This window comes from Diadema setosum, chromosome 15 (genome assembly GCF_964275005.1).
Source record: "Diadema setosum chromosome 15, eeDiaSeto1, whole genome shotgun sequence".
In the NCBI taxonomy this organism is placed as follows: domain Eukaryota; kingdom Metazoa; phylum Echinodermata; class Echinoidea; order Diadematoida; family Diadematidae; genus Diadema; species Diadema setosum.
The window spans coordinates 24,000,673-24,144,851 of record NC_092699.1 but is presented as its reverse complement, the minus strand read 5'-3'; the positions used below and the strand labels follow the sequence as shown (position 1 = coordinate 24,144,851).

Genomic DNA, 144,179 nt, shown 5'->3' with positions numbered 1-144,179 from the left:
GTTTATTTTTTTTTTTCATTGCTTAAGTTCATGGCCAAAGCCATATGACGACCCCCTACTAAAGGGAACTAAATAAAGTATCATTGTCATGTGAACGTAGAAATGTGCATATGCCTGCCAGAAATACCACGATGTCCCACAACAGGGGCGGATCCAGGAATTCCGTAAAGGGGAGGCGCCTTTACAAAATTAACTCTATAACATATGCAATGGCGGAAACCTCCTATGTGCCACATTATTCCGAAAAGCCAATGTAGTCATGCTTTCAAAAAAAAAAATGACCAGTAGCTACATTACCGAAACGGCATGACTTTTGCACACAAAACAGTGACAAAAACTTTAGAATTTTCACGCATATCAAGTAGGGAACACCGCTTGATAGTCAATCACCACACAAAATGTAAGCTATATGTAAGAGGAACTTAAGGACCGTTTTTATTGTACTGTGGTATTTGGCGATTTATCGATCGGTTTGGGCGGGGTTTGTGCGTTTGAGCAGAATATGCGAAGTTGGCACGCCATCGACTGATTTTTGCGAACGTGTCATATAAAGAGTTAAAAGGGGGCGTCAAGGCCCCCCCCCCCCCATTTTCTTCTTTTTATCTCTTGTGTTTTAACAAAAATGAAATAAAGAGGGGGCGTGCGCCCGGTGCGCCCGCCTCTGGATCCGCCACTGCACAATGTGTCATACAGGGTGTTTGCGATGTGTTCATAACAGTCGACTCTGTGAGCACACTATGTCCAGCCCAAGACCTTATGTTTAGATATTCATTTATGTGAACACGTTCATTATGAGCACCCTCGTGGAAATAAATATCTAATTATAATATTTGATTTGTTTAAAGGACAAGTTCAACTTCATAAACATAAGGATTGAGAGAATGTAGCAATCAGAACGCATCATTGAAAGTTTGAGGAAAATCGGACAATCTGTTCAAAAGTTATGAATTTTTGAAGTTTTTGTGCAGTAACCGCTGGATGAGAAGACTACTGCAGTGTATGAATAACTTTGATGTCACATGCGTACAATAATATAAGGAAAATATAAAGAGAATTTCACAAAATTTAATCTTTTGAAAAAAGTACACATTCCCCTGACTCGTTACTGACATATGTTATTGGTAATATTATTCCCCCTGCCTTTAGAAAGAGGCAAGTCAAGTGCTCTTTTATTATGCGGAAAAAGTGAAATATGTTGAATTTTCTTTACATTTTCTTTATACTGTTGTACGCATATGACTCACAAGTTGTAATAGTCTCCTGATCCAGCGGTTCCAACACAAAAATTTAAAAATTTCATAACTTTTGCATCGATTGTCCAATTTTCCTCGAACTTTCACTGATGTGTTCTACTGATATTGCTGCATTCTCTCAATCCTTATGTTTATGAAGGTGAACTTGTCCTTTAAGATCTATTAGTGGAAAAGTGAGCAAAGAAAATGGGTTTCCATCGCGATTCGAACCCGAGACCTCCGGATTGCTAGCCCGGTGCTCTACCGACTGAGCTATAGAAAGCCCTAGTTCAGTCTTCGTCCCAGAAACCCTAAATTCTCAATGCTCGGATGGTCAGAAGCTATAGCAGTGTGTTTGTGTGTGGCACACACGCACACACTTGAACCTGGCATAAACCCGAAGGATAATTCAACATGGAGATAAATGCGAGGGATCACCGAAGTGATGCAGCTTTTTGAGTATGTAACAAATGAAGACAGAATAAACTGACCAGAAAGAATATAATTTATTAGTGGAAAAGTGAGCAAAGAAAATGGGATTCCATCGGGATTCGAACCCGAGACCTCCGGATTGCTAGCCCGGGCTTAATAATGTCCCAATTTGATCTCTTTTAGTGTTCAGAGTCGATTACGGGAACAAAAATGGCATGCGGAAGGTTCAATAATAGGGTCAGCATAGCATAGGGTCTAACGGTATTGAGCTTTCATTCCTGTTTACAGAACTTCACCGGTAACACGGACAGGACCACACCGGTGAAAAATGACCTACCCATAGCTGTAATCGCCCGCTACGTTCGGATACTGCCAATCACTTGGAACAACGAAGTCAGCATGCGATTCGAGCTGTTGGGATACAGTATGTCATTAATGTGTTTGAATATGTGAAAAGTGTATTTGTAACGAGATTAGTGGTCAAATTGATATCACGTGACTTCCAATAATTTTATAACATTTCACGATAGTGAATAATAATAGGCCTACATTTTGAACTTTGCACGGGGAGTACCGTGTTGATACACTTCTTACAACTACAAATTCTACTTGCTCTTCAATGCACATTAATCAATATACCTGCCGAGAACACACTATGTTCAGCCCTCGTGTAGTTAGATTATACATTGTATATACAAACGCATAATATATTATGTACAAAGGTGATGCAAATCACGATATTTATCTTTTGTTGAAAAGTCAAAAGCTTCATTTTTGTATATTTCCCTTCTTTCCTCTGCATCTTATACAGATCATTGTGTTTCTCTGTTGGCTGGCTTTCTCAGTTTTTTTTTTTTTTTTTATAGTTTCAGTTTACAAGAGAAGATAAGACCCCCTTACTGACGAATTGGAACCAGACAACTGTTTTAGTTAAAAAAAAAAAAAAAATTGTCTATAGAGAATTATGAATAACTTAAAAAGTATTCTATGCAGTCCCTGACGTGAACACTCCTGTTCGAGTAATCAAAGCATTTTACTTCATCTTTTTTTTTTTCATATCGTGTCTTCTTCCCCAGACAATTCGTCCTTTTTGGAATCAAACGCGACGATACCATGTAACCTGACTGGCATGGCCATACCCTGTGACGAGGGAAATGGCGGCTGCATCTTCGCAGAGGGCGCTATTAAATGCGAATGTATAGCCGACGGCTATCACCTCGCTGCAGATAATGTGACGTGTGAAGGTAAACCGTATGACAGTGAAACCATGCCTTTCGTGCCGAAAGCGAATATATCTTATTTTGTATTTTCAGGGATGGGAAATATATAGGATAGAAGAAAATGTCTGAAAGGAGGAAAAGAGAGGTTTGCCAAGATAATAACAATGACTGTCTTCAGCTGAAAGAAAATCTGTTTGGGTCCCTTTTCAGTTGCTTTTATTATTTACAATCATGTATGCCTCTTTTGATTACCCTTTCAAGATAAATCATTGTTACTGTACATTAAGCGGAAATCAAATTACAATTTCTTTGTTTCTTTATTTGTTCTAGTGAACGGTGTAAGCGGAAACATAGTGGAAACGCGCAGGGCAAACATGTGCGCTATAATGCTTTATATTACTTTTAAATTTTGCTCTCTCTCTCTCATGTTTATGCGTAGCATTATAAAAGGCTGACAGAAACGATATGCTCTGCATTTTTGACCGTAGAACATCTTTATTTAATTCTACGCTGTATAGGGCCTATGTCATCTACAGATTCATTTAATCCTAATAACATGTTGCTGACTATCGAGCCAGCTAATCCATGTGATGTAAACGGGGCAATCTACCCATGTGACCGAGTAAATGGGGAATGCCACTTTCAAAAGCAGTCTTTCACATGTCTCTGTAAAGAAGGGTTCCAGTTCGGACCGGACGGGGTGATTTGTGAAAGTACAAAATCCATTTTGTGTGCATGAAATGTCAGTACTCATACTACTGATGCATGAAATTGTTAAATTGTAACAGTAATGTGTTCGTTTTGTTTAAATTCTACTTTTTAGTAGGACCTGCTATGATCAGAAGATCAGACTATTTCGAGGCTTCAAAGTAATAAAATACAAGAATCACACTCTCGCTGAAATGATAGTAAAATTTGACATCGTAACAAAAACGTGGCGAACAAGGACCTATGAAAGAAAGGTTTAACGCTCCCTGTTGGAAAGAACAAAGTGTCCTACAGTCTGTTCACAGTGTGTCCACATAGTCGACTATGTGAAAACGCTCGAATTTCACAGTATAAGGATGATTTCACACTGTGGCGTGGTTTTTAAAGAGTGTTCCCATAGTAATGTTCTGTTTCACACTGTGAATTAATGACTCACAATGTGTTCGCGATGTTAAAACGCTCAAATATAACAACGTGAAGACATTTCACATTATGTTCCTAATGTGTTCACACTGTGTTTTATACACTGTGTTTCACACTGTTCTTTTCAGCATGGCTGGTACGACATACTTCTCCCTTGGGGCCGTGGAGGCCTCTTTTCTTTCGTGGAGTAATAATCACCATTATTTTTTTCATTTTGTCCCTGTTATTTTTTTTTCTCAATAACCAGTGACTGGAAACAACCCATGTCTTCTCAGTGGGGAGGCGTATCCTTGTGACGTCAAGAGAGGAGGATGTGTCTTCGACGAAGAGTCCGGCCACCGCTGCACGTGTCAAGATGGGTTCGAACTCGACGAAGATGGCGCCTCTTGCAATGGTACTTTATTTCCTCTATCATTTAACACAATGAATAAAATGAAATAGCTAACTAACCAATCAATATGCTTGTATTTCCCCATTTATTATCTTCATTCATTATACTTATAATTCACTTACTATACTGTAGTTATACTGTACTCTATTAATATTACATCATCTCAAACATTGCATATAATGTATAGGTCCTACATCTATCATCGCTGTCGTTACATATTCAACGTAAGAATTTGGTGGTAGCAAAGCAAAAATAAAATCTTACTTTAAAATATGGGATGCCAAGCCGAAGTGTTAGAAGAAATGTGATAACTTTTTCTGTGGTGTTATCAAAACTAAAGCAATACAAACGCAGTCATTTGTAATGCTCATACTCATACTACTGATACATGGAATTGTTAAATTGTAACAGTAATGTGTTCGTTTTGTTTAAATTCTACTTTTTAGTAGGACCTGCTATGATCAGAAGATCAGACTATTTCGAGGCTTCAAAGTAATAAAATACAAGAATCACACTCTCGCTGAAATGATAGAAAAAATTGACATCGTAACAAAAACGTGGCGAACAAGGACCTATGAAAGAAAGGTTTAACGCTCCCTGTTGGAAAGAACACAGTGTCCTACAGTCTGTTCACAGTGTGTCCACATAGTCGACTATGTGAAAACGCTCAAATTTCACAGTATAAGGATGATTTCACACTGTGGCGTGGTTTTCACAGAGTGTTCCCATAGTAATGTTCTGTTTCACGCTGTGAATTAATGACTCACAATGTGTTCGCGGTGTTAAAACGCTCGAATATAACAACGTGAAGACATTTCACATTATGTTCCTAATGTGTTCACACTGTGTTTTATACACTGTGTTTCACACTGTTCTTTTCAGCATGGCTGGTACGACATACTTCTCCCTTGGGGCCGTGGAGGCCTCTTTTCTTTCGTGTAGTAATAATCACCATTATTTTCTTCATTTTGTCCCTGTTATTTTTTTTTCTCAATAACCAGTGACTGGAAACAACCCATGTCTTCTCAGTGGGGAGGCGTATCCTTGTGACGTCAAGAGAGGAGGATGTGTCTTCGACGAAGAGTCCGGCCACCGCTGCACGTGTCAAGATGGGTTCGAACTCGACGAAGATGGCGCCTCTTGCTATGGTACTTTATTTCCTCTATCATTTAACACAATGAATAAAATGAAATAGCTAACTAACCAATCAATATGCTTGTATTTCCCCATTTATTATCTTCATTCCTTATACTTATAATTCACTTACTATACTGTAGTTATACTGTACTCTATTAATATTACATCATCTCAAACGTTGCATATAATGTATAGGTCCTATATCTATCATCGCTGTCGTTACATATTCAACGTAAGAATTTGGTGGTAGCAAAGCAAAAATAAAATCTTACTTTAAAACATGGGATGCCAAGCCGAAGTGTTAGAAGAAATGTGATAACTTTTTCTGTGGTGTTATCAAAACTAAAGCAATACAAACGCAGTCATTTGTAATGCCTTTGTGTTTGTGACAACATGAAATTGCAGGTAAGGCCCTTTTTGTCTCATGACTGACATTGGTCTGTTATTCATGCCGATTAACATACAGTGTACATGATAAATGCCAAGTTGTTATTTCAAGTTGGAGTCAGAATTAATGAACTGCATCTCCCTTAATCAAATACCACAACCTCGGCTTTTTTTTTTTTATGCTGAAAAAGAACAAAAATTTGCCTTGTCTTATTTCATATAATGTTTAATATAATCATTTATTCCTTATGTGAGTGTGAACATGTCAGTAATCATGCTATATTTCACATCTACTCTAGCTCCCTCTACGGCGGCCGAATATTGCAACGGCCGTCTTGTCCGTCAGAGATACGTCGGTGCCGTGATTTTTCTCTGTCTCGTCAGCATCATCCTTTTCATCGTCCTGATCATCGTCCTTTGCAGAAAATGGGACGGCGACAAGAAATCTTCGGCGTAAACTAATGTTTGACATATTTTTATGCTTGTGCCCAGGAAAACGGTTTTTGATGAGATTTTGGCTCGAGGTCTATAAGATCTGGTGAAGGAAAACAGTTAGTTCGATCAAAGAGATGGTGGAATTCTTATTCATACTCCAGAATTGCTTCCGATGAGGGGACAATTAGAATACCTGTCCTGTAGTGTCATTTGGAATTTTCCAAGTAGTGAGTAGCTATTGTGCATTGTATTAGTGTTACTGAAACGGCAAAACAGGTATTTCATTAAGGCATTATTTACCATTTGCAGATGAAACAAAAACCCAGATTCAGAGTCAGAGCTTTGAAATAGTTCTAAAATGTGAGTTAGCGACAGAAACAACCAATGTAAAAATTGTAATGATTTATAATCTGCGTTAAGTATTGTTAAATATACAAAATGTGAACAATAGTAATAATAAAATTATTTCTAGACTAAACCGTCTACAGTTATGGTTTAGTAAGAAAAATAGTGATATCTCCTTGTATTTTAGTCTTTTGGCGATTTTTTTTTTATATGGTAGGATATTTTTTGATACAAGTGGCCTACACATTATTCAGCAAATGTGATAACTCGAACATTTTTTTAATCACTGCCCCAATGATAAACAATACCTTTATGCGTAATTTCTTGAAAAAGGTTGTAGGAATTTGTCGACGTAGAATGCCTATATTAACTACCTATCAAGAAAGAAATTGTTATCTTCAGGAAAGGAATAAAGAGAAAATGCAAAGAGTCATCCTTCGCTCTAAGCATACCCATTATTATAGGGCTAATTGGAAGCAGTTGCGGTTGTCGAGATGACATGACGACCCAGGAGCTGAGTTTAAGGATATTACTGTCTCTGACATTAAATCACGGCATGACTATTGTTACTGATACTTTAGTTTTCGTACTATTTAAGTAATGTTGACAATAATGCTTTTGTCATAAGAGTTAATGCTTTTATTCAACGTAGATACATTCTTTCTTTTTATAGATATGTTATATGCATATCTTTCTTTTTTAATGAGGGATCCACGTCTACAAGCTATACTTTTTAATCGATCACTGTTTTTCATCACTTTATTTACATCTTAATGCCATTATACAAAGTATGCATTGTTTTTTATACTCTTATACATTTTTCGCACATAAATTTAGTACTATTCTTTATAGTGTATATTTATCATACTTCTTTTCTTATTGCTTGCATACATTTTATTATGTATCGCCTTTTGTTTAATGTATAGGGAAAATGAACTGATACTGAAATAAGGACCTATTACAGTAAAAAATTGGTGCTTAAAAGTCAAGGCAATGTGCATGTTGAGGGATTACGGGTGGTTTTAGGAGGGTAGAGGAAATCATAGATGTACATACGTGGACCGGGACGAGTATCGGCTCGTTTTGTTTGGACCAAAAAGGGATGGTATCGGTTCGTTGTGTAAGATGCTACGATAATTATGTCTGAGGACATTAGTTCTCCATCGCATCTGCTGTTAGAAGCTAAAGTAGCTATATTTTCAATTAATACTACTTCAGATTTTTTTCAATTTCATAATATTTCTGCAAATTTTTTTCTTTAACGGTACACTACACCATGTTCAAACAAAAATTCATCAATCTCATGAACATTTTCAGCAAATCAGAATTAGTAAAAAAAAAAAAAAAAGAGTCAAGTTTTAATAAGCAAATTGGAAGTAAATCATTGAGATACACAATGCAGGAGATTGTTGCATTTTCGACATGTTGCGACATGTTCCATGTAGGAGCTTATAATGATGCTTGGCTTTTCCTCGTGATGTTTATGGGGAGTATATTCCACACAGTGTCATCAGGTCTATAGTGTTGTAAGGATCCGCGAGCTAACAGAATATTGGGTTATTCAAATAAATGTTATTGTGGGTAGCACGTGTTGGGTATGAAAGGTTTTTTTTTTTTTTGATATGAATAATAATCGGTAAAAGCTTGAGCATGTTAAGATGTAGCAAGTTTTTCGTGCAATCAAACATATACAGATGTGTCTGTTACAAAAAGCACTGACATCATCTAATATGAGAACTTTTAATTGGTGAATTAAAGGATCAATATGTGTTAGAATGCGAGAATTTTGTACAGCCTTCTTCCCATTAACATGAGACTATCTGAGCATGGGTGTGTGTAATATACCGCCCCTCTAGTAAGAGGCAAACACTCAACTCACTCAAGTAAACCTGGTAAAAGATCCCGCTTTAATCATTCATCGAAAAGAGCAGGGTGCGTAACCCGGTGAAGTGGTCTCGTCTCACATCAGACTGGACCCAAAGGAAAAGCAGCTAGTGCAGCTGAATATGAGCTATCCAGTCATCTTGTCAGATGGAAAAAATGAAACAAACAAACAAACAAACAAACAAACGAAATGCTATTCTATTCAACATGGACTTACACAAATTCCCCATCAATGAGACTGCAGTGTATGCTAAGTAAAGGGTTATTAGAGTAAAAGGGATTAAAAGCAATTAAAAACAAAACAAAAAACAACAGCAAAAACAAAATGTATTATGAGGGGTCGAAAATGGGTCGGATAATCTATAGACCTAACGCTGCTTAGTCAGGTGGCAAACTCGGCAAACTTTATGGTTCAAATTAATTAAAGGGATGGTATAGCATTCGTGGAGATGAGGATTTGGCTTTTAACTTTCTGCGAGATAGCAAGAAACCACTTCTGAAATAATACAGAGCATAAATACTGTTCTATAAGAGAAATTCAAAATTCATCAGATGAAAATCGGTCTTGGAATGACTGAGACATCTAAAAACAAGGTAAAATTAAAGGTGCGTCTCACCGTTTATTAGGATTGCTCTGTTTTGGATATCTCGGCCATTTCAAAACCAAGTTTCATCAAATAAACGTTGAATCCCTCTTGGAATAAGCCAGTTCGGGGTTAGCTCATGGGCACATCGGTACAAATGACCTTTCTTCTTTCTCGGTTGATTAGGCACTCTACGAGTTTTCAAGCGATAGAAGGTATTTCAGCTTACCCGACGTAACAATTTATGGAATTCATCAGTCATGTTCAAACAAAGAATGAACTTGCGTAGACCAGGTGACCAGAATGATCCACAATTAGCACTTTGGAAAGCATCCATTTCATTATTTCGCATTGAATGTATTAACAATCTTTTTCTATTGATACTGTCAAATACCGTTTTTGCTGTCAGGTGGATGTGCTGGCAAGCACCACTCATAATGATCACTTGAATAATTATTACATCACAGACATGACAGATGCTTATCTCAGTGAATAAAAAGGCAACATGGTCTGCTGGTACTGATGACCTTTTTCTGCTCATGCTCAAAGTGGAACCCCGAACTGGCTTATTAAATGCTCTTTCATAATTATTTCATAAGAGGTTACTCATTATCCCACCAAAAAATCTTAGAAACCTGAAGTTAGGTCTGAACCAAAACTATACGACCAAGGTAAACCGTTTTAAATTCTTGCGTAGAGATGGTTTTATTGCAACTGACATGACTGATTGACAAAATTGTCCTTCATCATCTCGACATACAATTCATTAATTTGAATGAATACGCAGTGTCCTCCGGGATTACAGCCGCACTGTTAATAGCTGTCGGGCGAAAGCTCTGTAGTCGTGGTAATTTGGAGAATGTTGGTTCAAGCCCATCCCGAAAATGTATATCCTCATGCATGGCATTTTTTTAATCACGGCTACAACCAGAAATCACTCAATAATCGATGCTTATTAACGCCGATAAAGGGCAATAAATTTGATAATCAGTTGCAATACTTATGGTCGTCTATGCAAGCGAGCATAAATCAAACTTGTTTTAAAGTTTTAGTAAAAAAAAAAAAAATAAAATGTGTCCAGGCAGGTAATTATTGCTACACATCTTTGAGGGGTTTTGAGTATATCTATGCAATTTCCCGAAGAGATAATTTTTTAGTATGCAGTTTCTCGAAGAGAGAGCGCCAGGGTCTACCAGGAGCCGGGTAACGTTTTATTTCATTCTATTTGGTTTTCATTTGTGTGTGTGTGTTTTTTTTTTTAAGGGGGGGGGGGGTGCTGCGCGTAATTGGTACCGCTACCCCCCCAAAAAAAAATATATATATATGTGTATATATATTATACATAATTATATATATAAATGTATATATATATATATATATATATATATATATATATATATATATATATACATATATATATTATATATTATATTTATATTTATATTGTGACGAACTCGCCTTCGTGTCGTGATTGTGGGAGTATTTGACTGTCTGTACAAATGCCGTGTCAGGATGGCCGAGTAGGCGGGGTTCGTTTTGTTGCAGTTTGCAACGATCCCTTTATATTATCAAAACTACTAATCTGTGTCTACCATGTAATATGTTGTGTCGAAGCAGCTCACCAACACAAGCGGAACACATACCAAGTTCAGCATCACTGAAATTAATGTCACTCCAAAGCGTCACTTGTAGATGGTGTTAAATTGGTACACCTGATTTTGTTACCAACTTTTGTTACCAACTTTTGCTATACCAACTCAGTCACGCTAACGTGGTACACCTTTCTCAACCATGTGGTGGCACAAATGTCGTTGGTGGGCACGGGGTGTAAGTGCTAAATCGCACCGTTACCAACTTCTCCCACTTCATCTGGCGACTACTGGAACTTGGATTGGGCACGGGGCATATGCGACCAGCCACATTACCACTTCTCCCGAAATCCAACGGCGACGACTGGAACTTGGATTGGGCACGGGGCATATGCGACAAGTCACATTACCACTTCCCCCGAAATCCAATGACTTGCTAGTTGTCGCCTCAGGAACGGTCCTCCAGCTCGGGATTATGTTCTACCACTCTGCAAACCGTTGAATACAGCAGCATTTACAAGAAGACACAGTCAACAATTGAGGAATGCATGTACAGTTCTTTAGGCATCAATAACAGAAACTTCAACAAGGTATATGTTTGACGTGACCGAGCTATTAGCCTTAGACTAAGTCATGAGGCGGCCAGTTTAATGCTACCTCCCCGCATGGCAGCGTGCAATGCTGTGGGGAACAGGATGAGGAGCAAGGGTACAATTAAAGACCAAAAGTAAGGATAAACAAAAGAGAATGACTATTATATACTCGGGGGTACAGAAGATTCTTTTCACATATATTTATGTGTGTGATAAAATGAGAACAAGTAACCACATGCTGCACACTATAGTAGTTGCTCTAATTGACATGGTAGTGATAATGGGAATACGACATAATTTTAGGTCTAAAACATTCCGGTTTCCATAGACACGGGGAAAGATTTGAAAAATGGAAAACATGAATCAATTGCAATTCCTATGTGATATACCAGCCAGCTGCAACGCCGCATGAAAAAAAAAAAAAAGAAAGAAAGAAGGGGAAACTATGGCACTATAGGCGTTTTCACATCAGCCCGATAAAAATCCAAGCTCGAGATATCTTTTAATGTCCCAAGTCAGAAAAATAGCGCGCTATTTCGAAACATCGGGCTGATGTGAAAACGCCAATGTGACACGACCGAAGGTCTTACTAGAAGTGGAAGGAAAAACACGATGGGCAGGAATGTGAGAGAGCATGCAACTACATGTATATGCATAAGTCTGTTCACATGGCAACAACCGAGTAGTATAACAGAACAGCCATGAGCATAATAAAAAGGAATGTTAGTGCACTTGTGTATTGTAGCTATTCAATACATGCTGTCTGAGTTTACGCTTAAAGGATGATAATGAAAAACAGCTTTTAACTTCTGGTGGGAGATCATTCCAATATTTTGGACCTGCAAACATAATTGTGTTTTTAGCGAAAATTGTTCGAGTGCGTGGAAGGTGATAAGCGTCACTCTGGCGAGTTGGATAGTGGTGGACAGAATTGTTTCTTATGAACATTAATGTAAAAAACATCTGGAAGATCTTTTGAGGAAAATTTATACATAAAAATGCCTAAGTTATAACCAAACAAATCTATCAATTTTAAAATTTTATTTTTCTGAAATCAGTCGTTTGAGATAAATACCCAGCATGGTTAATAGTTCTGATCGCTCGCTTTTGAAGAAGAAAAAGCGAATCCAGTAAGTATTTGGATGCGTTACCCCCACGCAAGAATTCCGTAGTTAAGATATGGGGAAATCATGGTTGAATATACAATCTGCAAAATATGGTTGGGCAAAAAATGTTTCAGTTTGTTTAGGAATCCTGTGTTTCGTGACAAAATTTTGCTTAAAAAAATTGAAGTGAGTTTTCCAGGAGAGGTCGCTATCGATATAAAGTCCTAAAACTTGGTACTCTCTACTCGGTTTAGATTAATATCATTAATCTTAACATCATCAGGAATAACTTGCAGGGAATTACTAAATAACATATAATGTGTTTTATCAACATTTAATGATAACTTGATAGCGTAAATCCAGGACTGAATAGATTTCAATTCATTATTCATTATACTTACAAGGGTATTGGGATTGCGGTGAGACAGAAATAAATTTGTATCATCAGCGAAGAAGCAAATAAAAGAAAGAATCTGTGACGAATTTTGGAGATCGTTGATGTACAGGACGAATAAAAGTGGGCCAAGAAGAGAACCCTGGGGGACCCCGCAAGAAGTTGACATCATACTTGACTCATAACCATTTATGTAAACAAATTGTTTTCTGTTTGTGAGATAATCTTTAAACCACTCTAAAGCCCTCCCACGGATACCGTAATGGCTTAACTTATAAAGCAAAATATAATGGTCAATGGTATCAAAAGCCTTCGAAAAATCGAGAAAAACACCGATGGTGTGGGAAGCATCATTTGAAGCATGATCTACTTTATCAATGAAGGCTAATAATGCGTGAGTTGTGCTATGCTGTTTTCTGAATCCAAATTGGAAATTGGAGAGAATATTGCAATTAATAAGAAATCTAAGAGTTCGTTTATAAACAAGCCTTTCCAGGATTTTCGAAACTGAAGTTAAAAGAGATATCGGGCGGTAATTATTCGCAAATTCTTTTGGACCCTTTTTGTACATGTGAACAACTCGAGCGATTTTCATTTTATCTGGGATTTTGCCACTAGATAAAGATTGACTGAAAATATAAGTGATCGGAGAAATTATTTCATTTATTATGTTCTTCAAAAGAAAAGCTGAAATACCATCATTACCTATACTTTTCTTAGTATTTAGGTTATCAAGAATTTCTTTGATTTCGTCTTCAACAATAGGAATGAAAAACATGGTTTGTGCATTCCTGTCTTTTAAAAAAGAATGAAAAGTTGTCTGGGTATTTGGTATTTTGCTGGCAAGGTCAGGTCCTAAGTTAACAAAGTAATCATTAAATACATGTAATTTTTGGCCATTTCCTGTGGATCATCAACTTGATGACCGTCATTCAAAATATGAGTAGGGGAATTTGTAACAGCGCTGGATTTCAAAGCTGTGTTTATCACCCTCCACGTAATCTTAGGCCCGAATTCACGAAGGTGGTACAAATGAAACCATGGTTTAAACCTTGGACAAAAACCATGGAGCGCCAAGTGTCGCACGGAATATTTCGTTATGAAATTGGTCATTTCGTCACGAAATTGGTCATTTCGTCGACAAAATGACCGTTTCGTTAACGAAATTATCATTTCGTGGACGAAATGTTCATTTAGTTACAAAATGTTGTCATTTCGTTATAAAATCATCATTTCATGGACGAAATGACTGATTTCGTAACGAAATATTCCATGCGACACTTGGTTTTTGTCCACGGTTTAAACCATGGTTTCATTTGTACCACCTTCGTGAATTCGGGCCTTAAAGGTAGGGGATACCTTTTACAGACCTCCCAAAATGCAGCGAAACATTAAATATGAACCTCAGGGGACTTGTTTAGGCCACTGCTGAGAAATTTGGAAGTCAACAGTTATCTGCAATTTGAATAATGCACAAAACTCAACTACTCAGTAGTTCTGTGTGTCAGCCACACTTAAGCCTTTTTGTTGCAGTCTTCTGTATTTTTTTAACTATAGACACAAATCTAAAAGTATAAGAGCTGATGTAATAACATATAGAGTGTGTGGCAAGAATGCATATACAAATGTTTGTAAGTTTTGATGAACTTTCTTCACAAAATATACATGATGGACACACATGCAGTGCGTGGGTCTGCAAAGGTAGCCTAGTAATGTACTGGAATTTACGGTGAGCCCCGAAAAAAATTCAATTCAAAATCTAACGGTCAATAAAAATGTACTAAATGTTACCTTCCACTTTCAATACTTTATGGGAGTTTCTAAAATAATACTCTCTTCAACATACCACTGTATTTATACAACTCTTCATTTAAGGCATGCAAATGGGATTCCCTACCTTTAATGTCTATATGATGTTTTAGTGACAAGTTTTCTGTGACTTTGTATAGTACATGGAAACTTATAAAACTAGCATTCATGGAAGAAGAAGGCGGGCATATTCTAATACCAGAGGTGTTGGAGGAGGTATGTGGTTGTGTTCCTTAATCATTCATGGACTCCGGTTATAACGAAGTCCCCGGGGCCGGCAGTTTTCTTTCGTTATATCGAAATTTCGTTATAAGCCGAACAAATAAACAATAAAAGACATATAGCGTATAATGTTCCGGCCTGAATTTTTTTATACTTCGTTGTAACCGGAATTTTCTTATAACCGTGTTCTTTATAACGGGAGTGCACTGTATAGGTACTGATGTTTAAAAGAATTAAATAATGTTCAATGAAAACAAATTAAATATAGAGACAAAAACTAAAAACTCTTGTTGTAGCCATGGGTATAGTTAAACAAAGTGATGTGATAGAAAGTAATTGGCAACCCCCACTCCCCCACACACACACCCGAGGAGCGTGTGATAGAAAGAGAATGTCTTTGTGTCCACACGGACCGCCCCGGAATTGAGTCTGCCAACACGGCAATCCCCGGATGACGCCGGATGTTTTTTGACCTCCAAAAGTTGCTGTGTTGGCCTCCCGGATGTCCCCGGAACTACGCGGACATACACGGATGTCCAAGGATGTCCATGGCGTGAACACGGATCTCTCCATGGATCACTCCGGATCAGATCCAGGGTGGTCCGGGGTGATCCGGGATGTCTATGTGACTGCAGGCATTAGCACTGCTCGTGGGTGTGTGTTTGAAGTTGTGTTGTACCCCCTATATCTCACAGTCTGAGGACATGAAAGGCATTAATAGAACAGCTAGTGCCAAACAGTTGTGCAGTCCCATATAGTAACCCTCATAATGTGGAACACTCAGTAGGACTATATATGTGACTTAACTTGTGATTTGACCATTTTACGTGTTGACGTCATGACATGTCATACTTTATTTGAGCGTATAAAATTTAATTTCTTGTCTACCCAGATTCCAGTATGTTCTGGCTTATGACCAAGCAGTGCAAGAAGGAGGGACCAAGGGGAACACCTTTCATTGATGTACAGCTATTACTTCGTTGTGTCTATGTGTGTGTGTGTGTGTGTGTGTGTGTGACTGTGTGTGTATATTTGTGAGTGTCCTGTTTGGTTTTAATGCATCCAGTCGCTTCTTATTAAGAAATTTATGTTGAATTTACCAATATAGGGCCCCAATGTTAGTACTTACAAAAAGTTTGGACTTTTCATACAAAATATTTGACTTTTCATACCAGTTCAACATTGAATTCGATTTCACTCATGTTACAAATTTGCGATATCAATTTTGAACTAAGAGTAATGCAAACAAACAGGGATATTTACAAGTCTATAGATAGGCCTATACACTGATTCCTGTTAATGTATTACAATAAACAGAACCTCGCTAGGTGGGACAACACAAAAGACCTAGGCTCTTTCAAACTTTCTCGGCTGATTCTGCTTTGGCTCTTTTTTGATATTGTTTTCTCATTTGGGCTCTATTTTCGTCTATTTACAAATTTTCATCCTGTTTTCTCAATCTTTCCAAGAATTTACATCCATAGACATTACACATTTCACAGGAAATATCAATCATCTTTGTCTACATAAAAGGACATTTTTTAAAGGTCCTGTTTACCTTTGGGAGCAGACGTGATTAAAAACACAAATCAAGATAGATATGTTTAATTACAAAACATCCTACCATAATTTTTTTTTTTTGCAATAAAGCCTAAAATATATGGAGATATCAGCATTTTTCTCAATAAACCATAACTGTAGACGGTTTAATCTGGAAACATTTTTATTATAACTATTGTTCACATTTTGTGTTTTTAACTGTTTCAATTTTTACTGTGGTTGTTTCTATGCTTAACTCACATTTTAGTACTATTCAAAAAGCACTAATGCTGGGTTTTTGGTTTTATCTGCAAATGGTAAATTATGCCTTCAATGAAATATTTGAAAAATTTTCAATCAAAAAAGGAAGCAGATGGTTGGTTGGTTACACATTTAAGTTGCAAAAAAAAAAAAAAAAAAAGAGCGCCAAACCAACGTGAATGCTGTAATTATTGTTTCATGATTTTCTCATTTTTCTCCGATCAAAGGGCCATACCCCTCCCACATTAAGGAGTTTGGGATTTTTAAAATTGAAATTCCGTGATCTGGAGGACACTTTTGTATTGGGTTTTTTTTTTTTTTGAAACTGTCATTCAAAAAAGTGAGAAAAATTAACATTCAAGAAAAATGTCAGTGAATGTGAAAGAGTAAATCCTTGTAAATCTTCTACCTCTTGTTCTGCGTGTGCGTCTTCACTATGTATACAAGTCTGTGGGAGGTGGATAGCACTCACCGGCAATGACAAAGTAAACGGCAGTGAATGGAGTGATGACGGGTATCATGATAATGCCATGTGTATTCTCACAATAGGATATCGAAAAGGTTTAATAAAAAAGAGAAAAAATAAACTAAATTCTGCGATTGTTACCTCATTCTCTTACATACTGATTGAACAATTTGAAAGTGTAACATCTGAATCAGCAAAAGGGAGTTATTGAAAACCCTTACTCCCAGCTGCGCACGGCCGTGATCGAGTTGGGTTCATACTCGCTCTCAAGCTATCTCGTTCTGCCATTCACTCGGAGTCAAGACTCTAAACCATAAACGCCGACGACGTGGGAGTGTGGGGGTTGGGGTTCAACCTATCAAGATCATTTATATAATTTATATGGATTTGGATTTTGTAAAAGTTTAAATTGTGAAAAAATACATAAAAACAAAAACAAAGCAAAACACTGCTTTGTTGCAATTGGAGATTAGGGAAGAAGTTTTCACCTTCATTAATTTTCCTTTTGTTGTTCTTGCTTAAGCGGACCTTGCTATCAAGCGGAGATGTGTGTGTGTGTGTGTGTGTGTGTGTGTGTTTGTGTGTGTGTTCCAGTTACGGACCTGGGTGTCTTTTATAGCTATATTTAACCCATTAGCAACTGAAGATTCCTTACATAATGACCTATGTTTCCCTAGAAGGTAAAGCAATATTACTCTCAGTTTGACAACTTTCTAAATTATGTAAAATAGCTCACTGCATGTTTATTTTTGTCTATTATAGGTTATGCTTATTTGAAAGCCTATCAAGACTTTACCAAGAGAATGCTGTGTCACAGAAGTAATTTTGACATACTTTTGTTGACCTTTGACCTCTTTCAAATTATATATTCTATATGAAAACAATACAAGTGGTAAAGCGTAAAACTATTTTAAGAAAAGCAGACGGGTGGTTTTGGAAGTGAGTAATACCTGTCAATTTACAGAGACTAAACAACAACAACAATCGGGGGGGGGGGTGGGGAGGGTCCTACCCCTTTTGACACCCTCTCGTCAGACACTCTATATCATACAAAATTGTACATGTTTTGCTGTATACCATCAACATAAATAAGGTTCTAGTGAGCCAAGCCACAATTATTCAACAAAACAAAAAAGGTAGTGACATTATCCTATGACAGAAAAAGTGGTAGGTTGCTATAAATGTCTGCCGTCTTGAAATTTGATGTTATTAATTTTGTGTTTTTCTTACAAAACATGGGGGGGGGAGGGCTCCGACTCTAACATTATTTGATAGTCCCCCCCCCCCCCCCAAGGACGTCACGTGCCAAATTCGATGCTTTATTCATCCGCTGTGTAGCGATTATTTCACTAAGCCATCTGACTGTTACTCGTTACTCGTAACTAACATTCTCATTGTGATGATACGACAGTCGGCGCGGGGTCGTGCTAAATTGCTCATGTTATTATATCCAGGAATATTTCTGCTGTAAACAGTTATTAAACAAAAAACCGAAAAAGGGCAATTTATTGACTCTTTTATCTAAAATATTCTGTCACTTGCATAACCACTTTGACGGGAACCTGCTCGAAACACTGCCAGGAATCATCACTATCGTGTTCCAGAAAAAAGGGCAAGTTGATCGACTATGCTCGTATGAAGGAATCACGATCATGTAACATAAGTAGAGGTTTCTTAACAAAATTCTCAAAACTACAAAGTTGTAGAAATCATCAACCTTGTTTCCATCAGAGTGGTGTTCGTTATTTGTCAGCGGGCGTTAATTTTACGGACAATTTTCCAAATCACTGCTTGTAAACGTGAAGATTATACATAAAGTAACATCTCGCTAGCAAGTCAGAGCTCAGTTTCAATTCTTTCTGCTTATGTCATCAACACCACAGTGCCTAGAAATTAGGGGTCATCCCAAGAGAGTGACGAGACCGACACCCACGAGTCATACAGCCCACGAGTTCGACATTGGAAAAAAACAAACAACGTCCATGAGTTACGCAGCCCATGAGTTCGTCACTCATAGGTATATGCACCCAACGAGAGTTCGACGGTTGCAACACGGCTCTCAACGTGTCGGTCCTGTGGACCTTGTCTGCTCAGTGTCGAACTCTTGGGCTACATGACTCGTGGGCTGTTTAACTCGTGGGCTATATGACTCATTAGTTGCATGACTGATCGTGGGCTGTGTGATTCACGAGTGTTGAATTCGTGACGTATATACATGTCTAGAACGCACATTGGATGACTCAGAATGCATCTTCTGTTGTTGTTGTTTTTTCTTTCCTGATTAACGTTGTTTGCTCGGATTGTACACCGATGATGATATCATTAGATACTATTAATTTTCATCTTATACTTTGAAACGATAACAGATGCTTAACGCGAAAAAGAGGGAGTGAAAAAATAAGCACTTAACCAGCTCACAGCGGGGGATCTTGGGTGTTTTTTGAGGGGAAAAAATCTGTTATGTTTTACTATTACAGAACTATGTTCTGCAATTGTTACGTGATTTTCTAACATAATAATTGAATCATTTGAAAGTGAAACGTCTGAATCAACAAAAGGGAGTTATAGATAACCCTTCCTCCCTGCTGCGTACGGCCAAGGTCGAGTTTGGTTCATATTCGCTCTCAAGATACCTCGCTCTGGCATTCACTCGGAATCAAGACTCTTAAACCATAATAAAACGCCGACGACGTGGGAGGTGTAGGGATCGGGGTTCCACCTATCAAGATTATTTGCTGTAGTATATGATTTACATGGATTTGGATTTTGTAACAATTTGAAATTAAAAAAAATAGGCCTACATAAGAACAAAAACAAAAAAATAAAACACTGCTTTAGTGCAATCGGAGATTTGAAGAAGTTTTCACCTCCATTAATTTTCCTTTGATTGTTGTTGTTGCTTAAGCGGACCCTGCTATCAAGCGGGGATGTGTGTGTGTGTGTGTGTGTGTGTGTGCGTGTGTGTGTGTGTGTGTTCCACTTACGGGGCTGGATGTTTTTTATAGTTACGTTTAACCATTTAGCAACTGAAGATTCTTTACATAATGACCGATGTTTCCATGGAAGGTACAGCAATATTACTCTCATTTTTTACAATTTTCTAAATTATGTAAAATAGCTCACTGCATGTTTATTTTTGTCTATCATAGGTTATGTTTATTTGGAAGCCCATTAAGACTTTACCAAGAGAATGGTGTGTCAAAGACGTAATTCTGACATACTTTTGATGGCCTTTGACCTCTTTCAAATTATATATGCTATATGAAAACAATAAAAGTGGTAAACCATAAAACTATTTTTAAAAAAGCAGACGGGTGGTTTCGGGTGGTTCAGTTAGTAATTTGGAAGTGAGTACTATATACCTTTCAATTTACAGAGACTAAAAACAACAACAACAACAACAACAACAACAACAACAACAACAACAACAACAACAACAACTTAAATCCTGGGGGGGGGGGGGGAAGGGTCCTGCCCCTTTTGACACCCTCTCGTCAGACACTCTACATCTTGCAAAATTTTATGCTTTTTGCTGCATACCATCAAAATAATTAAGGTTCTAATGAGCCAAATCACATGTGCATTTAACAAAAAATAAATAAATGTCGTTGCATTATCCATGTGACATTGAATGTGATGGGAGGTTACGATAAATGTCTGTCATCTTGAAATTTGATCTTATTTGTGTTTTTCTTACAAGACATAATGGGGGAGGGGCTCCAACTCTAATGATGAATTTTAATAGTCTCCCAAGGACGTCGCGTGCCAAATTCGATGATTTATTCATCCGCTGTGTAGCGATTATTTCACTATTTAAAGCCATCTGACTGTTACTCGTAACTAACATTCTCATTGTGATGATACGACAGTCGGCGCGGGGTCGTGCTAAATTGCCCATGTTATTCTATCCAGGAATATTTCTGCTGTAAACAGTTATTAAACAAAAAACCGAAAAAGGGCAATTTATTGACTCTTTTATCTAAAATATTCTGTCACTTGCATAACCACTTTGACGGGAACCTGCTCGAAACACTGCCAGGAATCATCACTATCGTGTTCCAGAAAAAAGGGTAAGTTGATCAACTATGCTCGTATGAAGGAATCAGGATCATATAACATAAGTAGAGGTTTCTTAACAAGATTCTCAACTACAAAGTTGTAGAAATCATCAACCTTGTTTCCATCAGAGTGGTGTTCGTTATTTGTCAGCGGGCGTTAATTTTACGGACAATTTTCCAAATCACTGCTTGTAAACGTGAAGATTATACATAAAGTAACATCTCGCTAGCAAGTCAGAGCTCAGTTTCAATTCTTTCTGCTTATGTCATCAACACCACAGTGCCTAGAAATTAGGGGTCATCCCAAGAGAGTGACGAGACCGACACCCACGAGTCATACAGCCCACGAGTTCGACATTGGAAAAAAACAAACAACGTCCATGAGTTACGCAGCCCATGAGTTCGACACTCATAGGTATATGCACCCAACGAGAGTTCGACGGTTGCAACACGGCTCTCAACGTGTCGGTCCTGTGGACCTTGTCTGCTCAGTGTCGAACTCTTGGGCTACATGACTCGTGGGCTGTTTAACTCGTGGGCTATATGACTCATTAGTTGCATGACTGATCGTGGGCTGTGTGATTCACGAGTGTTGAATTCGTGACGTATATACATGTCTAGAACGCACATTGGATGACTCAGAATGCATCTTCTGTTGTTGTTGTTTTTTTTTTCCTGATTAACGTTGTTTGCTCGGATTGTACACCGATGATGATATCATCAGATACTATTATTTTTCATCTTATACTTTGAAACGATAATAGATGCTTAACGCGAAAAAGAGGGAGTGAAAAATAAGCACTTAACCAGCTCACAGCGGAGAATCTTGGTGTTTTTTGAGGGGAAAAAAATCTATTATGTTTTACTCATGAGTCAAATCTAATTAACCAAAAATGATCAACAAGAATTAAAGACTGTGTCATCATACTGGCATTCACAGGTCTCCCCCGATTTTTAATGTCAAAGTAAGTCTTATAAGGTATACCTATGTGGAAATTTTAACTTCAGAGTTTGACATGACAAATGTTGTATTTTCATTTCCTTTACCTTCCTTCTTATTTCTTAAATCGATATTTTAGAGTATATACAGAACAAATTTCCATGATTTCAAAATTTCAGGCAGGCATACTTTGTTCCAGAAGAGTTTTTCCTCGTAGGCCTATATGAACTTATATCGTAGGTTGCACCTATAAGTATAATGTATCATTATCTTGTTTTATTGAATTAACGTCGTTCTAGCTTCTTAAGCACTAGAGAATGTCTTCTTTTTTGTTTGTGCATTTCTATTAGAACAATGACGTTATTCGTGTTAGTGCTGTGCATCGGATGTACGATGGTTCCTGCGTGGTGTGGTAAGGATAAGATTGATTTCATCTGTATCCAAGATCATCCGCCATTTACTCCCAAATGTCTTATATGGATTAACGAATTAACTGTCAATAAAGGTCAATGAGCTTACAATGTACCTTCTAAAATGCCTTTGTTCTCATGATAATACCACAATTATCCTGCAAGTTACCATGTTGGCGACCGATTTAGTTTCTTGGTCAAGTTGGTGTCGTACTATATATTGTGCCATAAAGGCCATTATCGCAGAAAATTGGCGACCATGAATGCCTTGACACCAGGGCATAACACAAGTAATCTTACGACGCGTCGAATTTGGGAATTTCATAATACTATTTTTTTAATGCAGGACTTGTGCAGAATATGTATGAGTGTGTATGTGTGTGTGTGTGTGTGTGTGTGTGTGTGTGTGTGTGTGTGTGTGTGTTTCTTTTTGTAAATCGGTGTTTGTGTATAATCCTGCCTCCTGTTTATCTTTAGCCCTTTGATTTTTATCTAGTTTATTTTCTAGCTTGTCTTCATTGTCCCGCCGAAACAGAAACAATATCGCAACAAACAACACTTAAATGATTATATTTATATATTCCCGTCCACATCTTTGTCTGGTGTCTGGGTGCATCAAATACCATTGCTATTACTTTCTTGACTTGTTTCATTTTATTCGATCTTGTTTTTATTCTCTCTTTCTTTTTGTCTTTTCATCACAGCATCAATGGATCACATCTCTCCGATGCCGCTCGGTATGGAGGACGAAACAATCTCAGATTCTCAGCTTTCAGCCAGCTCCTGCTATCGGTATTCGCTCTGTGCGACACTGAGTAGACTCAACCACTATGCAAGTGAGTCCTTCCTATAATACCCTAACTGTGCTTTGCTCGCCCAAAGAGTGTTCTATGTGATAATTGTCAGTGTGTACATCCTATTGGAGAGAGAGAGAAAGATCATTGGGGCGAAGATTTGGGTCAGTCGGTATAAAGCTCGTCTGCCTCCAGATCCAGAGGACCCGGATTCGATTCCCAAGTCTAACCATGCACTGCTCGTGGACTGAGCAATGTTGAAGTTTGGGTACCAAATCCAGATTTTGCGGTCGACCTTGCTTACCGTCTGTCCAAATGGATTTTTTTTTTCATGATTTTACCCTATTTCGGGGATGTTGAATCCGAATCTGGACTCTTGTATCTTTGAGGGTTTTGAGATATTCAATATGGGCGCCATAATGGCTGCCAGAAACAGAAATTCCCGAGTATTTTCTTCAAATGGTTAAAAATTTAAAACCATTGATGGTTCTTTTATCCGTGAGGCCATTTCAAATACTCAAGCTAAGGGGAGTGAGTTTTCTAACGTTGCAACCAGGTCAACTATGTGTGGATTATTAAGCGCTGATAAAAATGCTTGGAGACTTAACATCAAAGCCAAGTGCCGGCGCTGATTATTGGGCATGGTCGTCATTGAAGAAGAATTATTAGAAGGAAAAGACGAAGAAGAAAACAACTAGTATTTTTTGAACTTTTCAACCTAGACAGATTTGTTACTAATTTTATGCATTATTATGTCATGAGAAACAACGCGACATTCATTTAGTATGTCCAGGGCATTATGACTATAAATGTTTACGAAGCTTAAGTGAAACGAGCTAAGCCATCATGAAATATGATATCAGTAAATATAGTCAACTTCATGGACTCACTTGTGTTTTTTTGAGTAGCGACTATTCACGTCCTCTCCGGGACGCTTCATCAGGCCGACTAATCTTTGGCGGCTATTATTGGTTGTTGACTCGTGACAGGGTGGGGGAATTTCGGAAAGCGCCGAGAAATCTTCCTAACTGCCGAATTGCAGGCTCCGGCTAAACTTGTGTCTCTGCAAGCCCCCTCCTCGGTTTAGGGATGGTTCCTTTCTTTTTATGCCTCCGCCACGAAGTGGTGCCGGAGGCATTATGTTTTCGGGTTGTCCGTCCGTCCGTCCTTCCGTCCGTCCGTCCGTCCGTCCGTCCGTCCGTCCTTCCGTCCGTCCGTCCGTCCGTCCGTCCTTCCGTCCGTCCGTAATGAATTTTGTGGACAAGGTAACTATCAAAACCTGTTGAGGTATCCTAATGAAACTTGGCATGTATGTGTATTAGGGGGTGAAGTTGTGCCTATCAACTTTTGGGTGCACATGCTCAAGGTCAAAGGTCAAAAGGTCAAGGTCAAATACATAAAATTTCACTATTTCCACCATATCTATTGAATGCCTGAAGATATTTTCTTGAAACTTAGTGTATACATGTATTACCCAATTAAGACTCTCTGGTGAAAGTTTGGGTCATGAGGTCAAAGGTCAAAAGGTCAGGGTCAAATACATAAAATTTCACTATTTCCACCATATCTACATGTATTGAATGCCTGAAGATATTTTCTTGAAACTTAGTGTATACATGTATTACCCAATTAAGATTCTCTGGTGAAAGTTTGGGTCATGAGGTCAAAGGTCAAAAGGTCAAGTAAAAATATTCAAACTTCTTTTTTTTCTCCATACCTTGGAAAATTGTTCAAGGTATCTTCATGGAACATAGTATATACATATACTGACTGGAAGTGATTATCTAGAGAATGTAGGGTTCATGGGGTCAAAGGTCAGGGGTCAAAGGTCAAGTGCAACACTTCACATTTTTACTTTTTCCCTCCTATCATGCAATGCCAGCAGGGTTATTTTTTTTACACTTGGTGTATGCATACATGTGTAACCTAATAGAAATTCTCTGGAAAGTTTTTTTTTTCTTCTTTTTTTGCCTCAAAGGTCAAAAGGTCAAAGATCAAGTGAAAGTGCTGAACTAACTTTTCCTCCATATCTCGGAAGTGGCTCAAGTTATCTTGAAACTTAGTACATATTATGCATGTTCTACCTGAAAGTGATTATCTTATGAATTTTAGGGTCAAGGGCCAGATGAAAATGTTAACAATTTACTATTCAATTCAGAAATTGCACTTTTTCTCCACACCTGTACCTTGAAAATTACTCAATGCCTAAATGTATGAATGGGTCAAAGTCGAGTTAAAGTCCTTAAATCCCTAGATACATGCTCTCCTATTCATCCAATTAAACCTAGGTCAAGGAAGGTGAACATTCAACACATTTGTGACAAACTTGTCATTTCAATATTTTGCCAATTTTGTGAAAATGTAATCACACATTGTCCACATGTACTATCTAGACCTATTGGGAAAATCATGCATTATGGCGGAGGCATACCAGTCGCCAAAGCGACATTTCTAGTTACGTATATAGCCTCTTTGACTCCTCTCTACACTGTCTAATTTACCTAGATGACTGAGAACATTCACAGACATAACCTAAGCTCTCTTTCTCTATCTTCGAAAATGTACTTGACGTTATTATGTAATTCTTTTCCATGATTGCGATCACTAGTCTTCTGCAGCCGACGGTCACGGAGGGGCGTGGACTCCGGCAGAAGATGACCTGTCGCCATGGATACAGGCCGACCTATTGAAGAACTTCCTGATCACCGGGGTCATCACTCAAGGTCGTTTTCCGGACCGTTCCCAGTGGGTGACGAGTTACCAGGTGCAATACAGACCAGACGGGGAGTCCCAATTCTTGGATGTTTCCGCTGACGGAACGAAACCGTTTGTGAGTCTAACGAAGTCACATAATGAATGAGTAAATGAATGATTGAATAAATGAATGAATAAATAAATGAATAGATAGATAGATAGATAGATAGATAGATAGATAGATAGATAGATAGATAAATGAATAAATAAAATAGATAAATATAAACAGAAAAATATAGATATAGATGTGGATGTACATATATATATAGATATAGATACAACATGTTGAGAATTCACGTATTGGCTCTACGAAGAAATGAAGAAATAAACTCGTAATGCATTTTTTTTTTTTTTGTGGCCAGAAAAGAATGAGCTTATTCGACTCGAATTTTCAGCGGCCTCCGCCTTCTTCAGGAGTCTTGACAAAAAATGCATTACGAGATATATATATATATATATATATATATATATAGACATAGACATAGACATAGACATAGAGATAGATATAGATATAGATATTGATATAGAAATAGAAATAGATATAGATACAGATATAGACATATACATAGATAAAGATGTAGATATAGATATAGTATACAAATAATGAATGTTTATGAGTGCAATGGACAGAATATTTCATGAGGTGAAAGATGAAATGATCCATTCAACTCGGCTGCGCCTCGTTGAATGAATCAAACATTTCATCTTTCACCGAATGAAATATTCTGTCCATTGCACGAATGAAAAACATTTATTATTTGTTTTATATAACGCCTGAAAGAGATCCTTGTCCTTTCATGTTTTATTTATTTACAACAATAGAGAATCTGAGATAGCGAGAGTGCTCACTTAGCGCCTTACGCTAGGTAGCGCGCTGTCGCATACATACACTGCAAAACACAAGCGTATACGCGTAGTATGCCGGGCTCTCAGTGAGCGTGCAATGGAGCAAATCGTATGGATCCAAAATTGCACGGATGATGACGTCATAGTGAAATGGGCCGAATAATCAATGTCAAACAACCAATCAAGCTACAGTTGTACAAGGATCTCTTCAGGCGTTATATATATATATGTAATATACATATAATGAATGTTTATGAGTGCAATGGACATTTTTCATGAGGTGAAAGATGAAATGATCCATTCAACGAGGCGCAGCCGAGTTGAATGGATCAAACATTTCATCTTTCACCGAATGAAATTTCTGTCCATCGCAGGAATGAAAAACATTTATTATTTGTTTAATATAACGCCTAAAATAGATCCTTGTCATTTGATGTTTTATCAATTTAGAAACAAAGAGAGAATCTAAGATCGCGAGAGTGCTCGCTGAGCGCTTTACGCTAGCGCGCTGTCGCATACACACACTGCAAAAGCAAGCTTCCAGCGCGCTGTAGCATACTATACACACTGCAAACGCAAGCATTTTACACGCGTGTGTGCCGGGCTCTCAGCGAGCGTGCAATGGACCAAATCGTATGGATCCAAAATTGCACGGTAAATGGAGCCACACTCATGATCGCACGGATGATGATGTCATAGTGAAATGGGCCGAATGATCAAACCAATCAAATGACAAGGATCTCTCCAGGCGTTATATAAATATTATTATTATTATTATCATTATTACTATTAGTATTATTATATAGATATAGATATTATCGTCGTATATTAGATGATTAGATAATCAGTTAAGTGATGTACTGTCCAAATCCTACCTCTCTTACCCGAAAAATGAAGCCACTAAGCTACGCCAGAGGAAAGGTTCTCCCATTTGATATAGTGCTTTGGCTGCCATGTTTGTTTGGTTTTTTCTTTCTCTCCTGAACATTTTGTAAATACAAGGTCTTGTCTCCCCAGCATCGATATGCTTACATGTTTATTTTACATCATGAACTATAGCATAACATGTATTTAATTAATGATATCAAACGTTATCACATTGTCTGCCCATAACCGTTCATGCAGCTTTGACTTTTGAATTGCAAACACACATACACACACATACACACACACGCACACACACATACACAGGTGATTTAATCATGGATCATTATAATAATTATCATCTTTCACGTTGTGATGCTATCCTACAAAATTGTCACACATACACATCTAAACACGCAAACTCATTATAGTAAAGTCAAGTTGAAGTGCATGCATTCGCTTTATTCAGTTAAACTGACAGCATGAATTCACAAATGGAAATTTGTAAGCTCGTTAAAAACTATTCAAAGTTAATTTATTTCTAGATCGATCAATATGTCGCTCCGCATTTACAAACCTCTAGAGAAGGCTTTAATCCTTGAGATATTTGTTCTAAAGTTAAATAACACTCAATTCAATTTAATTCAATTCATGCTTTATTTCATTTTTCGAAAAGGACATAAACATATCACTTTCTTTGGTAGCAGAGAATAAGGTTGCTTAGTCAAAACAAAGTAAATTGAGAAAAATATAATCGAGGAACCTTGGGATAAGAAATACGTTGTAATGAAAATTGACTGAAGTGATAAAGACGATATAATACGTACAAATGGAGGGACCCATTAAAAAGACAATGCTTGTAGAATGTGGGCCCCTCAAGTACAGAATGTCAATAGAAATTGAAATGATGCAAAAAGGGGAAGAAAGACTAGGAATAAAGTCAAAAAGAAAAAAGTCTGGAAGCCCACTAGGAAGATAGAGTATCAAACAAACACACATACTCAGGCGAGTAAACATAAAACGAGACTGGGACAACGAAACTAATAAAGGGGGACTCATAGACAAGACAGAACGAGACAAGACTAACATACAGGAAGACAATACAACGGACAGAAAGGCAAAACAGATCCAGTGATCCTCGACAGAATTCATTGAAAACATGATGGGATACGTGAAAGGGATACGATTATATAGAAAAGTATAGAGAAATAGATGCAGAAATAATATAAATGAAATCAAATACACTCTGTAGGTGTCTGAGGATAAGAGGGACGAGAAAATACGTGACAGTATATCACTTGTAATCCAAATTCTTCGAAAATTAATTGAAATAAGCCAACAGACTAATTCAATTCTGTGGGATCATAAGCTTACAATAAAGAAAACTTTAATCTTCTTTTAAATGAATATAGAGGGGGCATTTTTATATCATTATTCAGGGAATTCCAGTAAGTTGGGCCAGTGTAAATAAGTGTGTTCTTAGCAAACAACGTTCGTAGAGGTAGATGAAATTCATTGGAGCGTCGAGTGGGATACTCATGGAATGATTGATTTCTTTGAAACATAGAAGCAAAAATGGATGGGAGTGAGTTGCTGCTGTATACATGTACATAAATTGCCCCAAATTATATAATAAATGAAATAAATATTGAAAATGCTGTTGTATACTTTAATGATAAAAACGGTTTCTCTTACATCTTGTGTAAATTCTCTGGTCTACATCAATATGACTATTGACGACAATTTACCTCATCTTGCTCATGGCACTGTAAAGTGTCATATTATGTTATCGTAATTACTATAAACAGCTAAAGGATTGATATGCTATATTACTTGAGACATTCCTCCAAGATATATTGTGGTTATTCTATAGCATACTTTAATCATTTCTCCATTTAGGATCATCTCCAGGCGTTAACGGTTAAGAGTGTTCAATAAGAAAAAAAAAAGTGGATGAAATGCTGGAGGGTATTGACTTTCAACCTAATGATCATAAACATGTGGATGTCAACAAGGTTATATAAAAAACAGTGTCATTGATATTTAGGAGCGTCAAGTGATAAAAGATAGACAATGCGTGGGCAATACTTTTAATTGATAGCATCTACCTTAATGTATTATTCGGATGATCGTAAATGGAGAAATGGTTAAAGTATGCTATAGAATAACCACAATATATCTAGGAGGAATGTCTCAAGTGATACAGCATATCAATCCTTTAGCTGTTTTTAGTAATTACGATAACATAACATGACACTTTACAGTGCCATGAGCAAGATGAGGTAAATTGTCGTCAATAATCATATTGATGTAGACCAGAGAATTTACAAAAGATGTAAGAGAAACCGTTTTTATCATTAAAGTATACAACAGCATTTTCATTATTTTTATTTTTTTCTTGTTAAATACCATAAACTGGGTTTTGGTAACATATCACTCAATATATCACTCAAATGAACCAGTTCATGATAAAAATAATTCTGTTGCAGTTGCTTGAAACAAAATAAATGAAATTAAATGAAATGAAAATTATCGTGCAGCATGAGCACACTAGTGTCATCAGCAAAAAACAACAACAACAAATAAACAAACATAACAGCAACGTAAAACAACAAAAAGAGAATGAACTACAATATTACGTGAGTTAATATGTATTTGCGAAAATCACTAAAGCAATTATCTGAGATTGAAACCCTAGGGCACTACATATCAAACAGGAATAAAATGATGATTAAAAAACAAAGAGATTGTGCAAATAATATCTGAATGATACTCTATTAAAACGCTGTGCGCTAGGGCTATTTTATCCTATTATTTTTCAAGAAGTACAATTTAATGATCAAGAGTATCGGCGCCCGTAACTATGGACTCAATTACTGCAGCAAGATCAGTGACACATCAATAAAGCTTTTACTAAGATTAAAATCAGACAACCCGTATGCTTTGTTTCCTGTTTCTTGTTTTCATTGCTTTAGTTCATGGCCAAATCCAATGACGATCCCCTCCTACAGAGAATTAAATGAAGTATCATTGTCATGTGAACGTAAATATGCATACACCTGCCAGAAATACGATGTCTCACAACAGGGGCGGATCCAGAAATTCCGTAAAGGCAGTGAAATAGGAGGCGCCTTTACAAAATCAAAAGGGGCCCCAGCGCTCCCTTTTTTCCTTTTTATTTCTGTTGTTATAACAAAAAATAAAGAGGAGGCGCGCGCCCGGAACGCCCCCTCTGGATCCGCCACTGCACAATGTGTTATAGGTCTCATACCCGTAAATAATGGAATGCCCCAGACCCCTTCACAAATTCGTACCAAAGATACCAAAATAAAGAAAAGAAGAAAAAAATTAATTAAAAATCAATGATGTAGTGTGGAAAAAAAAAAACCTGAATAGCTGTAGATATTGAGTATGATGTTCCTCTACATACTACATGTTGGTTGGAAGATGAAAGCTTTTCTGATGGAATTTGAGGGGACTATATTTCATTGGGTACGTGTACTCAAAATCGGTGATTTTTTGAGTGACAAGAACTCGAAGTCTGGCTTTGCGGACCCCTGGACAGAATTTGGGCTTCAGATTCCACCCTGAAAATTTGATGGATGAAAGGGTATATCTCACTTATCCAGGTTAGTGAAGCTGAAATACCTCATTTCTCCCAGCTATTTTACAGAATTTTTTGAAATTTGATTTTTAACACACATCCCTATGGGGAAATATTTATGGGTGTGAGCCCTATTAAGAGTGGTTTGCGTTGTGTTGTTATAGACTATGATAGTCAACTCTGTGAGCACACTGCGACAGCCTAGGACCTTGTGTTTAGACATTCATTATAGTATGTGGACACATTCATTATGAGCTCCCTCGTAGCGACATCATAATTATTGTTTATCTAATCATAATGTTTGATTTATTTAAGATCTGTTATGTCTGATTTTATTTCAGTATTGTCTGGGGCAATTTAGTTGTTATATTATCTTTGATAAGGTCCCATTTTGATCTCTTTGGCTTAGAGTCGATTACATGAACAAATGGCATGCGGAAAGTTCCATAAGTCGACTGGCATCTAACCGCGTTCTAAAGCATATAGGGTCTAACGGTATCGAAGTTTTTCACTTGCTGTTCACAGAACTTCACCGGTAACACGGACGTGAACACACCGGTGGAAAATGAGCTGCCCACACCTGTGATCGCCCGCTACGTTCGGATGCTGCCAATCACTTGGAAATCTGAAGCCAGCATGCGATTCGAGTTGTTGGGATACAGTAGGTCATTATTAATAAAGTGTATTTGTAACGAGATTACTGGTCAAATTGATACCACTTGACTTCTACTAATTTTGTCACATTTCACGATAGTGAACTATAATAGGCTTACATGTTGAGCTATGCACGGGGAGCACCGTACGTGTTGATACACTTTATTTACAACTACAAATTCTACTTGCTCTTTCATGCACATTTAATGAATATACCCGCCAAGAATATTCATGTTCAGCCCTCGTGTATATACAAATGCATATGTACAAAGGTGATGCAAATCACAATATTTAACTTTTGTTTAAAAGTCAAAAGCTTCCTTTTTGTATATTTCTATTCTTTATTCTGCGTCTTCTAAAGATCAGTGTGTTTCTCTGTCGGCGGGCTTTCTTATTTTTTTTTTATAGTTTCAGTTAAAAAAAACCAACAACAACGCCCTTACTAACGAATTGGAACCAGACAACTGTTTTAGTTTAAAAAAAGAAGTTGATAGCAGAGAATCATGAATCACTTAAAAATGATTTTATGCAATCCCTCCTGTGAACATTCCTGTACTACAGTTGTATTGAAAGCATTATTTTTATTTCATTTTATCTTTTCACATATCGTGTCTTTTTTCCCAGACATTTCCTCCTTTTTGGAATCGAACGCGACGATACCATGTAACCTGACTGGCATGGACGTACCCTGTGACGACGAAAATGGCGGCTGCATCATTGCAGAGGGCGCTATTAAATGCGAATGTATTGCCGACGGCTATCGCCTCTCTGCAGATAATGTGACGTGTGAAGGTAAACGGTATGACACTTAAACCATGATTTTCGTGCCGAAAGTGAATGTAATTTTCAGGGATGGGAAATATATAGGATAGACGAAAAGAAAGGAGAGGTTTGCAAACATGATAACACTGACTGTCTTCCGCTGACAGACAAAATATTCCGGGCCCTTTTCAGTTGCTTTTACCCTTTGTTGATTTGAAACAATCATGCATGGCTCTTTTGATTATCTTTTTTCTTCAAGACAAATCATTGTTCTTCATAAACAATGTTACTATACGTGCGTTTTTTTTTTTTTGCTTTGTTTTGCTTTGTTTTGTTTGTTTGTTTGTTTGGTTTTTTTTTTTTTTTTGGGGGGGGGGTTCTTAATAATCACATCAATAATCACATCAAGTTGAAATCAAATTACATTCTTTTATTGTTTCCACTAATAAAGATTCTGTTTACTCTCTTTTACAAGACTACTAAGACAAATAATTCTTTATTTGTCTTAGTAGTCTTGTAAAAGAGAGTAAACAGAATCTTTATTAGTGGGAAATTCTTTATTTGTCTTAGTAGTCTTGTAAAAGAGAGTAAACAGAATCTTTATTAGTGGGAAACGCGCGGAGCAAACAATTGCGCTATAGGATAGGGCATTGTATTTACTTTTAAATTTTGCGCTCTCTCTCTCTCTATCATGTTTATGAGTAGCATTACAAAAGGCGTCCAGAAACGATATGCCCTGCATATTTGCCTGTAAAACATTTTTATTTCTTTCTACGATGTTTAGGACCTATGCCGTCTATAGATTTAGTTAATCATAATGACGTTTTGCCGAGTATCGAGCCAGCTAATCCACGTGATGTGAACGGGGCAATCTATCCTTGTGACCGAGTAAATGGGGGAAAAAAGTAGCCTTTCACATGTCTCTGTACAGAAGGGTTCCAGTTCGGACCAGACGGGGTGATTTACGAACACACAAAATGCATTATGTGTGTATGAAATACAATTCGTAGTAAGTACTCATGCTGCTGGTGCATGGAATTTTTCAATTGTAACAGTAATGTGTTCGTTTTGTTTAGATTCTACTTTTTTAGTCAGTTAGTAAATCTTGCTATGATTACAAGATCAGACTATTTCAAGACTTGATAAAATACAACAAAAAAAATCTCCCTCTCAATGAAATGATAGAAAAAATGACATCGCAACAAAAACGTGTCGAATAAAGGACCTATGAAAGAAAGGTTCAACGCTCCCTTCTCGAAAGAACACAGTGCTCACAGTGGAGTGTCTTCACAAAGTCGACTACTGTAAAACGAGGAATTTTCGCGTGCACTTTAATTTCGCGAATTTCGCGAGCGCCAAGATTCGCGAAATTAAAATGCACGCAAAAGTTCTTGTCTACACTATATGCATTGAATGCCAGTGGCGGCTCGCGAAAATTTCATGCCGCAAAAAAAAAAAACCGTCGGCTCCAATTCGCGAAAAATTCATGCCGCGAATATATCATTGTTTTACAGTATATGAAAACCTTCGAATCTAACAAGTGTGAAGATGATTTCACACTGTGGCGTGATTTTCACAGAGTGATCATAATTATACAGTATGTCCCAAAAAAAAAATTACAACGGGACCCCCCGCAATGATATCTTTAAAAATAGTGAATCGATCTAAATACAAATTCAGGGTATGAAACTATAACTCATTGCCCACATCTTACAGAAAACCCCATTCGACTTGCTTCAGTGGTCAAAGAGAAATGAGGAATTTTGTAGAGGATGTCGGGAATCTCTTTTGTCCAAGTTCTGTCTTTTATTCACGCACTAGAGCATTGAATTGCTAAAATTGAAAAAATTAGACTCATGACATGCTTTACAACAATCTACATTTCTCTGTGACCGCTTAACCAAATTGAATGAGGTTTTCTGCAAAATGGAGCTAAGATGTTATATTCTAAGGCCCCGAAGTGGCACTTAGACAGGTCGATCATTTTGGACGTTATCAATTCGAAAATTTGATTGTAATTTTTGAGGGACATACTGCAGTATGTCCCACAAAAATTACAATAAGATTTTCGCATTGATAACATCCAATATGATTATTTTTTTCAATGCTACTTCAGGGTCTTAAAATATAACATCTTAGCTCTATTTTGCAGAAATCCCCATTCGATCTAGTTAAGCGGTCACAGAGAAATGGGGATTGTAGTAAACATGTCATGAGTCTGATTCTTCCAAGTTTAGCACTTCGATGATTTTGTGTGTGAACAATAGACAGAACTTGGACAAAAGAGATTCCCGACACCCTCTACAAAATTCTTCATTTCTCTTTGACCACTGAAGTAAATCGAATGGGGTTTTCTGTAAGATGTGAGCAATGAGTTATAGTTTCATACCCTGAATTTGTATTTAGATTGATGCAATATTTTTAAAGATATCATTGCGTAGGGCCCCGTTGTAATTTTTTTTTGGGACATACGGTATAGTAACATTTTGTTTCACACGCAGCCTGTGAATTAAGGAATGAAATAGCTAACTAACCGATTTTTAAGTTTGTATGTCCTCTTCTATTATCTTCATTCATTATACTTATAATCTACTTACTATACTGTAGTAGAACTACATCATCTCAAACGTTGCATATAATTTATATATCTATTATCGCTGTCGTTACATATTCGACGTAAGAACTTGGTGCTAGCAAAGCGGAAATAAAATCTTACTTTAAAACATGGGATACCAAGCCGAAGTATTAGAAAAAATAATAAAATTATTTTTTTTTAATAGTGTTATCAAAACTAAAGCATTATTAACTCAGTCATTTTATTGTCTTTGTGTTTGCGACCGCATGAAGGTGCAACGTTTTGTCTCAAATAAGCTACTGACATAATCTGCTTATCTCCATGCCGATTAACATACATGAGAAATGCAAAGTTATTATTTCAAGCTCGGACTCAGAATTAATTGACTGCATCATCTTTCTTTATTAAACACCACCACCTCAGCGTTTTTGATGCAGAAAAAGAATTGAGAAATTGCCTTGTTTTATTTCATATAATGTAACTGTCTAATTCCTTATGTGAGCATGAACATGTCAGCTGCAATCGTGCTATATTTAATTTCTCTCTAGCCCCCTCTACGGCTATTTGCAACGTCCTTCTTGTCCGTCAGAGATACATCGGTGCCGTGATTTTTCTCTGTCTCGTCAGCATCCTCCTTTTCATCGTCCTGATCATCGTTCTTTGCAGAAAATGGGACGGCAACAAGAAATCCTCGGCCTAAACTATTTTTTGGCCTATACTTGTGCCAAGGAAAACCGTTTTTGATGAGATTTTGGCCCGACGTCTGTGAGATCTGGGCCCTTCATAAAAGATGTTAGGATGGCAACTCTTGCTGGAATGGCAACTTCCCATAGCAACAGCCAATCAGGAAGCTGGATTCTTGTCGTTACCATGACAATTGCCATTCCAGCAAGAGCTGCAATCATATCAACTATTTATGAAATGGGGCCCAGGTGATGGAAATTACTTTAACAGTTCGATCAAAGAGATAGTGGAGGTCTTTTTTAAACTCCTGAATGGCTTCTTAGAAGAGGCCAATTAGAATTCCTGTCCTGTAGTCATTTGACATTATTTTTCAAAGTACAGTGTAGTGAGTAGCCATTATGCATTGTATTATTGTTACTGAAGTGGCAAAATTTAAAGGTAATTAATTTAGATATTTGTGACTTCTTTAACAGTTTGTAGGTTGTAGAATAAGTTGTAGAATGAAAGAAAAATCTGCGTATATCTGCGTATACTATCTACCTATACCTATCAAGAAAAAAAAAATATTCGGTAAAGGAATAAAGAGAAAATGCAAAGGGACATCTTTTCCTCTAAACTTGTAAGGCTAAGCGGAAGCAGTCGTGGTTGTCGAGATGACGTGACCACCCAGACTCTGAGTTTTAATACTGTCGTAACTATAACACTGACATTAATTTAATCACTGCATGACTGTATTGCTGATACTATGCTAATTTGGTACATGTACTATTTAAAGGGATCGTATAGTTTTGGTTGAGACCAAATTTCATGTTTCTAACATTTTTTGGTGAGATAATGAGAAACCTCCTATGAAATGTGAAAAGAGCATGCAATTCTAATGACGAATTCAATGTTTATTTGATGAAAATTGGTTTTGAAATGGCTGAAATATCCAAAAAGAGCGATTCTAATAAAGTGTGGGACCCACACCTCAATACGGTTGCTTTGTTTTACTTTGTTTTTTGATGTTTCAGTCATTTCAAACCCGATTTTCATCAAATAAACCTTGTATTCCTCTTAAAATGGTATGCTCTATACTATATCATACGTGTTTTCTTGTGATCTCGCAAAAAGTTAAAGCCCAATTCTCACCTCCACCAATACTGTAACATCCCTTTAATACTGTTGGCAATATGCTTTTATAACAACGTTAACAAATCTTTTTATTCATATGCTTTTATTTATAGGTACATTTATGTTATGCGTATCTTCTTTCTTTGCCGAGGGATCCACGTGTACAAGCTATATACTTTTTAGTCGATCACTGTTTTTCAACGCTTTATTTACCCATTTCTACAAAGTATACACTGTAAAAACATCGGTGTTAGATTTAACACCATGGGTGTTAAATCTAACACCGATCAAACTTCAATAGAGGACCACACCCACAGGTGTTGAAAATGTATTGTGACGGTGTTAAAAAGTGTTCGCCTGGCACTTCGTGGTGTTAATTTGACACTGTGGCTGGTGTTATTTTTGATACTGCGCCAGAGTTAATTCAATAATGACACCGCATGGTGTTGATTTGATATTGGTGGTGTTAATTTCAATGGTATAACACCCGTCCAGCTTCAATAGCGGACCACACCAACTGGTGTTAATGTGGTGTAAATGTGATTACAATTTTTTTTTCAAAAATCAAGTACTTTATTGGAAAATTCTTTATCGTCTTGTTGAAGTTCAAAATTAACAAGAAGTGCAGTAACTAAGAAACTATTCAAAAAACAATTTTAAATTTTGAAATGACACCCGGAGGTGTTAATCTAACACCATGAATGAGCACCGAAAATTTAACATCAGCTCGGTGTTTCATATTTAACACCGGACTTTTTGCAGTGTATGCATTGTTTTTTATACTCTTATACATTTTTTCGCACATACATTATTTAGTACTATTCTTTATAGTGTATGTTTACTATACTTCTTTCCCTTTTGCTTGCATACATTATAATTATGTATCGCCTTCTGTTCGATGGATAGGGAAAATGGAACTGAAATTCAAATAAGGACCTATTACAGTAACGAGTCAATGTGCATGTTGGGGAATTTTGGATGGCTTTAGGCGGGTAGAGGAAATCATAGATTTATAAACAGTACGTGGACCTGGACGAGTATCGGCTCGTTTGGATGGAATCGGTTACCTGTGAGATGCTACGATCATTATGTTTGAGGAGATTATAGTTCTCCATCGCATATGTTGATTAAAGCTAAAGTAGCTATATTTTCAATTAATACTACTTCAGATTTCATGGTTATAATTTCATTTGTTCAATTTGGAATTATTTCTGCAACTTTTTTTTTTTTCAAATACACAATGTTCAAATAAAAATTCCTCAATTACATGGACATTTTTAGCAAATCAAAATCAGTATGAAAAAAAAAATCAAGTTTTATTAACAAATTTGAAGTAAATCATTGCTGAATAATCATTGCTGAAAATTGTTGCATTTTCTGTCCTGCGACACGTTCCATGTAGCAGCGTAGGGGCCTTTATGAGAAACATACGTAATGATGCATCCCTTTTCCTCGTGATGTTTATGGCGAGCATATTCCACACAGTGTCATCAGGGGCCCGTTTTATAAAACTTGTCATCAGTGACAAGTTGTCATAGATGTGACAAGCTACGGAAATCCTTGCATCTGATTGGCTGAGAGCAAATTTGTCATAGAAATGTGGCAGTTGTCACTGATAACAAGTTTATGAAACGGACCCCTGGTCTTTAGTGTCTTATGGGATTCGTGAGCTAACAGAATTCTGTATTATAGGGTTATTAAATGAATGTTAATGTGGGTACGTGTTGGATATCAAAGGTTTTTTTTTTTTTTTTTTTTTTTAATGAAGAATAGGGCCTAAGGTTTTTCGTGTAATCAAACATAAGATGTTTCTGTTTAAAAAAAAAAGGCACTGATATCATCTAATATGAGAACTTTTAATTGGTGGATTAAAGGATCAGTATGTGTTATAAAGGGAGAATTTGTACAGCTTCTTTACTATTTACATGAGTCTATCTGAGCAATGTTGTGTATATTATACCGCCTCTCTAGCTCGTCTAGTGTAACTAGATGCAAAATATGCTGTCCCTCGGATCGGACAAAGGAGTTCCCGTGTGTGAGAGAGTCACATCTCATGCAAGTTATCATGGTAAAATATCCCGCTTCATTCATTAATCGAAAAGAGCAGGGCACCCGGTGAAGTGGACTCGCCTAACATCAAACTGGACCCAGAGGAAGACCAGTGTATAGTGCAGCTGAATATGGGCTAGCCAACCATCTTGTCAGATTTCAAAAAAAAAAAAAAATAAATAAATAAACGAACAAACAAACAAACAAACAAAATGCTATTCTATTCAATTTAGACTTACACAAATTCCCCTTGAGAATGCAATATGCTAAGTAAAGGGTACACTATTAACCCGTTCCATACACTGAATTCTGAAATTCCCATAGACTTAATACACAGGTCACCAGGTTCCCGCACGGAACGGGTTATGAAGCATTAAAAGGGAGTAAAAGCAATTAAAAAACAAAATGTATGAAGAGGGGATGAAAGTGCTTGGTCAGCTGGCAAACTCAGCAAACTTTACGGTTCAAATCATTCAAATTCTTACAGTGTGTCATGGGTTCTTGCTTTGTTTTTGGTGGTTTGTTATTTTTTCCGCGCTTGTTTGTATACTTGTAGTGTCTGCTACAATATCTTTGGATATGCCTGATTGATTTCACTTGTGCAATAAGAGGAGAGAAGCGCACGTAGTGCGCTGCGTGAGTTTCGCCGCTCTTTGCACTTGCGTGGTGGGCATACCGATACATACACCGTAAGCATGTATCTGCGCCACGGAAATCGGCTTCAGCAAAGAGTGGCCTGCCATGTAAACTGCAGAACAATCGTATCCTGCGCAAATGTTGGGAAGAAAGTACACCGCAGCGACCACTCATTCATTCGAAAGGAAGCTCATACTTCCAGCTCCAGATACCACAAGCAACATAACGAAGTGTCAGAAGGATGCTAACATCAAAATAGCCTGTCGCCAGCATAGTACGCTGTGTATTCGCTCGGATAACCCGTCACTGTTGTCAGTCCATTCAATTCAAGGTCTCCCAGGTCCACGACGAGCTGTATGTAGCTTTTGCGACGTCGAGTGACCAGTGAACAAGAACGCGAGGCCACACGGGCAGACTCCGGGCGGACTCTACGGCATGCAGTGCTAGGTCAACTCTCCACAATAGCTCCACTACGCTTTCACGAAGCCCAAAGCCTAAAGGGAATTTTCTTCACGGCAAAAAAGAAAACTCCTGCATCGGTCCACACCAAGTAAGGCAAGAAACAAGTGAAATTCATGAACATGATATGCATAAACGTATTTCACTTGGGCTGTGAAGAATATTAATTATTGTCTCATAAATATTTGTCTGACTAGCGGCACAAAAGTTCTGTGTCGTCGGAGTTCATTAATATAGGCAAGGAATTCAATGTTTATAACTGAAGATAGGTATATGAATATTAGTTTCATACATAGGCCTACGATTGATAACTGCTCACTCGGGCTCTGAGGAATGAAGTGTCGCATAAAATGAAATTGATTTTTGAGTGACATAAACGTCTTATTTATGTATTTATTTTAATATTTCGCATCTTTGAAAAGGGTATAGCATTAGATGGTTTTCATCGGCGCCCTTTCAAACAGCAGAATTACAGTTACTAACAAAACATTTGAAAACATAAAAAAATAAAGAATACGCCCATGCGGTATGAAGTCCTTATTTGAAAAAAAAAAAAAAAAACCCAACATTTTATTAGCTTTAGAAAACGTCTTGAACGCGGAGGGCTAAAAATTAGTACGTGAAATAAGATCTATCTAGAATATGAACAGAGATTGAGGCGCGTCGAACTTTCAACTCTAGCATACCGCAGGGCGAGAGGTGATATGATTAAAGCTTTTAAATTATTCCATGATCAGGAAGTAGTGCCTGATTTGGGCTTAATGAAATATGCACAAGAGGCATAGTAAAAAGTTAAATATTTTTCAATCACATACCACTACAAGAAGAAACTCATCTTACATGCGTATCAGGAAACCATGGAATAGTTTACCAAGAATTTTAATAAATGCACCCAGTGTCTTCAGTTTTGAAGTTGGTTTGAATAAATTCTGGGACAATGTGAACTCATAAAATTTAATTTCGACGCCACTCCACCTGGCCATGACCCAGCTCATCTCAAGGACCAAACCAGGATCTGAATACAGAGGCTCAGCCTGCGTTCAGAATCTTCCATAGGTATCCATAGGTAGGTATAAAAAAAGAAAGAGATAACACTAATATGCTGGTTTTAAAGAAATGTAGCCCTCCCCCCCCCCCCATGCAACAATTCCTAAATAATCAACAATATCAATTGAGGAAAACGATGAACAAGGACATCTATTGCACAAATGTGTTTGTATCAATTATCAAAAAGGAATATTTCCTGATATATATATATATATATATATATATATATATAATATCATTGTATTATATTATATCACATCATTATTATATTATGTTATAATTTACTTTTAAGCAATCCTAGGGGAACAGCGTGTCTCCATCGGCAAATAATTCCAATAAGATATTGCTGAGCATACAAATTTTTTGATGAGCGCCTGTATACTTCAGTATTACATCTAGAGGCTCAAGATTAAATTGATGTGAGTTACGTGTTTATGCGTTGCGCTACATCATCGTGCAAAACAAATTTGTTTGCTGATAAGAAGGATGCCTCATAAAAAAAAAAAAATCCGTATATGGCCAGAAAAGCTATAATGTAAAAGTTATGGATACGGAGTGCATGTATTTCACTGTGGCGGTGAAGAGTATATAGATATAAAATATAGGCCTATTCATTGTAGTGACACTGAAGTTTGGTCCCATCATAATCTTAAGGCAGGGAATGCCATTTACGTTATTTGTTGCTGGGGATTAAAAAAAATCCAGCTGTATGTTATTCACTCGGTTTGCGGAGAACAAAGTATTCAAGAAATAAATATTGTAATGACACAAAAATTCGATTTCGTCAAAACTCCATATAAGGCAAGGAACTTGGAATGAATATAACTGAAGACTTATGGCCATTAAACAGAGTGTCCCGTAAAATAACGTCCACCATTATTAGCACTAAACGTTTAGCCTCGTCAAATCTCCCATCTTGGAAAAAAAAAATGCAGTGAACATAACCAAATACTCATGAATACCAAGTACATGTATTTTACTCGGGGTGTGAAGAATAGAATGTTCCATAAAATAAATTCATCTTTAAAACACAAAAGTTCTGCTTCATCAATAGACCGGATCTGTATAACTGTACAATGTGTAGTCAGATTTTATACATGATTCCTTAACAACCACAAAGCTTGCCCGACCTAGCGACAACTTTAGAAGCAAATTCTTGCCTATGGAACTTTGAGAAGGAGCAGCTAAATGAAATACTACGTTACTAGGCTTTCGGAAAAGAAACTTCCATAAATTGTGATATAACAGAAAAAGTCTATTTCATCTGGCAAGAAATGCAATGAACGTAAAGACTTATGAATACCAAGTATATGAATTTCACCTGTAGTAAGTGTTGATTTTAAGAGAAAATAAGTGAAATGTAATCACTGAATAAATCAAATCGATCGCGAATATTAAGAGTTAAACATCAATAAAAACAGCAGAAAAGTTTCTTTGGGAATAAAATTGTTTCTGTTTATTCTAACAAATATTTCATTTGCTTGAACATTATCAAAGTACATTGTCAAATGTGAGTCAGTATATTTATGTTAAACAAAAACCTGGCATCTAGAGTCTACCATGATTGTTGACAGCTCTAGAACAGAATATTCATATATTTGGATGGGGTAGAGGTGTAATACTCACAGTAAGGAATGTTTCCTTCTTATAGCTTTCGACGTATTCCACAAACTTCTATAGGCAGCTCCCAAGCTGTCGCGTTGAATTTCTGCCCGAGAAGGAGTTGGTGCTTTCCCTTGCAGGGGATCGTCTATCAACGGTCTCAGTAAGTGCAGCGTAGCCGACAAGCGAAGCACCAGATCTACTTTCTTTGATTGTGGAGGAGTTGGTCCTTCTTTCGTGGATCCGTTTATAGTTTCAATGCAATGTTCGTTGATGACATGCGTGTTCAAAGTTCGCTGTCCTCGCTGAAAGTGTACAGAGTGTATTTCAGTCCAGTCTCATGAAGACCTTCGATTACTTGAAGCGCATATGTGACAGTTGATAAGTCTCTGACTCGTCTTGCTTCACGTGCATTACACAGCCCAAGGAGATGGCCTAAGACAGTCAGGCACACGTAATATCAAGCGTTCTATCATGTCATTGACAATGTCAAGACTGGAAAGAAAGTGTGTGGCTGGGCCTGGTGTGGGCTCCCAGAATGCAAAATGCTCTGTTAGAGACGATTTCCCTGATTGTTTTGCGTGGCGTACGTATAGTCAATACTCTTTCACCGCTGACAAAATGTGGCACAGAGTTGACATGTCACCACAAGCGCTGTCACTGTCGTTTTTCACCATCTTTAAGAAGATATCGTGGATTTCATTTGACAATATCATGCCGTTTTCTTGGGCAAGTCGATTAAGAAGACCCGGTGACGTACATTTCCCAGTGACCAAGGGTGTCCCAGCGTCTCGAGAGGTCGAAATCGTAGTCAGAGGGTCCGTTGCTCCAAAGTGGATCCGAGGGGACTTGCCGGGAGATGACGGGCCAACGAACAGAACATAAATACTGTATTGTATCAAGATTATGTTTGATTTTGTAGATATGCCATCGTATTCGATGCACGAGCGTTCACCGATGAGGAATAGGCGGTCGTTGTGATGATCGAGCAAAGTAAAATCCTGTTTGTTTGCCCGTGCATTCTGAAGACAGACCTGCTTTCTTTTGTTCTTTATGGTACTTTCAGTCATTTCGTTTTTGTGTAAAGCACCTTGAACATTGAATTATATCGTAAATGGCGCTACAGAAATTTTATGTATTTATCATTATTTTTTATTAATTATAATTATGTATGTCCATTTTGCGTTGATTTATTGCTAGGGAGAATACTGAGAAGGGCGTAACGTTACCTTGCGTCATCGCCATGGAAACGACATGGACCGCTCCCATGCTGTATGACGATTCTCCAGCAGAAAACGGAACAGCCAATGGGAACGTCGAGCAGCTGAAATTGGCCAATCAAGTCGTGCTGGGCGTCACGCTCGGTCTGACTATGGTAGCCATGGGAGCAGCCATTGAGCCCAGCGATTTCAAAGTGGTTGTGAGTATACCGAGGGCGATTACGGGGGATCGACTTCGATATGCACGACCGACCAAATAAAGAGAGATTTTATGGAATCTTATGCATAGGGCAAATGGACATCAAGCTCACATGCAACATCACGGAGTTGTCAATTTCTGCTTGATGGATCACACTATCAAAATTTCATGACTGTATTATTCTTAGTAAGAATTTGTCAAACTTTCATAATGTTTCTTTTGGTTTTTCTGGTTCTTTTCAAACAAACGTATATTTTTAGGATCGACATTCCCGTCCTGTTTAAACGACGAAAACTAGACATTCAAGCAGTGATTTGATTCAAGATGGCACTCTTGGGTTTCACCGGTGACTTCGTGACGCAATATTGAAAGAAAAAACTGTTAGACGGGAAATCGCAAGTACAGGTAGCTACTGCAGAATGTGTCGGTCGTGCAAATCGAAGAAAAAAAAAAACAACAACAACAACAAACCACACACGATATTCACATGGATATCTTCTTCTTGAAGCCTTATACATGGCAGTCCAAGAAGTAATATTATGTGAAAGAATACTAAACATCATGACGCTATCTATGACTGCAATTTCAGTCCCATGTATCTTCACACATTATCTTGTTTCTTTTGCCTTTTTTTTTTTGTCTTGCCTTCAGAGTTACAAAAGTACCTTTAATTAACTACCAATATTTGCAAGTGCATGATAACGACTTTTATACTGTTCCATTATTACGTCTTTTCTTTTCTCTCCCTCTCTCCTCCTCCTCCTCCTCCTCCTCCTCCTCCCTCTTCTTCCCCTTCCTAGTTACGACGCCCAGTGGGCGTGGCAATCGGGTTCGTGTGTCAGGTGGTTCTGATGCCTCTGCTCGGTTTCACCATGGCCTTGGCGCTCCGACTTTCCGCACCGCAGGCCCTCGGTGCGCTGATTACGGCCTCCAGCCCGGGCGGCACTACGTCCAATCTCTTCACCTTCTGGACTGATGGGGACGTCTGCCTAAGGTTCGAAAACAGTGCCGCTTAATGTGATTCAAATATGAAGGGGAAATGACTAGAAATAAAGCGAAATCGTTGATAAATGTGTAGAAGTCTTAAAGGAAACATGAAACGAAATATTAATGTGGATTGAATGAAAGCAACAATATTAGTCAGTTAGTAGAACGTATTTGCGAAGTTTGAAGAAAATCGGACAGTTGCTTCAAAAGTATTTTTTTTTTTATGTTTCCATGCCGTCACCCCTGAATAAGAAGACTACTATAGTTAATGACGTCATGTATGGACAACAATATGAAGAAAATAGGAGAATTCCATAAAATGTGATTTTCATGAAAAGTACACATTTCATGGACTTGTTACTGACATGCATAATTATGTTAAGTGTGATATCACTCTCCCTTTTTCTGAAAGAGGTAAGTCAAGTGTTTTTTTTTCCATTATGCTAGAATGGTGAACATAATATTACATTATGCTGAATTTTCTTCACATTCTTTTTTTATATTTTTGTCCATACCTGACGTCATAATCTGCGTCGTAGTAGTCCTCTTATCCAGCGATGACGGTACCGAAACTTTGAAAAATCGTAACTTTTGCAGCTTTGTTGTCCGATTTTCCTCAAACTTGCACTGAGATGTTTTACTAATACTGCTGATTTGAATCAATCCACATTCATATTTGGGCTTTGGTTTCCTTTACGTGAAATAATACCATGTAAGGGATGACGGAGGGAGTGTGCCTGTTTGTCGAGACTTTGATTAGATTAAAAACGGAACTTTTTAAAGTTTTTAACCAGTGTTAACAGTATACGGTAATGTAGATAACAACAATGATTTAAGGTTTTGTTTACCTCTGGGAGCAGTGATTTAAACAAATGTTCAAGATATCACCTTTGATGCATATGTGTAGGTCAGTCTTACCGCATAAAATTTTTGCAATAAAGCCTAAAATATGAGGAGAAATCATTATTTTCTTATTAAACCATAACTGTATTACGGTTAAGTCTGGAAACATTTTCATTGTAACTATTGTTCACAATTTGTATGTTTAACAATACTTAACATCGATTGTACTGGTTCAAATTTGTACATTGGTTGTTATTATCCTTAAATCAAATTTTAGAACTATTTTGAAGCACTAATGGTGGTTTTTTTTTTTTTTTCATGTGCAATTATTGTGCAAATGGTAAATTACGCCTTTAAGTGAAATGGTCATGTATATTCAATGAATTACCAATCTTATTGCCAATTGAAATGAAGGAAATCTAATATAATTTTGTGATTATCAGGTTTTTATTATGATTATCAATTCTTTACCCATCCATACCCCCACACACGCACGACAATAAACACTCAACGCTCACAAGTACGTGTGGTTGTACCCTAACACGTCCACTGTAGAGTAGTCTGCAGATAACAGATATTGTATGTCACAGGTTTTTTCTAAAAAAACCTGGCCCAGTTCGGGTTTAGTTTATAAACAGGAGATTTACTTCATACAACAAGTACATTGATAAACGGAAATTAATATGAATATGACCGACTTTATTAGGTTTAGGATCAATCGATCAAACCTTCAAATAAACGTGGTTACAATATGTGCAACACAGACAGTAACAATGCAACAAAGATGCAGTCAATTCAATTGTGCTTAACAATAAGTAACAACTGGTACAGCATTCAATATTAAACAGGACAAGGTGTATCCTAAAATTAACAATTTATCAGCTACAGATAAGTCAATGGACTGGTTATTAATTACAATCAATGTAAGGTCGATTATGGGGATTATCGCGGGTCTTGTAGGGCTCGTCCTTTCCCTCAGGCGGAGAGTGTGCCTTCAGCGTGGGATTGCAGTAGATGGGGTCCACTACCAGCTGGAAGGGGGGCCTGATGCAAGGGGCAGGATCGTCTGTATTGGGGGTATGACAGTCGGCTGTATGAGAGCAGCCACAGTACCAACTTTGTGCGTCTTATCTGGCCGATGTCATAACAAGCTCTCCTTCTATCATTTACATCATGGTCTTCACTGTACAGCATTTCAAACAGCTAACACAGTACAAAATAGCTTCCTTTTAACTTGCTTACAAGTATAATGTTCTCACTTCCTTTCCCAAGTCTCAAATACTGGGAGGAAAAGTGATTTCTTTCAAATAATATACAACATAAACAGAGAGGTGGTCAGCCTGCTACCAAAAAGAGAGGAGAGTAGAAAAAGAGGAAATTCAACCTTGAGCAGGTCGGAGTGCGATAGCGAAAGAAGGAGGAGGAAGAGAGAGAGAGAGAGAGAGAGAGAGGGGGGGGGGGTGCGCAGTGGCTGACCACCCACGGAATGTGCAACTTGCACTGAAATGGCAACACTATTAAAATCATACATTCTGTACACCACATTACATACAGCTATTTAGTCACATTTGCAATTTCTACAATGACCTATGTGGCGGATCCTAGACAATCCTACTGTGGTCTCCAGTATTTGTACCAAACTGAAACAAATTCTTAATATATAATCTAAGGACGTCATAACATGATGCACTGGGAAATGATGGTTCTTGTGCCATCAGGCTTGATAGTGTCATAATGACAATCAGATAAAAACTATTCAAATCAATCAAATGAAGAATTACAATGATGCTAACTATATGCAACTACATTAATCAAGGAGTCTGTTGGGAATTACACATCATTATGTGAACAATATTATTATACCAACAATCAGGACGCCAAATGTTGGCTTTATGTCCATACGGTACACAACCAACCCATGGTAGTACCTCCATCTCGTGAAGTATAACCTTAACCTTACTCCTACATTATTACTTTCAACAAGCATATTAACTATTTACAATGATCTCAAGGAATGAGATAAACAAGAGAGGAAAAGGGAAGCGAAAAGGTGGAAGTGAGAATTTAGAATAGTGTAAAGGAGATGGAGAGTGAAGAGAGAAATGGAGAGATAGGGACATACATGTAGTAAGAGAGAGATACTAGCATAGGATAAGAAGAGAAAAACACAGAAACATGATATATAATATTCTTAACACATACAATGTATTTATGATCATAATCATGTGAAAATTATAATCAGCAAATAATGAGGAATCATGTTAGCTTACCTGTATTGGGGGTATGACAGTCGGCTGTATGAGAGCAGCCACAGTACCAACTTTGTGCGTCTTATCTGGCCGATGTCATAACAAGCTCTCACTGGGAGAGTAAAAATCTCTTCCCAATACAGGCTCACTACCGAATTCGACACAATCTCGACTGACCATTAAAACAAAGGACTCTCTATTTCTTCTGACCTCGTACATTCCTGAGACTGGAGTGTAGGGCTACTCCCACTCCCTTCTCTGTGACATGATACCTGTTATGACTTTGAGGTATAATTGAAACGCTAGAGTCTCTCTCCCATACATTATTCTGTTGCTACAGCACAGGTACTAAACTATAGGGCAACAGGGCAAAATCATTACACATAGAACATAATATCAGTGAATAAGGGACATACATGTAGTAAGAGAGAGATACTAGCATAGGATAAGAAGAGAAAAACACAGAAACATGATATATAATATTCTTAACACATACAATGTATTTATGATCATAATCATGTGAAAATTATAATCAGCAAATAATGAGGAATCATGTTAGCTTACCTGTATTGGGGGTATGACAGTCGGCTGTATGAGAGCAGCCACAGTACCAACTTTGTGCGTCTTATCTGGCCGATGTCATAACAAGCTCTCACTGGGAGAGTAAAAATCTCTTCCCAATACAGGCTCACTACCGAATTCGACACAATCTCGACTGACCATTAAAACAAAGGACTCTCTATTTCTTCTGACCTCGTACATTCCTGAGACTGGAGTGTAGGGCTACTCCCACTCCCTTCTCTGTGACATGATACCTGTTATGACTTTGAGGTATAATTGAAACGCTAGAGTCTCTCTCCCATACATTATTCTGTTGCTACAGCACAGGTACTAAACTATAGGGCAACAGGGCAAAATCATTACACATAGAACATAATATCAGTGAATAGTTATTGCATGTGTATGTATTACATATCTCTTCGTCCCATTCATTTGAACGGATTCCTAATTTGTAAACTGGCCAAAAGAACAGGGTCTGACATTTTCCCCTCCTAGAATCGTGTCGTCCCGACATGACGCTATGGAAGTAAGTAGGCATGAAGCAAGGCAAGACTCTGCTTTTGTAAAGCCAACTGCTCTTCAATGAGCTTGACTTTCCTACTCCCCAGAGTGCCATACCAAAGTCGGTCGGGGGGAGCCCGACGCCTTGAAGACCGTCTTGGAGGTATGGGTTGTTCTTCAGCTACATCGGACTGGGTTGACGGCAATGACTCATCTTCCGATAAGTCATCCATAGCTTCATGTGCAGTGGTTTCCTCTGCCTCGCCTATATCAGTCACTTCGGGTAATTCTTCTTCAGGCTCCCTCTGTGCAGGTATGAATTCCTCGGCATGAGGATTCAAGATGGGAGTGGGCTGGTCTGGATTACTAATGGATAGACGTCGGCGGGGAGCCGGGGTTGGACGAGTTTCAATGACAACAGGGTCCAAAATATCTTGTACTACAATGTCCGAGTCGGTAGATGAATTATCAGGGACACGAGATGGCTGAGGGTTCTTAGCAGCTAGTCGCTTGGATGTCCTGGGCCGTGGTGTCGGTGCTGGTCTTGGGGGTGCGACAGGGATGTCTGGTTCAGATGGAAGGAAACCACATGGGAGGAGAAGGTTTCGATGGAGTGTACGTTCAGGGCCATCATCGTCCATTGGCTTTACGACATAAACAGGCATGTCAGCACTGATTCGCCGAATGACGCGATATTGTTTACTTCTCCACCGGTCTGCCAATTTGTGTTTGCCCTTGAGACCAACATTCTTCACCAGTACTCTGTCTCCAACAGCCAGGGCATGGTCCCGAACAGACACGTCATGACGCTTCTTCTGGTAGGCCGCATTCTTCTGGGCTTGGGTAGCAGCAAGCTTATGGGCTTGGTTTAAGCTGCGGCGCAGGTCTTGGATGTACTTGTGGTGGGACTTGGCGGAGGCTTGCGGCTTGGTGATGCCGAACTGCACATCAATGGGCAGGCGGGGCTCTCTCCCAAACATGAGCATGTAGGGTGATGCTCCCGTAGAAGTGTGTCTCGTGCAATTGTACGCGTGCACTAGGGGTCTAACGTAGAGCCGCCACTGCTGCTTCTTGTCGTCCTCAAGGGTGCCAAGCATGTTGATAAGGGTCTGGTTGAACCTTTCTACCTGGCCGTTCCCCTGAGGATGGTAGGGAGTCGTCCTTGATTTACGGATGCCAGCCAGTTGGCATAGCTCCGAAATAAGGCTGGCTTCAAAATCTCTCCCCTGGTCGGAGTGCAGCCTCTCAGGAAACCCGTAATGGATGAAAAATTGTTCCCACAGCACTCTTGCAACAGTCTTGGCTGTCTGATCTTTGGTTGGATATGCTTGCGCATACCGGGTGAAATGATCAGTTATGACTAGTATGTTGGAAGTATTCTTGTTGTCTGGCTCCAAGGACAGGAAATCCATGCATACTAGTTCCATTGGGGCAGTCGTTGTAATATTAACTAGGGGTGCTGCTCTCTGGGCTCTCTGCTTCCGTTGCACACACCTCTCGCAAGTACGACATCTGTGCTCTACTTCTGCATCCATACGCGGCCAGTAGAATCTGGATCTAAGGAGGTCGAAGGTCCTCTCTTGTCCTAAGTGGCCAACGTCATCATGGAGAAGGCGAAACGCTTCTGCTCGATGGCTACGTGGTAGAACAAGTTGTCTTGCCCGGTTGCCTCGAGGGGCAGCGCTCACCTTGTATAAAACACCGTTGTCCATTTGGAGGTTTTTACGATGCCGCAGGATCACTCTGGCTTCCTCTGCCATCTCTGATCTCATCTTCGTTGTTAGAGGAGTGCCACTCTCTATCAACTCTATAACTTGGCGGATGGGGTCATCTTCTAGCTGCAGCCTTCTCCAGTCTGCAGGACTTAAGCTTGGCAATGCAGTTTCTCCTAAACCACCTGAAGCAAACTCATCAGGAATGGCCCCTTCTGAATCAGTAATGACATCCACTAGGGCACACCCTCCACCATCATTCTCTGCATCTTCACCCTCAGTGTCCTGGCCAGAAATGCTGAATTCATGACTCTGACAGACTGCTCGGAATGCCTCTGGTGAGCAGATACCATCACCAGGGTCTCTGAGACGCTCTTTGAGTTTGAAGATCCTCTCTTGTGTGCTCGTGAATTCCTCGTCATCCCCCTGAGAAGCTTGCGGCATCCTGGATAAGGCATCTGCGTCTGCGTTTGTCTTGCCAGGCCTATACTTGAGTGTGAAGTCAAAGTTGGCTAGAGCTGCCAACCAACGATGACTTGTGGCATCAAGCTTTGCCGATGAAAGAACGTAGGTGAGAGGGTTGTTATCTGTCACTACGGTGAATGTGGCACCATGGAGATAGTCTATGAACTTTTCAGTGACGGCCCACTTCACAGCCAGAAATTCTAGCTTGTGAGCCGGGTAGTTGGCCTCACTCTTGGAGAGTCCCCTGCTGGCGTACGCTATTGGTCTTTCTCTGCCATCAACTCGTTGGTAGAGTGCTGCACCGATGCCACAAGTACTAGCGTCTGTGTGTAGGATGAATGGTGCGGAGTAATCAGCAAAGGCCAGTATGGGTGCTGAGGTTAGCAGGTCTCTCAACCTCTGAAATGCAACTTGGCACTCAACACCCCAATTGTTGCCAAAGGGTGTTGTGGGTTTGGGTCTGCTGGGCTTCTCTTGACCGCCACCTGGTTTCCTACCTCGTTTCCGGACTGGTTCATACAACTTCATCACATCATGGAGGGGTTTTGCAACTCTGCTGTAGTGTGGAATGAAGCGTCGATAGTAGCCAGTAAAGCCCAAGAATGTTTTCAGTTCCTTGGCGGAGTTAGGCTGTGGCCATTGCTGGACTGCAGACACTTTGCTTGGATCGGTGCTAACCCCGTCTTGTGATACCACATGCCCAAGACACTTGACAGATGTCTGGGCGAAACAACACTTTTCTGGGTTCAGCTTCAGTCCGAAATCCTTCAGCCTAGTCAGGACCTTGTCTAGTCGTTGGAGGTGTTCCTCAAATGAAGAAGAAAAGACCAAGAGGTCATCCAAGTACACCAGTACATCAGTCATGCTCATCTCCCCCATGCACCTTTCCATCAGGCGTTGGAAGGTAGCAGGAGCGTTTGTTATCCCTTGGGGCATCCTGTTGAACTCGAAGAACCCCAAGGGACACCAAAAGGCAGTCTTCTGTTTGTCTGCCTCGTCCATCTCCACTTGGTAGTATCCGGATTTGAGATCCAGAGTGGAAAACCAGGCGGCTCCAGACAAGGTGTGCAGGGTGTCTTCAATCTTGGGTATATTGTATTGGTCTCGTATAGTCCGCTGATTTAACTTCCGATAGTCAATGCAGAGCCGGAGGTCGCCATTTTTCTTTCTCACCAATACAATCGGAGATGCATATGGGCTCTGCGAGTCACGGATAATCCCTTTGTCCTTCAGCTCCTGAAGGTGGCGACGGGTATCTTCATAGTCGGCCGGGGGAATACGCCTGCAACTCTCACGAAACGGTGTCTCATCGGTCAGCCGAATTTGGTGCTTAACAGCGGACGTGCATCCAATATCAAGGTCATCGGTAGAGCACACATCTCGATGGGAATGAAGTAGGCTGCTTAATCTCTGTTTGTCTTCCTCAGGTAATGAAGAGCCTTCAATCTGATTCTGGAACAGGACATCATTTGGTGGGGACCTACTGCCCTCTGTAGTGTGGCACTGGGCATGCCACGATGGAGGGTGGGGTCCTGGGTGATCACTGGTCATCATTGGCGTTAAGTTGTCGGCTGCGTATGCCTTTGCTATCACTGCTCCAGGAGGGAGCTCTACATCACGATTAGACATATTAGTCACAATTAGTTCACACGCATTTGCAGATGTCCTTGACAGGTTGGTGAAGGTCCTCCCTATCATCAGACCTCCTGCGGAGAAACAGCCCTCTTCTCTCTCAATGAGGACTGCAGCTGGATTGTGGGGAGAACATTCAATAGAGGCGGGCAGCATCCTTGTCTCTCCACTTTTCAACTGCACTGATGTAGTCTTAGGTAGACGGACATCCAGGGCTTGCTCATCTAAAGTGAGGTCAGTATTCAACGATTCCAAGTGTTGAAAAGCTGAGATAAGGGGGCTCTTAACCTTCATAGTCTGGAGGAAATTGGTCCCATTCTCCTGCTTGCACTTGTCTAGCATTCGTCTCACAACACTGGTGTTGGTGCCGATAAGGAGGGGAGCCCTATCTCGGCCATTTCTGGTGGGTGTTACGAGTGCGAGAGTGGTCGTCTCTGCTTCCACGCCGGCTGCTTTGGAGGGAAACCGCAGATGTATCTCTATGTACCCAATGTAGGGTACCTTGCTACCGCTCGCACCCACAACCAGCAAATCCTCTAATGGCTCCAAGGGACGGTGCTTCAGATGCTGTCTGTAGAACGCTTCCGACAAACACGTCACCTGGGAGCCAGTATCCACTAGGCATTCACACTGGGTGCCATCAACTAAAGCCACAACTGTGGGTTGGTTACCCACAAGAGAGCTTGGCGGAACTTTGGAGGGTCCTGTCTTGGCCCTAGATTCATGGAACTCTGTGTGAAGAGGTGCACTCTGTCTTATGGGACTTTCCTTTCCCCGTGTGGCCACCGGTCGTCCCGTTACTGATGGCCGCCTCCATTTCCCGCTGACTGGGTTCGCGACACCATCTTGGATTGCACAAGGGCGGCATTCGTCTCTCCGTTGCACTGTTCCATTCGGTGCCCATCCTCTCCACAGTTGTAACAAAACATTGTCCGCCTTCTTCTTTGATTGCGTGGGGGCCCCCTTGAAAATGAGTTGGTAGTTGCTGCCAGCTGCTGTTGGAGTGACATGACTTGTTTCTGCAGCTCAGCAATGCGGTCATCAGAAGGGGAGGCTGCAGTTTGTTCGGCTGAAAGAGCCTTTTTCTTGCCCGTGTGTCCTCCCTTCCGGCGCTCCGCCTTGTCAAGCTGCTTCTGCTCCTCCTGTCTAATCTCCTGGAGTAGGGCAACGAAAGTGGGTGGTGTAGGCCGCCGTTTGAGGTCGAGTGCCACCAGAAGAGGATCATTGTAAAGGCAACCTCTCAAAAACTGTTGCACTCTAACATTGTCTCCTCGTTCTTTGGCAACTCCGCCGGCATCAAGGGCTCGTGAGAGGTGACTTTGCAGACGAAGGAGGTATTCAGCTGCTGTTTCATGCTCCTGCTGGTAGCACTCGCTAAATTTCAAGTAGAGTTCATCCCCATCAGTTGTCGACCCGTATGCCTTCTCAAGACCTTCAAGACACTGGACTGCGGTAACATCCTTTCCCAGTGCCCAAATGATGTCACTGGCAGGTGGGAGTAGCGATTCAGCAATCCTGTTGTACTTTTCGGAGTCTGACAGATCTTTAGCCTCCACGAGCTGTTGGGCAGGACGCCGCCAACTTTCGAAATCAAACTCCCCACTTGGCACAGGGGAACGTCCAGAGAAGAGTCTGAGTCTCCTTCGCTGGATGGAAGATGACTTCACGACGTGTTTGACTATGGTCTCTTGGACAGCTTTTGGTATGGTCACCTCTGGGTTTGACTGGGAGGATACAGGGGGATCTAAAGACAAATCGGCAAGGGTTTTGCCATGTTCTCCAAGTAGCTTAGCCAGGGCAGCTTGGAAATCAGATTTCTCTTCTTGCTGGGACATGATTGCAAGATCTTTGTTAGCTTGTCAACAGGAACAAAAATATTGCAGAGCAAAAACAAATAGAATTGACCAAAAAAAAAAAAAGCACCCAAATTTCAATATTCAAATATTATGGAAAATTTGTGTCAAAACTATAAAGTGTTCACAACAACTAAATTAAGTTAACAGTGTATAGAAATTGACATCTGTCAGTAGTAGGCCACTACTGCACAATTGACTTTAAATGAAGGGTGATTATTGAAATGATCACACTTAAACATAAAAATATGCTATGTCCACTTGGGGTTACATAAATTGCAGTTATCTCATAGTATCACAACAAGTAACAAATATATCAAAGTTAACCCTTCAAATCAATTCTGTATGTGCTATTAGCATAAGGTGCGAAAAAAATTAAATAACTGTTTTAAAAAGTTATCAACAATTCTGAAAAAATTTGAAAATGATACAAAATTTCTCTTCAAAATTACAATCCGGGCAGTGCCTCCATTTTTGTCACAGGTTTTTTCTAAAAAAACCTGGCCCAGTTCGGGTTTAGTTTATAAACAGGAGATTTACTTCATACAACAAGTACATTGATAAACGGAAATTAATATGAATATGACCGACTTTATTAGGTTTAGGATCAATCGATCAAACCTTCAAATAAACGTGGTTACAATATGTGCAACACAGACAGTAACAATGCAACAAAGATGCAGTCAATTCAATTGTGCTTAACAATAAGTAACAACTGGTACAGCATTCAATATTAAACAGGACAAGGTGTATCCTAAAATTAACAATTTATCAGCTACAGATAAGTCAATGGACTGGTTATTAATTACAATCAATGTAAGGTCGATTATGGGGATTATCGCGGGTCTTGTAGGGCTCGTCCTTTCCCTCAGGCGGAGAGTGTGCCTTCAGCGTGGGATTGCAGTAGATGGGGTCCACTACCAGCTGGAAGGGGGGCCTGATGCAAGGGGCAGGATCGTCTGTATTGGGGGTATGACAGTCGGCTGTATGAGAGCAGCCACAGTACCAACTTTGTGCGTCTTATCTGGCCGATGTCATAACAAGCTCTCCTTCTATCATTTACATCATGGTCTTCACTGTACAGCATTTCAAACAGCTAACACAGTACAAAATAGCTTCCTTTTAACTTGCTTACAAGTATAATGTTCTCACTTCCTTTCCCAAGTCTCAAATACTGGGAGGAAAAGTGATTTCTTTCAAATAATATACAACATAAACAGAGAGGTGGTCAGCCTGCTACCAAAAAGAGAGGAGAGTAGAAAAAGAGGAAATTCAACCTTGAGCAGGTCGGAGTGCGATAGCGAAAGAAGGAGGAGGAAGAGAGAGAGAGAGAGAGAGAGAGAGAGGGGGGGGGGGGGTGCGCAGTGGCTGACCACCCACGGAATGTGCAACTTGCACTGAAATGGCAACACTATTAAAATCATACATTCTGTACACCACATTACATACAGCTATTTAGTCACATTTGCAATTTCTACAATGACCTATGTGGCGGATCCTAGACAATCCTACTGTGGTCTCCAGTATTTGTACCAAACTGAAACAAATTCTTAATATATAATCTAAGGACGTCATAACATGATGCACTGGGAAATGATGGTTCTTGTGCCATCAGGCTTGATAGTGTCATAATGACAATCAGATAAAAACTATTCAAATCAATCAAATGAAGAATTACAATGATGCTAACTATATGCAACTACATTAATCAAGGAGTCTGTTGGGAATTACACATCATTATGTGAACAATATTATTATACCAACAATCAGGACGCCAAATGTTGGCTTTATGTCCATACGGTACACAACCAACCCATGGTAGTACCTCCATCTCGTGAAGTATAACCTTAACCTTACTCCTACATTATTACTTTCAACAAGCATATTAACTATTTACAATGATCTCAAGGAATGAGATAAACAAGAGAGGAAAAGGGAAGCGAAAAGGTGGAAGTGAGAATTTAGAATAGTGTAAAGGAGATGGAGAGTGAAGAGAGAAATGGAGAGATAGGGACATACATGTAGTAAGAGAGAGATACTAGCATAGGATAAGAAGAGAAAAACACAGAAACATGATATATAATATTCTTAACACATACAATGTATTTATGATCATAATCATGTGAAAATTATAATCAGCAAATAATGAGGAATCATGTTAGCTTACCTGTATTGGGGGTATGACAGTCGGCTGTATGAGAGCAGCCACAGTACCAACTTTGTGCGTCTTATCTGGCCGATGTCATAACAAGCTCTCACTGGGAGAGTAAAAATCTCTTCCCAATACAGGCTCACTACCGAATTCGACACAATCTCGACTGACCATTAAAACAAAGGACTCTCTATTTCTTCTGACCTCGTACATTCCTGAGACTGGAGTGTAGGGCTACTCCCACTCCCTTCTCTGTGACATGATACCTGTTATGACTTTGAGGTATAATTGAAACGCTAGAGTCTCTCTCCCATACATTATTCTGTTGCTACAGCACAGGTACTAAACTATAGGGCAACAGGGCAAAATCATTACACATAGAACATAATATCAGTGAATAGTTATTGCATGTGTATGTATTACATATCTCTTCGTCCCATTCATTTGAACGGATTCCTAATTTGTAAACTGGCCAAAAGAACAGGGTCTGACATGTATTTCATTCAAAGCATTCTTCTCAAAGTGAGATGAATAGATTTGCGCGGTCAACCCCCAAATAACCCCCCAAAAGACCATCCCCCCCCCCCCCGATACTGTGCGTGATCCTTGTAAATTCATGAGCGATTATACTCTACGAATTCTTGCAGGTATGATGAAATCATTTTTTTTTTCACTGAAATGTATTCAAATTTTCCTCTATCTGCCTATTCACTTATAGATATAATATAATATTATCTCCTCCAGTCTTTTAAATACTTCTCCGTCAATTCTTTGTTACACACACGTAAGGTGACTATTGCCGCATTATATGAATGTTTGCTTCGCGATGGAATGCCGCTATATAGAAATTAGATGTTTAGATGGAGGTATTTTGGTTACCGTTCTGCTGCGGGGTATTAATTTGTCAGAAGAATGAATGGTTGATGATACAGGACATACGTAGTAGGTGAAAGGTCAGAAGTGAGGTATACTAGTAATCAGAGTGACGGAGTGACGTGAATGGAAATCTTGGTTGGGAATTTAAAATATACTTTTAAATGGGTTAGTCAAATACCGGTTAGTGATTGGCTAAACACAGTCACGTGATGAGGGGCAGAGGGCACATTCGTTATGTTCGCCCATGGGCGAACCATTTTTGTAATGTTCTCCCATGGGAAAACATTTTCACGTAACCAGTGACGGAAGGCCTAGGACCGTGCGGGCACAGTGAATTTGGCTCTGCAACACGCGAGCGAGTGCATGCGTTGTGCTGGTGGATGACGTTGACGTACTTGACGTATTTGACTAACCCACATAATATACAGTATCAGATGATGACTTTTGATGTCTGGAACATGTACCAAACGTTCCACCCCAGGGTTTAAAATGCTCTTTCGGGAGGCTATAAGTCCCTCAATAGCCTTTCAATTCCTTCGGGTTGAACATTCGGTATGTTCCCTCCCCCGCCAGTCATCATCTATATAATGTTCTATATACTTGGCATTTTTGCCAGTGCGATGGAACATACGAATGGACCCTTCGTTCCTATGGAAGCGCGCAAAGCTCTCTCACCTCCACCCACCTCACGTTTGCAATGTTCTCAGGCATAGTAGTCTGTAAGAATGCGTGGAAGTTGAATTTGCAACACTCTGGTTTATAACGCGTGACATCAAAGTCTAATTTTGTTTGTTTGTTTGTTTGTTTGTTTTTGTTTTTGTTTTACCAAACACTGACTCCAAGAATGCTGAAACCTAATTAGGCCTTTTATGTGTGTGCTAGAGTTAATAATCACCATGGTGTATATTTTTGTTCGTTTGGCAGTGAATGAGTTGCATGTATCCTAAATATATTATTTCCCACTGCGTGCCAACGTTTGGTTTGTTTGTTTGTTTGTCTTCGTGGTTCTTGATTTATAGTGTTGTCATGACTACGATATCCACCGTGGTCACGTTCGGCTCCATGCCGCTAAACCTCTTCATCTACGGACGACGATGGACGAGTGATGGCGCGGTGATTCCGTACAAGAACATCCTCATCGCTCTCGCCTCCCTCGTCGGACCCGTCATCGTCGGCATGCTCATCCGATGGAAGTCCAAGGAATGGGCGAAGAGGATCGGAACGGTAATATCAAATGGGAAACGCGAGACATCGCTGAGTCTCATGTACCATTCAGTGCGTTGTGCTGTTTGTTAGTTCATTCGCTCTTGTTTTTGTGCATGCACGAGTGTGTGTCTTTCATATCAGTGTGCAAATAATTTCACAACATGTTATTCCTTAATAGAGAATTCAAATTAGAAAAAAAAAAGGAAGAATGACAGGAGAGAAATGTTTCTGTCAATTTCTAATTCATTAATTTGACCCCAGTAAATGAAAAATGTTTTAAAAGGTAGATCTGTGCAGAAAGTAGCAATTTCAATCACGGTTTCAATCTCTCTAGCAAAGTAAACAATAATAACAACAAAAACAATGAGATAGTAATAACAATATCTTATTCTTGGAATATAGGACCTAATATCAATGGCCAACTTTAAAGTCACACTAATATATGTTATTTGGCCTTATATGAAACAAAGGACCTTGCAGTCTTGCGATTGTCAAAGCTCTTGGGTTTGTGGACCACCAGTTGGAGTGCCTGGCATTAAAGGGGCATCATAAACGATTTTCATAATTTCACATTATGTAGTACATAATTCAACAACTCCATGTATAGATTTGTGGAATTTATCGTGGTTATTGAGCAGAGAAACAATACTTTGAAAAACCTTCAACAAATTACACCGAACGAGGCTCACATATTTCAGAAGTGTAGCGGTGTAATTCCATTACAATACCGCTTGCTCGCGAGTTCACCAGTGTATGCCTTCTTATTTTGTGCTGCTTCCTTCCTTGAGCCCCAACTCGTGCGTTGTTATTGGTGACCCTGCCATGTCATCATCCTCGTTCATTGCAATTTGTTATAAATTGTGAAAATATTCTTATTCTTCATCCCAATTATCATAAATGCTGAAACTCTGTCCTCAGTATAACTAATTCATAGTTGTTCAAATGTAAAAATTTGAAAATCATCTGGGGGTCTCCTGTTTTCAGAGAGGCTTTTTTTTTACCTCCTAATACAGCCGTTCGGCGCCATCGGCATGATGGGGATAGCTACCAGCGTGGTGCTCACCATCCTCATCAACCCGGCCATCTTCTCGTCGTCGTGGAAACTCTTCTTCGCTCCCCTGGCCCACATGTGGACTGGCTGGGCGCTGGGCTACATCTTCGCCCGCCTCTGCCGCCAGCCCCACAAGCAGAGCCGCACCATCGCCTTCGAGACTGGCCTCCAGCAGGTTGGCATCGCCCTCACCCTCATCACCTTCTCCTACAAGGGCGACCACGAGCTCTTCATCGGCGTCATCGTCTACCCTATGATCTTCGGCCCTTTCAGCATCATCAGCTTCAGCTCCTTCACCCTGGCCTATCAGCTGTATAGGTGAGATTCATCACAACTGATGCCCCTTTCATGCTTGGCAAATTTCACCCGAGATTACCCGAACGGTAAATTCTGGGATGCAATGCAGCGTGACTGTTCAGAAATCTGTCCCTCGCACAGTCCGTGGTAAACTAGCGGGTGTCCCCGAGATCTGTTGGGTACACGCGGGTTCAGTTATAGCATGAAAGGCATCTGAGCCACGTACCGTGTCGTCATGTTGCTCAATCACTTGATGGACAGGGACCTCCCCCCCCCCCCCTCACCCAAATAAAAAAGACCTTAAAACTTCTTGTGTACATGGTTAATTGATATTATTGAACACGGCGAGTGATATGGAGTTAAATCATGCTGGTAATGCCTTTCCCAAAAAGTAAACTGTCTTAAATCGAGCTCTGACACCCATCGGTCGATTACCTTAAGCGATACCGATAATTGTTATCGATCAGCCAATATACAGTATATTGCTTTGTCGTTCTCAGCACTGAGTGGGGGGGGGGGGGGTGGGGGTCAGGCTGGAATTGCCTGACCGAAATATGGTGATCCTGTCCCAATTATATCAAGTACGACGTGGTGCAAACAGTATGTGGTTCATACCAGACAAATCAAAATAATGACATATATTTTCAATTTAGTCCTGGCGTATATTCAACAAAAAAAAAAAGAGAATAGCCTAAGGCTCCTCAACTTTTCATGTGGTTGCAGGAAAAGTTTCCAGATGAATTTTTCAGAAAAAGGGCTTACCTCAATACGCCAACACAAACACACAACTTGAAATGACCACTTTCATAATTCCCGCGTTCAACACGGCTAGTGGAACACGGTTCAGCAGACGACGAACAACACTGACCTCAACTTTATCTACCCGAGTATGCCATTATTTTGAGAACAACCTGCACACAAGGACCAATACGAAGTATTGGATCATCCCAGCCTGACGCTGAATATTTTGCTCTACCTAACGGCAGCACCAGCAACAGGGTCTAATGCGAGGATATCTTTCAATTCCAATTTTAATTTATTTCTGCAACTTTTTTTTTTCAAGAATACAATGTTAAAACGAAAACACATTAAAACTGGTTTTGGTTAAATATACGAACTTTTTTTTTCTTTTTTAAGGAAGATCAAGTGTCCACACAAAGTCATGAAATCATTTAGAAACAAAATGCAATAAAATTGTTGCATTTTCACTCATCTTGCAAAGAGAGGGAAATCACTTCCTTATTCCTCATGACCCCTGTACATGCTCTTCACTTGTTTAACCCTTTTTGTGGACAGCGCATGTGTATAATGCTATGGGATTTTTCTGTGCCAATTTGAACTCAGAGCAAGGAAAAGGGTTAAAGGGGCATTCCGGACGATTTTCATAATTTCACATCATGTAGTACATAAATCAACAGCTTCATGTATAGATTTGTAGAATTTATTGTGGTTCTTGAGCAGAGAAACAGTACTTTCAAAAACCTTAAACAAATAACACTGAACAAAGATGATGACATAGGAGCCTCACATATCTCAGAAATGTAGCAGTGTCATTCCATTACAATACCGCATGCTTGCAAGCTCACCTGTGTGTAATCTATGCATGCCTTCTTCTTTTGTGCTGCTTCCTTGAGCCACATCTCATGCATTCTTATGGTGAGGCTGCCATGTCATCATCCTTGTTCATTGCAATTTGTTATAAACTTCGAAAACATTCTTATTTTTCATCCCAATCATTATAAATCCTGAAACTCTGTACCCAGTATAACTAATTTATAAATGTTCAAATGTAAAAATTTGAAAATCATCCGGAGGTCTCCTTTAACTGTTGTTTCTCAGAGAAGAAGACGACAGGCTGTTAAGCTTGATTTGTTTTTTGTGATACTATCATTACTTCATGTAGAGCCCCTTTAAAACGTCTCTTCGTCGTTTCGAAATGTGTAGAATATGTCACCCAACCCATGGAGAATACACGAGAGCTAGCAGCACGAAAAAAAGACCATCCCAGCTCCAAATCCCCCTGCACATGAGTATTATGATGCCATTATGTTTGTGTGTTTGCATTCATATACAGTATAATGAGAAAGGTTATGATACATACTTTTATTATGATATTCCATTGAGTTATTTTGCATATTTTGCAGTGTGTCGAACAATGTTCATTGATATTATTATCTCCAATGCACGTTGGCTTGGTGATTCGGTAATCACTTGGCAAATAGCAGCCGTTACATTCTTAAAGTTGTTTTCAATATATATTTTTGTGTATATACAGCACTATTCTTTGCTCTTTATGTTTTTATATGTATTTCTTTACTTTGGTATCCCCTGTTTTAGTGTGCTGTAGGCATACAGATCAATAATGATGACATCAAATAATATATGTCAGTGACAGAATGAATAGATTAATTCATTGATTGAGTGGTTGTATTTCCGCAAGAAGAAAATATGAACATTACTTTATACCGAGTAATACTAAGAAACTTATCACAAAAGTACATTAAGCTATGACTGGATGGCCATAGTTGTATAATTGATGGAAATCCATAGTGCCTTGAAATAATACAGGAGCAACTCAACAACTGGTATGCATGTTTTCACGAACTCCATGTATTCGGTGATCGTGACCTGATTTCCGAAGAGGTGGACCTATATCCGACAACCGCAATAAATGTGGTATCGAAATGTTCGGAACGTAATGACAGGAAAGAAAGGTCATGTAGGATGAATTCGAAAGTAACACCCGTTGCCAGGGAGCGGAAAAAAATAATATCCGTAGAAAGTGAGACGACCTCAGCTCTTTTTGTCATTATCTTGCTATGATCCAGTTCACTAGTACACTGGTTTAAAAGAGATCTCCGAATTAATTTTCAGACTTTTACATTTGAACAACTATAAAGTAATTACACTGAGTAGTCAGTACAGAGTTTCAGAATTTATAGTGATTGGGATGAGGAATAAGAATGCTTTCAAAAATAAATTGATAACAAATTACAACGAACAAGGATGATGACATCACATGGCAGCCTCGCCGTAAGAGTGTATGAGTTGGGGCTCAAGGAAGCAAAACAAAAGAAGGCATGCATATATTTTACACAGGTGAACTTGTTAAGCAAGCGGTATTGTGTATAATAGAATTACACTGCTACATTTCTGACATATATGTGAGGCTCTTGTGTCATCAGCACTGTTCAGTGTAATTTGTGTAAGATTTTTCAGAGCATTGGTTTCTCTGGTCAAGGACCACAATTAATTCCACAAATATATACGCGGAGCTGTTGATTTGTGTACTACATGATATGAAATTATGAATATCGTCTGGAATGCCCCTTTAAAGTGTGCATCTCATTATTGTTATTTTTCCCCTAATACTTGAAACAGACGCTTCAAACCGGAGGAAAATGTTGCCGGATCGGAACATAATATGGATTATGACGAGCTCCCTCAACGGCAGATCGAGAATGGGGAGAAGCGCCGACCGAGCAAGGATTGTGACAGCTCTAACGAAAAATCTGAAAATCAAGTGTAGCCGATTCGATTTCATTGTGAAGACGAATCATTTCTGTGACTATGTAGCAAGCGAAATCATTTTTTATATTGCCCACCGTTTTTCTTTCTTTAAAACTGAAATAGCTTTTTTTCCTTTTTTGTACATTATTAACCCTATTCTAACTGGGCTATTTGAGACCAAGTTTTTACTGAGGGGGGGGGGGGGGGGTCAATTTGACCCCCCCCCCCCCCCCCTTCAGATCTCGGCCGCCGATCGCGCGATCGCCACGAAATTTTGCCTGAAGATAGAGCTGGATGTCAACTACAAGATTACATCGTCATACAATAGAAAAATATTGCCTTTCTATTTTTAATAAATTAATTATGCAAATTTGTGCATGAAATCATATTTTCACCTATAACTCCATTAAAAAGACTGGAGGATTGCTAAATTTTTGTGTCAAAATTCCTCAAGACACATCAAATAATTTTTGTGTAAAAAAATAGCTCAATTGAAATTAATTTCTTTTGTTTTTTATTGTTTTGTTAATTTCTTATATATTTGATTGTTTTTTCAACCTATTGTTTTCCATTGTTTTTTTTGCCAAAACTTGTTGCAGGCACTTTTTCAGGCTTATCTACACTAGAATTTATTAATTTCAATGGTTAAACGTTGAAATAATCTAATTTATATCAATTTAACCAAAAAACACAATTTGCATTGGATTTGCACACGATATCATGAATTTGAGATGTTTTTTGGTTGACATGCATATGCAAAACATTACGTAACTTCAAAACGGTGTACCCGGACGTCGCAAATTTGGTCTCAAAATATGCGGGAGACTTCAATGAAAAAAGTCGTGAAACGACGCGGCAAAAGCTTTGCGCGTTGCGAAATCGTGGCGCGAAACGTCGAGGGGGGGGTCAATTTGACCCCCCCCCCCCAGTTAGAATAGGGTTAAGGCGTTTTATGTTCCTTGGGGTAAAACATACCGTCCAACCTTTAAATATTCGACATCTTTAGCCGATATAGGGTAAACAGGACAATTTGATTTACTTCTCTGTGAAGAAGTAGTATGCCATTCGTCTGTGACATAACTATTCATGATTATACGAATATATGAAAATGTGAGTATATTATTTTCCGTGCTAGACTGACCTAAAGGCCCCGATAAACACTTGTTGCGACCTTTCCAGGTAGCTTCTGTCAACTGACCATGCATACAGCGTAGCAGACAATAGGTGGGATGTTTGGATGAAAGATGCTAGGCATTTGATAGCACCGCTTTTTCACCCAGGACGAGTAATATTCCTCGTCAATCAATTCATGAGGCAAGGTAAAATTAGCTTGACTGAAACTAAATGAAACGTAACAGAATGAGATTAATTAAAATGAATTCAGACATAATTAGATATGACGGAGTGTAGTGTAACACATTGACCATTGACCCCCGTTGGTCCACCCCCATAAAAAACAAAAACAAAAGCAAAAACTAAACAGCTCTCCGCTGCCCCTGCACTGTACATGTACTATATAATCATAAAGGTGACTTTCCACCTTCTTTTTTTTTTCATGTGGGACGGATCGAAATAATGGTGCTATTTTGTCTTAAAGTTACTCGGATTTTTTTTTTTGCATTGATAACTTCCAAACTGATCAAACACTCTTAATGCTATTTCAGGGGAATGAAACTATAACTTCTTACTTACATTTTGCAGAAAAGCCGGTTCAGTTTGTTTAAGTGGTCACAGAGAAATGTGGATCGTTGTAAAGCATGTCATTGGTCCGTTTCTTCCAAGTTCAGCACTTGGATGCTCTTGTAACTGAGAACGCAATGGACAAAACTTGGAGGGAAGGGACTCTTGACATGCCCTACAAAGATCATCATTTCTCTTTGACCACTAAAGCAAATCGGATGGAGTTTTTCTGTAAGATGTGGGCAATAAATTATTGTTTGATATCTTGAAATTGCATTTGAATTGATTTGCTTTTTTTAAAGTTATCGTTGCGGAAAGTCCGATTGTAATCTTTTAAAGGGACACACGGTACAGAATAAAAATGGTGCTGCTTCCGTGTGATGTAACGATTTTCATAAATAAGATATTTACAGCCGTGTTTACCTCTGCGTTGTGTGTAATGCTCATGAATGTTATAGGAAAGTAGATAGCGGTATATGCTGCCAGAATATGAATATGAATAATCATACAGTAACTGCTACACTCTGTCGAGTCAGCGGATGTGCCAAGTACACTACGTATTAAATATTCTTATTGTCGTTATGGTGTTATGCTATTTCATATCAAACGCTCTCCGATGGCTGAATTTTATAATATATACAGTACTCTCCGCGTAATCGGGTATCGCTTAAACTCCGTTTAATTGGGTAGTATTGTCAAAATCAGTTCCAATGCACGTTAAAATTACCTGATAATCGGGTTGCCTCTCCGCATAAATGGGTAAATAATTTCTTCTAGTCTAATTTCTACCCACACTTTATCGCAAATATAAGGCTTTAAGAAATCAAGAATGTCAAATTTTCCTCGGCTAATTGCAGTCTCTGCTTAACTTGCAAAGAAGACCGATCATTTGGGGAGTGATTAAACATGAAAACACAATAAGAGTCATGTACCATACAGTACCGACTTGCCACACGTAAACGAACATTGCACATGACTGTAGCTGCAAAGGCACTCACTGTTGAATAGACAGACGGGAGTTGAGCACACTTGCGCTCCTCCGTATAGCTTGCCCGCTACAACATTCACAATACGGAAGTTTGCAACGAAAATCAGGCCATGCACCAGCTAAATAATTTTGCTTTCCTCCAGTCACTTCTTGAAAAGTAACCCGACGTTCTACGTGACTAGTGCACGCAAGTAGACGTTTTCATTTCGGAAAACGTCTGCGTGTTAGCGAGGAGTCTCTAGTCAAACGACAAAGTACTGTTTTCTGAAGACATGTTTGTCCATAAAACCAGTGTAAATCATTGTAAGGTTTGTATAATGGGCAGTGCAAGCACGCGTGTTAAGCATACAGTATAAGTGTTTGGTGCAGTGTACAATGCATGTACATACACATAATGTTTGTCAATAGATGAGACGTGTTCTTCTGTTAATCGGGTACTCCGCTTAATCGGGTAAGAAACGCTCTGCCCGAGCCCACCCGATTATGCGGAGAGTACTGTATATATATATATATATATATATATATTTCAGGATACATGTACGACATTGTTATGCTTACAACATAATACTATGTAGTATAGTGTAGTATAACTAGTATAGTTGGGGGAGACCAAGGCAGACTTGGACCGACATGACAATATGCAACCTGACCCGCATTGACCCATGTGAAAAATACACTGTAGTTGCATGGAGAGCGGGTGTTAGATACTAGAGCCGCCTGCTGCCAACTACAGAACATGTTGGGACTCCCTCAGCGGATATACACTAAGATCAGGATCAAACAAGCAAGCCAGCTTACCTCATTAAATCTGCGAAAAATCTGAGTATTTACAACAGTTTCAAAACGTGTATTTCAATCACGGGTGAAACAGAGGTCTAGTATAAATGTACAATACTTGATGTGAGCTTTAGAAAGACGCCTTGTTACATGTACTGCCTTTACATGAACCGATCAAACCTCGAGTAGTACGTGTGTGTGCTGTTTATAATTATGTTTGTCATAACGAAACAATCGAAATTTTATGTATTTTTATACGAGACGTTTACACGTTTTATACGAAATACAAGATAATCGAAATTTAACTTTTGCTTTGGTTGTGTCATTTAGCGAATTGATGCGTGTCTTCGGATCAAAGTTGTGATTTTATTGTACATGTATTTTATGTATTTTGTCTCTTAGCATATTGGGCTACATTTTATAATCTTACTAATCTATTTCCCCTTCACGGTTATGTGTACACATTCTGTACTTCTTACAACACGTAATGCATATGTCAGCCCAGTGAGACAATCTTACTGTGGAAAAGGGGATTAAGCAGTGGCGGATCCAGGGGGGGGGGGGGTGGGGGCGTAACCAGCGCACGCCAACACCCTTTATTTATCGTTAAAAACAAAAGAAATATGATACAAATTGTAATGAAATCCGGAAGTGGCACCAGAAATATTAGTTGCGCCCCTCTCCTTTACAGAATTCCTGGATTCGCCCCTGTTAAGTGAATTTATCTTATACAGTAATGTATAAATGCAGACAGTACAATACGAATAGGCGGACGTCAATACACATCAACAAAATCTGCGTTGAAAATGGGTTCCCTTTTTAATTTCTCTGGTTATTTCAAAATCAATTTGTTATCAATTTGGTTTATGTTTTCTTTGCATAATAAAAGCACAGGGTTTGGCGGCTGTCCTAAAGTTTGGAAGCATGCATATTCTTTTTTCTACTTCTCTAATCCCTTTCTAGTGTTATAATCCAATGTAATGTCAACTTTTTTTTTGGAGGGGGGTGGGGAGGGGGATACTGTCCCCCGAAACCGTTAAAAAAAAGATTGGAGTCATTCCATAGTAAATACCGGTACGTTAAAAACTGCATGCAGCTTACCAGGCATGGTATGGGTCCCCACCTCCCCATTCCCCATGAGAGCAATAGTGTTGACAAGGAATAGCGCCACCTACCGTTTCATCAAAGTACGACAGCTCTTCTGCTTCTCTTGGACATACATAACTAAAGAGCCTACAACTGCTGCTGCAGTCAAGATGTATTTATAAAAATGTGTAAAAATTTTATTTCTACTTAAAACAATCTGAGCAATGCATATGAATGAGAACACCTACTCAATATCATCGATCTAATAATGTGCTTAGTGCTGAACAAAACGCTGTCGATGATACGCCCTGTGACAGGGCGCTTTCACTTGTCATTGCTTGTAAGAGAATGTGGACGAATGACAAAAAGTCAAGGATAAATCTCGTCGTGCTGGTATCTGTTTGCCTTTAATACTTGAGCGTTGTCGATTGTCGTCTTAGGTCTTCATTTACTGGCGTACAAAACAAAACAAAACAACAACAACAAAAAGCTTATGGATTATGTTGCTGTTAATATTTGTAACACATGTATTTGGAGGTTTTTATTGGAGAACTTGCCGAAAACACATCTCATGCTGTTAAAAGAATAAAAAACACTTCAGAATAAACTCACTTCCTTTCAACCTCCCTTGTTCGACTCGTGAATTATAAATCGCTTTCTATTCACCCTCCCACACGTTTGATCGATTCGAGGCCTTTTAGGGGTCCGTGGACGGGGGAAGGATGTTACAAGAGTGACGGCGAAAATCGATATAAGTTCTGTTTTCTTTTGTGCTGTGTTTCTCCTTTCTGATGAGAAGTCAGGACAAAGCCCAGATAATGCTGCCATTTTCTCTCTATCGGAGACCAATGCTGACGTACTCCTCAGCTACGTGAAGACGCCATGTTGACTGGTAAGGGTAGTCGATCCTATGATGTGTAGAAGAACCGGTCCTGGATAACATTCAAAGCAGAGACCCATACTTATTACTTGCAAAACCGAGGATATTCAACTGTAGCGTTGGGTAAGCCAGCCGGTCATTTTAATGGCATGATATTTTTGTGGTTTGTAGAAAACAAACTAACTATCATCATTATACAATGTTGTCTTCTACTTCAACAACGCAATGCTCATTTAGGAATGCACAATGCGAGCCATGGCCGCAAAGCTGAGGTTTGAGAAGAAGTACCCAGAATGAAGACGTAACCCCATAGATTAATCCCTTTATGGGACGGTCATCTCGATATAATCGTTGATATTGTATACAGGCAGGTGGCAAAGAGATATCCCAGAATCATTGCCGATGGAAACAGCAGAGCTTACAGATCGTAAGACATGTTTGGCAAGAAGTGCTCCCTGTTCACTAGCAGATTCAACAACGTTATCGGTTATACCTCCGGAGAATGGATGTTAGCGCGCCTTCGCATCCTGTGTTCATCATTCGTCTGATTTATTTTTTGTTTTCAAGAGATAGCCTGCTCTTAACGTAGTTTGCTTTGATTTCTTCTTTTTTTTTCGCAGCAAAGAGTAATTCGTTTTCCATCTGAACTTAATCCATTTTCATCCATTTTCTATGAGATTTTGAAGTTTCTCTCAAATCCCACACAAAACACAAATCTGACTCAAATCTAACACACTTAAGACCCACCCCCCTTTTTTTTGTTGGGACGGAGTTGTAGTTGCCAAATTGTCAATCGACACATTTTCTTGATGAAATTCATGTGCACAAACTAGAGAGAGAGGTGTTAGGTGACGATGTCATTGTCCACATTTTGCATTCGATAAAAATGTTTGAATCTTCGCAATTCTAACATATTTCTTACTCCAAAATGATACGTATTATGGGTTCAGTGAATGCTAAAATATCAGTAGAATGTATATAAGTCATATATAACAAATTTTTAGAGGAAAATCGGACGATCCGTTCCTAGGTCGTGCTGAGTTTATTTAAAGTTAAAAACCATTTGCCGGCATAAAATCAATGAAAATTAATTTAAAAAAAAAAAAACGGGGTATAACGTGCAGTTGGGAAACGGTATTAAGTAAATGTAAGGAAATTTTCATATAAAGATTGTATTTATTTTTTTACCATAATGAAAGTGTTCATGACTTACCTCTTTTAGAAAGCAGGTGGAATATGATATTACCCTTTTATTTCTATGTCAGTAACAAGTAGAGGTAACGTGTACTTTGCATGGAAAATGAAATTTGATGGATTTTTTGTAATACTTTCAACAATTATTCTTAGTGTTTAATAGATTGTCCGACTTTCCTTACACTTTACTGACATGTTTATGTAATATGCATCAGCTGAATCCACTTATGATATATAATATCGAATATTCTGTTAGGCTGATTTAACCTAAACACAATGTTTTCGTCAAAAACAACTTGTACTTAACATGCTTAATACAAGTGTAATACATTGTACAAAGTGTCTGTTTGTGGTGGACCTTCAAATTAGCAACTTTAGCTACTAAAGAGGAGAGAGAGAAGAAAAAGAAAGGAAATGCGGCTTCCCTGTTGTTGTTACATTGAGGGAAGTATTCCTGAACATCCAACGATGAGAAACCTATGATTAATAAATCATTAGTTATATTTTTCAACAACAGGATATAAGGTGTAAACATGTAACTTGTAAATCTATTATCAACGATTATTATCGACTTAAGATAACAAGAATATCCATGCAGGGAAAATATATCAGACCACATATCGTAAGGATCAAATGCTAAAGTTTTCCTGTGATACTGAACAAGAGTTATAACGTTTAACAGTAAATTGTAAACAAAACGCTCTTCTTTGTATTTATTTTTGGGTGATTAGCGTCCAATCTGTGTGAATAACTGGTTTCACTCAAGAGTGGAATATAAGATTTCAGACACATGTATTACAGCGCAGCAAACACAAGGTACGTTTTTCTCTTCTTCCTCCCTAAATTCCAAAGATCCAAAATTGAAGGAGCGTCCCACGAGGTACAGAGACATCATGTTAACGTCAACACGCGGAGTCGTGATCGTCCCGCTGCTCGCCCTCTCTCTCGTGCTTCCGCTGTCGTGGCAGGCCATCATCGAGTGCGCCAAGAAGGGCGGTTCGACGGCCCGCTTCTACAGTGTCCAGGACTCCTCCATGGAGGTCGCCTACTTTGAGGAGCAGAACATCACCGTGTATGACTGCGCGCGACGATGTCGAGCCGACAGCGCGTGCCTCAGCTACAGCTACTCGAAGAACCTGGAGATGTGCCGGCACTTCGTCTACGACCGGGAGACTGCGCCCGAGCTCCTCGTGTCTTCCACCGGCCACGACTACTATGACATGATCGAGCAGAAAACTAACAACCCTGTTAGTGTCAAGCCTTATCGTCATCCTTATATACAGTATCCCTCCCCCCCCCCAAAAAAAAAGTAAAATACAATCGGATTTTCGAATTGATAACTTTCAAATTAATTAAACAATCTGAATGTTATTTGATAGAACGAAAACTATAACTTCTTACCTACATTTTGCAAAAAGCCCCAATCAATTTGGTTAAGTGGTCACAGAGAAATGTGGATGGTTGTGAAGAATGTCATGGGTCTGTTTCTTCCAAGTTCAGCACTGAATAGTTGGACGCTCTTTGAACTGTGTGAACACAATGGAAAACTTAGAAGGAAGGGATTCCTGACATGCTCTACAAATATCCTCATTTCTCTTTGACCTCTGAAGCAAATCAGATGGGGTTTCCTATAACACGTATAAGATGTAGGTAAGAAGTTATGATTTCATATCCTGAAATTGTATTTGAATTGAATCATTTCTAAAGTTGTCTTTGCGAAGAGTCCCGTTGTATTCTATTTATTTTCTCCTTTTTTTGGGGGGGGGGGGGGGAGGAGAGGAGGGGACATACGGTAGTCCCATCCTTCCAGACAGAGGATTTATATACGGTTTTGATGTCAAAAAAAGTTAACTACCAAACCGCGATGGGAAGAATTAGTAGAATTCTTCACCCTTTCTTCTTGTTTATTTAGTTATCAATAACAATACCAAGACACCAGTATACTGCTGTTTGTTCTGATCCATGATACTACTATGAAAACCTGTCATAAATTGTTGCTTTTATCGTCCTAATTTTGTCAAAGGGTCATACATTGTCACGTTGGATTTTATGCCACTTTACGTGACTGATTATGTAACTGTACAACTTTTACCTCAAATAGGAACGTAATCAACAAATTCCTTGCCCACGCTAAAAAAGAAAGCACACACGCACAAAGACGCAGGAAACAAAGAGACAATTCTTGTCGTAATCAATGTTGGTTCGACAAGATTAATTGACAAGAGAAGTCTTCAAGTTCCAATTTTCTTCCTGAAGTTCAGATACACATTTTGCGGAATATCGTCAGGCTCTTTAGCTATTGAAGATGCAAGAAGATCTACATTATCTCTGCGCTCTCTCTCTCTCTCTCTGTCTTTGTTATCCTTTCTTTTTTATACTTTATAATCTTTTTAATATTCCTTTTTCTAATCTTTTTTTAATCCTTTCTTCAGCATTACGGGGGCACATGCAACGTGAACCAGTGTCGGAACGGAGGGGCCTGCCAAACGGATTGCTCGGAACAAGGCTACTACTGCAAGTGTGCCGACGGTTACCACGGAGAGTTCTGCGAGACAGGTGGGTATAAGCACACCGACGATAAAAACAAATAAAAAAAAAAACAACTATAAGAATGGAATTTAAAGGGTGTGTTCAGTTCTGGTTGAGGTGAGGATTTAGCTTTTAACGTTTTGCGAGATATTCAGAAACCACTCTATGAGATGTCAAAGAGCATGCAATTCTAAGGGCTTTCAAAAGTTTATTTGAGGAAAATCGGTTTTGAAATGGCTGAGATATCCAAAAACAAGGTAAAACAAAGAGATCCAATAAAAGGCGTGGCCTGTCGCCTTTTATTATTATCACTTTTTTTTGGATATCTCGGCCATATGAAAACCAATTTTCATCAAATAAACGTTGAATCCTTCTTAGAATTACATGCTCTTTCATATTTCATAAGAGGTTTCTCATTCACTTAGGAATGTTCAAAACATGAATCTCCACCTCAACTAGTATGGTACAGTCCCTTTAAAAGTAACAGAAACCGGAAGTGAAAAATGATTTATATGAAATTTGCGAAATGTTTTTTAAAACGTTCTTTTGTAAAATATTTTGGGTGTTAATAGTGAGCTTTTGTATAACCGCTACATCAAGTATAGTAGCTGTGGTCCGCATGGGCCGGCCTTTTCAGGTATAGGGTGGAGTGTATCTAGCATCGTCGATAGGCTTTTCATACGTCTCTCTTTTGGGGTCCCTTTTCTAAACTTTCTGAACTTGAAATTCCCCTCCTCTTCCCCTCCCCTTCTCCCCTCCTCCCGCCCTCTCTCTCCCCTCCTTCCTCCCTCTTCCTCCCTCTCTTCCCCTATCTTTCTGTAATACTTTGTTAATATTCATTTTTTAGTCCCCAAATGTTAGTAATTTCTTTGTGCTTTCTGGTAAGTCGGCCGAGAATTGTATAAACATTAAGAAAGAAATCTATCAGTACGCGCTCTAAGAGAGGTTCGTTGCTATTTTGTGAGCTCCAAAATATTGGTATCTTTCAGAATACTTCAACGAAGCAGAACTCGTACAGACGATCTACAGCGATCTGGGACGCGACTCCATGGGCTTCACGTTTGACAACATGCATTTCCTCATCATCACAACACTGTAAGGAGTGTTACCTTTCTCTCTTATTTGGGACAGGGTAATATGCCAGTTCGGAGGTTACTCATGTGTGCATGGGTACATTAATGACCTTTCATTTTTCTCAGTCAGTTAGGCACTTGATTGATTGATTGATTGATTGATTGATTGATTGATTGATTGATTGATTGATTGATTGATTGATTGGATTTCTGAATTTCTTTTTCATGCATGCATGAAATGCAAAGTCAATTGAACGAACTAATAGAGCACAGTATGATTTGATAATAGATAAAATATAATGATTATTTCAAATCCAACATGTTTTTTTTTTCTAAAACGATGCAAAATGAAAACGAAGAGGCATTATTTCATGCATATATTTATGCATACATATGATCCCGTATATCTGTCGTTCAAAGACAAAGTGAGCAACTCTGGATGTAACAGAAACACAGGAGACCATCATTATAAGCAAACGCTTGACGAGGACAATGGCCTCAGAAATGATCGTCTAAACTATACATTGTAAGAATATAATAATTATACAAGTCACCACTCACTGAGTGGCGATAAAGAGAGAGGGAAGAATGAGGGGGAAAAGGAAAGAAAAAAAAATGCAGCGGTGCCTTGTGCAAAATGTGAAGTGTTTGCTTGGAAATGAGTTGTGAATTCACTCAATTCAAAGCGACACCATGCATCAGTGTATCCAACATACCGTATACAGCAATGTATGAAACTCCTATTAAAACACAAAAATGAACTTTCGTAGGTCAAGTGACCAGAATGGTTTGTCAGTCAACACTTTGTAAAGCATCCATTTCATTGTGCTGTATGTAATTGAATGCATTCACATTTTTTTTTTTTTTTTAACATTGCCAAATACCAGGCTTGCTGTCAGGTGCATGTACTGGCAGGCGCCATTAATAAGGATTACATGAATAATCATTGCATCACAAATGCTTATTTCAGTGAATTTAAAAACCAACCTGTCTCTCAGTACAAATGACTTTTTTTTTCCTGCTCATGCGCAAACTGGAATCCCGAACTGGCTTATGGGGGGGGGGGGGGGGAGGGGGAGGGGAAGGGAGAGTGAGGGAGAGACGGAAGGGAGGGGGGGGATAAATGGAGATAGAGGGAAGGGGGAGGGAGGTATACACTCTCTTCGGCGGAATATTAGTCCTATACTCCCAGTGGTACGTCGCTGAACAAATATGGTGATTTCATTATCCAATAAAGAAATGTCAATGACCGTTATCAAAAACCTCAACGTGAACAACAACAACAACAATATATATATATATATATATATATATATATGATATATTATAAACGGATCAAAACGTCGTATGATCTAAAGGAAGGAAGGCTGTCATATATGTACGTGCCTATAAGATTTTAGGTGAAACGTCACGTGAATTCGTGTGAAATTGATTTATCAGCGCAATGAGTACGAGTGGAAAAGCGAATATATACCTGCCTAGATCAACAACCTGTTGTTGTTGTCGTTGTTTTCTCTCTCCCTCTCTCACACTTGAATGGTTATGGAAAATGGCGCTATAGAAATTGTATGTATGTATGTATGTATGTATGTATTATTATTATTATTATTATTATTATTATTATTATTATTATTATTATTATTATTATTATTATTATTATTATTATTATTATTATTATCATTATCATTATTATGGCTATATGCGAGATCAATAAACATCTAAACCGCCACGGAACAGTTTTTTCTTTTTTTCAACAAATTTGTTGACAGTCCAACCATTTAAAGCATGTTTAAGAATACAGTTTTGTTCGATGAATGTCTATACGTAAAATGCGTGTGTCAGGTCCACACGCAAAGGCTTATGTAATATCTCTGATTGGGAGAGAGGTATTTATAAGCATTTTTGGTTCTTTTTACAAGATTCATGACCCAAAGAAGTAATGTCACGTGGCCGTGATTGACCAATCAGTACCTTGCAGACTAAATTGCTCTGTGTTATAAATTGTCTTCCTGCTTGGCTCAGTCGTAATTACTTTGTTATCAACATGACTACGAAGCATGGATGCTCTATAGGTCTTAAAGAGGAAATCCACCCCAAAAATCAACAAACTTCAAAAGAAAAATAAAAATATTCCCTACAGAACGATACAATTATGACAAAAATCAGATAAGAAATAAGGAAGATATGATATTTTGAAATTTTACATTTTTTCCGAAAACATTTCTTGACCAGTCCTTATAAATATTCAAATCAGCAAGTTGACGATGTCATGCTCTCACAAATTTTTATTCATTTCATATACAGATATGACAAAATTCAGCTTTATAAATATAAAATTTGTCTTAAAACCACCCAAAATGAAAAAGAACAAAAGAAAACTCTGATATATCTTGGTATGGAAATATGCTTTTACTTATATTTAAAAAAATAACCATTTTTCCGAATCTCATAAATAATATACATGAAAAATTGTGAGGGTATTACATTATTAACTCACTCATTTAAATATTCATAAGGACTGGTCAAGAAATGTTTTCGGAAAAAATGTGAAATTTAAAAGTGTCATATCTTTCTTATTTCTTATCCGATTTTTTTTTTTTTGGGTCATTTTTGTTTCATTCTGTAGGAAATATTTTTCTCTTCCTTTTGAAGTTTACTTATTTATTGGGGCAGATTTCTTCTTTAAGTCATTTTTACACAGTCCGGATGCAATCAATAAAGGGATACATACATAACGATGTATTAGTAATATTTTTGTGATATATCGCGTATGAAATGTACGTTTAAATCCTCTTTGATGCATACGTTAGACTCACAACGAATGATGCAGGGGACTCCGATCTCCCGTCTCAGATTGTGTATCGATACAACTACACCTCACAACAATACGACTGGATGCAAACCCTAAGCGGCTTGGGTAGAGCCATAAAGGCTTCCGCTTTTCAGCTTTCTGGCAAGCAGTACTTCTTCATCTGCAACTACAGGGAATGGGACGGCAACCAGGACACCGATTCATACGTGTGGGTCTACGACAACAGCACGGGTGAGGAATCATTCTTATCAGTATACTGACTATTACGTTCCAAAAGCATAGCTGCTCAGATTATATTCATACATCTGTCTATTTAGAAATGAATTAGTGTCATTAAAATGATGTATTTGTAGTGATAAGATACCTCATTTATAAATGTATTTGTAAAGGTTATATTCATACATCTGTCTATTAAGAAATAAATCAGTAGTGTCATTCAAAAATGATGTATTTGTAGTGACCTTACGGTACCTCATTTATAAATGTCTTTGTAAAGGTTATATTCACACATCTGTCTATTGAGAAATGAATTAGTGTCATTAAAATGATGTATTTGGAGTGCTAAAATACCTCATTTATAAATGTATTTGTAACAAGACTTGTGATATTCAAAATTTTACCACGTGACATACATCGCTTTCGTTATAGTTAATGGTCGTGCACTAGAACTTTTAATTGTTGCAAATACAGGGCGTAGAGAAATCATTGTTATGAATACACTTTATTACAGCTAAAACAAAAGGCTACATGCTTTTGTGCGATGAACTTAGAACAAAATCCGCGCTCCGAAATGCCGACAATGTGTAGTAAAGTAGTCCATGGTCGACATATTAAATTAGAATACATTTAAGCGAGAGATTATTTCGTAGAGGAGTGAAGATATGAGATATTAGTGTTCTTCGGTTATTTGTCTGCTCTCTGTACAAATGGAATTTATAAGATAGCAACTGCTTTGATCTGCAGTAGATGACAGGTTGCATTTCCGCTGGTTCTTCTTCATTTTTTCTTTTTTTTTGGCCGATATGTTTGTTAAAAAAAAAAAATGTTGACCAGTAGTTGCAATCTCACAAATTTCATTTGCACAGAGGGCAAACAAATCATGACCCTTCCTCTTAAAAACAAACAAACAAACAAACAAAAGCACTAAAAGTCTCCAGACATGGATATTTGATTGAGACCAGATCCAAGCTTGACAATGTAGCCTCGATTCAAATGGACTCCGCTGACCTATATACTGCGAAGAAAGCGCATATTCAGGGAAAGAGTGTATACTGAGAGAAGAGGCTCTGAAGTAGGCCTATAGGGTCTATTCAATAGCATAAAAAAGATGTAAAACTTCATCGCAACAACAAGAATCGGGTTATCAGAGTAAGCTGAAATTGAGCGTGTGCTCTATTGGCATCCAAAGCAGTTGTCCAAACTCTTTTCGTAATACGGCACTGTTATCCACTATACCATAGCGCCCCCACAGTTATAATCATGTCGAGTCTCTCTTTTTGTTTTTCTTTGTCTTTTGCGTGCTACTCGTTCACAGATTCGTTTGTCACACACCAGACGATTGCGACGAAGGGCTGTATAAAGCCCGCCACCTTGAGATCGACCGAGCACGGCTTCTATCTCTTCATCAGCAACTACTACGCGCCCAGTAGCTACACCCAGAATTCGCAGGTTTACAAGGTAAATGCACTTTGATAATGTACTCGAAAGAAACGCGTGAGTTTTCGATATATTCCACCATGTCCACTTGGGGAACAATTGAACATTTTCAGCAATTTGTCGACATGGCGAATTGCAGAGGCTGCAGAATTCAGTAAGATGTGAAGCCGGAGGTGGCGAAAAGTCCCGACCGACCATGACTGTTATTTCAGCGCTTTTACGTTGCTACAATTTATGGGTTAGCTAGAAATTGCAGACAAAGATGATTTAAAATGGTTCTTTTTTTCTCACCTCGCCTTTCTGTCTGGTTTTGCGAGAACATTATACAGTACGCCGAGGCAAAATAGAATGGAAATGAACAAACCGACGAGACGTAACAGCTTAATACATAAAAAGAAATGCCGATCGTGCAGAATTGGGATACTAAAGAAAATCGCTACAATTTAGTTTATCAAAATCAATATCACATTTACTTTCACTCCTGAACCACCTCCCCCCCCCCCCCACATGCCAATATCTCATAGAGGTAATCGTATAATAATGTCATTATTGTCATTACTATCACTATCCCCAACATGTCATTATCCTTGGCCATTATTTTTTGGTGGGTAATCCGCAGTGGTACCCTCGGTACGAACGCTTCGTTTGGATTCATGACATTTCAACCACCGGCGCCTTCATGAGTGACATCTTCGAGATCGACTCGGTGATCTACGTCGCAGTCCCCTTCTTCAGAGACGGTAGCAACTACGAGTTGACGTCGGAAGTGTGGGGGCAGTCCGGAAGTTATGGTACGTTGACCTTTCGACCCCTCGGTTTTGTCTTATTATTTTACATTATGAGAGCAAGATAAACGTGATGTCGCGTTCCCTTTGTCGGTTGTTGTTTGTTCTTCAGTTAAATACTTATGTTGCAGTTGCCTTCCTCGTTCGAGCTGCTTCGTTGACGTACTATGAATGTTGTATGAGGTTAAAGTGCGGTAAAACTACCTGCTTTATGATCAAGTTCATCTGATAAAGAGGGACTCTCCAAACTTCCGGCAACAATCAGTGTCCACACAGCACCCACACGCGATAAAATTGTGTTTCTTGAGGAGGTAAATGTCCACCCTAATGATTAAAACATGTCAGCATGAAGTGATCCGGAATGCAGAATAATAGTAATGATAATAATAATGATGATGATAATAATAATAATAATAATAATAATAATAATAATAATAATAATAATAATAATAATAATAATAATAATGATAATAATAATAATGATAATAATAATAATAATAATAATAATAATAATAATAATAATAATAATAATAATAATGATAATAATAATAATGATAACAATAATGATGATGATAATAATAAGAAATAATAATTATAATAACACAATGAAAAAAAGCGATTCGAGTAGAAATGCATCTGAATTTGCTTGTTGTCAAACTGTGTGGCTGTAACGTCGCATCGCATCACTCCATTTCAAACAAGCAAACAAACAAAAACATACATAAGCAGAGCAAAAACAAACCAACAAACAAAAACACAAAATGTCTGAAACATCGACCACCTCTGTCACTGCTCTCTCTTCTCCTCATAATCATGCGTGGGTCAGACATCCATCGGGGTTGCTACATCGACGGCACGAGTCGGGCGCTCGACGGCGATTCCTTCTCCTCCGATTCGATGACGGTCACACTGTGTATCACGTACTGCCGAGATCGCGGCTACCCGTATGCCGGACTCCAGGCGAGTAGCCAGTGTTTCTGTGGCGACGAAGAGTACAGCGAGCACGGGGAGGCCAGTAGCGGGGACTGCAACCAGCAATGCACCGGCGACTCATCGTCGTACTGTGGTGGTTCCTGGAGGAACAACATCTACTCTACAGGTGGGTGCATGATTGACCCTTTCAGCGGTTCTAGGACAATTTACCGCCTGGACAATTACCCCAGATCCTTCCCTTGCCCCTTACCCTAATCCTAACCACGAACCTACATATTATGAAATCCCTTCACACATCAGTTTAGCTGGGTGTATTAATTGGCCATGCGGGGTAATTGTCCTGATACGCGTTCAGCACCAATACGCCAATTCGTAGTTCCGCTTGGGGCATAAGCAGAATAAGGTCATATCGTGTGATATCAGGCATGTTGTTTTTAGATTCACTGAGATAAGCATATGTGATAGAATGATTGTTATTCATGATGAATCCTCATAAATGGTACTTGTCATTCTGTCAAACAACAACAAAGTGTCAAATAAAGAATTTCAAGTGCTATTGTATTTGGCAAATGCATTAGATTCGTCAGTGCATTCAATGCAAAACACCGAAATGGATGCTTTCCCGGCGAATGTAAATTGAAGAGACGTTCTTGTCACCTGATCTGCACAGATTTATTCTGCGTTTCGTCGGGCAAGGTTATGCAGTGTGCCGCTTTAAAAATGAGTGAAGCGCCTAACCTATCAACTAGTTTAAAAAAAAGAGAAAGTCTTTGTTTTCATTTTCATTAGTTCTACTACAGTCTACTGCTACTTATAGGCTCATATAAAACGACATTAAAAGATTTGCCGCGATCGAACTTTGTCGGTATATTTTCGTTATGGAGGAATAAAACGTGTGTCTAGAGCTACCCTGCCATTTCGAAAGTAACGTTTGCTGTATGGTATATAATAGCTGTTGCAATTTCCAGCAGATAATTTCACTTCAGGTATACGAACCTTGAATTCTCATCATCGGCAAAGTTTGGTCGTTTGTAAATTAGGCATTGCATTCTTTGCCACCGTCAACTGACCATGTCATTATTTTGGGGGTCTCTTTTATCTTAAAAGATCAATCTTGGACGAATGTCCAGGACTTGCCCGGCTCTCCTAGTGCGGCCACGGGGGCCAAGTACTACTCTCACGGCGGCTCCCACTACCTTGTGATCGCCAGGTACGCCGATTCAGATGAGTGCAACAAGGATATGATGGTGTACGTGTGGAACGCGGGCTCGTCCGAGTGGGAAGTGCACCAGACGATCGCACTGGAATGGACGTGCCCAATCGATGTCGAAATCTTTGAGGTATTTAAAGCTCGGTTTCTAATCGTTCGAAGACCCGTGTCTCAATCTATTTTCATACAGTCATTGACTATATATACTGCATCTCCTATATCGAAATTCTTCCTCCCGTTTGTCTAGAAAGAGTTATGTGTGCAATATCCTGCTCCTTCGTGCTTGTATGTATAAGCAAATTGAATAAACCAAAGCCCAAATATGTGGATAGAGTGAAAGCAACGACATTAGTAGAATGCATGGGTAAAATTTTGAGAAAGTTGGACAATCGATTCAAAAGTTACGAATTTTCAAACTTTCCGAGCCGTCATTGCTTTGTGAGGAAATTACTACACTTCGTGACGTCATTATGGACATCAATTATAAAATAAAATGACAACAACACTCAACACAAATTTCACTTTTCTAGCAAAATGAAAGAGCACTTGACTTGCCTCTTTCGGGTAAGCAGGAGGAATATCATACGTCAGTAACAAGTCGATGGAAGGTATATTTGTTGACTGGAAAAAAAAAGAGATTTTGTGGAATTCTGATATTTTTCTTATCTTATCAATGCTTATTGTAAAAAAATATGACGTCATGAACAATTTAATTCTTCTTTTTGCTGCAATGATGGTACCGAAACTTTAAACATTTTCCTGCAATTTGAATTTCAATTCGATTTCATCTGCTTATGTGTTGCGTAGTATTGTTAATTTCACGTATTTTTCTTTGTTACTACATTGTATTGATATTGTGTATGTAAATGTTTTGCATTGTTGGAAATGAAATAAATGAAAATGAAAAAAAAAATGACTTAAAAAAAATAACGCAATCATAACATTTGAATCGATTTTCCAATTTTCCTCAAACTTTCACCGTTGTGTTCTACTAATAATGGAGCTTACACTCACTCCACATTCATATTTGGGCTTTGGTTTCCTTGTAGGCCAATACAGTCGCACACCAAATCATGGATACATGCAGGGACGTGCATTTATGTCCCCCCAATGTAACAGTATTTTTCTAAAGTTTCACTTTCTCTGCTTTCCTTGCGCTTTTATCTCCCTTTCTTCCCCTTTCTCACCCCTCCAGCCCTCTCTCTGTTGAGTGACATCGATTTCATATTACCACTTCTTTCATATTGCAGGAACAAATATGATATCCCTATCTTATATCGTTTCAATTATTCATCCATTGATTTTATCCCTCCCCCCTCCCCCCCCCCCCCCCTACCAAATCAATCTGCTCAGAAAAATAGAAGAAAGTTCATGTTGGTCACCAACCTCCGCATCCAAATAAACACTGAGGCAGACGATGATTTTTTGGTGCAAACGCCCGTTCTCGAGCTCAAGGGAACGATGTGGGTGAGACACTCTAGCTTGGACGGGGTCGCCGTCTACGACTTCTCGACGTTCGAACGCGACGGCGAGCTGTACTTCCTCCAGGTGGCCGGGCGGAATGCGACGGGCTCGACGTACAGAGACTGCCCGCACAAGATCTACCACTGGGTCTGACGAGGGGGCGCTCTACAGAGCACCAATCTTTTACTCGCGTCTTGCTGTGAATAGGGAGCTTTAGATTTGCGACGTTGATGTCTAGACGACGCCTACGTCGACCGTTTTCCTCTCTCCCTGCATTGTCGTGTTGCAAAGTAGCCGATTTGGATTTCGCGAAGACGCAGCCTATAAAAAGTAAAGGGCTCACACGGGTAAATATTTCCCCATAGAGACGTGTGTTGAATTTCAATTTCAAAAAATTATGTAAAAAAACTGGGAGAAATCAAGTGTTTCATATTCGGTAACCTGAAAAAGTGAGGTATACCCTTTCATCCATCAAAGTTCCAAGGGGGGGGGGGGGGGGGGCTCTTCAGCTCAAACTCTGTCCAAGGGTTCACAAAGTCAGACTACGAGTTCTTTTCACTCAAAAAAAAAAAAATCACCACATTTTCCGTACATGCACCCAATCAAGAGATTATAGTTCCTTCAAATTCCATGAGAAAAGCTTTCATCTTCCAACCAAAATGCAGTTTGTAGAGGAATTCATACTCAATATCTGCAGCTATTCAGTTTCTGCCATATTACCTTCTCTGGTTTTTGATTATTATTTTTTCTTCATTTATTTTAGTATCTTTGGTACGATTTGTGATGTGGTCAGGGGTATTTCATTATATTTACAGGTGTGAGGCCTACGTTCGTCATCATTGCAACAAGCAGCTCTCTGTGTCTTTAATTTAAGCAGACGCTAAAATGGCGCGGAACAGTCGCGAAAAATCAGACGGCGACGCGAGATCGATTTTTATAAGCGGTCTTGCGCATGCACAGAACGTATTTCCGCATCTCAAATCTGAAGCTCCCTATTGATTCTACAGATAACACACCAAAAAAAAAAAAAAAGGAGTAACTAGAGCCTGTTGCATTAAAAGAAAATACAATGAAACTAAGTCAGAAAATCAGACGTAAATAAGGCATCACCCAATCAGAAATGAGTATTCAGGGATGTATGTTTCATTTTCTGACGTAAGTTTGCTATCAATTTTGATGCAACAGAGCCCAAGTTTTACACCTGTAGGTGCCTGTTCGTATTAACCTCGTTTTGAATCTGGATGATGACAAGAGTCTGTAAGGTAGTCGTCAGAGACAATAATTATGTTTTATAATATACTATTAACTACCCGTATACACTATCTCCTGTTAAAGGGGATACACTTGAACATGGCATAGAAATATTCAAAAGGCAGATTACTTTTTGGAAGTCCTAAAGAGCGTTATTTTTTTGTTTACTAACACTCTACTAACAAAAAAAAATAGCTCTTCCGGTTAAAACAAACAGACATGTCTAAATCCACGTCTAAAATGATATTATGATATTTCCTCCAAATCGCCTTTGGATGAGGCGTTCCAGTTATTCGTGCATTTACTATACCTGGTTCAGACAATAACCCTGAATTGTTTGACACAATAAGCTGATAAGTTTGCTTTGATGAATGAATGAAATATAAGTTTTCTTTGTACCAAAACAGTCATTTTGCTCCTCCTATCATCTGTAGAAAATGAATACTATACCATAAATAATGCCGGGTTCAAGCAAAGTATAAAATTATGTTACGTACATAATTACTGAGAATTGTGAAGATTCTTTATATAGTCATTATTATAGTTTTGACGTACGCTCATCAGTTCTACTTCTGAACGAGCGTTCATCTTTCTCTTTCTCTCTGCGTTGATGTGTTAATGATTGTAAATACTTCTCAGAAAATAATGTTTCTATCTATATGTTTCTGTGATCGTCGATGTTGAATGGAGTTGTAAATAAAATTAGACATATGCGTGCATAGTGAATATTACAGTCCTCAAATGACATGGTCTGTTGTTGTCATGTGTATTTGTACACACAGGACTTCCGCACGCACACGCACACGCACACATGTACACTTACACTTACATAGGTCTCAAATGTACCATTCTAGAAAAGAATGCATTGTGTTTATAGAGAACTACTACTAGCCAAAGCGAGTGCAATCTTTGCATTCCTGAGGCCGAAAGACGGCGTTTTAACAATATTATATCGCATGTCGTAGAATGCACGATTTGATAATAGAAAATAAGGTTCGTATTACATTGAATCCTCGTACAGGAAGATAAACACGGATCAGTTATAAGAATTGATTGATAATAAATAACTCATAAGATTGGTGAATAGAAGGATATTATATATATATATATATATATATATATATATATATATGTACATATATATATACATATATATATATACATAATGTATAGGCCTACGTATAAACATAATTATTCAAATACATGTGTAAAATGTGTGTATGTATTAGTTTATATCGTCGCTGAATCCACGAACCGGCACACGCGCACCGCCGGTGCGCGAAGTACATTTCGAGTAAATCGCATTTAAAGATTTCTGTTTTTTCAAACTATTAGTAAGATATGTTAATGGAATTGATTTTCAATAAATTTCACTGTGACGTATTAGAAGAATCTGCTCTTTCTTGCTATACATAAAAATCCTCCCAGTGATGTAAAATATGCACACAGTAAGGCTATAAAGTTGTGTGTCGTTTTGTGAAAACTCCAGACTAGGTCCAAAAAAATCCACGAACCGGCACACAGCGCTTAGTGTCGCACATCGCGTTCAGGATTCTCCGCAAAATAAATCCACGAACCGGCACACAGCGCTTAGTGTCGCACATAGCGTTCAGGATTCTCCGCAAAATAAATCCACGAACCGGCACACAGCGCTTAGTGTCGCACATGGCGTTCAGGATTCTCCGCAAAATAAATCCACGAACCGGCACACTGCTCTTGTGTCGCACATAGCGTTCAGGATTCTCCGCAAAATAAATTAGTTACAGCTCGTTATTCCGAAGGTTCGTTATTCCGAAGGTTCATTAATTCGAAAATGAAATAAGGTTTGTTATTCCGAAGGTTCGTTATTCCGAAAATGAAACAAAACTCGTTATACCGAAGGTTCGTTACCGACCCTATGCCCTATCATTTCGGATTAAAACCTTCGGAATAACGAACCCTATTTCATTTTCGGATAAACGAGCCTTCGGAATAGCAAACCCTATTTCATTTTCGGATTAACGAACCTTCGGAATAATGCCCCAAATGTTCGGATTATCGAACCCTATTTCATTTTCGGATTAACAAACGTCTAGGTATACTGTGTGTTTCGGGTTAACGAAATCGGTTAATTCGAAAATGAAATAAGGTTCGTTATTCCGAAGGTTCGTTATTCCGAAAATGAAACAAAACTCGTTATTCCGAAGGTTGATTACCGACCCTATACCCTATCATTTCGGATTAAAACCTTCGGAATAACGAACCCTATTTCATTTTCGGATAAACGAGCCTTCGGAATAGCGAACCATATTTCATTTTCGGATTAACGAACCTTCGGAATAATGCCCCAAATGTTCGGATTATCGAACCCTATTTCATTTTCGGATTAATAAACGTCTAGGTATACTGTGTGTTTCGGGTTAACGAACCTTCGGAATAACGAACCTTCGGAATAACGAACAGCACCCAATAAATTCACGAAACGGCACATGGCTTTCAAATTTATTTCTGCTTAAGGTTATTTCACTAAGAAAAGTTTAAATTACAGTTAGCTCTTCTAGTAATCGTATAGCACTGCGCTCTTGGCATTGTAAATCTAACAGCCGTGTATAAACGTATTGTAGATTAGTTGTTCTTATTTAGATCATGGAGCTTCATGTTTAGATCTTTACTTCTTTTTTTTTGTATTTTTCATTACGTATTCTCAATATTCATTTAAACAGGAAGGCAGCCTTTTATACTTTGTTTTTCATGCACTTCATTGTTTACGAAAATGAACAAATTCCCGACTCATTTTAAATAGGTATGCAGACGTACATTAATACCAAATAAGAATTCACACAAATTCCTCGTACTCCCCTCCTCTCTCCATCACTCCTTCTCTTTCAATCTTCATCATCTTCATCATCATCATCATCATCCTCTACACTTGTCTTCTTCGAGAAATAATGACATTTTCAAACACTCTCAAGTCCTGTATTATATACAATCATTCATTAAAGGAAGAAATACACATTCCTTTTAGACAAATGAAATTTATTTTTATTAGATTATATTCAACATTTAATTCGGGCAGAACTGAAAAAAAAAGAAATCTAGGAAAAATAATTGTTTGAATATATATTCATTACTATAATTATATTGTATTGTTTCCAAGTATCATAAGTTGTACATTTCATTAAACGGATTTCCACATTTCATTTTCAGCCAAAATCAAAATGCATTACTATATATGGTATTTCGTAACAACAAATATAATAAGCAAAACTGCTGTTAAATAAGAAGCTGTTAAAATGAGATTTTATATTACCTCCAGGATAGACAGCAGTTCATTCAATCATAATTCAAAGTAACTATATTTCCCGTAATGAAAGAAATCTTAACGTTATTGACATATGTTCTAATGAACAAGACAATTTCGAGGAACCCATATCACAATGAAATAGAAATACATTACATTGTACCTTTACACAATATTCCTTTACCTTCATAGAATAAAATATTGCTTAGTATTTCTTATATCCATTTCTGACCAAAAAATGAAGGAATCTTTTTTTCTTATCATCAAACTAAATACAAGTCATCTCTACTTCTTCGGAACCGATTATAAAATGTATTGTTCTCGCAGCTTTCAGCTCTCTGGCAGAAAGAAATTTCATGTTCATTCCAAATCGGCATAATATCAATCTCGTTTCTTACTCCAAAATCAGTTACTGGATATTCCCTATACACGAATTAATGATAAGTTTTACTTCTTAAACTTTACTGTTGTTTAAGTATGATTTATTTTAAGTGGAGAAATAAAGTCCAACCTCTTCAAAGCAAACATTTCTTCAAACAGTACAAAGATATTGTTAAACACTTTACAGAGTTATCTACACAAGTAATGTTCTTTTAAAAAGATTTCATAGAGATGAATTTCTACCTGATATTTTTACTCTAGATTTACGTGGAAATTATCAGTTTTGATATCTCTTCGAGTATCACACTTTCCACATTCAGATTCGTTAACGCAATCAAATTTTTCATGTTTTTATATTTCTGTGGTTCTTTACGTCACAAATATTTCTGTATATAATTTTCTGCACATATTTCTGTAAATAATATTGACACCATGAAACAAGGTGACTGTTTTTTTTTTTTTTTTCTGGCACTGTACCTGTTTACAAGTAGACTGTTAACATATCAGACCTACATTTCTTCATTTTTTCTTTGAAAAATGAAATCTACAACAATATTCAATATAAAAAGACATAGATAATGATGGCCATGCTATAAGTCCTCATGTGGACACAGACTGCAAGAATATGGCTTTGTACTGCAGTACACGTATCATCCAATAAGACATTTTCTGTCAGAGTTTATTATTCATTCTCGAGTTGCAGAGAGAGAGAGAGCGAGCAGAGGAAATGTAAGCATCCAATTGCTTATAACCCTCTTGCAGTCTCCTAATACCTTTCTAACTCGCACAACTTGACTTGAAGCTTGGTCCTGACTTTAGTTTATGTCTGCTGTGGGTGTCCCAGGTGCTGGGGAAGGCATGATTAAAAAATACTGGGAATCGTTAACGGGGTTGGCCTAATGGCGGCCTGGCTAAAGGAGACAAAATGAATAGTATGGTAGGTGAGCTGCTTCATAAACAAAGTAAAAGAAAATACATTTTATATGGATTTTGATACTTATATAGTTTTTGCTTTGAAAAGCACTGTTACGCCAAAGAGAATGGAAGCATATTACAGTGGAAATTAAGGATGGCATCATTGTGACAAAGGTGTATGGAGAGACCCATGGATTGATGGTTATCACGAGTAATGCCAGTGAATAAAGTGACAGTGTAAGATACAGTACATAGGATTAATGTCCCATAATGTCCCCTTGATTCTTTCACATACAATATTTGGAAAATTTGAGACTCCATTGATAAACACATAGCAGTACGTTCAGTTCATGGTTTCTTCATTTGACATGATGATTTCATCACTAATTAGTTTGTGGATTGTCAGTCAAACAGATACAGAGATAACAAGCTATCCCAAACTCTGCTGCAAAAGTAGTGTTCAAATTTAAAACGAAATATATATATACATTAACACAAATTTTCTAAGAAGCTTGCACTGGCTTCATGTCAAAATTCATGTTCAGTACAAAATGTTGATGTTAACTTTTGAATACACACTATTTGAGAGAACTACTTTGAATAGGAGACACACCAGAGAGAACCCTTTGTTCAAAAGGCAGGGACTTATTTGTTATGCTGAATAAAAAAGCAACAATATACATATTTGCTTGTCATGTCTCTACCATATGGAAGAATCTGCCCCAGAATTTAAAATAATTTACAAATGTTAATCTAACTCTGCCTTGGGAATGCCTTCATTACAGTCTAAACATGAAACAAGGTATTATTGTTATTGCAATTGTATGTTTTTGTGTAATCATTTTTATCCTTGAGCACATAGGGACATAATACAGAATGTTCTTTGTGCTATATATAAGTACTGTTGATTATTATTATTACTTTTATTATCATTTATATTATTATTATTCATGTCATCATTATTATCATCACTATTATTATCATCATTATTATTATTAGAAGTAGTAGTATAGTAGTATCATTATTACTATTATTATCATTATAATTATTATTATTAAAATGATGTCATATTTTATAATCCCACTACCCCCCCCCCCATTTCTGCACACACACAACCCAAAGTCATTAAATAGGACATTAAGCAGAACATCGAGATAATGTTCTGCCAGAACCTGACTGCCCATTCATCACGCACACACATTTGTGAAAAGTTCGCTGAGTGCTGTCTGGAGCAACTCTGTGATTGTAGTGAAATATTGCTATGCTCTCCTTCCATAACGATCCCTGGCTTGGACTTTGGTGCAGATGTTCAGCTCAGCCACCCTAGTCATTTGAAGCTGTTCCGGGTTTCTCTTTGCTTTCACCACTTCGACATATCCAGTAGACAGTTGTCATCAGCTTCTCTCCCTATATGCAAAGATGAACAATTGTTTTTCACGACAATGTTACTTCTATATTGCAGAGGGGAATGATGACATTTGAGACAACAGTCATAACATACTACTTAATCAATTTTCCACATCTGTAAAACTATATTGATTTGCCTGAGAAAATAATCATATAATGTTCCTTTCATATCAACACTTTGGTAATGTTTTGCTCAAAAGTGCTAATGCAATTCTGTTGAATTATAAGTTTTAATCAATGTGATAACGTTCATAACAAGACTATACTAGGATTACTCCTAATTGTCCATTGACACTTGATTTTCTGAGTAATATCTATGACAAAATAAAACCCAATACTACATGAATAGGTGTTGCACTGATTGCTGTTTATATCTTGCTCACCTTTAGCTCAGTGCACAATGTAACCTTTGAGTGCAGTAAGGAGAGGATGCTAAGCCAGACGAAGTGGTGAATGAACACATTGTTGACTAGAATCAGGAGCAGAACTGAAGTAAAGAATAAGACAAAGAATAAAGAAAGCAGAACATCACAAGTGAAAATCGGTGATATAGTTAACCCCATGTAAAAGTCTCATACTCTTACAACATTTGACTTCTGAGTGTACAAAGCAAAAAAAAAAAAACCAACAACAATATTGATATTAGTGAAGCTTTAGATGTAAATTGAGACCTTTCATTTTCATTGTCTTTGCCAAGTATTTGTCATACTGTATGTGCCATTGACTTTTGCAAAGCTGATGGTATCTCATATCAGTACAGAGAGCTGCTCATTCCCCATCTCCATTGTCCCTCCCCCCCTCTCCCCCACCCCCCCCCCCAAAAAAAAAAAAAAAACACAGCAAACATAAAAAAAACACACACACACAACTACAGTTATAACAGTAATGAAAGATACATGACACTGAGGAAATGCATACCGGTACCATATCAAGATCAGATTGAGAGACAGCATTGCCTTTATACCAAAATGCAGCATGACTGCAGGTAATTAGTTGTCAAAATGTCGGATTCCATGTTATGTCAGTGCTTCACGTCCATCAAAACTACAAATAAAGTTGTAATTAAAAAAAAAAAGAGTAAGATACACAATCATTTCAGTACGGTATGTGGAAAGTCAAATTATTAGTCGTATGCCTGCACTGTGTACTAGTATTACACACTGGTCTGTCTAAATCCTTGTCAGATAGTAATGTAACTTACTGTTCTTGTTCAAGCTTGTGATGATGGTAGAAATCTACAGGAATGCGGTTTGGAGTACAATTGTGTAAAGTAGCCCATCATCGAAGAACATCACTCATTTCAGTCCAGTCTGCAAGTTGTTGCGTTGTCCACACAAATGCCTCAATATCTGTTTGGAATGGAAGATGAATGCAAGATGTCAGTTACATGAAAATCCATCACTACTTACAATTCTGTAAGATCATCAATATGAGCCACAAATTTCCAAAACATCACACTGCCCCCTTCCCCACCTCCTTTTCAGGTCTACATTATATGGCGTATTAGAATCTGAAGTTTGAGAACATCACTCTGGTCTAATTGTACAATTCATGCCTCCCTCCCCCCCCCCCCCAAAAAAAAAAAAAAAAAACACACACACACACACAAAAAAAAAACACTGTGTTTCAAAGAGCCATAGATTGTAGAAAATCATAACAAGCAAATATCACAAACTAAGGCAAAATTACATGCCAGGTACATGTTTATAATGTTTACATTTAGGCCTATAGCATGATATAACAATTTATGAATTCAGGTGCTGAGCATTAACGTTGCATAACAAATATGTTTTTGCTTGTTGTCTATCCAAATCAAAATTGCTGGTATGATATTCACGACAACATTATCAAACCTTATTGTTGTTCGTAACGCCTCGCCCTCAATTTAGACAACTGTTATGTGGGAGGAGGACCTTCCTCATTTAGATTTTAGCATAAGTACCTTTAAATCATTTTTTCCCATTGAGACTTCAAGGGTAGTCAGCGAAATAACATCACAGTAACCTGGACAGGTAAAGGTATTCAAGATCACTATCAATAATTTAACACTGTAACACAGTTAACTATCTACATTAGATCTAGAAGAACTGTAGATAATTCCTGGAAGATTCAGAGTGAATAAGAGAGCTAATTTACCTGGGAAGAAGTAGGCAGTAGCATTACATACTTGAGCTCGTATTACAGGCAACAATAAAATTGTACAATATATTACCGTTTAGTGCGTTACAGATTCGATGCAAATGTGAGACGAGTTCATTTGACTCTAGTTCGAACCGCTTTCCCTATTCTTCACTTACACCGAATAATAGCTGTGGGACTGCAAACGTAGCGCACGAAGCTAGGACAGAGCCAAACTAAGTCATTGTGACCTGTTAGAGTACATATTTACACTCTTTGGATATTCTAATTCCTTATTCACAAATCTACATTCAATAAGGTGAAAAATTCGAATAATTTAACTGTCAATACAGAGCGATATGTAACTTTACCGATTTCATCTGTCTGGTTTCCGCTGCTCTGGGCGCAGCCATTTTGGACGAGCGCGTACGAGGACGTTTGACAGATAAGTGATTTTTTGATGACATCCGGCGTGTACGCACGCAATAGTGCCACTTCGTGAAAATCCAGACCGACCAGTCAGAGTTTTCACGAAGTGGCACAGTCGTTATTATTACGTAATTACTCGAGATTGAGGTTCAAAAATTTGTCAGGTTGTAGAACCCGGTATATACTATCATAATATGCAAAAATCTCAAAATCGAAAATTTACTCGATTTTGGCCGGTTGTGCCGGTTCGTGGATTCAGCGACGATATATATCTTTTAATTTATTTCTTTCTATCTTTATTTTTATTCATTTCAATTCATCGACTCACTTATCTTTACAAGTAAAAAGAAAGGCAGCGCTTTCTGCTTCTAAATACTATTCACAAAACGGGGGTCAAGATAATATATAACCGTTTACGGAAACCATTCCATTGTTTTCTCGCTGTCTCTACAACCATTACCAAATGCCTTTTCTTTCTCCTTGCATGCCCTCGAAAAGAAAGAGGTTCAGGTTTATGGTTAAATGTTGACCCTCCAGACCGCAATCCAGGAAAAGAATCTCAGCTGGGAGCCGATATACCGTCTCTTTGAGGTAATAATGTTGGTGGCTCCTTGTACCCGTGGCGCGCACACACACATGATCAAGACCTGCGCAAATCTTTGCATAGACATTTCCCCTCCTGTGGCATGCAGTGGAACTCACGTAGACTCCATTTGAACAGGCTTTCACTCTTTTCCTTTCATTTTGCTAGTATGATTACCATTATACAGATCAACGTTAATGTTACCACTAGCAAGACTTATAAACGATAAAAGCGGTAAATGGTGCGTGATCCGCAACATGGTCATGGATATGGATAGAAGCGGCTGGAGACAGAGTCTAATTTGGACAACCGGGGAAGGGGTTCCATGCGGAAGAGGGTACTTTTCAAGTTAGTTTGGAACAAGGGGCGGTGGCGATACTGTATCGACAGTACTAAGGCATTGCCAACACATGAAAGGAGGGGAATATGAAGCCTCGTTTGTGCTAGTATAGGCAGCTACATGTTCAACAGATTACGCCGAGGACCCCTCGCACCGTGCCTAATAGTCACGTATATGATAAACGCACGCGTGCATTCCTCAAACGGGTGGAGAGTAAAAGGTTTCCCCCTCCCCACGTCCTGGAGTGGGTCACCGAATCAAAATGGCGGCCGTGGAGACGAGGCGAGCTAAAAATGGCGGAGACAACAGTCGGCGACAAGAGCGCCCCGTCACTTTCGCGGAGTTCGGCCTGGATTTGAAACCGTACTTCACCGAGTTCAAGGATCACGACAGGCCATCCACCTTCGCTGATTTCGGTGTCGACGTCGAGCGCGAGCGATCTACCATAGACACTCTCGTCGGACCGGTAGGTTGTCTTTTTTTTGTGAATCATAAATTGACAATTTGCATTAGTACTTGATCACCCCCCCCCCCTAAATAACAGTTTAAATATGAGAATCATTGATTAGGGGTGTTTTTTTTTTTCGATTCCATTTGGCCGATTAACACCTCTTCTTTCAAATATTTCTGCAAAGGTAGACCTGAATTCTGTTTTCTTTTTCAGTTTTGTTGAGTCGTGGCGTGACCTATTGTTGGGAGAAAAACAAAGTGCAAACGGTCTTATCTTCCGACCTAACTCACCATGTCCTAGATATACCTATTCCCGTATTGAAATGTATGTACAGACTAGATATATATATATATATATATATATATATATATATATATATATATATATATATATATATATATATATATATGACCACGTGTTCATTTGTCACCAATCAATTAAAAAAGGTGAGATATTTTTTAAGGCACTGTGTAATAGGGAGCTTAACTGGCAATGCCATATGCGTAAGAGTGAGTAAGTATGATATTCTTATGATTTTATCGGTCAGTTGATTTTCGTCATTACATGTAATGATATTCGCATTGCGTCACTGTTGATGATTTTGCTTTCATACAAATATGGGGATGTCTACACAAAGTTTACCCTTGACGCCACAATATGTGTCGTTTAATGTCGTTTAAAAATTCTTGTCATTATATATTGATCAATTATTATGATGGAAAGACAACAATATAATTTACCTCATATTCTAGGAGTGATGAAACTTTTTTGTTTAAAAACTGAACAAATATAAACAGAAAGCATTGAGACTACACTTTCAACAAATTGCGCCATATGTATATATGGTCATGATTGATTGATTGATTGATTGATTGATTGATTGATTTTATTTCATTTCTGTATTTCTTTTTCATACATAAATGTGATACAAAGTCAATTAAACGAACTAATTGAGCACAATATTGTTTAAATCTGAAAGTTGAAACAGACAAATGATTAATTCAAATCCAACATCATTCTATTAAAATACAAAATGAAAAATGAAGGCGTTATTTTATGCACAAATGCAAACATAGAATCTCGTGTAGGCCTACTTGCCGTTCAAAATACAAATTAAGCAACTCTAGATATAACAGAAATACAGGAGACCGTCATCATACTAAGCAAACGCTTGACGAAGATAATGGCCTCAGAAATTATTGTCTTGATAATACGACACAATAAGAAGATATATTCAAGTCGCCACTCGCTCAGTGAAGATTAAAGAGCGAGAGAGCTTATAATGGCCTCGCAAACATCGTCTTTATTTCTTTATATTCAGTGGAAATTCGATGCTTGTCAGTCGTCTTGGTCCATTTCTCATCACCCGAGCCGAGTCTGCTGTGTATTATCTCTGCGGCGCTGACACTATCTTGTACGCAACGGGTTTATAATGATGCTCAAATCCTACAAGGAGCTGCTGCGAGATAAACCTGTGTGAAATTTCAAAATAAGTAAACTTACCCCCCCCCCCCTCCTCAAAAAAAAAAAAAAATATTAATGAGGAGTGAAAGTCTTCCTTTGCAGATCACAGTGCGTGTTACTTTTCTCATGAAGTCACTCCATCAAAACAATTCAGCATCCTATTCATTCATTCATTTATTTATTCACTCACTCACTCGCTCATTCATTCATTCATTCATTCATCCACCCATTCATTCATTCATTCATTCATTCATTCATTCATTCATTCATTCATTCATTCATTCGTTCATTCATGCATTCATTCATTCATTCATTCATTCATCCACCCATTCATTCATTCATTCATTCATTCATTCATTCATTCATTCATTCATTCATTCATTCATTCATTCATTCATTCATTCGTTCATTCATGCATTCATCCGTTCATTCATTTATTTATACATCCATTCTTGTTCTTTTATGAGCACATTAATATGCCTCGTGACACATTTTTTTTTTTCACAACAAAGAAATTTTAGCATTTAACAATTTGTTTCAAGGTTTCTGTAGAACCAAATATAGCCATGATTTTAGTATGATGCAAACTTTCCATACTCTTTACAGCTATGAATGAAAAGGAGAGGGAATTATGGGGAGTAGCATGTATAATATCAGTACTGTCGGGATAAATGGTGACGAATACATGTACATGTATAATGAAAATCAAAATATTTTACAGAAACCGCGACACCCAAGATCTAACACAATTAAATTATCACTTGGTCAACGTTAAAATCGTATTAATATTTCCATTCAGAAGATGAGCAGGAAAAGTGTTCACATTCGACGAATCACGAATAATGACAGCTACGATGAAAAACTTGATGTGAGTTCATTGTAATCAGCTTCTGTTTTATTCGAGTACGTCGGACAAATCTATGAAGAAACCTTCAACTATGAACTCGGTATCATAAACCGTTCCATCCCTTTCTTTATTAGTTATATGCCAAAGGCGCACGTTTTTTTTTTTTTTTATTTACTCTTAACTGATTTCTACAGCTTTAAGGCTGGAGTAAAAAAAAAAACACACACACACACAAGAAAACAAACAAAAGCATAAAAAGCAGGTTGCAATCCGCGCGAACACATTATTGTGTTAGCATCTGGGTGCCGTCTCCATTCAACCCAGGATTCGCTTTATCTCTGTACAGCATTGTCGGTGTGTGATCATTTTTCCTTTGCCAAAAGGCAACTGCCAGGGCAAAAAGAGTGTTAATAAATGAAGTAAAAACAATTTCCTGTCTAAACTTCCCAGGTACGGATCGAAGTGGGTGCGAGTTTGCCCTCCCCCTTCCCTCAACATCCTTTGATATCACACGTTTTACCCCTCTCTCTCCATAGAGCACTGACTCTCCCTCTCCCTCTCTCTCTCCCGGGCCTCTATTCTCTCCCCCCCCCCCCTCCCCCTCACAATCTCTCTTCTATATTCCACATATCATTTTCCTCTTCATAAACATATTTGCATTCAGGAGAAAGATGATGATTAAGATGAGGACACATCCACTATCATCATTATGTCATCACCATTATCAGAGCCGGTAGCCGCAGCTATATAGCATACTGCGGTCATTACCTTCATCTTTATCATCAATATGGACGACCACAATGGTTCACCATAAAGAACTACGAAACAATTGACAAGATGATATATATATTGTATTTTATTTCACAGATTATCCGCAGATTTTTGCACAGACCAGACTAATGTTCATCCTTTAAAGCGATACTACTAGCCCTTCCTGATACTCTTTACTGTAGATCGATAGATGAAACTATATTATGCAGTGATCTTGATGTTGATTTCAATGCTGATTGTATTTGATTTATCTAACCTATATACGTGTAGGTATGTACAATGGGTATTTTGTCCCAGGCCTCAGTTTCATTATTATGTTTATATCATATCATATAAAATATATAAGTACTGCAGTCATAATAGAGTCATGTTAATCCAGTGTAGCTGTAAATGAGGTCTTCATAGTCTTCAATAAAGGCGTTGTTCCTTTGCTTGCGTTGATTCTCTTCCTGTTAATCACCTCTGATCTTTATCACTGTTTCTCGGGATTCGCATTCCCTTCCCCGCTGCCAGTATAACAGGAGTGTACAAATGACGGCACTTTTGTGATCACTTTCATAATAAGGCTCATCATTATTGAATCATGTGTCAAGCGTTTGATTACAACACAAATGGCTAAAGTTTTCTCTAGCTATATGTTGTTTATTCTAATCTCCTCATTCCCTTCCTATTCCTTCCAGACGCATCAACTCGCATAATATTCCTATCTTCTCGTCAACGTTTATGTTTGTATGATACACCTATCTCGCAAGTGTTATGTTTTGTTTAAAAGTTTGAAAGCTATCGCGAGATTGGGTTATCCGAAGCGCGTCATTATTTTCTTAAATGAATCAAATTTGACAGGAGAACACAGGAAGAACAATAGCATCAGAAAATGAGCTTTATTGTGCTGTATTTTATACTTTACATAATTGTTGTGAATCGAGGTTTTGAAGAGAAATGAATTTGTTTCGTTCAAAATGAAAGACAATCCGTTATTGTTCTATACCCATGCAGTACCAAGTCAGTGTGTTTAGTGGAGGATTTGTATGTCTCCGTATTACTCGACAAAGGACTTGTGAACTTTTGATACTTGTATGTTGGAGCATCTAGTTTTGGGGGTTTTTTTTCGCAACCTCCCCCCCCCCCCCCCCCACCTCCCCGCAAAAACAAAAACAAAAAACACCCACACAAAAAAACCAAAATTAAAACAAAACAAAACAAAACAAAAAAACTACAGGAGTGTTTCAGTCTAGGCTCAATCGGGATTGTGATTTTGGTCGCATTTGTTTTCGTTTTGTTTTGATGAGTACTTCTTTGACGAATTCATGTTAAATAGGCCTATGCAATTTGTTGCAGGTTCACGATCATTTTCCAAATCTTTGATTAACGAATCATTGTGTAAACTGTATTAAAGTTGTTGATGTGGAGACGTGCGATATCATAACTGCAAAAGAAGTGATAAAAAAGTTATTTGAGTATGATGTGCAATCCCTTTCAATAGTCATATCCCATTCAAATAAAAAAAGAAAGCTTAAGTCGCTATTGCCGACTAAAGAAGTCAATGTGAAACTACATAAACAAACCTGGTCAACTCCAATTCTGAGACCTCTTTGGTCATGAATTTCTCACGGTGAATATATAAATGCGCAATATCGAAAGCGCTTTGACGCATTTTCTATTGCCGTCTTCTAAACGTTGATAAAGGAACTATACCAAGGCTTTCTTTTGGTACACTTTGACGTCGCAGCTTTTGTTGGCAGGTAACGGTGCTCTATAGCGTCATATTTGGACCAACAGGTGTTGTGACAACACGTAAGTGTTGAACCAGAATGAGACGCGCTTACTGAGTTAGCAAAGGAAATGCCATACTCCGTGACTCATGCCCTGACGAGTATCGTCGAGCAACGTCTCAAGCTCATGAAACCGTCAAGTTTGTTTCGAAATGTCTGATGTTGTGGTAAAATTGACTGTGTGTGTGTGTGGGTGTGTGTATATGTGTGTGTGTGCTAGTGTGCGAGTGTGTGTGAGCGCGCGCACGCATGTGTTGTTGTTGTTTGTTGTTGATGCTTTTGTCTCTATTTATTCGGTATGAGAAGAGCACATTGCATCGCATCGTTCGGTCTATGTAGTCCGTAGAGAAAAAGCGAAAATTGTCCATCACAATTTTGTAGCTTTTCACTGCATGGTTGTATATTGATATTTCCGAAGTGTATGGTTAGATTGTTACATGATGTACGAGCGCAAGAATCCCGAGTCAAAGTAGGGCAGAAAAATGAACTGTACACGGAGCTTTTCTCGGCCAGGGTCTTTAAACTGACGTTTTGAAGGTTAATTCCCAGGGTGTGTAATCCAGTGAAGGGTTTCGGTATGAGCTCATGATTGGTTCGGGTTTGGATAGATTTGGTTCAGTTGCCATGCTTTAGTTGCGTTTTGTTTTTCATTCGATATTTCCCGGACAATGCTCTCTTGATCAGTAACAAGATTTGTCTCAAGTAAAGATCTGTAATCTAAATTTGACAGATTGACTTTCCCTATATACCTGCAGTACCGTGATCACTTTCACCTGCCTGTAACACCGGTGACTAGTCTGCCGATTTTATTATTATGCTCTTTTTTTTTTCAAACATTCTGAACATGTAGAAAAGTTTGAAACTGTTCGTTGTGCTTGCACGAGTTAAAGTTATCACATTATCAATGCTACCATTTTGTAGATAATAATTATGGTCGTTAAGCTAAGCTGAACCATAAATATCGCTTGTTCTTTATCATAATAATGAGTGTCACATCATGCTACATATTAACAAAATTATTCAAAATGAGACACGCCCCATATTGCTTGTCATTTGTATGTCCTTAAGCCGAGAGGATTAAGTTAATTCATTCCAAATCAATTCGATTCGGTCCAAATTTATTTGATCTTTATCAGAATGATAACAAGTGATAATGCAGGGCTCTATTATGTTGTGTCGAAAAATGTCAACCGCACTGGTCAGGACTTAATACCGGTCTAAATCTTCCTGTGGGGACTCGTATCCTGCCCGCGTACAGAAATAGATGAAATGTAGAGGCCTAGGAGTAACAATGGTGGCGAAGGTCACAGCATACACTTCCTGTCAGCTGGTGAGCTGAACAATCCCTTTAACGATAGGAAAACACAGATGACATAGATCCGTGCTGCACAATTCGGGGTTTATGATGTTCAAATATCATCACAGAATAATGGACTCATGTGTTCAATTCATACTTTGCATTTAAATCTATAAGATTTATAGGACCTTGTAGTCTGATGTCAATAGACCAGCTCTGTACTATATTTGAAATGATGGACATCATTGTCCTCTGATAACTTAGTAATAAGTTATCTTATTTTTGTGTACATACTCAATGCATTTTGATTTTTTTTTTAAAAAGACATTCTTAAGATCTGGTTCTTATACGAGATCGATTGTTTCCTGACAAGCTTTTGGGATTTTCGAGAGCGTTGTACATTGTTGATCATTCGAACACAAGTGCTTCGATGTTTCTCAGTATACGATAGATCATTTCACCAATATTATTAAACCTGACTAAAACTGATTGTTTTGTAGTTATTTGTTTGTTTGTTGATGTTACTTTACGACACTGAGAACCATGACACTGAATAAGAGAGAGGGAAAAACGGGGGAAAAACCACGACACTCACGGTTAATAAAAACACACAATAAACAGTATAAGAACTTGGACATTAATACCAGCACGGCAGTGTTTACAGGAGAAAACTGATGCAGGATAAAGGAATATGAACGGCTAATACAAGATGGGTTTTTTTATGTATCAAGATAAGACGTTGCCCCCTCCCCCCCCCCCCCCACCTTATCATGACATTTGGTTATGATGGCCTTGAAGTTATAGCAAGGTCGGTTACCAAAGCATTGTGTCATCAAAATGGCGTTTACCAGATCATGTTCATATAATATTATATTGTTTGCTTACTTCAATGACAGAGAACAAGAACTAACGGATTTGATGCCATTTTATCCGGAGCTCGGCTGGAGGGAAGGGGGGGGGGGGCGTTTGGCATACATTGTGTTATCATCAAGGCTGAATTTTCTAGACAGTATTATGCCAGTCTTCCGAACGTAATTTTGGAATTTCTCTGTAATTATAGGTGTGTTTTTTTTTTCTTCTTTTTCCTCTATACCTAACGCACAAGTTTTGATACCAAACTTATCTCGATAAGCACTGTTTTTTGAAGGATGACATATTGGGACCAAGCGGAAGAATGTGTTCGACATAATGACATTAGGATAAATGATAGAGAGTGATGAGTGGGCAATTAAACTAACACTTTGCACACGGTTATGTAGAAATTAATGTTTATCACTATAGTCCATCCCCAGCACTAGCTCATCCAGCACTGGGTGACCAAAAAAATAAATAAATAAATGAAAAAAGTCTGTAGCACCCTCTCAACCAAACAAAAGTCTTTCCACACAAATAATTCTCAATTATTAATTCCCTTAAAATAAATGTGTGAGCTGTAGTAGCTACATGTGGGTATTGCAATCTATGTTATATGACACTAACGACGCAAACACATTAATGTATGTATATACACTCAACAAATGGTTCAAAGGGACGGGGGGGGGGGAGTATGCAACCCCCACATTTCAATGCATGACTTTTATAGGGAAACATCGAGGCGTTCAGAGTATCTTATTGTCTTCAGCATCGCGCGTAACAGATTCAGTGATGATGATAAAGATGTTGATGTTGATGATGATGATGATGATGATGATGATGATGATGATGATGATAATGATGATGATGATGAGAAGGAGGATGATAAAGATGATGATGATGATATTGATGATTTTGATGATAATGACGGTGTTGTTGATGATGATAATGATAATGATATTGATGAGAATGGTTATGATAATGATGATGATGATGATGATGATGACGACGACGACAGTGATGATGATTATGATGGTAATCAATGCATAAAATCCTAAACATCTTGAAAGAAGAGTCGCTCTTCCCGTTTAGAAGGACCTGGAAGAAAAGTTATGGTATTCTACATCTATGGTGATTGCAAGTATCCATGGACAGATGAGTTGTGATAATGTTTTAAAGACATCTTGAAGAGGACGAAGTACATTGGACGTAAATCTGATACGTGCAAATGCAAGCATAAATAGATAGTTTCATGCACATCGTTAGAATCATAACAATCATATCATAACAATGTTTCAATGTTTGTTTGTTTGTTTGTTTGTTTATTTGTTTTTGGTATACTTGGAGCGATCTTCCGTGTGATGATTGTGATACTAGTGTCTACAGTGGCGGTATAAGTTTGCCTGACTCTGATTAATTAATTTTCCGTCCACATTCGCACGCTTACATATCGACTAAAACCAATTTAATTACTTAATACATTTTCTTGGATTATTCTATTTTCTAAACTATCTTTTTTTTTTTGTGTGTGTGTGTGGAGGCATAAACAAGTCATTCATCGTTTCTCGAAAGGTGCAGAAGTATGCCTCCCCTTCCTTTACCCCTATACATATTCAGCCCGATTGTCCATGATATACCCCCGTTTGGGAAGGGTTATGATGGGCTAATAAGTTTTGACTCTAGCAGTTGCTGTCTCATGTTGACTAGTATACAGCTTGGTACGTCTGAGACGAGATTACCAACAGGTTTCTCACTCTCTCATGCCCCTGCTTAACCCTCATGCCCGACTGTCATTCCGTCGCCATTTTTTCGGGTTATTTTTGGGGACATCCGTGTCACCAGCGCGCCCTGGATTACAGTCTGTGCTTGGATGGGATTAGAAGCTCTAGGAGAATCCCTGTTATCGTCGCCATGTTGTCTTTTTCCTCCTCCTCCCCCTTTTGTTGTTTCTTCCACAAGCTGCATCATATAACAGACTCGAAATGTATTCCATAGTGAGCCAGCATGAACAAAATACAAACAAAATAAGCGAACGAACGAACAAACAAACAAACAGGGAGCTTGTAAATTGCCAGCGCGCATGAAATTAAAACTGTTCCTCTTTTCTTTCAAAGGAACTCTGGAAACAAATTGCAAACCATTGGCTGAAGGAACGATATTAATGATCTGGATATGGAATATAAGCAAAAATTAGAATGGAAATTTATAATCGCTTTTGAAGAAACACATATCTTGAGCTATCACAATGAAAATTCCGAATTCAATATTAAAAGAGTATTCGTTGATCTCTGAACTTGAAGGATCGGTCAGACTAAGAGTGGACAACGAGGAACCTACAGCCACAACCGTAGACTGTATCCATATAGGTATCCATAAGAAGTGTTTATAAGTGGACCGATGATTGGTAGCAAATTCTAGCCCCATTTCAGTCTATTAATATGTACCGTTCAAGGTACCGTATACTAAATAAACTTGATCTTAAGGATATGCTTTCGTGTATTCTTTATCGGACATATCGCATTTGTATATTCCTGAACTAATATGCTGCCTTTATCCCCGGGTTCCGGTCGTTTCCGTTTAAATTACGATGGAAGTTATACCGTCTCAAAGGTTATGAGCGCTCAACGGCAATTTTTGTCAATTTCAGGCCAACGTTAAAGAGTATATCAGTGGTCTTCAAAAGCAACTGTTTGTTTTTCTTTTTGCGAGATTGATCGATTCATGATGGTGAACAACTTCCAGACAGAATGTATGAAAATGATATCATGCCGAGGAGACTTGTCAAGTCCATTGCAAACCCTCCTCAGAAAGTTCATGGTATTTTTAATATAATGTGTCAGAATCAAAAGTAAAAAAGGATTGTGAAAGGACCTCGTGCTTGTTGCTTAGTCATTAAGGGGGCGATATGTCCCGGGTTTTCTTGTAGACTACTATGAATGTCTTTGCGTTATCCTGTCAACTGAAGTAGAAGGAGCGTAATTCTACTTACCAAAGCCCTGTATATATAGGGTGCATCATACATACACGACACATTCAGATCCCGTAAGCAATGTGTTCATAATATTATCTTAACTTCATCCTGCAGTACCGGGGTCAACACAGTGACCATATCATAAACGTAGTTCTAAGTCACTTTGCAAAAATTGCAATCGGGATTGAGATCCTTGCTTTTTCGCGTTCTTTTCGCAGTCAATTTGTAACGTAACAATATAAAGGACATTACATTCCCAGAAAACTTGGAAGGTCGTTGACCTGACGCATATTGTGGTTCCCTAACTAAGTTTGGTCCACGAAAGTTGGATCTGGTCCAAGCTTTCCGAATTTACACAGGTCATATAATCCCCAACTCTGTATTCGTAAGTAATTTTCTTTCGGTGAAATTCTCGTGTGCTTAGCAAAACTCTCTCTCCACCACTCTCATGTCCCTATTTTAATGGCTCTTTGATCATTCTATGATCGTTTTTATTAATATTTCTCAATGCTACCTGACAATAGAAATGCTCAAAATGTCAAATTTTGAGGAAAAATACAACATTCCAGTTGCAACACGAAAATGTTAAGTTTCCTTTCGGCCTCGAGTTTGGATTTGATTTTAGTCGCTATTTAGTGCGCCCTCTGGCGGAGCTCGAATACGAAAGTTGCAACTCTGTAGAGTCTTGCAAAATGATGCACAGTTAGTAAATTGTTTTCTAAGTGAGAGTCTGGTATTGGTCATTATGAATCTTTCCTATTCTTCCATGAAAATATCCGTTATTTTATTGAAGTCGTTAAGGACACATGCGTGGAGGCATGCAACCGATAAGGGGAGAATACTTATGATAAAAAAAAAAATTTAAAAATCATCGAAATTTTAAGTAATCATGTGGTTGTCTTTCCAAACACAATCTTATATAACACACACAATGTAAGCAAAGTTTGTGGTTCTTATGGGACTCCGCCGAGGGCTTGCGACCAATAATCAGGCAGTGACGTATGTTTCTGACAACATGGTAATGTCGTAAGTCAAAGTCTGTCGTTAGGCAGACGTCATGGTAATCCCAAGTCGGGTCGAGGAGCGCGCAGCTGCCGAATGTGCGTTATTTTTAATCCTACCGTAACTTGTGGAAACGAAACGCGTTTTCTCCCTCCCAGGGCGCATGTTCTTCATTTCATTCTCTCTCTCTCCCTCTTTCAATCTCTCTCTTTCTTTCTCTCTCTCTCTCTCTCTTCCTCTTTGTCTCTCTTTCTCTCTCAGTCTCTCCTTCAGCGTTGCGTTGAAATGATACTGCCTAGAGGATGTCAACGTGGAAATTGCATAATGACAGTTTAATGCATGCCAACTCTGAACTAACTCGATGTTCGGGGAAAGACTTCGTTGCGGATGCCACGCAAAGAGATCACTGTATATATCTCATTTTGAAACGGTGCTATATTTGGCGCACTCTTCATATCCTTGCGGGTCATACCAGTCTGTGTAAAGCCTGGTAGTAACAACCTGTGTCACTTTCCAATGGCATCCTTCCAGTTCAGTAGCTCTTGTATATACTATCCCAAAGACAAAGGTTTGATTGAAACCTGTGGCTCAAGTCTTCTGAGCCCGTTTTTGTCGAACAAAATATCTTCCATTATGTAAATTCTACATCAATTCATTATTTCATTCAACACAAACGATTTCTATTTGATTTAACCTAAATACTGAGTAGTGCATAATTCTAAATGCACCCACACGTGATTATCATACACGACGAGAGCATGTTTCGCCAAAGTTTCACTTCACGGGGTCGAGGGCTAATTATGCATTTGGGATTATTGTTCAGTGACTGCACGCCAAAAATGGAATATTTATTTTTCTATTGTAAAGAAGGCGCATTCAATTATGTCACTGATTCCCTGTGCAAGAATTAATGGTTATTCAAAAAGAGTGAAACGGCAGACTACAACAAAACTAAATATAGTGAATGCCACATGGTGATCAGAAATCATGCTCCGAATACATTGTTATAGTAGGTGTCGATTTCCATTTCATCGCTCCTTGATCAAAGAAGAAAATACTGCAAACAATGTTTCAGACGATAGATCCTTACTAAGCAAAACCAAATGGTGCTGTGTGATGACAACGTACAACAGCCCAAAAATATGCAGTGTTTACTGAAAAATCACTTAATGAAACAATCCCGATTTTATAGCAACTTTGAATTTACAGGTAAACGACTTGCGGAAGAATCTATCAATACAAACGTAGCTGGGTATGGGTGCTCAACTATATCCTTGATTTAATTTTTCTCATCGAGCCTAAACAAACAAAATGGTAGCACATAAGCTTGTTAGATAATATTTAATACGTGAATTTACCACGCTTAGGTTTTCGTTCCACTCTGGGTCCTGGTTTATTTTCTTTATTACAATGTAGTTCTTCTCCTTTATTCAATGTTATAATCTTGTGATACGTGTAGATACAGATATAAGAAACCGAAATCGTTCATTTTTATCTCTTCTTTTAGGTCATATCGAGGTTTATAATGATGGGCTTATGCATTGTCGAACACCATGTGAAATTGATATGTGATAATCCTCGTACCAAATTATACAGACTTACTGACATTAAATTGATCGAATCCCCTTGTAAAACCATAAAGAATTTCGACTTGTGATTGTCAAGGGCAATGCTGCATAATTAAACACTGTGTCTCCAATCGCAATCCTGCGTTACCGAAACTGTGTTGTTATCTTTCTTCTGTATGCCGTTATTGTGTGCACATGTGTTTCATTGGGAGATAGAGCTGTTCCACCCTCGATATTGTTATTGGTGATTTCGTTTTGTCCGAAGGCAACTTCTTCAAGGAAACCTCCAATTTACAGTTTGCAATAATTGCATTGCGCCAATCCGCTCAGGTGACCGAGGCCTGTGCTAATCGTATTTCCGAAGGGATGTGGTTCCGGTATCTAATAATTAAGACGTACAGAGAAGCCACTGCGGTACCAGCTGGGGAAACTCGTATTTCTCCGTGAAGAAAAAGGAGAAGAAGTTCAGTCAAAAAAAGGTGTAAAAATTCTGACCACTGTCTTATATTCGGGACATTTGCCTAATCGGGACAAAGGGCCGACTCCTGAGACTTCCCAAATGTGGGGAGGCGACTGCACGAGAAAGATGACAGGAAATTTTGTCGCATCTCACCCATAACATTATAAATTTTCTTGCTCTTTCAAAATTGTGTAGACTGTTGGATAGAACCCTACGAACGTGTATACAAAGTTTCTTTGGTAGTCTCTTCTATTTCTTTATACGCATATGTATACTAGTCTCTGTATATCAGGATAAATTTCTGATGATGTAGAAAATATTGGGTTGAAACAAGGGGAAGGTATTTCACTTCCGTTGCTGGTAATTCATACTTCTGTTGAAAAACTGAAGATGATATCGATGACTTTTCTATTAGCATGAAAATGACCATGAGCAATCCCTCGTAACATCACATAAGGATGATGATCCTACAGATGAGTAATGTATAATTATTAATATGTTGAGATAGGACTGAATTCAACAAAATTTCTGTTGTTTGTTTGTTTGTTTGTTTGTTTTTGTTTTGTTTTGTTTTTTTTTGCTTTGCGTTCCCTCGACTTGTTACTGCTATAGTTGGGTTCAATATTTCCCCTCATATTTTCTGAAAGAGGCAAGTCAAGTGTTCATTCACTGTACTGGAAAAATGAAAATATCTTGATTTTCTGTATATTTCCTTTCTGTATATTTCCTTTATATTGTTTTCCGTATGTGACATCACGAACTGAAGTAGTCCCATCATTCAGCAATGGAGACACCAAAACTTCAAAAGTCTATAACCTTTGAACGAATTGACCGATTTTCCTCAAACTTCCACCGATGTGTTCTGTATTATTATTGCTGCATTCACTCAATCCACATTCATATTTCGGTTTCCTTCCCCATTAAAGCAGTGATTCTATGTCTATTACATGCCTATATGAATCCCAATTAAACTTTGTTGCCTGTATTGGTTTAAAGATTTCGGTCCACAGTACAGGAAATTCTCTAAGCTGAACCGAGAGAAGGTGATCCTGGTCCTATTGCTTTCCGTATGTGACGTCACGAACTGTGGTAGTTCCTTCATTCACTGTCGCGATGGAGGCACCAAAACTTTAAAAATTCACAAATCTTTGAAGGGATTTTCCTCAAACTTCCACTGATGTGTTCTTCTAATATTATTGCTGCATTCACTCAATCCACACGGTTTAATTTCCTTTGAAGCAATGGTTCCATGTAATAGGACCTATCCGAATCCCAATGAAACCATGTTGGCTGTATCGGTTTTACCCTTTCGGTCCACAGTACAGGAAGTTCTCTAAGCTGAACCGAGAGGAGAAGGTGTTCCTGGTCCTATGTCTACTAACGATCCTCGTGACACTTGGACTAACGGCCGACCGGGTCGCCATCGTGGAGAAGGCATCAGATGATTTCACTTTCGCCATCTTACTTCTCATCAACATCCGTTAGTATATTCTGTATTCAACATTCATTTAATTTTTGCTAATGTCATACTTCATTACTTTTCTCTCTTTTTTTTTTCTCCAATCACTGACCATTAATTCGGAGGAGATAAGACGGTCCATGTTAGTGGTCGGTAGTGTGTTCTATTTCTGATTTTTGCTAATATCAAAGATGGTATAAACTAATCGGCTCATATCAATAAATCACAGGAAGTTGCCATCCTTTATCCATTAAATCAATATCTACCCCTATGTGCATTCCATATTGACACAACGCGGTCGCACCTAAAAAGGCGTTTTCCACTCGAAATTCTGTTTAGAGTGCATGTAGTCAATGACATTAGCATGACATCCCCCGTATCACCATGCTAATGGATGTCAACCGCCTTCTCGGCAGTGTTCTGTCTGTATTACGTGGTGCACGGCGTCCTCGGCGAACATGCCTACGAACTCATCGTCTTCGCCTTCAGTATGTCAGTCATCTTCGTCTACTGCATCACCAACTTCATCGAGACGTCGGAGGACTCCGTCAAGCTGGTAAGTCCGACCTTGAATTCATTCATCGCAGAGGGCGCTTCACATAATGGGTGGCCCTGTTGCATAGCAGTTGAGATCAAACATAAGTTGGATAATTAACATAAGTCTCTGAATCAGCTCAGTTCTGATTGGCTTATACCCAACTTATTTCTGACTTACTGTCGAAGTGAGTACTTCTTCTGACTCTGAGACTCCGAGTATTATATTTGATTGATATCTTTTTATGCAACAAGGTCCTGGTTTTTTTACCCATGGCGGACTATCTAGTAGGGTCGATGCAGACAGCGGCATCTCGCAAAGTGTAACATCACATTGATCGCTTGAAAACTTAAATAGCAAACAAGCAAAAAAAACCCAACAACAACATACACGCGGGCACGCATACACCCAAACCAATGGTAGCAGTAATGGGACGTTTTCCTAAAATTTGTCCTCTTTTTGGACCTACTTTACTGTTAATCTCAGCTGAGAAATTGTTTACGTACAATAGACGGTTTCCAAAGAACTGGGTGATATTGCTGAACCTGTGATCGCTTCTGAACTGAATTGGCAACATATTTTAAAAGATTAATGCTCCCGTCTCTATCCCATACTATGGCGTCTTTATTTGCGTGAATTTCTCTGTATAGATTTAATGCAATTAACACGTTCCATTTAATCCTTTTCAATTCTGGTATAAGATTTGTAGCGAAATAGGTGTTTACATAATGACACGATAATGATAGCTACAGCAAAACCCCCTCGGTGTTGATGGGTTAACGGGGAGAGAAGAAGTATTTAAACTTCTATGTGTCACGTTTATTTCCTGTCCATAGGTATATGTGTGAAATTTGTACACATATAGGAAATGACTCATTGACACAGAGAGGGTTAAGAGAGAAAAGGAAATGATAACAGTCTACCACATTGGTTCTCCCAAACAGGAATATTAAGATTGTTGTCTTTGTAATGATTCGAAATTTTTGCTATGATTGTCTACACAGGCCCGGCTTGTACTGGTCTGTATCTTCTTTCCGTTCCAAATCGGCTTCAGCATCTACATGGGCGTGAAGTATCGGCGGGCCAAGAACCTCATCTTCCGAACCGTGGGAGCAAACATCCACCTGCAGGACCTGTGCGGCAATATGTACCTCTTCGTCGACCTCCTCAAAGTCGATCTCCAGCTCGAGGTGAATGTGAATGAATGGATTTACAACCACGACCTGGGCCCCTTTGCAATAAACGAATCGCCGTCCATGTTCCCATAAGCGAAAGTCGGCCCCTTCACTTTAAAAAACGTATAGCGCAGCCCCTGATAGTCAGATAGTAGCTTACAATGAATGGTCACTCCACAATCAATGGTAACTACCATTGACAATAATACACTGTTCCGTAGCCAGTCCAAGGTAAGATCTCACTGGTGGTTACCATTATTTTGTTTACCATAGTTCCACCATAACCTTATGCAACGGGGCCCAGGTCCGAATTGTGGGGACAATGTACTTTCCGTTAGCAGAAATGTCTCAATAAACTGATTATGTGTTAATCCACTCCACAATCATGTCGGCTTTGATGGCGAGAATAAAATCAATCCAACAGAATGGAATTATTTTTATCAAAATCACACCTTGGAGAAGGGTAGAGATTTTAAATTTTCATATGTTTTCATGAAATTGGGATATTTTTGTTACATAATCATACATGGTGATGATGTCACATTGTTTTGATTTGAAATGGAGAAAAAATGATATCATTTGCAATCAGTTATTGTAGTGTAGTGTGCAAGAACCTAGCCATTAACGATGAGTTAAAGAAAGGGGGTTGCATCTGCTTAATTCTTGACTAAATAATTTTACGTTATTTCATGAACCAATCGAAAAGAGGAGTGTGTGGCAATAACATCATCATATCAACGTATTTGCATAGGTGAGTGCTATATACCGGTTAATATTAATGTTCCATGAAAGAATATTAATATCTTAACTTGTTCATGTTATGTAAGTGGGGCGTTGTGGCATAGTGGATACGACTCCCAACTCCCAATCGGAGGACCCGAGTTCGATTCCCGCCCAGTGCTTACGTCCTTGGACAAGATGTTTTTACCCGCAATGTCCCTCTCGACCCAGGTGTGTAGGCTGAGTGGGTACCTGGTAACCAACGCTAGGGTTATAATATTGGCAGGGCCCTCTGGTAGAGCAATGGCAACACTGAAGAGGCTACCCTGGATAATGATGCGACCTATATTGTGGATCATTATTATCATTACAATATTTCTCAGAAACATCCACCATCCCGCTGGATTGAGTTTGCTCTTATTTCTGAAAGTCAGCCGGAACATGGAAATGGCATTGGAGTTTAGGATCCTATAGACATAAAGGACTGTTTAAGTTTGTGTATACATGTAATTCCTTTCTCAAGGACAAGACTACAATACGTTTATCATCTATCAAAAGTTGTTATCCGCTGCCAAGTAACACTTTTGTTGAGGATAGGGTGAGAACAAACTTTTGCCACGTTTCATGCCGTTAGTGCCCCTAAAAAAAAAATAGAAATAGAATAAAGTTGGAGCCCCTCGTTTATGAATGTAATGTATATTAGTCTCGAATTAAAAGTGGACTCATGTCAACACAAGATAATCTGAAAGTGTTGATGACTGGAAATCCTGCATTGTCCTGAAGGTATATTGCTGTATTGCCTTACTAGTATTTGCCGAAACATCACATCAATATAACATTTGAGAACGGTGCCTTATCTCTGAAGCAGTGAGTGAAAACACGAAAATGGGAAATTTAGAGAATTCACTACTCATGCTGAATGCGATTTCCCTCACTGTTGTTTCCCTGTGAGTGTGTTCATGATTTTTTTAATGGGAATCAAAACAATAACCCCAACAATAAAAATGTGGGTTGAGTGTGGTGTTGCACTTGCCCAAGGTTATCCGAGGTTCCTATGTTGTGGAGCTGTATGATAGACCAGTTAATGCGTTTATACAGTTGCCAAGACGTGATGATCTTGCAAAAATGATTAGAATCCTCATGAGCCAGGCTGAGTCACGAGAATTGCCGAGTCATTACGAAATGTTTCCCCGAGTGACTTACGAGGTATACCGAGTGAGCTCGATGAACACATCGATATCAATTCGTCTGTGGTGCCAGAATACGCATGTAAAAAAGGGGGTGTGAATGAAAATTGTTATCGTACATTGCATGCGTACTGCATTCTGTTGGGACTGCTGGCTGCCGATACTCCGATGAATAACTTAAATATGTATCTGTACTTTTTATAATTATTATCCCGTTTTATGTACTTTCAGTATACAAATTGTTTAGTCTCTAGTGATTCCCTGCGACGTTCTTCTCACCGTCATTAAACTAAGTTGGACCTATAAAAGAAAATCCTCTTCAAGGACACCCAATTTGGCTATTTTATATATACATTGTATGTATATATATATATATATATATATATATATATATATATATGTAAATGCATGTATGCATGTGTGTGTATGTACGTATGTATGTATATGTATTATATGTACAATATAAATATATATTATGCAAGAACTATTATCGGGATGAGCTGATGCTTAGAAGCTCACATCTCTTCACATAATTATTTAGTTCCTTATAAATCGATGTCAGGTTCATCCTGTGTGTTTTCTTTGTTTGTTGTTGTTACGTTTTTTGTGATATTTATGTTTTCTAGGGCAATATGCGAGAAATTGAAATAGACAATCTAAATTGGATCGCATCCTTCTATGATTCCCTCCCCCCCCCCCCATTCAGACCAGTATGGTGATTCTAGTCTTGGATGACGGTATCAACATCAATGGTTTCGAGAAGATCGTTCTAAGTTTGGGTCTTCCACTGGGTCTCATGTGGAACATCCTTGGGTTTTTAGCGGTAAGTGCAAACATTGAACCTCGCAACACGAGAAAATAAAGTGATACGAACAATTCTTTTACACAATGCATAGCAATGAACAATTTAATGACACCAAGGCTGTTCAGAACGTGGAATAGATCGAAATTTTATTTGGACACTTATTTTGGAACTTCACTTGGAAAGTTGGAAATTACGTATCAACAGATTCCTTTGCTTGCTTGCGAGGTAATATTCACATGAGGCAGACTTAGGCAAAATTTGGTAAACGGAGTCAACCACAACATGTATTGCGATAACAGTAATTATTCGACATTCACTGAACACATTTGAAAAGCAAGAAAAGCGGAATGTCATAAGATTGCCTGTTCTTGGAACTGTACGTTTGGATGTCACGGGAAATTTGCAAGGACACTCGCAGAGGTGGCCTCAACCATACGATGAGTTATTATTTTTATTCCTATCATGCATAGATTCATACTATCAAGTCAACAACGAGACACACATATAACTATACCTATTCATGAAATAAAAAAAAAATGAAATTAATCTCTGCATGGTCCTAGATACAGTATACACTCATCTATCACAACGACAAGGCAGTTTCACCTGTAAATTTTTAGCTGCCCGAGGAATTTATATACGTTTTATTATCATTAATATTATTATTATTATTATCATTATTATTATTATTATTATTATTATTATTATTATTATTATTATTATTATTATTATTATTATTATTATCATTGTTGTTGTTGTTGTTGTTGTTACTACTACTACTACTACTACTACTACTATTACTATGATTATTAGTCAGCATCAGTGCCAAGTCACCATTGTCGGAGAAAATTGTGATCAAAATGGCAAATGCTGCTAAAAACGAGACCCTCAAAGTGAGCTAAATATAACATCATGATGATAAAATAGCTATTTATAGTTATGATATACAACTTCAATATCTCTCTCTCTCTCTCTCTCTTTCCACAATGACAGCTGCGATACGAGAACAGAATACTTGTGGTTCTCTTTCTGGCAACCGGTTGGATCTTACCCGCCTTCATCACCTACAAGTTTATTGACGTAAGTTTGATGACGTACTAGTGACGTATATACAGGACCCTGAATGTTTCATAGAAGTTGAAATCAAACATAAGTCAAAAAGTCAAACATATAAGTCTCCGAACTGGCTGATTAGCTTACACCTAGCTGTATTATGTTTGATTTTCCGAATTAACTTTGACTGCATCTTTTTTTTTTTTGCAACAGGGTTCTGGTTATATACCAAACATGAAAGTTTAATGATGTATATGAATATGTGACATTTTATCCTATTATCGCGCCTGCATGCTTCTTGTTACCGTATACGCAGTGATTACTTTGAGTTCTCCGTGTTTTTGATGGAAGTTTGAGCTTAATTCATTGTTTTTTCTTCAGATTGCTGTTGTCAAAAGTCGTGGGATAACATTATATAGAAGCGTAATTCTGGATCATTGATTCTTATAATCAGTTGCTATACAGTTATTAAATTGTTTTATTGCATTGTGTACTGTATTTCCATCATGTACTGAATTTTTGGAGCAATATTGGAAGACGATAACAATCGTTCTTACTTTTTTCTTTTTATCTATAACATTGTAATGATAATAATTATAAAAAAAGTCATCAAATGATGATTAAGAGGCTGATGGTGGTGATTATAATATCATCATAATTATCATCACCACCACTATGATTAATCATACGCCCTAGAGGGGTTATTATTGCAAGTGCATTCAACATCAACTAAACCAAACAAGGGATTAATATTTTCATTTTACAATATATTGTTTTCGCGTAAATTACCTCGTATAAGGAATTGATTGCTTTTGACTGGAGCTATAAACTCTTTCTCCCCCTCTCTCTTTCTCTTTGTTTTTTGTTTGAATATTCATATTTATATCTATTCGAGTTCATTTATATGACCCGTAATTACAGTGAATCAACTTTTATGTTTTGACATTTTGTGTAGTAGCGAAGTAGATTCGGTTGTTTACTTTAAACATAATGAAAGCTGTTCAGTGAATCCAATTTTCACTGAGGTGTAATTTTCCACAAATACGTAGAAAACATGTGGTGTTACCTCATTATCGTATACCTGTTGTTGTTTGTTTGACGCTTGTAATGATCCGTACGGGTGTGCAAATGTCGTGCTTCTTTTTTCTTGTTTTGCCTAAAAAATGAAAACCACATGCATTGTACCGATGCTTATCGCGAAAATGAGTAAGCAGTCTCAATAGCTGTGGAGGGTTTACGGTACGGTCAGAGGCACCACCCGTACATCGCCACATCTCGTGCGTGCTTATGTGTTTTGTCCCCCTCTCTTACTTCATGTGCGAATAATGAAAACATAATCTGTTTGAGGGAACACCCTTTTCTTTATGTCTCCCTCTGTCTGACCTCGAAGAAAATAATTGATTCGACTTTGAGGTTTAGATATAAACAGCGAAATTAACCATCTCAGATTCATATCACATTGGCAATTATCTCAACTTGACAGCATTAGTAAATTCATGAAATGTCTTGTGTTGGCATGACTACAGCCATTTTGTAGTCATATGCCTGCCTATTACCTATCATTATTGCATTGCCTCATGATTGTAATTATGATTTTCATAAACTCTGTTTGATTGTGGGGAAAAACAAACAAGCAAAACGATGAAGCACTGCATGATGGAGATCTTCGGAACATTTATCGGTTTCGACTCGGTTCGCCACAGCGACAGAGAGAGAGAGAGAGAACCTTTACCAAAGATCATTACATTTTTTGAAAAATTCGAACTTCCAACTGCTAGTGAAAGTTACGAACACATTGATAGAACTGCCCCGTCTATCTCTCCTGTCTCCAGCTTTCGATGAGGTGGGAGCAATGGCCGACGAAAGCCGACAAACTCCTGCCAACCTGCATCATCGTCTGCGGCATTCTCGGACTCATCATTCGGGTCTTCCTCGTGGTCGTCTGCGTGCATCTCACTATGAACTTTGGACAGGGACTCGGGGAAAAGGGTAACAACAATTTGCACAATAATAATTTACACTAAAAAGAGATAAAAAGAAAAATGTCAGTTTTTATTCGGGTACAAGTCCATCGCTCGGCAAACCTCAGTTAGTTGTGAAGGCTGGAACATTTGGTTTGAAGAAATGGATAAAGGAAAAATTCATATGAATTGGTTGCAAATTTACAGTGACTTTGGCACGTAATATAACATTTATAAGTTGTCTTTAACGTTGAGATGTGAATAGAAAATTGATAGTGTACAATCGAATAGCAGTGCTAATGTGTACGTGCAATGATATTTCTAACTTTTTTTCAGGTAATACGTCGGCTATTTGATTTATACTTAAAGTTATCTTACTTATCATGTCTGAAATGTCATGTAGGCCTATACTTTCTCTTCAGCCAATGATGACAGTTCTTGAAAATATTGTTTCAGATCTTGTACGTAGTACATTTTTAGGTTTATCCTCTCTACCATACTCAATACATGAAGCAATATACACATTTTTTCGTCAGTTCATTTCCATTTCATTCTGTCAGTGTTAAAAAAAAAAAAATCGTCTTTTCTTACACACAGTCTACGGCGCCCGAAAGAGGACGGACACAACCGATAACCTCACGAACCCACCCGTGGTGAGACGGAGTCGCCATCGGCTCCTCCCTAACAGGAGCCGACCGTTCAGCTGGCCGCAGTTCACGCTCAGTTCGAGCAGACGGCAGGCGCAGCGATTCCCGCTCGATCGGATGGCGGAGCGATCCCTAAGTGGGGCGGGGTGAGCGGCGTGCCTGTACCCACCACTCTCTTGAAGGTGTCCAATAAAAGAAAAAAAAAAAGAAACCGTCTTTCTCCGTTGCTATGCAGTGTCAGCAGCTGACTCTTTAAACACATTGCGTTGCAATTATTGCTTTTGGCGGTGCAACTGAAGATGATTATTCATATTGAGCACGTGTTTGAAAAATTGTGTGGGCGTCAGCTTGAAGAGCGGATCTATTAGCCTACGGAATATATGGGACAAACACGACAAAAGACTGAAGGATTTCCAACAGCCATCCCAGAGGCAGTCAATGAAAGTGACCCCGCAAACAATGCAAGAAAATATGAATGGATAATTCAAACATCATGAATTTGCATGATTACCACATAGTTTGAGCTAGAACAAGCCTGTGATCATCAAGCGCACCTCAACTTTCGTGTTGGACGATGGCACTACGTTGTGATTGCAATACATGACGATTGTGATGTGCTTTGAGGATATTATTGTCATGATTTCATAGCTATCAACATACATTGATACGTAACTTGATTTCCCTCTTTCGCTTTTTTGCGTCGTATTCATATAAGCTGCATGTGGCCCATCATCATCATAATCATCATCATCATCATCACAGTTTAGGTATGAGGGATGTTATTGCAACTTTTGATTTCCGACAAGTCTGTAGACATTATTCACAGTGGTAACGTCTTCGACTAAACTGTTGTAGCATTAACCATAGCAATGGTAATAGCAATGATAATAGCAATGACCAAAAATGGCAATATTAATGATATTCATAATAGTAATGATGACATATGTATGAAAAACAATAATATTAGTAATAATGAAGGTAATAACAATTGATAATGCTAGTATAGTGAAAATACTATCTATGCTGCTGCTGCTGCTGATGGTTGCTAATAAGGCCTAGTAATGATAATAATGATATAGTGACAAGGATAACAATATGAGTCTTTTAACCCAGGTAGCCCCATCAGTGAATGCACTATGTTCTTCCAAGAGAACCCGCCGTTTTTATCATGCACAGTATCATTGCCAGCTTATACATAGATGTATATGTCTGGGTCAATGGGGAGGGCGTTGTCTACATGATATTTTGTAAAAGGTTGTACAAACCAGACAGAAGTTAAACCCAGTGTCTCCTGCGTGTCACAAACCAAGGGGTGTTTCATGAAAGCTTTAAATTAATCTGAAAGTTAAAGGGACTATGCCATGCAAATGCATGTTGACTAATATTGACTCATAATACCCTGATCATCACATTATGCATTTGTTATATGGCCAAAAGAATATCTGAATATGTGTCACATATTCTACAATATTTTTTTCTACTATTTTACTCCAGATTACTTGGATACGCCCACAAAAAAAAAAAAAACACTTTAGAAACAATGGATGGTATGTTGCTTTAGTTTTTAATGATAATATTACTTCTATAATAATCATCATGAAATGAACATTTTTAGGCTTTTTTCATGCAGGCATTAACATACAAATTAAAATAAGTGACAGACGAATTTTTCTATAAATTTTGATAACGATTTGAAGTGGATTCTGAAAACATTGATCAAAATATTGGTTGATGGAGACCAATGACATGCACCCTTTAAGTTGACCTTTACTTTAAGATTATCTTGAATCCTATGTGAAATACCCCATTTTCTTACTCCACCATCTACCACAGTCTTTGTAATATTTATGTTCACGACATGGAAATGAGAGACTTGTTTGTTTTGTTTTGTTTTGTTTTGTTTTGTTTTCGAGAAAAATGTGCTGCAGCTATGCACATACCTCCCGAGAGTTGATTTTATGTCTTGATCGTGACTCTGAATCGGCAAATAAGTCAAGAAATATAACAGAACCACAAGTGCAATACGTAGGCGCCTATACGTATTTAATAGGCCTATACATGTATTATGTGTGAAGTGCATCGATCAATATATATATATGTATATAAATGATGTATAACAGAAAATATTACGTTCTTCGAATGGTTGTCTGCGCTGCTAGATTTAAGTTGAACATCAAAAGAAAACACTATCGTGTGTGTGACGACGGCATGAACAAGACCATGTGTGTACAAATTTTGAATTGTGTGCGTCTGAATATTTTGCGGGTCTTTCAGCTCTTCAGCGAACGTCGATTATGTGTTTATCATATTACGTACTAAGTAATGTTATTGTATAAAATCATCACAGCAAATATAAACTTGTAAAGATGATATCAACTACAGATGACCCATAATTCGTGTTTCTTATTTATGCGTCAGTATTTCACACGAAATTTCCGCATTGATCGCGTCCCCCACGTCCTAACTTCAAAACGGCAACTCACAGATAAAAACATATCTAATCACATAATCACACTGCATCAATCAATAACACTCCTCACATAACCGCTCGAGCACACACTTAAACATATGGCTAACATTATGCGTATTGGTACATTCAGACATATTGATAATTAGCTACACACTCGAGTGGGCAGAATTTAAAGGGATGGTACAGTTTTGGTTGAGATGGGGCTTGAGTTTTCCAACTTATTTTGATGATGATTTTTTTTTTTCAGATAATGAGAAACCTCCTGTGAAATATGAAAGAGCATGCGAATTCTTAGAGGAATTCGACGTTTATTTGATGAAAATTGATTTTGAAATGGCTGAAATATCCAAAACAAAGTAATCCTAATAAAAGGTGAGACTCACCTTTTATAGGATTGCTTTGTTTTACTTTTTGGATATTTGAGGCATTTAAAAACCGATTTTCATCAAATAGACTTTGATTTCCTCTTTAGAATTGTGGGCTTTTTAACATTTCATGAAGCGGTTTCTAAACATCTCGCAAAAAGTGAAAAGCTGAATTCTCACCTCAACCAATACTGTATACCATCCCTTTAAGACGTGAACATTTCCTTGTTCTGCTGCACCAAAACATACGATACATTACGGGCATCATAAATCATGAATAACATATCATTAGCGACAATGGTGGTACATCAGAACGAGGTACATTGTATTCTTATGATAACACTGATACGGGGGTAACACACAAACGTGTGGATACAATAGTGCTAATCTTTCATTTGAAAACAGGACTTACTATACTCAGAAGAGAGTGGAACTCTTGAATCTTTTAACTTTTGGCACTAACCACACCAGTTGATTTGCAAGATGTTGACATATTTAGGTTTAATCTGCATCCTTCACAATCATTTATGGAAGCCATGACATTCGACCACACAAACATATCACACTAAACCTATATACGATCATCAATCATACAATCTAATATAACACCCATATCACTTTATATTGAATGCAAAAACATAAACTGATTCAAACTCGTTATGCAGTTATATCAAGCCAGTGTTAGTCAAAAGGGTCCTGAACTTTCGACCATAAATAGCAGAATTTTTGTAAGAGGAAAAAAAGGCATAAAAAAAAGAAACAACAACATACACTTATAGACTATAGATATGTCAGAGCATAACATGCACTGCCGGAGATTGGCTAATGAAACTATACGGAACAATGACAACTAAAGGGGCTTAGGTCTTAGGAAAGCCTTGCAGATTAAAACGACGTACAAGAATTCGTTAACACTGGGATTAGCATTACAGTGAGTTTTTTTTTTCATTATAATAGATTAACTCATAGCTGAAGAGCCAGTCATAAGTTTATCTTCTTCTAGAAATGGCTTTTCTTTATGTATATTATGAAATTTCCACATTACACTCAGACAATGTCACATGATTATGGAATACATTGGAATTTCTAAATCATCTATTCAGAGTTGGTTGTTTTGTGTTTTTTTTTTTTGATAAAGAGGAACATCACTTCATGTTTATCGAGGACTGAGAACAATAAATATGTCTCTAACAACTTTTCTCATATAAACAGATAAACATATCATATATGTATGTATATATAATATATACGAGTATATGTATATGTATATGAATATTTACATGTATATAGACATATAATGTATCCTTACTTGGCTTGGCAAGAAAGCAACGTAACAATGATTGCTCAGATTTAACCAAATTGTCGGTTTTTCTTCCTACTGACTTCTAGAGTCTCTGACAACTCATTTAATTAGAGAAGTCAAACACTGGGTACTTTTTATGCATCTGGCAACTCTTCATTTTTAATGGCTGAATTTATTTCCTTTTGGACTATATACATTTTACGCAGTGTCACCTGCAGTGTGGCAAAAAAAAAAAAAAGAAGAAAAAGAAGAAGTTCTTACAGCCGTGCATAACCTACTTGACCAGGCGGTAGCTTTAAAGACCTCACAATGCCTCAAGTTTGGCGTTGAGAGGATCATAGTGAGCCGACCAGGCGTGTCTCATTTTCCTTGGATGCCAGCAATTCCGTCTCACCTTCCCCGACGAACAGCCGACTACGACTACGACAGCGACAACGGCTACGATGGCACAGATAACAACAATAGCGACCCATTTGACACTTTTGGCGGGTTGGTTGATGTCGAGGACGATTTCGACGGACACATGACCAAGAGCGTTTGTCGCCGTGCACATGAACTCCCCCTCGAGTTCTTCGTTAATTTGTCGGATGATGAGAGATCCGTTGCGGTCAACCGAAAACAAATCGTTGGCAGTAACATCCGTGATACGCTCGCCATCTGGAGTTAGCCAGTAGATTGTGGGAGATGGTTTGGCATACACGGGGCATGCCATGACGAAGTCACTTTCCTCCGCCATCGCGACGTAGTCGGTCGGGCCGCCCGTTTGGAAAGGCCCGCAGTGGAAGTCCTTCGGGTGGACAGAGTACACGTGCCTCCCATGCAGTGCTGGCGGTTCGGCACATTGACAGGAATCGATCTCACTTCCGGTTTTTTCCATCCATGGATCGATCCAATCGATCCCGCAGTCGCACACAAGGGGATTCCCCCGTAGAGTCAGGTACAAGGGCACTTCGACGTCTTTAAAGATGTCTGCCGACAATGTTTCGATCAGGTTGTCGTGTAAATGCAGCGTGTGCAAATTTGTCACCCCTGAAAATAGAGAAGTATTCAGAGTTTCCAAACGATTTGAGTCCAGTTCCAGCTTCGACAACCTCTCCTTCCCACGAAACGCGTCATCTGCCATCTCCGAAATATTGTTATCTCTGAGTGATATGATATTCAATTCTGGTAGAGAAGAGAGGACTCCCTTTCCGATTCGAGTTAACTTGCCCCCGTTCAGTTTCAGCGTCCTAAGCTTCGAAAGGCAACTGAATGATTCGGTGTCTACATACTTCAAGGGGTTGTCACCGACGTCAAGCACCAGAAGATTCGGCGATGTACAAAAAGCTTTAGGCTGTATTGCTTCAAGTTTATTTGCAGATAGGAATATTTCTTCCAGCGACGTTAAACCTTTGAAAGCATCTCCTGACAAAGAGACCAGAGAACACGCAGAAATGTTTAGGTGCAATATGCTGTCGAGATTCATGAAAGTTCCGTCCTCGATTAAGTGAAGCTTATCATTTGTGTCTAGGTAAAGATACAGGAGCGACTGGAGATCAGCAAAGGTTCCCCGTCTGAGGGCGCCGAGCTGATTCGATCTCAAGTCAAGAGCTGTCAGGCTCTGCAATCCTGCGAATGTCCCGGGGACCAAGTTGGCGATGCCGCTCGACCTCAGGCGGAGAAGCGTCAGACTCGTGAGACCAGTGAATGCCTGTGGATGTAAAACGAGCTGCGCGCGATTGTGTTCTATGAAGAGATGCGATAAGGAGGGAAGTGAGCCCAGAGACTCTGCATCAATAACAGATAAACAATTGTCATCGAGTTCGAGCTCAGTGAGGCTAATGAGTGGTGCAAACACTCCTGCCTTGATGACTGATATGTTGTTGCTCGATATCCAAAGCTTTTCTAGTTTGGATAAACCACTAAAGGCATCCTTGTCTATAGTAGATATGAGATTTTCACTGATATTAAGGACTTGTAAATGGGAAACGTTAGCTAACCCATTCGCTGGCAGGAATCGTATACTGTTGCGCTGAATATAGAGAAACTTTGTCCGTGGAGGGAGATTGTCTGGTATTGTATTTTGGTTGGTTCCCGCGCAGAACACGCTGTCGCCACGGCAACTGCATCTCTCCGGGCAGGTTGCTGATCCCGGTGGTAGGAGCAGGAGCAATGCGTGCAGAAGGACCAATGGTGCAAGGCCCTGACCCAGTCGCTCCATTCCCCAAAGTGAGAGATTCTGAGATACACAAACACAACAGGAAAAAAAAAGTTATCCTGCGTTTACTGCCGTATTCATGAAATTCATTTAGACTACAAGTATTTATCTCGTACCATACATATCATCTTGATAAAGATGCATCTCTTTCTTTTCTCTTATTTTTCTTTTACAGAAATCCTTTTTCCAAGACTTCATTCATTAATGAACGTTAGTTATCAATAATGTTTTATGATATCATAGCGTGAAGCGATGTCTTCTAATCCGATATGTTTTGATGTACAGTATTACAGGAAAAATATCTGAATAGCGCTTTATTATACGCAGAACACACACGGGGTATCACAAGAAAATGGAAATACTGAAATACGAGCAAAGTACGAATGAGTGAACAGTGTCTATTTTCCTTGACTATGACAAGTTGTAATGAGACAATGAGCAACATGTCTGCAGATGCCGAATATTTTTCGTATTCACCTGTCATTCATTTGAGAAACTGGGATTATAACTTGACAAAGGACTATCAAAGGTAGTATCTCGGTGATGAAATAATTTTGGAAAAGAATATTTTATTTGCAAATTTAAACTTACGTCGCTGACGCCACAAGAACACTGTCATCAAAGTAAGGCACGTTCACTGAGTATTCTGTGTGTATCTATGTTGGTCTTTCTCTTCCAGACCAGGGGCCCGTTGCATAAAAGTTGCAATTATGGTAACTTTGCCATCCAATGGTAACTACCATGGTAACAATACTCAACAGCCAATCAGAATCAAGAATTCCATGGAAGTTACCATTGGATGGCAAAGTTACCATAATTGTAGCTTTTATGCAACGGGCCCCTGGAAAAACAAAAATTGCCAATAAAATATCAAAGATCTATCAGTGTCTATTGTCCAAGTACTATTGTATTTTGGGGCACATTGTTGTTGTTGCTGTTGCTGTTGCTTTTCCTTTATATCCTTGTATTTTCATCTTTTCCCTCCTTATCATGTAATTCCAGCTCAGTTAAACTTCCCTGACGTTCCTCTTTTGGGAGCTTTCTAGCTTCACAATTTGATATTTAACAATGGAATAATTTTCCACGAAGTTCCGTTTACCTATATAAGCAGATATGGATTACATTGTATTACTATATGATCATCTTATGGTTTTGCCAGCTGTATGAAAATGAAATTTTCTTTCGACTGACCACAAATCATTCACTTTGAGATAAGATCAGAGTTTCGTCTATATACCTTCATCCAAATGCATCAGACACAGTGCATCAATAAAGTGTTTAAAATAATCATGGAGATCTCACTCAATGAAATAATTGTTGGGTTGGGCCGGTGTTACACACACTGGTGACGAATTCAGTACTACCTGTAGGCCTATTTGGCAAAGGTCAGTTTACGTGTTAGCACATAGGGAACTGTCCTTTTCAACTGTACCGGGCGAATAATTGTAACAGTGGCTTGTTGCAAATTTGACTATTATAATTTTATTTGGTTTCCGTGATCATCCCTGAATCTACGATGGGTTTGGTCAAGAACGTATTGTAGTCATACATGCGCCTTTCAAATTTGGAGATTCGTTCACAATAATGAATTATTAAACAGAAGTCTCGTTAACAACTGTACTGGCCAATGTGAATTAGCCATAATTACGATATAACTAACCATGAATGATAAGAAACGTACGTGTCTTTTCTTTCTTTCTTTCTTCGCTTCTTTTTTCTTAATCTTCAAATGGCTATAATTATGCAGCTAGCCATGATCACGAAGGTGATCTAGGTTGAATTGGTAGATAGGTGGGCCACTTCACCGGGCTAGCAGTCAAGAACCCTGCTCGTTACGACGGATGAATGAAGTATAGGATATTTATGCGCGTTGGCTGTGACCCTCTCATACACGGAACCTCCATTAATGTCCTATGGCCAGATGGCTATCAGAGGGACAGGCTCGGGGACGGGGCGTTTTGCGTCTTATAGAGGGGTCGGTATGATTACACACAATATTGCTCGATTTATAGACTACATTGTTTTCAAGTATTGATTAGTCAATATCTTTCGGTGCATGCTGACGAAAATGGCGTACATGAGAATTCTCGAAAAACACACGTCTCACCGTTTTTTGAATGATGAAGGTCCACAGAAAGCTCAAGTAACCTTGAATATCACACGCCGTCCGCGTCAGTCGTACTTTATCAAGATGGGGGAATGTCTGACAGTACGTGCTTTAGGAACAGCAGGAGATAATCAGCATCGTGTGCACATGTAAACATGACGAATCGCAGTACGAATCACAAAAGGAAATGGCGATCGTAAAAAGACATACAATTTTGCAGCGCGGAGGCACTGTCATATCGACCTGTAAATATCTAATACACACATCAACCGATAACAAAGTCAATTGCACGTGTTATCTGCGAGTCCAAAGGGCGAAAGGCCGTGTTTGAATACTGTACCGTTCTGGCGACTGGAACATCACGGTGTTAAGGGTTTGTGTCAGGTTCCAATGATTCGTCTTCACAGACTGATAAATGGGCTAAAATGTCTGATAAAATGAAGAGTAATTGTGTAATGCGGTGGCAGTTTGTATAGCAGCAGGGAGGTGCTGATAGCAGCAAGTCCTATCAATGGTCATTGTTGCCCACAGCCATCTTTGATAGCTGGTCTCTGGCAGGGATATTCACTCCAGTCGCATTGGAAGTTGATTAGGAGGTTAAAGATTATCATTAAGTTAGTTATGCAACAGTGTGCGCATCACAAGAATGTCCTCCGCTGTAAATTCTAATGAAGATTTAAACGTTGGAGACTTACGTAAGAGAACATTTAACAGACTGTACTAACGTCAGTCACATCAGTTTGTGCTTGACCTAGATTTTACGAGTTCAACCATCTACCATGATATTTCAGGTACACTTTTTTTTTTGTACCAACTTCATTAGTAACGTCCTCGACGATTGTTCCTTCCTTAATCCCATGTTGTCTGTTTGAGTAGGGCTGTTCCAAATATTTGATCTGTGCAGGAACAGAAGCAGATTAAAGCAAGAACTGGAACGAGAAGATTTGTGATGGCGCCATTAAGCCAAGGTTTTCTACACTCTATAAGTTCTGTGCATATTCACCTACCATTCTTTGAGAAACTGGCAAAAATCTAATACACTGTACAATGTACAAGTGTATAGTATTTTGCTAAGTTAAAGCTGTTGTCGCAAGATATATTTTCTACCGCAAGTTGACATAGAAAACAATATGAAATAGCTGGTACTGAATTGTCAAAAATATGCAATAGAGTGAGCTCAACGTGCAGGTATGCGACTGCTACTTGTATTGGCCTTTTCGGATGATAATGACTTTTAATACACGTACAAATCTTACTCATGATTGGCTCATTTTTCGGGAGACTTTGAAAAACTACACCCCCCTTCCCCACGGGGCGGATCGATATTTAACTTGTCCAATTGGGCAAGCGCTAGTGTCGAGCCCTGTATATAGGATAAACACACACACACACACACACACACACACACGCACACACACACACACACACACACACATATATATATATATATATATATATATATATATATACATTGTATATATATATATATATGTATATATATATATATATATATATATACGTGTATATTATTATGTATGTACACGTGTATGTATATACACATTTATCTGTTTGCGAAACTTGTTATAAGGTGAAGTATTTACTACAAAGGGGGTATGATTGAGGGTATTTCCCAATTCAGCGGTCCTTGGAAGGGACCTGTGAATAGTATTAGGCCCTAATTCATGGGTGAAGTTAGTGCACTTCAAGAAGATTCATACATAGGCGATGAAACATTGTCAAATATATCCCAAAACACAAATTTCAAGATTGTTGTTCATGCTGTTATTTTCTTGAATAATTTCACCATAATTATTGCCTTTTGCTGCATTTAGGTAAATTGAATATCTATCTATCTATATATATATATATATATATATATATATATATATATATATATATATATATATATATTACATCTATATATCTATATATATATCTATATCTATATATCTATATATACTGTATATATATATATATATATATATATATATATAATATATATTAATTCTTGTAAAAGTTTGTTTGATATATCGGAAGGAACTAAAGAGGAACTATAGAATACTGTCATGGTTGAGGTGAGGATTCAGCTTTTAACGTTTTGCGAGATATTTAGAAACCACTCTATATTATGTTAAAGAGCATACAATTCTACGGGGAATCAAACATATTATAGATATGTCAAAAGCTTATTTGATGAAAATCGGTTTTGAAATGACTGAGATATCTAAAAACAAGGTAAAACAAAGAGATCCTAATTAAAGTCGTGGCCTGTCAATTTTATTAGATCACTTTGTTGTTGTTGATATTTCAGCCATTTCAGGGCCAATTTTCATCACATAAACGTTAAATCCTTGAAATTACATGCTCTTTCATATTTCACTAGAGGTTTCTCATTATCTCATCAAAAATGCTATAAATCTGAATCCTCACCTCAACCAGTACTGTACAGTCCCTTTAAGTAATTAGTAATTTTGTCCAGAGAAATACAATATCCCGTCTATGTTTTCATAACAACGTTTAGATGATTAGGCTCTACGAATCTTCCGTGATCAGATACTATTAGGGAAATTAATTTACGGGTCTGTTGTTCTGGCAGTTCACTGAAATTAATGAATTTCCTTCTAGCGCGTCAGAAGCGGAAAGCAAATCACCATCCATGTGATTTCTCCGAAGGCACAGTACATGTATTTGTTTTGTTTTGTTTTGTTTTTGTTTTTGTTTTTTGCAAATGACAAAAGGGATTTCGATTTCCTGGGAATCATCAGCCTTCCTGGTTTTATTGCTTAGAAGGGATGAAAGGAAAATTGCAGTCATTCGATGCCAAACTCGAGTCTTGTCAGCAACAAGATAAGAATACATATCGCATATTGTCTGTTTGTTTACTCAACACTCAATCACACTGTCTGTTACACTAGTACAAGTCACGCACTCTATAAATAATGTATAGAGGAAGTAGACATGCACACAAACAAAGGCGTTTTGCAGGCTTTATTACTGCAACGACATGTTATCACGCTTATTGCAAACTAACAGGGCATGATCAAATATTGTGACAACGGTTTTGTGATCTTGCAATCATTTTAGTGCCATCTCAGTACACCAAGGTGCATAGAACAGAATCGATTCCACCTTCATGGAACAAAAGATAATAAACACTTTGAAAAGCTGAGTGTGAGAAAAAGTCGTAACCTCGCTAGATACTGGTGAACAAACTCTGTCTCAAATACAAATGTATGCATTTCGACGTTATCTATACGAGTGGTTGTATGACTACAAACGTTATAAAGAATGTGCACTAAATTGACAACCAAGGGCTTGTTTATCTGTTGTTACTTAACTTTCATACAGCCTGTAGTTTCAAATAACATACACTATTCAATATAACACTGTGAGTGACGCAATCATCTTGACCCCCCCCCCCCCTCCATGAAATAGGGAAAAAATACCTTAACAAAAGACTCATGGGTTTAAGCAGAAAGACAGCAGGCAATCAACAAAAGTAACAACACTTATCATTCGAAGCTTGGTTCTCTTGCAGCAAAGGAGGTGGGACAAATCTTTTCAGCATATAATCATGACTTTTTGACATAATTACCAGAACTAGCTTTTTTTTTTTGTGTGTGTGCTTCAAACAACTGTATTTATAGGTAATTAGAACAAACGATCTTGCAAAATATCTAAACATAGTCACTTCGACTAAAGGCCACCGCAAACATACGACTTTCGGTCGAACGGCTGACGGACTTTAGATCTGAAATAAATCAGAAGAGCCTCAGAATAGACACGCTTGTTTATTTCAGATCCAAAGTCGGTCAGTCGTCAGACCAACAAATCGTATCAGGCTAAAAATTACTCATGTCTGGTTCAAAATACTTCCTACCTCTCCTTCCTATCCTAGACATCTTGCACTGTTGAGTATCGAATTGCTGAAATGTACACCTACAGTCTGTACATACAATCAAATCTTGACCATCATGCAGATAAAATGAAGTGATACAATGTACGCTTACTAACAGCGGGGGAGGTGATACCTTCTTGCTATATAAATCAGCAAGTCACGCTTTACTACATGTATTAAAAGGCAGCGACTACACACACAGCTCTATAATATTAACCATCAAACCATTACTTTAGAAAAATACACATTAAACAGTTATAAAAAACGTAAATATTTGCTAAATACACTATACTCAGCCATAAGCTCATTGAATTATTTGGCAGTGCATTCCTATCAATTCAAGAAAAAAGAACTACATTTCATCACTTGTGTATTCAATAACAGTTTGGCAATATCATAAAGTTTGCAAATTGTAGGCCTACATGATCATGTTGCAAATCAAGATGGTACAGAGTGAGAATGTAGTGAAACATTAAATGAACACATCATTTTCACACTTCGTGTAGGTGTAGGCGTCAATTTATACTGCAACACAGCAAGCTATTGTCACGTGTATACAGCACTTCTTGAAAAAAGCAATCCAGATAATTTGCGGTAATGAAGAAAGCAGTTTGAATCAACGAGTCTAACAATATCGCTAGCATTTAAATGCAAAATGTTAAGCCATGCAACTTGTTTGATACAATATACAGCAGTGTAATAAATGTAATAGTATTGAGATCCTGTGAAGACTGTAATGCGTAGCGTTACATAATACATTTTGCACACTGCGCAGACATTGCCCTTGTCCGAGTTCAGACGAGTACTCTGCACTACACAAACATTTATATTGAACAACTTAACCCTTCCTGTGCCAGGTACTTTGGACAGTGTGTGTAACACTATGGGGGTTTCTGTATCAATTAGTATTCAAAGCAAACAAAGGATTAATTTACACCTGGGCATAGTGTAACCTATCAACTGTTATACAGCTGTAGATCTTACACCACCCAACATAATTGAATAACCAAGCTTGTTCAAACGAATTCTAACATTTCATGTGGAGCATCTACAACTTAGTGTACAAAGTGTACATGTATGTCATGATATTTGTGAAGATTCATTTTTCGGCAGGACGACAGATACATTCAACATTACAAACAGTACTTTAATCTAACATTATAAACAGTACTTTAATTTGACGAAAAGGAAAAAAAAAACTGGGAGACTGCCTGATTTGTATGTGTGCCCCCATCTTCGCTTTCTTCTTCTCCTTCTTCTTCTTTTTGTACAGTGCTGAATTAATCTGCTTGTTTGCTTTTCTATCTCCACCGCCATATTATAGATATCAAAATCATAAAGGTAATTACGTTCACTTTAATACCTTGTTGATCTAACAATATATCACATTTTATCATTGTTGTTGAAGTAGAAATGGCATACATGTACCATACTGCATAAAATGCATCCATCATCTCTGCCCCCTTTGAATGACCCCCTCCCCCCCCAAAAAAAAACAACATCAACAACAATTCTTGATCATAATACTCTACTCACAATCGAAAAGGCTACATACATACTTACTAAACCAAGATAAGACATAAAGGTTTTAAACCCTGCCATGCCCCAAGCATCCTTGCATGTTCCAAGCCAAGCACAGAAGTATAGTATGCGGTGCATACCATGTTTCTAGGGATATTTTGTTCCTTGTGCATGTGTTATTGTGCTGTTTGTATTCTACAGTGTATATTGCACTGTACAAACATACAGTAATTTTGAGAATCTAAAATGTACATGAATACTAGCATGCGATTATCTAGTGCACAAAAAGTCATACCCTGTAATCAGCTTGTTTACTATATAACTTAGAAATACACACAATTTATGTCGGTGATCACGAGTACACGTTCAAGTACAGCATTTTCTTCTAGCATGAGATGATACAGTAGTAAACATCATATATTCCATTATTAGCAAATAATCTAAAGTGTAAAATTTGCATGTAGAATTGTACAAATAAATGCTGCCCAAGTCTTTTTAGCTACAGCTGTGTATGAAAAATGCATAATTACATGGAAAGTACACAGAAAAACGATTAATACACGGTATTGCAGTTTCATCAGCCTTGCAAATGGTATAAAATGTCACTCATGCCGTTTCACACACTTAATACATATACAGCCGACCATACAGTAGCACAGCAGTCTTGCATTTTCAAGGTATCTTTGTAGCAAACTAGTCTACAACTTATAGTTACAATTGCAGCAAATTTACAATGCCAATGCTTATAATGCACATATCACTTCTTGAAGGCATGTTAAAAGGCATGTTGAAAGACGAGACTCAATCTATGTACACAAAGGAGACACAGGATTTTTTGCTTTTCTTTTTCTCTTTGCAACTCCCCTCATTTATGACAACAGAAATTAAAAGGGAATTTACTTCTCCCTTAAAATTCAATGTGTCTCTGAGTCATTTTCTAACATTTGAATAGTTGCAGGGTATGAGTTTTTCTTCAATTTGTCTCTCTCTGTAAAATTGAGATATCTTGTAAGATCATAAAATCTGCTGATCTACCGGTATATTTCTAACAGACATGTCGGAAAAAAAGGGTCGAACCAGCAGGAATTGAACCTGTCAGCTAAGTACTGTACAGAGGGAGACAAAGTGATGAAAAGTCATACCCCATATCTTCACCCCTCTGCTTAGTAATCTCTTGCTTTCATTTTCTTTACATACATTTAGGTACACATTCAAAGGAAATGAAAGAATGGCTCTGTAGATGGTATGAATAGAGATTCTCCACAGAGTCTCTACAACGAATGGTCAAGAGAGAAAAGGGCATCCTTACTATTAATGAAACATCATATGGACCACAGCAAAGAATTTGTTACATAATCGGGTTACTAGTATTGCACAAAAGCCTTGTAAGTTAATCATACTGAGCCTTTTAAATTAAATAAGCACACATTTAAGAATGTGAACAGATCAGTTTAAAGACCTTTTAATACCAAACAGGAAGGAAAGAATAAATTATGACCAGTTACAATGTATATGGAATAAACATATGATACATTCATATATTGTATGTATTGATCATGTTATAGTGTGTAAATGGACATTACTATGATACCATGTTTGCCTAACTTTGTTTGTTTGTTTTTTTACAGTACTTTTTGATCATGAATAAACAGTCAAATACTGACATGCCATATATTACGGATCTCATCATACTGATGATCTGATGACCAAGGTAATGCACTAACTATCCAACATACAAGTATTGGGTGTACATATATATTCATAGTTAAAGGCAAATGTTGATTAATTGTGTGTCTTACATATCAGATGGTCTGAGTAAAAACCCAAGGTGATGTCAATCTGCCACCAAAAGGCTGGAACATCACTGACAAAGAGCTTGGGTGTTTTTGGTCAGCCATGCTGAAAATTCTAGAACTACAGTGCGACCTCTCTTACCCAGCTATATTTTATGTCGGGAGCGGCACCTGGATATGGGATGACCAGTGTTCATTGAAGGGTACTGGTAGGCTGCCAACCCAGTGGTAGCTACGTAAAATGTAGGTAGCGTACACTGCACCAGTAGTGTAACTTATGCTGACATATCTAAAATCATTTCATTTAAAAATTCATAACATGTTTCTGTAGGGAATATCGTAGGTGTTTAAATTGTGCGAGTTTTGTAGGAGTTTTAATAGTGTTTGAAATCACTTTTTTTTTGTCTTCACTGATTGGATTCATCTGGATAATAGAGATGTCCGGATAAGAGAGGGCAGGCTAATAAAGGTAGGTTAGGTTGGACTGTAAATGCATGCATGATTGCTCTAATGAGCAGCTGATGACTCAGCAACATCACTGCAAACCCCGCGTATTCAAGCAGAAACTGGTATCACACAAAATTTTTGTTTGACTTTCACTCTTACAGCAAAAGAACATACTTGAAAGTCTTGACAAAGGGAAAGAACAGGGTCTGCTGTTTAGTTAAAATCAATTCAGAGACTGACAAACAAAAAAAGATGCAAGTCACTTTCTGGGTTCTTCGGGAGGTATCTGAAGGCATGTTATTGCTAAGCAAGTTTGGGTAATGAAGATTAAAACACCACTTTTCACAAGAGTCTGACTTTGGAGATAAAAAGTCTGATCACTGCAGCCTCAGGACTAGGAAGGGGGGGTGGGTCTTCCTCATATCAATAGTGTCATATAGCCATTAGCATTAGCATGACACGTGGCACACTGTTTTTAATCAACAAAAAAAAAAATGCAAGGCTACATGAAAACACACAGTCTGAAGGTAACAGAACAAGGCAACTATTCACAGTGTACTACACGTATGGCTTGACCGTGCACTCGGTATTGTGCCTCAGTTTGCTTGGGTCATTCTACATGATTGCCTCTTTTATCTGCGACAAATGAGGTATGACTTAAGCCCACTCATTAAGCTTACTGTTCCTGTGGAACAGGATTAGGGATTACCTCACCATCTGCAATTCATCTGGCACAATGGGGCTAAAGAAGTTTCCAGCATGAAGTGCACTTTGATTGTCTAATAAGTCCAGACAAGGTGCCAGCTATTTAGCCTACTCAAAACTGTTCAAGCATGTGATATGGTCACTGCTGGTGGCGACCTTTTGAGAAACTCTAAAACACCGCAGGGCTGCCAAAAATCACACTTCAAAAACAGAATAGTTCTCATAAGAAGCTATAGAGCACAGGAAAGCAGCATGTATCATGTGCTACAATACTAAATGATTCAACAAGAAAGGGAGGCTTTTACATGCTATATTCCTTTGTCAGGATGTGGCAAAATAATTTTTAGATATAATAGGTCTAATTTCTTCCCAGGAAACATCCTGCAGAATCAGAGGATGTGATAGCCTGACAACACTTTTATGGGCTGAAATAAAAAGATCCAATTATTGCGCTGCTTATTCAAAATCAACTGCTGGCTAATTGTGTTATAATGTATTTTACCCCTCCTTTAGAAGGTACAGGTTTGTAGTATATTATGAAAGGGGTGGAGATCTAATCTGCTGGCAACACAACAGAGCTCAATGCCAGTATCAGACCTCCCAACCTTCTGACTGAAAAATAGGGATGATCTGGCTCAAAAGTAGGAAAGAAAGAGCAGTTTCAATACGAGTGTGACATAGTAAAACTATCCAGAAAAATAGGAAATTCCTGTAGAAACAATACATGTAGCTGTGAATGGTCAAAATTCAGATTCTTTCCTCCACATTCAGTATGGTTGGGAGGTCTGCAGTATGCTTTTGCACCTAATGCTCAATATGAACATACAATACTTTCAGTTACGTAATGCTCTGCAACAATTTGGGATAGCTCGCAGCTCTGCAAAATAAGACCAGATTTACTAAATCATCATGCATGCACAGCACTATTTTTGCACTACAGTCATCCACAGCAAACTAAAATCTTACTCAGCCTCAGATGTGGCAATCAATGAATGCAATCAGGGAATTTCACACAATTTCAGATTCGAGACTCCAATTACAAAAAAAACAAGCATTTAAACGCCTGACAATTTGTCAATAATAAAACATTCGCATAGTTGAGAGTACACCGTACTACAATAATGATGATATGGTTGGATTAATATCATTTGCAAAACAATCTCATCTACTACGCTCATACCAACTGAGAGAGAACTTGTATGCCAGACCTCAAAAGCCACAGTTTCTTGACAAGCACAAGAAACAGTGACAGAAATTCAGAAAAGAAAATTTCCCCCAATCGAATGAGAGTGTGAAGTACATGTACCACGTGACTAAAATGTCTTCTTCTCTCTCTCTGTTGTCCTGATATCTAGGGATTCCTGTTGCTACCTTGGCATTAGCACAGTGCTTGCACTTCCATGTGACCTGTGATCGTTCAGCTGTGAAACCGAGGTGAAGTGCGAGTCTGACATGGAGGTGGTTTCCGAGTTGGGGGAGGAGGTGGTAAAGAAGCTGCCTGGAAGAACCAGGGTGCAACAGGACATCCTGAGGCTCGAATCCGGTAGCTCGGCAACCACATCCCATTCGTCCGCATCCACGTTGTAGCAGTGGACATCCTTCTCCCGCTGCCTTCCGAGGCCGTTGTAGCCGCCGATGACGAAGATCTTCTTGTCCTCGGTCGCCACACAACCTGCCATGCTGAGCCCCGTGAGCATTGGCGACATGGTGATCCACGCATCGTGCCGTGGGTCGTAGCGCTCGACACCCATCACATCAACACGATCGCCGTACGGGTTGAGGTGGTTGCCTCCCATCACATACATCATGCCTCGAATGCTGCATGTCATGTGGAACCCACGGGCAATGTTCATTTGGCACTTGGGGATCCAGTGGTCCGTCTCATGGTCATACATATAGCACATCTTGCTAAAGTTGTGGCTCGCAAATCCACCGGTAATGTACAAGTAGCCGTTCACAACTGTACCGGAATGTGCATAGGTGGGTTCGTCGAGCCGGTGGATGTACCGCCAGCGGTTTTCGGTTGGATTGAAAATCTCCACAGAAGCCATAGGACCTTGCTCATTCTTGCCCCCGATGGCAACAAGGCTGTCGTTCAGAGTTGTGAGAAAGAAGAAGGCACGCCGCTGCTGCATGGGACACATCTGCAGCCACTTGTTGAATCGTGGATCAAAGCGGTGGACCGTTCCTATACTCTCCTTTCCGTTGGAGTTGAGCGTGACCTGACCCCCAACCACATACAGGAAGTGGTTAAGATTAGCCACGCAGTGGTCGACCCTCTTCAGGGGCATGCGAGCCAGCTCCTTCCACACAAAGTTAAGCTCGTCGAGTACCAAGACCTTGTTGCTGACGCGGTGGTGGGGGAGCTCCCCACCCATCATTACGATCACCTCCCTGGTGGAGCGGAGACGGGTGCGAGGGGTCTGCATGGAGTGCTGGCGGTGGGGGACGAGGTGGTAGTTGAGGGCCTCGATGAGGAAGTGGTGGCAGGCGGGATCTTCCATCATGAAGGAATGTGACTGGACGTGTTCCACAAGATCATCACTTGCGATGAGTGGGAAGCGAATATGTTTCATCAGCTGGGGTGCATACCTGCCAGACAGTGATGAAACGATTAAAAAAGAAACTAAAAACTAACTGTGCATCACATGCTTCTGGGAGATAGATGACAATACAAAGCAATGGTGATTCCCTAATCACTATAATATGAATGACATTTTTTTAAATGACATTTCTGTGTTCCTATGCAGATGAAATCCAAGGAAAACATGTCAACATAATTCAGTGATACATTTGATACAAGAGTGGACAGAAGTTTGTAACTGACAAAGACAGACACAATGTATTACATTTCGTAGACTCACATAATCTTTTTTTTTTTCCTAACATTTTCCAACATTCCAACATCATGGAAAAGCGACTTTTAAAACATTTCTTGGAATAGATTAATACTGTACCTGTATGCCCTCAAAAAGTAGCTTCGATAATCTGGACCATACAGTGTATACTACGTGTGCTGAGGATTGGTTATTTCTTTGCACATGAGTAATTTGTTCTCTGAAATCAATATTTTGTCTACAACTGTAGAGCTTTATACATAGTCATGCACACATTTTTATCAAGGTATACATACATCCTGTCTTCACTTGATATGATTATGAAAAAAGCTAATCTATTACCAGTAACTCTACTTCTGCCTCATTACATTTCATTTTGAAACATACATGTAGTGTGTTCTGAAAAATAATTGTTGATCAATATCAATGTACCATACCTAACTCTGTTGTGTTTGTCATGGTCAATCCACCTGGCTCCAATCTTAAAGAGCTCGATCTCGGATCCGATGGACATGCGATCCTGCCTGAGGAAGAAGCACATGTCGTCATATTTGAGCGACTGGAACTCCGGTCTCTCCGCCACCGCCGTGAAGTTGTCCACGATAAAGTCGTGTGCGTCCTTCTCCAAGTCCTTGAAGCCGAACTTTCTCGACAGGTGCAGGACGCCGATGCAGTTCTCGAGGGCGATGACAGAGGTGAGGTACTGGATGCAGATGTTGATGACGCTGTGCATCTTCAGCTGCACGGCCCCGCTCACCACCTTGCGTACGTTCTCCAGGGTCAGCTCGATCTGCGAGGTGTAGGCGTAGTTGAGCAGGAGCTCGAGGCAGTCTTGGGTGATGTTGCTGTGGAGCTGGACGTCTCGCACCGTGTCATTCTCCATGTAGATGGCACGGAAGTACTCGCTGCATGAGGCCAGGACAGCCCGGTGGACGGAGAAGTGGCGGCCATTGGCGATGATGGTGCCGTCGCAGAGGATGCGCTCTCGCCACAGCCGGTACAGTTGTCCCAGGACGTCGGCGCTGTGCTCGGCACACTGGTACTGCCGACTTGGTGGTGGGGCGTGGTTCCGGTGAGGTTCGGGCCGTATAGGCTTCTGCATGCTGAAATTGCTGGATATTGCAAGGCGGTCAGCCATGTTTATCTTGAAGTTTTTTCTCTCTCCTTTACCTTTCCTTCATAACAGCAATTGATAACCTGCAATGATGAATGAAAAATAAGCTATCAATAAAGGCATATTTTCATCACTGGTATCTCCAATAAAGGATCTTAAACATAGTGATTAGTGATGTACACACAGTAGAACCAGTCTACATACACTGTATTTCTTTTTCACCTCTGCAGGGTAAATCAATCATTACCATGCCCCCATGGTCATGGAACCTTGACAATATCTCTGTAATGCAACGGCTGTCATATCATATCTTTCAACACCATTTTTATATTTTTGTGTTTCTTTTGAGCAGTGGTTAGAGCACATCTATACAGTACTGTACCTTATATGATGGGGGTTTATGTACCCCGACACTTAAGAAGTTGAGATTTAGATGAATTTTCACATTGCCATTCTCAATAAAAATATTCCAATACACAATGACGAGGTTCTGAAAATGATACTTAACAGTTCTTCCAAAGCAAAGCGAACAAAATCAATTTCTGTCGTAATTAGAGAACTTAACAGAAAACTAACTGAAACCCTTGCAAATATATTTTGAACATTGTAGCCAGCCTGCGTGTATTGTCTGTGGGAATGCCTCAATGGATTAACACTGAAGTTTGTCGTTTCTAACTCAAACACGCGCACAAGTTTCACATCGCGCGTGTGATACTAATAACGTTAGATCAATTGCGCGCTTCTTCTGGTTGACATATTATCATGAAACAAATCGCAATTCTACTTTATTTTAGAGAAGTTACCTAAAACATTCATATGAAATATTCATTCAAAAGCCATTGTATTTTATGCTTATTTTATGGGATTTTATTCTGTTTGTGGAAGTAAATTTTTAGTCCGGTCCCAGATTGTCCGGTTCGAGGCCGACCATGTACATCACTATCAGAACCCTCTAACGTTAGATCTACGAGTATTGTGTTACTTAGCCCGACCAGACGCTGTACGCTACGCGAATACAGCGTCTGACCAGCGAGCGGGCACCTTCAAAGTGGGGAACCACAACACAACAGAAAACTTATGAAAATTTATACGTTCTTTATAAACAGTGTACACGTTACCAAACGTTACTCACCTTAAGTGCATGCTTGTATTAGAGAAGGTTCGTAAGTCCATTGAGAGCCCTCGTGATAAGTCCGTGGAACCAAAAAATGATACTTTCTGGCGGATTCCCTAACACCGTCGGGGTTCATCGTTGCAGAATTCAAAATGGCGCCTTGATCTCTGCGGAAATCTTTTGCGTGCGTGCGATGCGCTGCGCTTGAGTGTTGGTGTAGCAGCACGGTCGACAGTGCGACCTTTTGAAAGGGCATTCAGATCATGTGACCTCCCGGATATTGGAAATGGCCTGGCGTGAAAGACGATGTACCGTTCGTGAACCGTTCACACATGCTGCATATAACCATCATTTTAGGTAAGTTATTAAATCTAAATATCAATATTCATAGCATAGATATGAAGTCTCATTATCATTTTGTTTGTCAGATGAGTTTGAAGTGACAAAAAAATGATCTAAAGTATATTTGAAGTGACAAAAAAATGATCTAAAGTATCAAAATTCAATCCGATCGCATGCGATTGTTGGACCCTCTTCGTGTTTGGAGCTTCGCTGGTACAGCCCTGTCGCGCTACGTATGTACAGCGGCGACTGGGCTGTGTATAGTTAGGTGTTACTATAGTCTAGACAGGTCTGACTGTAAGTTAATACACTGTGAGTGTACAGACACTCTATTAGGTTAGAGTTCGTACTTTCTTAGTTCAAGGAGGTTCAAGAGAATGGAGTCACAACTGTCGTATTTCCTTTGAAGTCACATTTGATGCCGCCACTCGAAAGTATTTGAAGCACGAGGCAAACTGGATCTGCCGCGCAGATACAACTGTAGGAAGACAATTGACTCGTGTCTCATTGCATAATCATCAGCCACTTTCTAACGAAAATATGTCTTTGTGATGGTAATTACTTTTCGCCATCCCTACTTATAAAAGATAGTTGGTATATACTGGTAAAGACACGGGGATGCACGAATAGAAATTGCGCAAAAAATGATGAAATGAAAATGAATATTACTCGACTGGCCGTGCCCGGCCAGTAATCTGATATATCTATTAATATGTAATTATACTCGAAGATTATTCCATATCAGTTTTATTTGGAGGAATCAAGTGGAAAAGCGATAAAACCGGCTTTCCAGGAGGGTACAGTTTTAAACATTTTCACATGATACAGCTCTGATTTATACTTTTGCACATATTTCTTGAAGGGATTGACCTTTGTTTAATGAGCTTTATCATTAAGTGAGATTTCGTTTCATTTAGGCCTAATAGATAAACAAGCAAAATATAGCCAACATTAAGTTAACGTTCAAACTGAATCTTCAGATTGCTCAGCAAGACAGCGCATCAAACCCCGTCACCAACATGACCAAAGGCACAGATGCACCTGTGGAATTCTTTTGTACATCAATAGAAAAGTGAAAACTGTTTGAATAATTACAGCCAGTTGGAACTCCATCTCTTAAACCTCCTTGCTTAGTTCGAGTGCTGGATAGGATTGCCCAAAGGGCGCCGGCGTCCACACTACAGTACACAGCACAACACTACAGACCTGAAGAATTGTCTACTTTGCCTTCTGATAAAACCTCACACAATAAAACGTATATGGGACTGTTTGATGTGACATTGCAACGGAAACTGTGTCATTGTTGATCGAAGGGCGATGCGATTTTCAAACAGTCATCGTATGCCAAGGCTGAAGTTAATGCATAATTACTATGTTATTCTCGCAATCATATTCTTGATACTTACAATAATGTCGGACAAATTTTCCTTATGGCGAATTTACGTTTATTTCTCTTGGTCATCACATTCCTGGAGATGGAAAAGCGTCAGCCGTTGCTATAATTAACCACAGCGAAGTCGATAGAGGGCGTTATTCTCTGTTGTTTGTTTTGTTTCATCACACGGGTTCTAATTTTGCAGTTTACCGTACAATTGCATTAGTAGGCCTACTTTGCTTTTGTTCAAATTTATTCTTTTTTTATTCAAATTTACTTTGTGTTATAACTTTCTTTTTCCCAAGGGGTATATTTTGAAGTATGTCACCATGTTCGCTCAGCAAAAGAGAAACGTCAATCAGTAGGCCCCTACTGAGCTCTTGGCAAACAAAGTTGCCTATGGTACATTATTGTACTAAAGTAAACTGAAGGATGAGTCATGTAGCCAGGCGTGGTCGCATAATAATATCCCCATCAATACATGGACTGGGCATTTTGGGCACACCAAAAGTGTGTAAGTGCCATAGAGCGATATGTAAATACAGCTCTATGGTAAGTGCAGAGCCGGCCGTAAGCAGTGAACTGGGTGAGGTTGGCGTGGTTGATCCTAAGATAAAACTTTCTCTCTTTGAAATCGCTTTGTGTCTTCAAATATAATTGCAAGAGAAAATAGGTGTTAGCCAGTTTGGACTATTAATTCCTTGATATTTCGGTCATCATTTCATTTTGATCACAAAAAGAAAAGTCATACTCAGAAAGTATGTCGGTAGTCAGAGCTTCAAGGGCCCATAAAATGTTGTGGCCGGGGAGTTCTCTCTCTCACACTCACTCGACTCGTCGGTTGTGGCACGATGTAACAGTATAGATGATAGATTGAGTGGACAACAATATAATGAAAATAAAGAGAATTCCACAAAAATTCATATTTCATGAAAATTACACATTCCATCAACTTGATACTGACATAATATAGCATATATAGCAAATATTCCCCCTGGTTTCTGAAAGCGGTTAGTCAAGTGCTCTTTCATTATGCTAGAAAAGCCGAATTTTTGTATAGAATTTTCTTTATATTGTTGTCCACTCATACGTCATAACCTCTAGTAGTCTCCTCATCAAGCGGTTCCATCACCAAAACTTTAAAAATTCATAACTTTTGCATCGAGTGTCCGATTTTCCTCAAACTTTCACTGATGTGTTCTACTAATGTTGCTGCTTTCACTCAATCCACATTTCTCTTTGGGTTTGGGTTCCCTTTAACGTTTAATACTATCTTCATGGGCGCGCGGGTACTTTGACGTCACTGTATTGTACCTTGCAATGCATGTTACCAAACATCATGGAACAGTAATGTTATTAATTTCTAAATTACCGATAAAAATGTTTTTAAAATGCGAGTTAGGGACAGAAACAACCACTGTAAAAATTTGAATCGGTAAATGATAACCAAGAAAGGAAGCTCAACATTTGCCTTCCTCAGAGAGAACATTTATACATGCCAAAGACAAACACAAATCCTATATGCTACGCCATATCCTGGCCGGGGTGTTGTATGGATGCAATGCTGGGACCCCTCGAGGATGGATTACAGCATCAAACTAGAGAAGGTCCAACGACATTTGCAGGCTCCATCCTCAGTGATTATCGATGGACTAAACGTAAAATCAATGATTGCGCCAGCTGCACTAGCTGACACACCATTCAAGAACCTATAGGGCCCATCAGATAAAGGGAGCTATCATGTATTACCTACAGTGTTATGAACTCGATCCCTTGTAGGACTTCCTATCACGTTTCTATTATGTTGCAGTAGGCGCAAGCCTATACTGGAAAGTGGCATCACCGCATTTGCACCGTGGACTTGCTGTAAAACTTGCAGTGTAGTTCCAAATGCAAGGACGGCCACATATACAAAAGATCCTTATTCGCAGATGTCACCCGACTGTGGAATACTAGTAGTCTAGATCTCTTCCGTCGGATGCCGACTACAGCCGCACTTCAGCTCTCAAGCATTCAAAAAAGAGGGTGCAGGAAATCCAACTACAATATGAATATAGCAAGACGGAACCTTTTTAGCAGCTCACAGTGTTTTATATCGTATTTGGCACTGTGCTGACAATGCCTGCTGACACACACTGTGGACCATACTACGTCGTGGTACAAGGAACAGAAGAAGCTAGAGAGCACGAATTTTCGATATCATTATTGAGTTTGTTGACTTGTCTGAGTTTGTGGTGTGCAAATCATTAGGTTGTCTCCCCCTTGCAAAACAACAACAAAACAACAGAAAACGAGAAGAACCCGATGCGTAAGCCAATAGCAATGGGAGATGTTGTTCATGGACACGTACGTACGATATATATATATATATATATATATATATACATATATATAATATATATATATATATATATATATATATATATATATATATATATATTATGTATGTGAAAAATAATTTTGATAGAAGGATTCATTAATGTCTGATTTCATTTTGTATGCCAACACCACAAACAATACACCCTATCCTTACCAAAGACGGGATGGAATGCTGCGCGTCGACATTTTCTGCAATGGACCTGGGATATCAATGTGAACGTCTAACCTTTCAAGTAAAATTACCGATACAATCAATTTTTTTTTCAAGCTATGAAATATACACGCTGGATAATGTCGTGTGGAATATTGTCATTTGTCAATGTGAATAATTGGACAGCTTTGTCGACATGTACAACATGTTTAAACATTATATCTAGCATGTCTGGCAAGTTTCCTGTCCCTACATCACCATGCAAAAATAGAATGATGAGAACGCACAGATCCTGGATTGCTGTTAGTTGGGCGTGTAAACACGACAAAGCTGCTGTCGATCATGATAATGCCTGCCGCCTGCCGTGCTTTTAGATGTTTCTGCTACTTGCCATACTTGTATAGGACCTACTCTGGTGTTCAAGAGGTAGAATAATGTGTGGACTTTTATTTCGTTTGAAAATTGTGTAGTGGTGCAACACAAGCTATATCCCATCTCCAGGAGCTATACCAGTTTGTATATAGTAAATTCAAATCTACCGTTAATGATGATCGTGGTACATTACTATCAGTTATAGTCATCACGAATCATAGTTTATATAGTATGGTAATATCAAAATTGACTGATAATGACTTCTCTTGTTACGATGTTGTGTTTACGCCTACTGACGTGGATTGTGTCTGTTGGTACTCTAACAAATGCTATTGAAGTGTACAATTGTTGCATTGACACGGACAATGATATAACTTTCCGCTCCTCACTTTGGAACAATTCAGAATATGAATTTGATATGTATTACGGGCATCTGGAGTGCTTATTCTGTCAAAATGGAATAGTAACAGGAGAGCATTGTTTGAAAGCTGGACAGGTGGATCGGTTTTCAGTGAAAGCAAATAACACCGAGGATGAGTTGACGGTGACTCTCACTGTCAGAGATGCGCAGAAGGGAGACGAAGGTGTCTACATACTTC

At 38.6% G+C, this 144,179-nt stretch overlaps 5 protein-coding genes and 1 long non-coding RNA gene across 6 annotated transcripts; 3 read left to right on the top strand and 3 right to left on the bottom strand.

Annotated features, from left to right (window-relative positions):
* Positions 1-44,251: 44,251 nt before the first annotated feature.
* Positions 44,252-64,341, top strand: LOC140238609 (ileal sodium/bile acid cotransporter-like). The gene is made up of 5 exons (XM_072318509.1): positions 44,252-44,428; positions 45,228-45,421; positions 59,278-59,482; positions 60,478-60,833; positions 64,194-64,341. The coding sequence occupies exons 1-5, from the start codon at positions 44,252-44,254 to the stop codon at positions 64,339-64,341; spliced, it is 1,080 nt and encodes a 359-aa protein (XP_072174610.1).
* LOC140239309 (paraneoplastic antigen Ma3-like) lies at positions 54,175-55,212 on the bottom strand. Its single transcript, XM_072319180.1, has one exon. The coding sequence runs from the start codon at positions 55,210-55,212 to the stop codon at positions 54,175-54,177; it is 1,038 nt and encodes a 345-aa protein (XP_072175281.1).
* Positions 64,342-71,820: 7,479 nt separating the features above from the next.
* Positions 71,821-83,542, top strand: LOC140238607 (uncharacterized). Its single transcript, XM_072318508.1, has 9 exons — positions 71,821-72,174; positions 73,360-73,483; positions 74,446-74,551; positions 77,340-77,572; positions 78,876-79,018; positions 79,617-79,788; positions 80,609-80,881; positions 81,823-82,055; positions 83,279-83,542. The coding sequence occupies exons 1-9, from the start codon at positions 71,821-71,823 to the stop codon at positions 83,540-83,542; spliced, it is 1,902 nt and encodes a 633-aa protein (XP_072174609.1).
* Positions 83,543-90,328: 6,786 nt separating this feature from the next.
* LOC140239307 (uncharacterized) lies at positions 90,329-92,161 on the bottom strand. The gene is made up of 3 exons (XR_011901970.1): positions 91,825-92,161; positions 91,007-91,110; positions 90,329-90,623 (listed from the first exon to the last, which is right to left on the bottom strand). It is a non-coding gene; the product is annotated as an uncharacterized lncRNA (long non-coding RNA).
* Positions 92,162-94,355: 2,194 nt separating this feature from the next.
* On the top strand, positions 94,356-117,240 carry LOC140239323 (uncharacterized). Its single transcript, XM_072319196.1, has 8 exons — positions 94,356-94,559; positions 108,869-109,028; positions 109,424-109,563; positions 110,547-110,732; positions 113,331-113,447; positions 114,423-114,509; positions 116,315-116,471; positions 117,041-117,240. Exons 1-8 carry the CDS (start codon positions 94,356-94,358, stop codon positions 117,238-117,240), a joined length of 1,251 nt encoding a protein of 416 aa, XP_072175297.1.
* Positions 117,241-134,872: 17,632 nt separating this feature from the next.
* LOC140238937 (kelch-like protein 13) lies at positions 134,873-140,797 on the bottom strand. The gene is made up of 3 exons (XM_072318834.1): positions 140,710-140,797; positions 137,171-137,930; positions 134,873-136,488 (listed from the first exon to the last, which is right to left on the bottom strand). The coding sequence occupies exons 2-3, from the start codon at positions 137,869-137,871 to the stop codon at positions 135,264-135,266; spliced, it is 1,926 nt and encodes a 641-aa protein (XP_072174935.1). The 5' UTR covers positions 137,872-137,930; positions 140,710-140,797; the 3' UTR covers positions 134,873-135,263.
* Between the last annotated feature and the right edge of the window lie 3,382 nt (positions 140,798-144,179).

What these genes read in the sequence shown, in the direction of transcription:
- LOC140239309 (XM_072319180.1), bottom strand. Translation starts at nt 55,212, where the DNA reads ATGTCCCAGCAAGAAGAGAAATCTGATTTCCAAGCTGCCCTGGCTAAG.
- LOC140238607 (XM_072318508.1), top strand. Translation starts at nt 71,821, where the DNA reads ATGTTAACGTCAACACGCGGAGTCGTGATCGTCCCGCTGCTCGCCCTC. An exon ending in GGGGCAGTCCGGAAGTTATG is followed by an intron (nt 79,789 to 80,608) that starts GTACGTTGACCT and finishes TGCGTGGGTCAG; the next exon opens with ACATCCATCGGGGTTGCTAC. An exon ending in TCGATGTCGAAATCTTTGAG is followed by an intron (nt 82,056 to 83,278) that starts GTATTTAAAGCT and finishes CAATCTGCTCAG; the next exon opens with AAAAATAGAAGAAAGTTCAT.
- LOC140238937 (XM_072318834.1), bottom strand. Translation starts at nt 137,871, where the DNA reads ATGGCTGACCGCCTTGCAATATCCAGCAATTTCAGCATGCAGAAGCCT. An exon ending in GACAAACACAACAGAGTTAG is followed by an intron (nt 136,489 to 137,170) that starts GTATGGTACATT and finishes ACTGTCTGGCAG; the next exon opens with GTATGCACCCCAGCTGATGA.
- LOC140239323 (XM_072319196.1), top strand. Translation starts at nt 94,356, where the DNA reads ATGGCGGCCGTGGAGACGAGGCGAGCTAAAAATGGCGGAGACAACAGT. An exon ending in TAGACACTCTCGTCGGACCG is followed by an intron (nt 94,560 to 108,868) that starts GTAGGTTGTCTT and finishes TTCGGTCCACAG; the next exon opens with TACAGGAAGTTCTCTAAGCT. An exon ending in CGGAGGACTCCGTCAAGCTG is followed by an intron (nt 109,564 to 110,546) that starts GTAAGTCCGACC and finishes TTGTCTACACAG; the next exon opens with GCCCGGCTTGTACTGGTCTG.
- LOC140238609 (XM_072318509.1), top strand. Translation starts at nt 44,252, where the DNA reads ATGGAAACGACATGGACCGCTCCCATGCTGTATGACGATTCTCCAGCA. An exon ending in CCAGCGATTTCAAAGTGGTT is followed by an intron (nt 44,429 to 45,227) that starts GTGAGTATACCG and finishes TCCCCTTCCTAG; the next exon opens with TTACGACGCCCAGTGGGCGT. An exon ending in GATGGGGACGTCTGCCTAAG is followed by an intron (nt 45,422 to 59,277) that starts GTTCGAAAACAG and finishes CTTGATTTATAG; the next exon opens with TGTTGTCATGACTACGATAT.